This window comes from Salarias fasciatus, chromosome 23 (assembly GCF_902148845.1).
Source record: "Salarias fasciatus chromosome 23, fSalaFa1.1, whole genome shotgun sequence".
Taxonomy (NCBI): Eukaryota; Metazoa; Chordata; class Actinopteri; order Blenniiformes; family Blenniidae; genus Salarias; species Salarias fasciatus.
The window spans coordinates 32,561,613-32,667,428 of record NC_043766.1 but is presented as its reverse complement, the minus strand read 5'-3'; the positions used below and the strand labels follow the sequence as shown (position 1 = coordinate 32,667,428).

Sequence of the window (105,816 nt, the reverse complement as noted above, 5' to 3'; positions counted from 1 at the left end):
TCCCCTCCCCTCCGTCCCTGCCAGTGGGGGGGGCTGCTGCTGCCGGAGGGCCGGCGTGTTTATGAGGCTGATGATAAGGAGCGTTCTCCATCTCTTTCAGGTGTCACATGATGGAGGTGGGGGGGATCAAACGGCGCTTGGCATTGAACGTCCCACGACTGGAATGTTTACCTTTGACAAGAGCGCCGGGAAAACAGCTCACACCCACGCAAACATAGACATACACACACAAGCGCACACTGACACACAAATACACAACTCAGGTTTGTCCATTTATGGTGAGGTAAACTTTGCCCTTTCGAGGGCGCCGCGCATGGTAATCCTATGACGGGTGAACTCAGAAAAACAGGGTTGTTTGGAAATTACCCACCTGTGTGAGTACGACACCACGGACACTGAGAGGCACTTCAGGCGTTTAGATTCTCACCCTTCATATAGGACCTTTGGCCCGGACACGCTGACAGCGGGAGGCCTTTGCATTGGATGAGCTGAACTTAACGTGATTCAAACTCAAGGCACTGCTAAAATCAACATGAATAACAAAACGATTACAGTTATGTAGTTGCCTTTTTGGAAAGTGATGGAGTAGTGATAACAGATTTTAGATGGGGGCTGATGACATGATGGTCTGAGCCTAAACAGGAGTTTGGTGAAATTGTGACTTTTTGCAAATGATTAAAGATAGGTATTAACATTTACCTAATAAGAGAACTGTTATCTTCTCCTTAATGTGGCCAGTCTCAACGACAAGCACATAGTTGTCATCTTAGACTCTAATGACTGATTCACTCATTAAGTTCAGATGAACAAACATCAACTAGAGGGAAGATGCTCCATTTCCTTATATTAACGGTGTTGCTGTTATAGTCTGTTTCAGTTGAGACAAACAACGTCCACCTAATGTCAACTGCCAGAGCAGGACAGGAGCCCTGCAATAGTTCTCACCACTTTCAGAGCTCACTGCCTTTCAACGGGCAGGAAGATGCTCCGAAGCTGAAAGTTAGCGCTACTTGAACTGACGGCAAATAAGGAGAAGCAGCAGGAAAGCAGCTCAATATAGGCACACGTCGATCAATATGAGAGCTTCAAGAATGTCATCCTCTCTCGTAGAGGGCCCAATTGTGGCAGAATACGTCGACCATAAGTGTTTATCGCGGCCAACATGACAAACAGGAAGAATTGTATGTTTGACAATTTTGATCAATCCAAATGTATTTCATATTTTTGTCAGAAGATAAACCCAATAATACAGTCATATATTTATTTGATTCCCTGGTTCAGATGCGCTAAAAATGATAATTTTTCTGTTATTACCTGTGAAACGAATCATTTATCAACTGTTGGTTATTGAGTTGCACATGGTAGATAATGTGGCTAAATGTTGCCAGTTGCTCATGTCTGATCTGAATGAACAATCGGTACGCAGACAGTTTTTGAACCCTTTTTTTAAACAGCAATGTTGTGGTTTGCAAGTGAAGCTGTATTTTCAGTGGCTCTGAGCACCACTGTCAATTACACAGACCCCCAAACACAAAAGTTTTGTGTTTTCACTTGAAAACTTTGGGCCTTAGAAAAAGAAACAGGGAAGAACTTAGAATAACCACACAGCAGAAACATGCAAACAACCCCATAAGTAGCATCCACGTGTTTTCCTTCCTTTTCCTGACACATTCAAGGTTTGAGACTACGTGTTCTGTAAAGTCAGTGTAAGATGACTGAGCTTGCGTGTGTTTGACCGGCCCCCTCCGGGTTTTCCATGATTGTCCTTCTTTCCCGGATGACCCAGTGTTTTCTTGGCCGGAAATGTTCACGCTGAATTGGTTGGGGAACAAGTAATGGCGTGCTTCTGAGGGTCTAAACCTGCAGGGCTGCTGCTGCAGGCGGAAGCTCCGGTTTCCCGTGAGCACGTCCGCGTTGTCTCCGGTCCCAGGACACGTCAAGGATGGCGTGGTCCGGTTAACCGGCGTCCTCTCCCAGGACGGAGAATCAGCCGCCAGGAATGTGATGTGAGTGGGCACAATGACGCTAATCCCCGGCAAAGTTGTTCTTTTTCTTCTCCTCCCCTTCTCACAAGATTTCCTTAATCGGATAATTCATGTCTTATTAAACAGGCAGCGCAGATCATAGATTGAGGTCTGGGAGAAAAACACCGAAACAGAACTGGGGTCATTCATGGCGGAGGGGTCTCGGGCCACTTTCAACGCTTTAAGGTTGTGAATCGGGGGTGGGGAGGGGTGGTGGATTTTGTTTGTCAGCCCCCAGCGTCTTGGCATGTCGCGCAGCGGTTCACGTGTATGTGTGTGTGTTTCGATACATTTCTGAGCGAGTGTATATGTTTGCGAGCTTGTGATTGTACACTTGTGTGTGGGAAACCCAGGAAATCCAGTCTCCCATGCGCCAGCATCCATTGTGTTGAGTTTCCTCCTCTCTCTCTCTTTTTCTGAGTGACCGTGTGTGTGTTTAGCTGCAGCGCTTCCCTCTCTTGCTGCGGCTCTAATGAGATGTAGGAGGAAGTCCGAGCCAGAGGATTGCACTTGGCAAAGTGAACTGGAAACAGTCTCATGAATGAGTCAGGGGAGCTGTGTTGGTAGGATTAGCTGTTATTATGTCCCCGTGCAACAGAATGGGGCTTCCCTTCCAAAACTCACTGTTACTTTCGACACCCTCCTCCCCCTTTTCCTTCCAATCTATGTCAGCGGATCCTTTTTCTTCATCCACAATGGGACAATCTGTCCAGAACATCCACATCAAAGAGTCCATTGCAGTAAATAAAGACTCGAAACATCATATACAGCGAGGAAGAGCTGCAGCAGGATAAACACAGTCGCCACCCTTTGTGATGTTGACTGGATTGACTCCCTTTGGCTCACTTATCCTCAACAAGCTGCCTTATCTCAGAGAGGGGCGGCTAAATATGTGCAGCGGGATATCACTGTTCTGTATAGAGAGACGAGAAGGTCAAATACTGGCACATGAAAGAGAGTTGAAAGGGAAACACACAACTGGCCCCATCAAGTCAACCAGCAAACATGTTTTTTTGCACTTCTACAGAAATGCCGTCACTCTGGCAGAGTTTTCAGACCTTTTAGTTTCAAGCATCTTTACTTTGCTTTGATGATATAGAAATGGAATTTATTGTTTCTTTAACGTTTAACTCAAATGTATTTCCACATTCCTTTAGAGCTCCTGGCAGTGACTTGCGTCTGAATGGCAAAATTCCATTCCGGTACTCGCAGCGTGTCAACAATAAAAAGATAAACATCCGCAGTGTCGCCCATAGGTACGCAGGAAAGCACGAGCAATGTCTGCAGTTTGGTGGGGGGGGGGGGGGGGTTGTATCATTGTCAATGACAAAAAGTAAGACAGACCGCAAACTATGTTCTGGCAAAATATCAAGAGGAGGAGAAAAATAGTTGAGACAAAACCAGCAACTTGACGCTGCTCATTAGCTCAACTGCTCAGCACGTAGCACGAGCCATGCTACATGCTACATGCTAAAGGGTAAACACTATTAAAGTATGATTGATACGCTCATTAATAAACAGGTCCTATAAACCAATCAATTCAACTGTAATATTTACCCAGCAGCAAATACAGCAAGATCTTCTCCTGGGAAGTTCGAAGAGAAAATGTTACCATTAAAAAGAGAGAAACGCCCAAGAGGGGAAAACTCTTTTCTTTTTCTTTTGTGTCAAGCAGGAACTTTATGTTAAGAGGAGCAGTGCTGCAGTAAACCAACAAATCATTCAGGAGGGAGATCGTGAAGATTACCGGTTACTGAAAGTCAGGACTTTAATGCAGATTTGGTTACTACACTGTAAAAAAGTTCAGCCCAAATACAAGATATGGACAATAAATCAAAGAACTCTCACAACCAGTGAAATGACCTGTCCATGCAGCAGGTAAATTTTACTGAAAAAGAGGTCTTGATATATGAATTTCAAATCAAGAAATAAGTCTCTCTATCTTAAATTTATCTTAAATCAAGTGAGAGGAGACGTTTTGACTGAAAGAAAGACAAATGAACTTGGCAAGGTTTGGAATTTTAGCAGTTTTTGCAGTGTACTTATCCAATTTATATTGTCGTGGGATTGACTTACTAGTTACTGGAAATCACTTCTTGATTATAGTTGTCATTACTAGATTAAAAATAGGAATTGCTCAACAAGTCACAGAAACTGTGTTCTTGATTACATTTATCTTTATAAGCTGCTGCTGTAAACACGAGTGTTCGTTTTTCTTTCAGACACTAAAAATTAGTGCTGAGTAGACTGGTGGTTACTAGTTAGGGACTCAAAAAGAACTGAAGTTACTCCACCAGTAACTGAAGATTACAACTCTATTGTACCACTGGAAAAACTGGCAGACAACTAGTTTGTGAACACTACTACTTGATTACAGTTAATATTACTAGTTACAGCTTAACATAAAAGAGTAGAGCTAGCAGGTGCGTGTGTGTGTATATGTGTGCATGTGTGTGTGTGTGTGTGTGTGTGTGTGTGTGGGTGTGTGTGCGTGCAAGCATGCAAGACAAACAACAACAAATAAGCAGACACCAAGTAAAACACAACACATACACACAAACACACATCGTTGCAGAGAACAACATACTGTAAACATCAACAGTTGGACAACACAGATATTAGTGTGGACAGACGTCTGATTGTTATTATGGTGAGTCCAGGAGAATCTGGACTCGGACCAGAACCAGGACCGGGACCAGGACAAGGAGAATCTGGACTGGGAGTCATGACACTCTGCTTGATGTCCATCTACTGAGCATGTGCAACTATTCATCGTGTTGTGTGTGCGCAGTAGCAGCTTTTTCGGAGAAGGTTTTCACAAATTTCTGCAGTCGTCTCCAAAACCTGTCGAACCGGTCCAGGTGTATCCTACCTGACCCTGACCAGGACGAAGCTGCACAGGAGATGGATGAAGAAACATGAAGGAGAGACTCTGATGTGACACTGTTGGTCGCTGCGTCTGAACCCCAGTGCAGCAGAGGAACCTCTGCATTTGATCTGAACGTCATCAAGCTGCCATAGTTCGCTGCTGTTTGGAGAGACGGAGAGCCAGCAAGTACAATCTGTGTTGAGGCTGCTGGTGAAGCAGATGGAGAAGAGCAAAACCATCAAAGCAAACCGAGGCCACTTTGAAGAATTTCAAATCTAAAACATATTATTTTCCTTTAAAAAAAAATCCATCCAATATTTTGTTGTTATTTCAAAGTTTTGACAGCATCTGTGCTGCTTTGCATCCTGCTTGATGAAAAAAATAAAAGCTTGAGAAAGTTTTGACTTTGCGGTCGGGGGGGATTTCCACCACAAAATCAGAAGATGAAAACGAGAATTTCCTGCAGTGGAAAGACTGTCTTAGTCTCATTTACAATCAGAAGACAACAAACAATCTAAGACATGTGAGGATTTAGAACGTTTCTAAGATATGAGAAGAAGAAAAGAGAGCAATGGAATGTCTCGGGATCTAATCATTTTATAAAAACAAGGAGAAAGAGAATCTGTGGATCGGTGCAGACAAAGGATGCTACGACTCGTGAAGCGTCGGTGATGTACAGCTATAGCTGCTGTTATTTTTCAACGAGGAATTTAACCTCAGAACTCTCTGCCCTGTGCTAAGTAAAAGGAGAGAGGTGTAGCGCAATCTTTGGACTTTGAAAGATAGATATAGTTGCCCCCAGTGTTTCCTGTCCATGGCGTGAATCACGAAGTCAAAAACGTTTAACTCTCCCTTCAGGGTCAGCGTTAATGCTTAATGCAGTTTCCTGAGTCACTATGATGATTCATGGTTTCATTTCACAGCAGCGCAGCCACAAGCTTGAAGTTTGTCTCTCATCTACACAGATAAGTAGAGATTTACAGCAGTCAGCTGTATCTCACTGTACCAGTGAGCTTTTTTTTTATTTTCTAGATCTATATAAAAGCTGAAAACTGAAATCCTAGATGGATGATTAGAGTCAGGAACAGCGAGGAAGCACAAAAAAAGACTAAGGCTGTGTTTGAAACCGCATACTGCCTACTACATACTTCCATACCCATACTGTTCATACTACATGCTACATACTCAGTCCATCAGACAGTATGCAAAGCGTTTAAACTACAGCATACTACATAATAATCCACAATGCATTGCACTCCTCACTGAGCCCAAACTGACGGGCTAAAGCTGATTTCACTTTAGCTCTAAACTCTTCAAATGTATAACTTTGTTGAGATTTTTTTAAAATTAGGCGTCAAAGTGGTCGTTTAGAGCCTGAGTGTGTCGTTTATTTGTCCAAATACCAACCGTTTATGATTTTGTTCGGACGAATTTGGCGAAATTTAAGCCAGCCGCAGTGAGCAACGCACTTCCGGTTATTTTCACAAAAATAAACCACCCCTTTCCCTTTCTCATGCAAAAAAACCTGAGTGATAAATCTGTGCTTTTACTTTGAAAACAAGAAGTCAACCTTTCAGCAATATACCTCGCTTAACATCGCCGTTTGGACCATTGTCCCGTTAACGGAATTGGACCAGTCACGATGCCTTACCGACGGAGAGTTTTTTCGGCTCTTCAACGAAGATTGGCTCGCCGTCTTCGGTACATCATGGTCGCTTTCAACATGGACTTGTTGTCAGATTTAAGTGTTTTTTTGTTTTTTTTTTTAAACTATTTTTAATCAATGTAAATCCAATCAGAAATCTCTAACACAACATACCTACTAGCACAAAAATTGGAGGGAAAATTATATCCTATATATACTATAACCATCCGTCACGTCCGTCGCGTTGCATCGTGGGTAGTTTCAGTATGAGTAGTAAACCCACGATGTATACTCAACATTTCTGGCGAATGCAGTATGCATCCGGGAACTTCTGGCATACTCAAAATCGCATACTGCCAGTGTAAACGCACTGCATACTCAATAAGTTAGTATGAGTAGCAGGTAAGTACGCGATTTCGAACACAGCCAGAGGCCTCGTTTATGCTAACCCGGCAAAAGCCATCTTGGCATGCGCAGCAACAAATTGCTTCACACGTCAATCTGGGATTTCACTCGGCAAATCCATTCGGGGAAGGAGGGACTTGCTGTAAAACTCTTTGCGTTCATTGGACGGAAGGACACTGTGCGTCCGCCTAACCATGTCTGGTTTCAGCCAATCACCGCAAAGAAAAAGATGACGTCGACAGCATGTGCCCGGCAAGTGAATATCAACAATCACGCCCACAGTGGATAGAAAGTGAGATTCGTGACAAGATGTCGAGTGATTTTTGCCGTTTATGTAGCGAAAATCTGCGCATTAAGGGCGTACTGACAAACACTGTGCTAATTTTAGAAAAACCCCGTTTGACCAACGACAAATGTGTGGCGGACGGATTAGCAGAAATCGGCTGTCAGCTTAACCTTGCCGGCAAGCTGAATTGTCACAGTATTTGTTCACACACACCACGAGAATCCATCATGCACCGCTCGCGCTCATGCGCACGGGCTCGAATTTTTGAACCTGCGGTCCAATCACGCGTCGTTTAGGGTCGTTTACATCCATTGTTTTTGCTAGCCATGCTAATATTATTAGCAGTCTGTCACTTCCTGCTTTCGTCAAAGCTTCACGTCCCTCCCTAAACAATTGGTCCGACGGAAAACAAACCGAGCCCAAGCGCATAAGCGCGAGCGGTACAAGGTTGATTCTCGTGGTGTGTGTGAACAAATACCGCGACAATTCAGCTTGCCGGCAAGGTTGCGTTTATACATGACAGTGTTTTCATTGCATTTTGAGGGTTTGCAGACGATGAAGACAATGCTCAGAAGGTTTTTGAGGGTGAACCTCCCAAGGCGGAACTTTCTGAAAACACTCCAACTCCATTGTCAGGGAAATGTGGGAGCACACACCTTTTCTGAAAAGGGTGGAAACGTTACAACTGTGCATGTGCCAAGGCTGTAGTGACCAGTTCTTCTGCACATGCTCAGTAGATGGAGAGTCTGAACAATGTCTTCCTCCAGTGGGACATGATTCCCAGTCCAGATTCCCCTAGTCCTGATCCTGGTCCTGGTCCCAGTCCAGATTCCCCTGGACTTGGTGGCTTTAGAGTTGACAGTCACCGCAATAACAATCACATTCTCTCCATACAAATGTCTGTGTTCTCCCACTGTTTACATTTATAGTGCGTTGTTCTCTGCATGTATGCACGTGTGGTTTCGCTACAAAGCAAATAACAGCGCAAACTAGTGGCCCTATGTGGAAACTGCATCATCTTCAGTTTTTTACAGTTTCCTTGGAAATGCGCCTTGCTTTCAAAACATGTGTAAATGTGTAAAATGTGTAAATACAATCAAAACATAAACTCTTTTCTTCCATTCGAAGAAAAGCTGTGAACACTTGAATAGATGATGTTGATGTATTCTGACTAAGAACTGAGGGCTGATAGCTCCACAGTGTAAGTTCAAGGCCATCAGCTGGATAGCAAACCCACTTACTTAACAGTAGAGGGCTTGTGCTTGTGCTTGTACTGGCAGTACAACAACCCCAAAACAGAATTCAACCTCAGTGTTTGTGATGTATAACTTCCACTTATGGCAACAACTCTACATAGCCAAGATCATTTTCTGATCTATTGAGGATTAAACTATCATACAACAGAAAATGGTGAGAAGAAATGTAATATTATTTTATATTTCCAGACATCGTGTCCTGAAAACTCAACACGATGTACTCATCCATCAAGGAAAGATGACAGCTTTTAGCTTTATTCTTAGAAATAAAGCTGTGGTTTCTGGAAAGACGTGACATGAATAAAAATTTGCCTGTTTTGGCTACAAATATCTCAAATTCCTGGCCAATAGTAACCCTGATATTTGCACAGTTATATCAAGAAGAAAAAAAAGTGTATTTTGTAACTTCAGGGACAAGGCGTGTTGTGTGTGTGTGTGTGTGTGTGTGTGTGTGTGTGTGTAAGTTTCTGTGTCTACAGATGTGCGACTGCAGGTCAAAGTATTGTTATCCAGGTCTGTTTTTCAGGGGGGTTATCTGTGTACGTCAGGGCGTTGTGATCCGCTCTGCTTTCAGAGGTTATTATGACATTTTCTGCGTGTTTTAAAGAGTTTTCTCTCCGCTCGTCACATTCCATCTGCGTGGACGTTCAGAAGAGCCCAAACATGCGGGAGCGTAAAGAAAAGGTTAGTAAGGGTCACTGCTGTTCTTACACAACCCGCAGTTCATCGACCCCGTGTGTATCTGCGCTGCCGAGCTCGTAGGGAAAACACAACGTACGAGACAAAGCATAACACTTCTGCAGTGGGGAAATCCTTGATGAAAAACAATCCAGAGGGAGGATGTTTTCTTGCTCCGTTAATCAGAAACCAGCAGTTTGTGTGTCAGGCTCCTGTTGAGGACCTGGAGGAAGTGGTTGGTTTTTCACAATCCTGCAAAAGATCTGCCACGAAACAAACTTTCCCGGAAAAATATTTTCTGTTTCTTTGCGCGCAGCAAGACAAATTCCCGTGTTTAATCCTGGCATATGGTCGTGATAAAACAAGTGGAAAACAACAACAGACCTGCGTGATGAAGCATGTGCTCTCAGACCGAGCGCGGAGCAAAACACCTGAACGTCCACATGCTTTGGATCAAACAGGCTTTTTGGCCTTTCACAGCCTTTGATTTTCAAATCGATCTGCGGCTCTGAGACTATCAGTGATGTGTAATTCGAATCGGGTCAGGTCAGACAGAGGAACAGATTCAGATAACATAGTTTAATCATGTCTGCATGCGGACACATGCAGATGGGAAGCGAGGAAGTTCTGACTTTAAAGGAAAATGCACCTGAATGTATTTTAAAGAGACAAACTTTAACTCCAGTCACAAAGGAGGAAGGATTTGTTTCCAAATTGTTTGAAATGTCTCCACTTCCTGTCGTATAACGGGGTCCCAAAACAAATGTAGTGGGGCTTTGTGCAGATCCAAACTGCAGCAGTGTATGAGTTTAGACTATCAGATGAGTTTGGATGTACTTTTGCTGGATGAAGTGTTCAACCCATCAATGTCTTTAGATGTGCCTGTGCAAGATACACAGCTGTCATTGGAGAACTGTCTTTTCCAAATAAAAACTTATATGGTCCCAATTTTTAAAGGTAGTCTGCTAAACACTCTGCGAACCTTTCACTCATCCGTGCAACGATATTAGCTCGCCATATAAGAAAGTTTAGAAAAGCAAAAAAAAAGAAAAAAAAAAGAAAAAAAAAAGGGGATGGGGGGGTTACCCATTTTCACTGCCTTGTAATCAAGCCTGGACTCGAGTATGAAAGAAACACACATCAATCTTCCTTACCCAGTTATCTAATCAGGGTCTGGGGAGGGGCTGGAGCGAATCCCAGCTGAGTATAGGCTTTAAGACAAACTACATGCTGGACAGGTCACCAGTCCATCACAGAGATAATTTCTTTGGATTGAGTGAGGAAGCTAAAGCACCTGAAGAAAACACATGCACAAACATGCACAGGGAGTCCGCGCACACTGGAGGAAGAGTGCTTCTTGCTGTGAGGCAAAGAGCACTCAGCACTGCAACACCCTGCATCAAAACGCATGTACTATAAATGCTCTCTCAGCATTTCGATTCAGCACGAGGGTATTTGAAAAACATGAAAAATGTCTTCTCAAATGAAAAGAATATAGAAATGAATGCTTTCCCCTCATGTGGCTGGATTCAGTTTGATTTTATGGTTGCAGAATGCTCAGAAAATGTGCCGAAGGTAAGTGTCTCTCTTGCCGAGATAACGTAAAATTTCAGTACTTGGCAGTCTCTCTATATGTCGCTGTGCCTTCCTAACCGTTAGCTGAAGTTACAAAAGTGTAACACACTGTCTTTGACTGGACAGTGTTTTGAATTGTCTGGCTATCAGTAAGAGTAAAGGAGTTTTGTTTATTAGAAATCCATAAGCCAATACAGGATAGGAATATAATTTCAGATACTCTATTAGTGAGTGATTGAAGATACATCCTTCTTTTATAATGTTATAAAACACAGAGACGCGAGTAATGTGTAGATGAAGAATCAGTTTGAGTGTAAAAACTGCTGCTAACTAACAACATGAGGATTATTATTTCTAAGGATAATTCTACCTGCACCTGTGTCTCGAACAGCCACTTGGACACATATGAAAATATCTGAAACACAAATGAAATTTCATTTGCATGGGACGGAATTGTTGAAGTATCACTTCTGACAAGTTCGTCAGAAGTGATGGTCTCTTTTAGCAGCTAAATACGCCACCTTGTGGAGGAGCTCGTATTGCAAAGCAAAAAGTCTGAGATGAGTTTGATAACTTGGCTGTTATGTTTGCTTTGCCTGCAGACCACAAGCAAAAACAGAAAAAAACTGCTTGAAGATGGCAAGAGAACTGTCGTTTGGTGTTGCAGCAGGAAGGATTCACTGAGATAAACTGCTTCAATTCAACCGACTCAATTCAGCCAGAGCTGTGAGGGAAACAAGAAAAACTGAAGTTATTCATGAGAGAACAGGCCAGAGGCTTTCAACACAGAAAATATCTTTTCTAAAAGTCTTCAGATAAAAGTTGTGGGGAGCCAGCTATTAAAAAAACCTCTCAGCAGAAGGACAGCAGTATTACTACTACAACTGAGCTGTATCAGAACGACATTAGTAAGAGTTCAAGTTTTGTTTTGTTAAACCTTTGTGAGTGTGACAAGAGAAATGTAGGTCACCGTTTTTCACTTTTTGTTGTTGATGTTCAGCCAGTATATCAGAGTTTGAACTACTTGTAATCACCTGGAGGCGAAAACTGTGCGTTAGTTGTTGTGGTTACCTTGTGTTTTTTTTATTTGCTAATGCTTTTCTTGATATTCTCTGCACACTGATGGATGGTGCAGATTACAAACATGTAGTAGCTACTGGCACTTTCACCAAGTTCAGAGGTCACGTGGGATCACTGTGATTCAGAAAATTTGAGACTATCACCCACCAGGCGGTGAGATAATCCAGCTGCAGGGACTACCTATATGGTATTGTTTTATCATTTGCTGTATTCATTCGAATTGTCAAATTAATTGTTTATTGTGTTTCTGTGTGTTCCAGGAACACAAACCGCCTGTGCTTAGCCTCGGTCGACTAGGTTTGTTAAATATCAAAATGATCACCTGGTGCCAAGAATATCGGTCATTTGAAGTAGTTTTGCTTCATTCATGTATAAAACAACACAGCAGCTTAAGGTGGTGACGAGAAGTTGTAGAAAGTTTCTTTGACAAAACAAGCAGTTTCTCAGTAAAATAAAATAAAAAAACATTACCGGTAACATGTATTCTGTATTAAAATACAACTTAAATACAATCACTGTATTGGAACAATGCCCAGCCTCAAGCATTGCCACATTGCCTGCACCAGAAGGCATCTGCTAGCAGCAACAACACCCAGGCTAACATGATGTCGTTTATCCAGAGACACTGCAACGATCACAACGACCTGCTTCTGCCCAGAGCTCTGTGTACACGGCAATGATTTCAAGTGAAAACACAAAACTCCCACTGCTTTTTTTACCACAGTGCACTGAGCGAGCCACCGAGGTTTTGGGAACAGTTCCCAAGGTGGAACATTTTGAAAGCGCTCCAACTGCATCATAATACAAAAAAAACCTGTCTGTTTCTAGCCAGTTGTTGAGTGTGTGTGATGTGTGAGTGTGTGTTCTCATTACAAAACTAACATACAGCATCTGCTAATGGACCAAAACAAAAGCTGCATGTTTTTCGGTGTTTTATTTTTTTCTTTCCATTTTTGGAGAAACAGACATCATTTTCAAAATGCTGCTGTTTAAACATGAAACTTTTATGACATTTTGCATTTTCACTTCAAGGGTTGAAGACAAACGCTTTAGGACGTCAATTAAAGCCTCTGAGCTTGAAAACATGTTTCTAAACTTTGAAAGGATGAGTCCTAATTAAAACCGTTGTTTGGTTGACGGTGAAACTGCCGGCAGCTGTACACAGCGTCATGTCCTTGTCCATGTTTGAAGAACAAGGCAAAAAGCCCGAGTCCCGACCTTTATTTTAGTCAACTCACTGCAGGCAAAGTTCCTACTTTGCTTGAATTTACTGCACACGTCAGACTTTGAGTTACTGCTTGTTTGCCATTGCTGTTGTAAGGAAATCCACTCATGAGCCAAGCGCGTGTATATAAACATGATTGCATATATGTATACACAGGGGAGAGAACATCTACGCAAGTTTTAAACAGACAGTGTGTGTCAGTGGGGTTGTGATTTCCCTCTCATGCTCCAGGGTCCAGATTCCAGCAGGGTTTACAGTAAGAGATGTTATGACACTCGGGGTCATTGGGTAAGCAGTGCGAGGGGAGGGAGGGAGGGGCACAGGCAGTAAAACTATCGTTAACCCCTCAGAGCATCCCGCTCGGCTGCCGCTGCAGCGTCGGCGCGGCTCTGAGTCAGGCTGCTGATAGACGTGCCGCTGGGCTTCACCACAGCTGTAAACCAGGCCTGAAAAGGCTCGTTTCCGCCGCTTATCTCAGAGTGTGTGAGTGTTTACGTTGGCACTCCGGAGCCGGGCGTGTTTGATCATATCGGAGAGTCCAGCAGGTGGTAAACACTCCCACACACACACACACACTCACACACACACGCACACACGGTTGTAAATTTCTCACTTATCAACAAGTAGAGTATTGACATCCTCTGTGGTGATTGCACACAATCAGCATGAATCACAAAGCTAATAGAAGACGGGCTTTGTGTGTGTGTGTGTGTGCGTGCGTGCGTGCGTGCGTGCGGTTTATCATTTACCCGTTGAAAAACACAACCTTGATGGTTTCGTGTCAGGGCAAGATCTTGTTGTGTTGCCATGACAACCTGTCACCTTTCCACACCAGAGGCAAACACACATGCACGCATGCACTCCCGCACGCCCGCACGCACACACACACACACACACACACACACACACACACACACATCACTGATAAGTGTTTGGAGGTCTCTTCTTCCTGTGACAGGACTTGAAACATCCCTTCGCTCCCAGCTCCACATCCAGGCTCACACAATGATCAGGTTTTGTTTGGCTTTCTTCTTTCTCCGACCCCCACGGCGGGGTGAAGACGTGGGGCGAGGTGAGGAAGTTAAGAGAGGGAGAGAAACACGAAACCCGCTGAGCTCCAGACACCTTTCAGCGTGGACAACTCATCAAACTCAGACAGCGCTGAGCACAAGTGGAAGGCGCAACCTCACCCCGCTGCCGGTTTTAACCCCTGAACCCTGAGCTGCCTGTCCGCACACGCTGAGAGGCTCAACCCAGCAGCCGCAGCTGTGCGGCTGCAACGCACTCATTTAAAAAATGCCTTGTGCGAGATTAGGAAAGGATGCGAAAAAAATCACAGCATCCATCGAGGATTAAAAATGTAAAAACAGACATGACTGAAAAACTCACATGACTTCAGTCATGCTTCATGTTTTCACTACAGCTCTAAGCTTAGCAAGAACTCACACTAGCCTTAGTTTAACCACACAGAAATATGAAGCATATTCATAAAAGTTTACCCTGTTTATTTATTTGCAATCACCAAATATAAAGAATCAGAAACAAGCTTTTTGAGAGAGAAGACAACTGCACTGGAAATCGAATAATCCACACTGTCTCTTATCAGGCCAATATTTGCAAAAGCCTTGGAGAGAAGATTTCTGCAGGATCTAGCATGCTTCCACAAAGTCACACTCATAATAGGGCTTTTGTGTTGACGCTGCTCTGCGAGGGATATGTTAGGTCGCTCTCAGCGCGGTGTTCAGACATGCACTGCCTTTAAAATCAGTTTAAGTTTTTCAAACTGGCATTTTTATTAATAACACCTTTCAGGACTGAATGCAATGTTGATTCAGCAGTTGCATGTCTCTAAATGAATTTGCATATAGAGACGGGGGTGGGGGTTCACTTTGACATCATTTGTGTGTGTGTGTGTGTGTGTGTGTGTGTGTGTGTGTGTGTGTGTGTGTGTGTGTGTGTGTGTGTGTGTGTCCTGATTTGTGATCTGTAGGCCTACATGAGTTCTTTTCCCCATATCTCTCTGTTTTCATCTTTAAACGCGGCCTGCTTTGTCCTATATCATATCCTGTTTTTGCTCTTGAACATTACATTCAAGCCTCAGTCACTCGTCTGTCTGGTTCATGATAGGTCACGATGTTACCTGTCTCTGTCCTCATTTCCCTGTTCAAATGACATCCTGCATGTGAAAATGCATCATGTTTGAGTTGTTATGTTTCAGGAAAGTTTTGCGTTTTACAAGGCAACTAAGTCTAAGAAAACAAAGTCTGTCTAAATGGAAAATGAAGAAATGCTGAAAACAATGGAGTTTTCCTGTTGGGCCACTAGTGGGTGCTGTTATTTGTTTTCGTAGTGAAACCACACGCTTTTGCAGAGAACAATGCGCTATAAACTCCAACATCAGGAGAACACAGACATTCGTGTCGACAGATGAATTTGCATGAGCATTACGGTGACTGTCGACTTTAATACGTCCAAGTCCAGGAGAACAACGACTGGGAGTCATGACACTCTGAGCACAGTATCAGACAGCGAGCCGCCCACCTTCTTTTGAACGGTCAATTTTGGTGGCAATGGAAAAATGTTGGCGTTTTTGAACTGGCAATTCTGCCTGATACTCTGCTCTGGAGGAAAACATTGTTCTTCTTCGTCTACTGAGCATGTGCAGAACAACTGTTTAATACAACCGTGGTGGTGTTTCTGCCGTCTGGATCATTTTCAGAAAGTTACATTTCCAAGGAGACGGACTCTGAGCACTGTCAAAAAGTTCCACCTTGGAAGTCATTATTAAAAAGTGAGCATTTTCAGTGACTCTGAGCAACATCAAGCAAAAAAGCAACGGAAGTTTTGCATTGCCACTTGAAGAATGGGGTGAATAAAAGGCCAACGAGTGTAAAGTCTTTGTGAGTTCTCTCTCTCACTCCCCCAGTGTTTCCACCTGCATCTCGTCCAAACCCACTTCTGTACCAGAGTGTCTCTTCACCCGCTGGGTCCATGACTCCCTGGCCTCAAGATCTGTTTGGAGTTCTGACTCTGGAGTACTGGAGCTTCAAGTCTGCTATCTGTTATTTAATTATGTCTGTCTTAAATTTATATCTAAATTATATTTAAATATGTCTGTTAGTTTATACCTGTTACTCAATTATATCTGTCCTAAATTTATATTTAAATTATATTTAATTTTTCTGTGTACGGCTGGGCTTTGCAAATTTTCATGTTTCACATTTCTCTTCTATTTATTAGCGATGTCCTGATCAGGTTTTTTTGCCACCGAGTCCGAGTCCTATCATTTTGAGTATCTTCCGATTCCAAGTCCCGATCCGATTCTTTTCTAATATAGTAAAATATGTACATTATCTATGAAAAAAACCTAAAAAAAAACTTATGAAAAGTTCTTTTTTATTTTCTTAACGTCAATTCAAAACAACACTTAGAACAGTGCATTTCTGTGACTAAAAATAACAATCAGAAAATAAATAAATTTTCTCTTTAATTACATCTTTCTGTAGCACGGAAAACCTAAATACATCTCATCTAACCCATTACCCATTAAAGCCGGGCACGCATTACCGCTTCAGTGTGCAGCAGTGGCCAGAAATGCTCAATACAAAGTTAGGAGGCAGTGCAGCAACACGATCTGTACCCGGAAACAGGATCAGTTATACATATGCGCGAGTTTGATGGATTTCATTGCCCAAGTGACAGCTGATTAGCGCAAAGAAGAAAAAAAGACCCGGCGTCAATGGTAGAACTGTGCAACAGCGCTTCCGGGTTTAATGATAGAATTGCGCAACAACGCCACTACTGTAAATGCGTCCCGGCTTCAATGGGTTAAAAAGGAAATTAAAGAAAAGAATAAACATATGTATCCAACCGAGTCGAAATCGGGAGGAAGCTTCCGATCCCGAGCGAGTCCGTAATCACGTGATTGGGGCCGATTTCCGATCACATGATGGGATCGAGACATCCCTACTATTTATATTTCTTTTCTGTGTGTTGCTGAAACACTGCGAATCATCCCCCCACCCCACCCCCCACCCCTCCACGGGACAAATAGAGGACGTTCAATTCAATTAAATTATTTCTGTTTAGAGAGACTTGAACGATATTAAGACAGATTTTTGATTATTTAGGTTGAACGGTTGTTAGTACCAGACAAGCTGGACTGATGCAGCCAAGGTGTGGAGAAGAGCATTTCCAATGGGATGAAGCTTGAAGCTGAAGAAGACCACACCGGATGTCACTGCTGTGGGCTAAGAACAGGAAACTGAGGCTACAGTTCAAACAGGACAATAGGAGATTGGATAAATGTTTCCTGTGTCTCCATTCCTGCTGCCCCATTTACAGTTTGGTGGGAACAACATTGGAGCTTGAATCCATGATGGCGCGGCGGAGATTTCCCCTGCACACTCTGGGCCTCTTCCTACCGGTGAAGAAGCGTTTAAACACCACAGCACACTGCGCATGAAAACAGTCACCGTGCTCTGACGGCAAACACACAGAAAGTGTTAGTAGTGACAGTTAGCGATGCACCACTGCAGTGAGAAAACTCACGTGGTGAACATGAGGGGCCCAGACTGTGTAACTTGGCGATATGTTTGTACTCACACTCTCGTAGATAAGGTCGTGGCAGAGAACTTCCTGTTTAAAAAAAAGAGTCTGCATACACTGAGACAGAGCTGGAGTGTTCTGTAAAAAAAAAAAAAAAAAAAAGCTTTCTCCCCTTTAACACAGAGATGAAGTCAAAGCATTTTCAAAAAGTTGCACATCACACGGAGACGAAGTTCGATCATTTTTGAAAAAGTTGTATTTTCTGCTATTTACATAGAGATGGAGTCAGAGCGCCTGGAAATCAATTTCCAGAAGTTGCATTTTGAGCACTCTGAGCACCGTTGCCTCATAGACGAAGGCTGAAAACTCAAAGAAAAGTTTCTGTTTTCACTTGAAAACGTGCAAACAGGGCCTTACTCTCACTGCCGCGGTACGGCCTCCCTTGTGGACAGACAGGGAACAGCGGGTGCTTCATTGAGGATGTATCGGCCCCTCTGGCGGCCTGGCTCTGGCTCCCGGGCCCGGTGCTCGACACAGAGAAGCAACATGGCAGCTCATGTGTTTGCAGTTGCCTTTCCTGCACTGTGTCTTTCTGCCGGGGATTATTGTAAATATTGAGTCTCCCAGAGCCAGGGGATTTGTTATGCGGTTAGGAGGGTTTGTGTACATTGGAAGAACAACCAGCAGCAGAGGAGCGTGCGCTCAGATTTTTAATTGGCGGGCGCTTCACCTGCGTCCACAGTCCACATGCAGAAACGCCGTAAACAAGATGGATTATTAAAAGTGGCCTTCACAGGTCGGCGGCGTCACCCGTCCGACAATCCCACAATCCCCTGCTGCTTATGGCTATGGAGGACCAATGTAAAGGGAAACAAAAGGGATACAGCAGGTCAGCATCCAATCCCAAGGTTGGTGGTCCAGTCCCTCACCTCACCACACACAGACATACATACACACACAAACCCATACATGCCCACATGCAGCCGCACATGCAGATTACTACACGCACACATGTACAAACACATCCGACGTGTACACACCCGACTCCCAAACATGTACAAAAACATACACATTTTGTATGCATACACACATACGTATAAACATAGAGACATACAACCAGAAACATACACACAGACACAGATCCCTGCAAAACCACATAATCACACACGTACACACGCCGATATATACATACATATGTAAGCACCCACACAGGTTTCTTGTGTATGCCCACACAAATAAACATACATGCCACACACGCACACACAAACACACACACAGCAACCTTTCGTTCATTCATTCTCAGTAGCTAGTGACCTAATGAGTAAATCAGCCATCAGTGCTAACAGTGCTGTCACAGCAACACTACAATAATACAATGATGTGACTACACTGCTATTCTCATTGATTTGAAAAAAAAAAAATACAACCGTAAAGCATAAGAATAAAAAGCAGTTTTCCAACTATGCAGATATCTGTTTGTTTTAGTAAAATAAGTCAACTGATTTTTAAGTATAAACTATTAATTTTCAGTATTTTAAACACTGCATGTAATTTATAAGAGAAAGTTGACATATGTGTCGTAATATCACTTTATTGTTCAGTAAATGTTAATTGAGAAGGAAAACTAATATATTTCTTGTAATTTCAGATTTATTGAATGTCTTTGTTTTAATAAACGCTTTTTTTGCATGGAAGCACACACACACACACACACACACACACACACACACACACACACACACACACACACATCGCTTCGGGGTGTTATGATGTGACACGGAGTGGCCTCGCTGGCCATTACTTATCCTCTGCGGCTGGGTTTTGGGGTTACATTAGTGCGGATCAGGAGACGGAGATGTATTTCTGCTGGTATGTCCAGGGGAATCATGTTTTTGTTTGAGTCTGACATGGTGTATCATGCTCATGAGCACTGAACTGAAGTCACGGTTGTTTTTCAAGCCAGCCATTGGCTATGTGCTCAGGTTGGACTTTATCTGCTCACAACTCAAACGGTGCCGTCATGTTTTGTACAGTAGCAGACGTGTTTTCGACCATCGGCGGGAGGCTGGCCTTGACTCCGATGTTGCTCAAGCGTCTTACATCAGCCACTCTGTTTTTCTGCCCTGTTACGTAACTTTAAGTTTGATGGCCTCTCTGCATGAACTGTGTGTGTGTGTGTGTGTGCGCGCGCGCGCGCGTGTGTGTGTGTGTGTAGAGTAGTACAGGAGGAGCAATCGTACTCTAGGAGACTCGGCCCCCCCGCTGGCTTTATTTTTGTCATAGAACGTCAATGTCATCGCAGTGCAAACACTTAGTAGAAAATATTGTCTTTAACAAAATTTACATTCACATAAAACATCTCAATAAATACATCTTCGACAAAAGAACTCGACAAATATCGGATCATTCTTAATATATCTCTGAAAAAGACTCTACAATGTACAATAATAGCTATTAATACCTACATATAACAATTGTAACCCGTATCATACAGTATGAAAATATCCAATTTACAGGAAAAATATTGTACACAACTCATTTCCATCAACTTTCTATCAACTGTTTAAAGCAAGTGTATAAAAAATCCTCATTTTTAAACCTCTTAGAAACTCAAAGTTAGCATTCAAGCTACTATATAGATTTAAAATCTATGTTAAATATGATAACAACTTAATTTCAGTCAGGTTGTCCAAATAAATCTCCCCAAAATCAACACTTGCCATTGTTTTGAGTTACAAAACAGCACAAACAGTAAAAATACAGGCATCCAACCGAAAGGAAACTCCACAACAAAACCGTAGTCACACATTCGTTTGTGCTACAGCTTGACACAAAAAAGTTTGATATGTTTATGAAAATAGGTTGGCACATTTGAAAACCGGCTACCTGTGGACTGCAGCAGGAGCAGGGGAGGAGGAGGAGGAGGAGGAGGAGGAGGAGGAGGAGGAGGAGGAGGAGGAGGAGCGCCACCTCTTCACCCCGCCCTCCCCCCCCGCCCGGCCTGGCGTCAATCTTGTCCTGAAAAAAACAAAACATAAGAAAACCAAAAAAAAAACCAAATTGTCCTCAATAAAGTTCCGCGCACACCGAGTTCATGAAGAAGAAGAAGACACGGGTCAAAAAAGCACCTTACATTCAAAGAGGACCGCTACCGTTAGCGCATGCATGAGGACCACATTAAAACAGCCCGCTGCTCGGCCTGCGCCAGCGACGCAGCAACGCATGCATGTAAGAGCCACAGGCTTGCAGGCAATGCATGCTGGGACAGATTAGAGGAGAGTTAATGGCTGTGGTTAGCCGTACCGCGAGTCGCATGCTGTACCGTAAAGTCAATCATCTGCACGACGAGGGCAGACGCGCCGGGAGTTCGGCCGCCTCCTCACAGACAGGAGTCGTCTTTTCTCTACCAAAGCAGCTTTTCAGTTCATAAAAATAGTAAAACTCAATATCTCAACAATAGAAAATATCTCTTCATAAACAAGCACGCAGAGAAAAAGTCTTCTTTTTAAATATAATTCGAAGGGGGGGTTGGGTCACACCCGCACGATACGGAAAATAGCTTTTTCTAAGTCATGCTTCAAATTCCACGGATACAGACTGGTGTGGCTAGCTACGCACACTCTATTGGCTACTAAACACTATCAGGTCAAAGTAAGATCCAGCTGGCTACAGCATGCAGGAGGTGAGTAGGCTGAGAAGGAGACGGACCGCTTTTATTGCTACACTTTGACGAGGAAGAATCTGGAAGTCGAGCATTCAGAAGGGAGAACAGACAGCGAACATGACTGAAATGCAGCAGTGGCATCATGCACTTAAAGTGCCGCCGAGCGGCTGGGCTCGGGGGCGTGGCGGCCGGATTTTCACCTCGTGGCTCGAGGCGCCCGGACACGACACGACCCACCCGGGTAAAATGATTGAAGGCAATGGCCCTGTCGTATTTTGGCAAAAACCACCAAACGGCTTTTTACAATTATACATTTGGCTTCATCCACTTTTAAAAACACACGGACATCAGCGCCCCTGCAATCATGTGGATTGGTGTCCAGTAAATCAATGAAAGATCCAAAAAAGGCAACAGAAAATAAAAGAAATGGCAAGAAAACTCATAGTAAGGAGTGGCCGCTAAGGCAAAAAGCACTGATTTGGTTTTACACTGAGAGAAAAGGGTCGGCTAAAGAAATCTGTGACTTTCTGTGCTACACTGCCGGTCGTGCATGTGCATGTGTGTGTGTTTGTGCGTGCGTGTGTGCGCTGATTCTATTTCGTGGACACAGTTTTGGTTGTCGGCTCTGAGATCCTGGAGACATCCTTGGCCTTTGATTGACAACGTGGCTTTAAGCATCCTGTATCCGTGAAGCCCCCGGCGGACGGAGCCCGGGCGCGGACGGAGAGTCGGACCGAAGCCGCCCCTCAGAGTCAGTGCGGGCCGCCCGAGGGACCGCCTCCGCCTCCCTGCTGTCCACGGAGAGTAGAAGACTTGTCCTCTCTCAATAAGCCTTTTCCGTCCACCTCCACTCTCTTCTTCTGGTTTCCCGCCACAGAAGCGGCGTCTGTCACACCGCGGCGATGGGAACAGAGGGCAGGTACCGGGTGGTGCTGGTGGAGGTGCTCGGCTTGGCCGCGCTCGGACTCGGGGTGCGGGCGGCCGAAGCGTAGGTGGTGACGGTGGGGGCGGGGCTCAGCCTGGTGCACACGCTGCCCTGCGCGAAGGCACTGGAGCGGCGCTCGGAGTTAGCCGGCGGCGGCTGCGCCTGCTGCTGCGTTTGAGACGGACGGCCGGCCTGCCTGCGGCGCTCCAGGAAGTACGTCAGCATCTGACCTTTGCCCTTCACGCTGACCTGGCCGCGGCACACGAAGTCGTAGTAGTCGGTGATGAGGCGGTAGACGTCCTCGGTCACCTGGAGGGAAAAGCACCGAAATGCCACGCTGGTTAAAGTGAAATTTATTCCAGAACATACTGGAAACTGAACCTTTGTGCATAAAACATATCAATACAATTCAACTTTATTTATATAATGCCAGGTACAACACAGACAGTTCCAGGCACTTTTACACAGAAAAATACAACAGCTCAAGAAGTTAGATACACACATTTTAATCAACTACATGTGCAAACAAACCTTTCTAGTGACACACAAACGTCATTGCAGACAAAAAAAAAGCAAAAAACAAATCACAACCACAATCACAATCATTCCTAATCATTCACATCTGTTCTGCTTCACAGTATCTGAAGCGGACCCCTCTTCTGTTTTCTGTTGAAACTGTCCTTGCTGACCCAGATCGATGCCGGTGCCGGTGAAGTACCGAGACTCGCGGCGGAGGGAGCCTACCTGAATCTTCCCCTGCACGCCGGTGCTGTCCATCCTGCTGGCCACGTTCACCGTGTTTCCCCAGATGTCGTATTGAGGCCTCCTGGCTCCGATGACTCCGGCCACCACCGGGCCCACGTTAATGCCTGGAAAAGAAGAAATATGTTAAAATAAACAAAAGGATTATAGATACGTATGGTATGATTTGACAGCAGTGTGGATGTTTTAAAAAGTAGAAAAGTTGCTTGATAAGAATAATTATTGCATTCTCATATTAAATACTAAAGAAAAATAATGTCCCATTGTCCCAGTCTTTATTATTAGAGCACTTTTTACACACTGTAATGTAGTCTGTATTCAGCGTGGCGTAATGAGCATTAAAAACATTGATGGAAGGTTTGGTAAGAAAATCCAGATTATCTAGCTTTGCCCTCTCAATTACTGATTTAACTTCAGCTAAACTTAATAATCACATTACCTGACCCTGACGTCCTGACATATTTGAAATATAGTCCCCATTCATTCATTCATTCATTCATTCATTCATTCATTCATTCATAATAAGGGCAGGGGGCTACAATGTTTTAGTCTGTCAAAAACGTTGAGACATAAAGGGTAACAATAGTGTTTCAGATTTTCCCATTAGTTTCTCAATTAAAGGTGCACCATGTACGATTTTAGTAGTGTTCCTTTTGTCCACTGGGGGCAGTGTTGAGCTCTCAGAGTTTCAGCAGTTTGCTGTTACTGTATTGTTGACAAGCTCTTCAGGCTTTGTTCATATTTACTGTTTCGCCCACATAGTTTCTTTGTCACTCGATAAATTTGACATTTGAGCGTTTCGTTGCTCGTCCTAAAGGAAAAACATGACAGGTCTAATGACGGAACCATTCGGACAGTTTGCCAACATTTGTACATTTCCCTGCTTCAATTTTGTACATTTTGTAATTCACCTGTGTGAGGAAAGCTCTTTTCTGCATCCCATGTGAAGTCAGAGGCGCTGCCTTGTATTCACAGAAGATCTTGATTCGTTTGGAAGAAATCTGGCACTTGAATCCCCTCCCCCGAAAAAAAACGAAACAAAAAAAAACCTAAAACTTGTTTTTCTTCACTTTCTGGAAATGTAATATTGCGGAAACTGCAAGAAGTTGCAAAGTTCAGCCAAACACATACACACATGCAGCTCGGACACACAGAGCCCCCCAGTCTGCAGCAGACAGGATGGCACTGTGTACACCAGGCTACAGTGGGATTAAACAAGGGCTCCTGTCGCAGGCTCCCCACAGGATACCCAACACAATGGAGCCCAGAACTTCAGGTCTCACTGTGACGAGCTTCCTGCAGCGGAGCGCTCTCTCTCTGATGCATTTCCCACCAAACTTACCGGCAGCGAGGGTCCGCTGAGTGTCTGCGGCGTCCAGTGCAATAGGTCAGGAGTGTTTATATAGGCCAGCTGAGTGCCTGGGCCTGTGTGTGTGTGTGTGTGTGTGTGTGTATGGGTGTGTGTGTATGGGTGTGTGTGTGTGTGTGTGTGTGCTCTTGCTCACCTACTCTGAGGACAAAGTCGTTGTAGGACTGGTAGTTGATGGCATCCAGCACGTCAAACATCTCGATGGCGAAATCAGACACTGTGCATAAATGAGAGGTGATGGATTTCTTCGCCTAAGAAGAAAAAAAAAAGAAAACACAATGAGGCTCATTAATGCGGAGTTCTGCACGAGTGATAGCCTGCTGCATTTAAGGGATTTTATAAAAAGTGTGGTTTTTCTACAGTGTGGGGTAAATTTCAGGATGTGTCGTATTCTCCTGACTGTAGATCACATCTGTCAAAAAGCTCGTCAGGATGACGAGAAAGAAAACAGTTGCGCAGGTGTAAATGTAAACTTCACATTGACTTTCCATGTTAGGATGTAACGGTTGATAAACTTTCTGGCTGTTGTGCTTTTAGCGTAGGATCTTCTTCACGGTCTCTCTGCCTTTTCGTCTTCTAGACTTTAGATGACTTTACACTGAAGCATTAAACCTCTGATGATGTCTGTTGAAATGTATCATAATGTTTTATAAAATCATAAAAATTAATCTTTAGCATAAAGCAATCATATTTCTCTTCTGAAGATAAAGGAGAGAATCTGGATCTCTTTAAATATAAAGTTTATTGTGCCATATTTGTTGTACAGTTAACTGGTTGCATTCACTTCAGTATGTGTGCAAATATGCGGGCGGGGGAAACGGGGGTCGCTCAAGGAACAGGGCTGGACTGGGATTACTGTGGTAACTTATGGGTGCAAAAGCTAAACTAACTACATCAATGCAAGTTTCACACTTCAGATTATATACATTTACACAATAAATTCACACACATACACACACACAATGCACGACAGCATAGCTCATGCAGGGTTTAACCCAGTTATACCTTGGAGGCCGTGGTAGGAACCAGCCCTACAGCAGCCATGTACGTACTGCCGATGGTTTTGATTTTCTCGATATCCCTGTAGCACTCCTTATCCATCAGCTGGAGGAAAAAACAGACAGATGGGTTGAAAACAGGAGGAAAGCATTACAACTAGCACAAAACTCCAATCAGGTTGGAGTAAACTGTCAGGTTAAGCTGGTATATATTACAGGCTATGCTGGTAAACAAAACCAAAAGCGATTTGAACTCCACTATTTTAGCATGTTTGAGTAAATTAATGCTTTACGCAGCTGATTATAGATTGAAGCAGGCCAGAAGTCATCTGCAAGTCATTCCTTATTCTGGAAAACCATCCCAACTGCAACCATTGCTTATTATATAACATCAATAAGCTCTGTATTTATTTATCTTTGAACCTTATTATGTCAAAGCCACAGAGGTTTTTTTTATTTCCTAAGGACAATATGGAAGGTGACGCTTTTCAGTCCATATTCTCCAAAGTAGATGAAATCGAGTGGAAACTTCTGGCCCACCTCATCGAAGTCTGCGATGATCTCGTTGAGCAGCCGCAGACACTCCACCCCCATGTTGTTCCCGTCCAGCTCGATGTAGAAGTCGTTGAAGTTGGCGATGGAGGCGAACAGCACGCCGACCTGAGCGTAGGACTGGTAGTACAGATCCTGGGAGGGAGGACAAACACCAGCAGGCCAGAAGTCACCACACACCCAAGACTGCTCTGCCTTCTTTCCTTAAGTATCAGGGCCTGTTTACACGACAACATATTCACTTAAAAAACATGGCTCCATCTCTCTTATGAAGGCCCAGAGAATATTAGGTTGTTTGTGTCAAAAATCGAAATCGGGAACCATCAACTGATATATAATTGAATAACTTCAACTTCAGCAATGGAAACGGCACAGCTGAGAAAATACACGAGCTGCTGTCAAGCTAACACATAAGAAGCCCACAATAAAACCGTCATCGTTGCTATAAACCAATGAGCAAATTATAGAGAAGAGGCTAAATTATACTAGTGAAAAAAAGTACATTAAGAACTCTGTGGAAGTAGTTGAGAGTGTTCATTCCATGTTGTCGATATATTCCGGTTACATAAGCACGGCGGAGGCCTGCAGGTAAGAGCTGATGGCCCGAAAATGTTTTATCAGTCAAACTTCCAACGAATTCCAGGCAGCAGAGTCCCACTGCGCTGTTATGAATACAGTGCATGAGTGAACTTTGGCCCAGAGGAAAGAGAGGAAGCCTTTCTTTACACTGTAGCTCCGTGGGGGTCACCAATGCGCATGAAACATACTTCCTGACTTCCTGGCCCCGGTGTGTGCTCGCCTTAGCCTCAGACGATCCCTGCGCCGCCTGATACGTGGCCCCGCTGATTGTTGGAGGACAAACCCCCTGTTTTTTTGTTTTGTATGTGTTTTGTTTTGTTTTTTTTATCTTTTATTATTATTTACAAATTCCAGGACCTGCTTCAGGGGTGAGGAGACCAGTTGTTAGAGTTTTGAGGCGAGCAACATTGTGTTCATTCAGGATTTTTAATTTAACAGTTCAGGGTCTTCTGCTTTTTTTTTTTTTTTTCTTTTTCTTTATGATTCACCAAATGTTTCCCAAAATCCAAAACCTGAAGACTGCAGACGGTTTGGCTGAGCACCGGGACTCTGCTGCTGCGGAGGCACGCTGCAGTGTGCAGCCCAGCGTTGCCCGAGGGTCACTCCCTGTTGCAGAAACTGTCGGCATGCGAGCAGATTTTGGTTTTCAAACCTCAATTTACTTTTCAGCATCGACGGAGCCTTTCCAGATGTCTGGGCTGCAGAGATCTCAGACTGTGAAGCAGCCCCATGTCCTCGGAGACACTCCTGTCTGCTGACAAAGCGCTGGATGCACTTTGGTCTGCAGGACTTTGCATCCATGATCTCCACATCAGTGTCACAGTGTGACTGACCTGACCACACAACATTTTCCCTGCTAAATGAGCCTTCACCCAGAAAACAGAGCAGAGTTCCTGGATCATATTATTTAGTGATACATCTCAGTCACGGACAAAGCCGAGGACATGATAGACCGGGAATCTCTCCATGTTCTCCACCTTCTGTGTGTTTAAAACTGTTCAAATAATTCATACAGCAAGGAATTACTTGCCACCAGGTAATATTCAGAAATCATTTAGTAATAGAGAAAACGGTTACTAATTAAGGGGAGAGTTACAGTTTAAAACTCATAATGTCTGCGCCACCTTTAAAGGTTTTTGTGTCACAATTTGTGGTGGAAAATTATGGAACAAATTATGTGTGAAGACAAGACGAGATGACGGCGCAGCAAAGGGGGAGGATAAATAAGCATTCGCTCCTTCCTTCTCCTCCTCGTGCATCATGTAAACGACACGGGGACATATTGCGTTTTACATTGTTTACATATCTGAATGTTTTTGGGGTTTTTTTTTGTTTATTTTATGTTTCTTTCCATGGTCGAAGTAAAGCTTAAATGGAATGACATGAATACGGCTTTAACTCTGCTGATTTCTCGGTGAGCTGAAGCATCACCCTGCCCGGAATTTCTACCACTTTTTTCCACACACAAAGCTCAAGTCGATATCAGGTGCGATGCACCAGTAACACGATTCAGTTTGACTCCAAAGTTGCAGTTTTGATTCTCCACCTCAGCATGTCGAAGTGTCCTTGAGCAGGACGCAGATCTGCACACTGCTAACCATGGATGGACCGAGCACACTGCATGTGAGCCATTATCACTGGTGTGTGTGTGTGTGTGTGTGTGTGTGTGTGTGTCGTAACACTTTAAGGCTGCTGAAGCTTAAATACACTCGGTAATAAAACCCATATCACTCGTTTAAGTTGTTTTGTATTAGAAATAAGCTGAAATTCCTTAGAAAACATGAATAAATGTCATCTGCTCACAGACTTCGGTGTGTTTACATGAACTCGCTCTCAACACATCACAAACCTGCGATGAAGAAGTGAACCAGCTCTCCCTCCCTCATCCCTCACATTTGGTTAAAGGTGTTTTTCTTGAGTGGTTATCCTGTGACTTGTCATGAGCTCTACGCTCAGTAACAGGAACTCGACTTCTACACTTTCACATTTCATCAATCGGTTGAATTGAACCTTGCTGCTGGACAGTTTGGTGAATTTATTTTTCATCTTATTTCTCTATTTCGCTTATATATTGATTGTGTTTACAAGAACTTTTCCCTTTCCTGTTCTCTAACTCTGCTCAGTGTTTGTTTTGGTTACAGCTGCTGCTGTTAATAACTGAAATTCATTGTTTGGTTTATAACTGTACAGCCTGATCTGGGGTTTTTTTTCTTAGAATATGTTAAAAAGAAACAGTTGGATACATTAACCTCAACATTCAGCACTTTTGAAAAAAATACATTTGATGACTGTGAAAAACTGTGAAAAGTCAACTTTTATATGCTGGTGTTTAAACATATATTGCGACCTCTAGTGGCTTTATGGGGTGTAACAGGAAAAAGAAGCATTAAAAAAGCAATGAAGTCAGTGTTTGAAGGAGGACGACGCAGCGGACAGACATAATATTTATGCATCTTTCAAGATAGTAAGGTCAAGGCCAGATTTCACACACAGCAATGTTCCTGAGTGCTTTCAGCCCTGAACCCCTCCCTCTGGTTCAGTGTCTTGCTCAAGGACACATTAGTACAAAGACGGCATCTCAAGGACACATTAGTGCGTTGGCAGAAAAGGGGATTGAACCGACGACACGGAGGTGGGAGGACGGCCTGCTGAGTCACTGCCGCACGCACCACGGAGCAACCAGAGACTGAACGCCGTCAACTTGTTTGAACACTTCAAAACAGCATAGCTGGTAGTCACACACACACACACACACACACACACACACACACACACACACACACACACACAAAATACTGAAATAAAAGTCAGCACCGTCACTATAAAAGCACAAAGATCCAAGTTAAAATGACATTCTGTGGAGAGTTTGCATGTTCTACCCCATGTTCCATCAGGTTACTCAGGTTTCCTCCCACAGGTCAAGTCAGACAGTCCCTCTGAAGACGGTTCAGTTCTGTGGCCTGGCAGCTGGATTCTAAAGGGATGTCCAGTTTAATCCACTGCAGACAGGCTCTTTGCGGTTGAGAAACCGAAGAAACAAAAAGTGTTGTTTATTGAGTTCAAGCTCAAACGTTTGAACTGTGGTTTAATTTCATTTGGATTTTCGGTATGAAATGGTGGCTGCTGATGTTCAGGTGTATGAATCTACTGACACTGAACTAAGTCTACACTTGTTCCTGCTCCTTTTCAAATCCAGTCGGACTAGTGTCGAAGACAGATTAGATTGTCTCGTCTGCATTTCCTCCTTCATTTGAGTTTTTCCTTCATTTTTCTGTTTGCTTCATTTCTTTTCTTCGAAATGAATCATGAAGGCAAAGCTAGAGTTTTACTACTGTCAATATATATTGCAAACTGGCTTCACGGGGAACAAACCCACAAACTCTTTGGGTCATGAAGGTTGTAAATCCGACGTCTCTGCATCGACCAACGATGCGTGTTTGTTGTCCCACCTTTCCCGTCTTCTGCGTGTGACAACACGCTGGCTCTACACACACTGGATCTGCACGGCAACGCCGCGCCGCGCTCTCAGCGCGCAAACAGCCTGAAAACTTCAGCGCGGGGGGTTGTGTCCTCACGAGAGGTTATGTTTTCACCGCCGGCAACTGAGAAAGGGAGGAAGAGAAATCAGCGGCGAGGGGATGTTCATCAATCAGCGGGTAGTGAAGCGCAGGGCCTGTCAGCTCACACTTCCACTTTAACACCACAACACATGGCCGAGGAAACCGGGCCATTGTCCCTCAACAGCCGGGGTATTTCTGCAACAATGGGAGGTGCACGTCTGCGTGCACGAAAAGGGCTTTAATCAGCTGGTTTTAATCAGACAACCGTCCACTTGCACCTCTTTAAAATGACACTCGGGTCCCATTTTTCACTTTCCTCGCTATGAGGGGAAGATTTACGGTCCCGCCGGAGGTCATGTGAGAACGAAAACAGAAGAACACTCATGAAAATGAGCGTGAAACTAAAAGTTAGCTTGATTATTATTTTTTTTTAATGAAAAAGAAAAGTGGAAATGAGAAGTAATGAGTTGTAACGTCATCGGTTCTACAGGACAAGCAAAGATAATTTCATCAGTCTTTTGTATTTCTGCATTCAGAACAAGTGAGTGAGTGAGTGAGTGAGTGAGTGAGTGAGTGAGAGTCAGTGAGTGATGTGTGTGATCGATGCTTTAAAATGAGCTCATTCATTCATTCTTTCTTTTGTTTGTTGTTCAGATTAAACTGATCTTTCCTTCTTCACATGAACAGAATGTGTCCAATTCATGGCTTCATCACTTCATTCTGTCATAAATACTTCCTCTCACAGCTCACACTGCAGAGCCAGAGCCTAAATAAACCCACATGTCTGTGTCAGAGCGGTGGGACATCAGGAGAACCCGGGGTTTTGTCCTGAAACGCGCCCGGGCCCGAGCCCCGCTCGCCGCCGGCGCCGCCGCTCTGCCCCCCGGCGGGGTTTCCGTGCTGTCAGAGGCATTAACGCTCCTCGGAGCCGCGATCCGGCCGGCGGGCCCGGACCCGCCCGCAGACGCTCACCATGTTCCTGGGGTTGGACATGAGGAAGTGCTGAGCCACGTGAGCCGGCAGCAGGTTGAACAGGATCCTCTTGTTATCCAGCTTCACCTTCTCCATGTCGTCCCTCTCCTCCTCCGCCTAGACGACAGAAAGAAGCGGGCTTACAGCGGCGGGCGGACGGGACGGGATGGAGCTCTGCGGCAGGATGTAATTGCCGGCGCTTATCACTAGAGGGTGATAATGATTTGCAAACAGGACAAGGGCTCAGCGTTGTTTCCTAAAATAGAAGCGCGCAGGCTTTCATGATCCCCTGAGACGACACAAGACTCTGCATGTCAGCCGGAGACAAAAATATCCACTGTAGCAGCCCATTTCTGCTCAAACCCAGACCCCACTGATCAAATATATTCATGTAAACTGAAGGGGTTTTTTTAAGCAGCAGATAAAAGCAGGAAGATCAAGGCTGCGCTCGCCTAAGATCACTGCCAGAGCCTCTGTTCCACTGAGTTTCTAAATATATATGAAAAAAATCCAGCTCCTGCCGTAGAATGAAGCAAAACTGCACTTTTTCACAAACCAATCATGGACGCTCACACCTGGAGCATCACGCCAGACAACATCACAGGAGCTCAAAACAACAAAAAAACATGCAATCGTTGAGTGTGAAATAATTTTTAACTTTATTTTAAGTTCATTTTATGTCTGGAGTCAATCTCTATAATTAAAAGTTACTCATTTTTCGTATTGTTCATGAGGGGTTTTTTTTTTGTCTCATTTCAGTTATTCTAGGATTTCATTCAGTTGTTTTGCAACATGTTGTGATTAGTTGTGGTTATAGACCATGCCAGAAGGATTATTTTTACATGTGACTGAGTTAGCTGTGTGCCAGCTCTCTCCATTTGTCTCCGGATGAAGTTCTGGTTTCACAAAGATCATGTCTGCATTTAGAATTTGTAATTTCCTGTGTGCTCGTGGCGGTTTTCCGCGTAATTTTGGTTATTATGTTGTTTAATTTGTGTTTTTGTGACAGATTTCAATATTGCGGCGGCTTTCATTTACCTTCCTTCAAGTTTGAATGACGTTGTCTCATAACGGTTTGTCTGTTGCATCATCTCGACAGCGATCATTTCTCCCAAAAAAGAACTTTTGCAATAAAACCTGCTGATTTAGTGACACTTTTCTGTAATTTCATCAGAGGTAATGAGGTTTCTCATGTCTGCCTTTGTTCATCACTGTATTTTCTCAGAGAAATTTCAGTCATTACTTGTCTAGTGAGGATTTGTATAGTAGGTTTTAATTTTAAATTGATTGCTTCAGTTCATTTGTGTCTCCATTAGGCTTCATATATAATATTAGACAGTTTGATGGGCTTTACGAGTTGTGATTTTGTTTTTTGTTTTTTTGTAATATTTGTGTTGCTATTGTAATTTGTTCATTTTCTAACTAGTTTTTTTTTTTAGTTTCATGTGTGGTAATATCTACTATTTTCATTTATGGATTTTTGTTCCACTTTGATATTTTTCCTTCTTCTTTGGTTGTTGTTCTGGGCCGTTTCACAGTTTTCATTCATGTCGTGTCACATGATTGTGTCATCCGTCCATCCGTCCGTCCGTCCATCATCCAATCATCCATCCATGCATATCCATCCATCCATCCATCCATCCATCCATATACCCATCCATCATCCATCCATGCATTAATGCATCCGTCATCCACCCATCCATCCATATGTCCATCATCTATCCAGAAATCATTCATGCATCCATCATCCATCCATCCAATCATCCATCCATGCAGCCATCCACCTATCAATCATCCATCATCCATCCATCGATACATTCATCATCCATCCATACATCCATCATCCATCCATCAATCCATCCATCCATCCATCTATTCATCATCCATCCATCCTTCCATGCATCCATCATTCATACATCTATTTATCTATCATCCATCCATCCATACATACATCATCCAGTCATCCATCCATTCTGTGATGGACAGATCAGCCATCCATAAAAGAATAAACACACACACACACACACACACACACACACACACACACATTCAGACACTCATACACACTCACATGGAGTCGACTTCAGTTTTTGGACTGAATGCGATGGTGTTAATTTATGCCTAAAATTGGTTATTTTCATGCCTCTTAGTCAATAACTTCTCCTAATAAGTACTTCATGCGTTGAAGATTCATTCTGTGACATGTTTTAGGCATTATTTGTCTCCAGCACTGTGGTAAATGCAGTGACATTTCATCACTTTACTGTTTCTTAATTCTTTTCCTTTATTGGGCTAATCAGTTTTATATTAAAAGTGTGCAAATTTTGACCTAATTTTAACATCCTGTATGTGGTAATGGTTATTTTTTGGCTTCAGGCTATTTTAATACTGATTTTTGTCTTTCTGTGATAACTATTGATCATTTGACACACCATTGTTTTTTTTTTTTGTGCAAATTGAGATTAATTTTTCTTGTTTGTGTCACATTGTTCTTTTTTCTGTCAACGGGTTTCACTGTCTCATGTCTCATATTTGAACTTTTTTATTCTATTTTGTACATTTGGTTAATTTTTTTCCTGTAATGGATCATTTTCATTATATTATTTGAATTTATGGAAATATTTCAGTCATTTTTCTGTGTTCTTCTGGTTGTTGTTTTATGTCATTTTATTTTCTTTAATATAACATTCATGTTTAGTCATTTTCAGTCTTGTGACTGTATTATAACAGCAAAACGTCATGCTCGCATTTAATTTTGAACACTTTTGCAGGTGTACTTTTTATTTGTTGCTGTGAAACTGCATTTGATTGTTTTTTTTGTTATGTGTCATGTTGATTATTCTTGTATTCCAGTTTTATTTTCAAGTATCACATATTGGTTGTATTTTCTTATTTGCCGCAAGCTTATCTCATTCTGCATTCTCAAAATACTTCACATTTCGCTCTATATAAAGTTCAGTTCCTTCTGCAGATAGTTTGAGACGAAAATGACCAAACCCTCACATTACACTTGAAGCCTTATTTGAAAACAAACACCACACTGAAGACTTAATAATTTGTATATTATAGAGTTCTTTTTTTCTTTTTTTTTTGTTCTGGATGACAGCGGTTGGAGGATGGCGGAGCTACACACAGGCAAAACATACCTGAGTTGCCCAGAGATAGTCGAGCCGCAGTTTGAGGTCCAGTTGTCGAGAGTGAAGAGCCAAAGCTCCCGAAAACAGCAGAACAGCCAGAACAGGATCGTAACCCTGTGCATGGAGGAAGCCGCCCCTGCCGGGAGCAAGCAGAAAGAACCCATTCAAAAATTTTTACTTCGTGAAAATTCAATCCATTAACTTTACCGTAAGCACAAGAGAAAACGCTGCAGTACTGAAGTTACGAAGAAAAGTGTACATTTGAAGTGAACGTGGGAAAAACGATATTTTGCCCTTGAAATGTTTCTTAATGGGACATTTTGTCTCGGTTTGGGTGGCAGAGCTGAGCTTTTAGTGTTTACTGTTATTTTTGGTTGTCAGTCGGGATGGACTGACACCAAGCACAAGTCAGAGTACTAACATTACTGATCATACTGAGTACCGATACGAGAGCTTATTAAAGCCATAAAACTTAATTTATACTCCATAAAGGCTGCGTGCAGCAACGAACCAGCTCAAAGTGGCCGACCCGACACCTGACACTGGTGTCACAATCACAAAACCACAAATGTTTTACATGAAAGTGGAAGGGAACTATTTATCTGTGCACGGTCCAGAGAGACCTAGATTGTTTGTTTAAAATTAGTATCAGTCTTAACCATAAGTATCAATGGGTAATTAAAAAAAAAAAAATCAATTATTACATTTACATTAAAAGTTTTGACTTCTTTGATCAATTTTTTTTAATGAAAATTATTAGAATTTCCTGAAAAAAGCTTGAATCAGTTTTATGCAAAACAATTTCCAGTTTGCATACTGCAGTTTTTTTTCCCCATAATTTACTGGAAAACATCACATCCGTTCTTGAGATGCGACGTATTCTGATTAGAAATTAAAGAATGTTGTTGACGTAGCTGCAGAGTAAAGCAGAAAAAAAATAACGTGTCTGTTGTGAAGTACAGTAAACAGAAGAAGAAGAAGAAGAAGCTAGAGGGTAAAATCCCACACAGACGCCCTCTGAAGATCAAACCCACCCCACTGCCTGGCGGTAGCCGCTGGTCTCCATGACGACAGTGTAGGTGACGGACAGCAGGAGGAGCAGGAGGATCTTGGGTAGCGAGGACACGCGGAGGTAGGGCGCCACGGTGAGCGTGCCGGCCACGCAGGACAGCAGGGCGTACGCCATGTTGGGGCAGACTCGGTCCACCACGGTGTCGTTGGCGGGTTCGAACCCGAGGGCCTCGGGGGGGACGTCGTCCACGGAGCGATTGGAGTTAAACCAGACCCTGCTCCAGGGAACACAGCCCACCTGCAGGGGCGGGCAGCTCAGGTTAAACAGAGTCTGTGTAAATTTACAAGTGTGTGAATGTTGTTCACGATTTTTACTTTTTTTAATTTATTTAAAATACTGGAGACCTGAGCTTCTTTGATTTCCAGCTCACCATGTTTCACTTCTACATGCAGTGAATATTTATCGTTCCAGCTGTATTGACCCGATACCTGAATCTGGCTTTAGTATCGGTGCATCCCTAATCATCAGTCGATCATTTCTGGGATGCATTTACTGGCAATGTTGGGCTAAATTTCCCAAAAGCAAGAGAAACAGAAAGAAAATACAGAGTAGATACGTGAGGCTGCCACTCACCACACAGGCCTGGGTAACCGAGTAGGTGAGCAGAGCGAGGAAGATGCACAGCACCGTTCGGATCTGGATGGTGAGGCAGCCTGGTTGGCACTAAAACCAGAGGAGGGGGTTGGAGATGAGTAAATGAAGCACCTGTTTATCTACTCTAATAGCATTTTGGACACACCATTAGCCAGGAGTGGAAATGAAAAGAGAGCGTTTTGTGGTGCGAGCCCATTAGAGGAGGCGTTTAAAATATACGGTGACAGGTCAATGCAGCGTGAGACTTCTGTGTCACACAAAGGTTAGACTTGTAACGCCGCTCCATGCAAACATCCCCTCGTCGCTCCAGCTTGAAGGCCAAGAACACAAACCTGCGAGAGGCAGCATCTGCAGCTTTGTTTTCACAGAGGAAGTGATCAGCGAATGCTGCTGAACTGCTACAAAGCTCTTCAAAAGGGGCTTTCAGAGCCGGATAAACAGGGTTAAAAATAACCAAATGAGCATGAAGGCACACTTTCTAAGAAGCAAAGAGTAAGTTGTGCATGAATCAGGGTCATATGTTTGAAGAGAGTCTCAGCATATTTTATGTGGAAAGTGCTACAGCAGATATAAAAATCGCAACACGAAAAGAAGTGAGTAAAAAATAGACGCTAAACACCCAAAGAGCAGCTGAAAATAATCCTGAAGAGACACGAAACCACTGCAAAGAGACTCACACTGACACAAAATAACCACAAAGAGACACTGAATGACTGCGGAGAGATGCAAAATGATGCTGCCGGTAAATGATTGCAAAGGAAAACGTTCCCTCGTGCCACAACAGTATGTTTGGGCATATCCTGGTCTACTAGTTTAATAACACATAATATGCACACAGCATCTGACACAAGGCTGAAAAGGGGCTGTACTGCCTTCTTAATTGTTCAGAGATCATGTATATAAACTAAATTAGAGCTGAGTGGCATGGCGACGTGGCAACCAATACAGCTCAGGACAGCTTCTGCCAGATAATTCATTACATTAGTAAATACTGACGTAACTGTGTGAATGGAAACTTCCCAGCGGTGAGACGCACACAGAGGGCCTGCTGCAACAACTAAATGAACTCAGAGAAAAGTCCTCTGCAAACAGCTGGAGGGGACAAAGCTCAGCTACTTTAGGTAAAACTCTCTTTCGCCCCCCTCTTCCTGCATTTTTGAAACCTCTGCTGCCCTTCCCCCGACCTTATCCCTGCAGCTTTCTCCCTCTCCACTCAGTACGGCCTTTAATCCTGCTCTTATATTGCATTGCAGTTTTGAAATAAACTGCATGCATTAAAGTTGTGAGCCTCACATGCAACATTCAAATAGCGTGAAAACATCTTTGACTTTAGGTCAAGTTTTATCTGAAAAGCAGCTCAGTTCATTTCTGCTTTGTGAACACGAGACCAACCCAATGCACCCTGCTGCACTTCACCATTCAAGCAGCTTGCACAAGAAAACGTTGCAATCTGAAGCTAAAAAGGCACCGTTTCCGCTGGCAATGGAGTAAAATGAGGTCAAAATGAACTCAAAAGAACTCAAAATGGCAAAAAAAAAAATGCAAAGAAGCCACAAAAAAACTCAATGAGGCAAGAAAGAAAGAAAGTTAAATGGTATCAACAATGATGCAACAACCACCACATTTAGAGTGATTGCAAAAAGATGAAAATGGGAAATAAATGTCTGCAAACAGCTCAAAAATGGTAAAAAGAGAAAAATCCAAATGAAGAAAAATGAAGAAAAATGACAACAAAAGGATTCAGAACCATAAAAAAACCTGAGACGGTAAAAAAAAAGAGAAAACATTATATAAAGGAACAAAAAGCAATCCACAAACAAATCAAAATATTTTTCAAAATAAAATGACTGTAGAAACTCAAAACAGTCCCAAAAGACACAAAAATAATCCTCCCAAAGAAGCAAATGGAAACCAAAGCGCTGAGCAGCCTTGACCGGGTCGTCTGAGACGGTCAGTCATCATACGGAGGTCGTCACGGCCACATCCTGATCAAACGTGTGAAAAGTGGAGCCAATCGGCTTCACATGTGTAGACCCCACTTCCTGCTTCCAGCAGGCGGCGCTGTGGGCGATGGTCATTGTGGTCATATGGCTGTGATCAGATGCAACATGTAAAGTGTGGTTGTTATCAGGCCGTGTTCAGGTTTTTCACGCGGCACTTCCTGTTTTCACGGCGAAAAGTCAACCGACAGACTTCTGTGGAAGTCTGAGGGCTCGGACTTTATTAATTTTTTCCGACTGAGCTGTTTTCCATCAACTGGTCAAATTTGAGGTAATTCTGAATTATGCTCGAGGATGAGTTCACTCTCTAAAATGTGTAAAGACTGGGTCAAAATGGTCCAAAAGCCACAACACTTTCCAAAACAGGCAGCGTCCTCTGAGCTTTTGTTAGCGGTACCTCAGACTTTTTTATGCATCTTCCGGTGTTACATATGATAACCGGATTTCGTAGCTTTAGGTGAAACTTGTGGCACTTTTGAGGAATTTTACCAGTCGGATGTGTATTTCCCCCAAAATATAAGATGTCTCACCTGGACTGAGCCGTTTGGGAACTTTTCAAGAATATTTAGAGAATTTTTTAAAACATTTTATCTTTTGCACTCTTGGTGCTCTGAGAGTGACTGTGAAAAAATACAAGACACATAAATAACGGCTTTGAAGTTGAAACTTGGGTAAAAAAAAAAGACAGCTCTAAAAAGATGAATCAAGAAATAACTGAGCGAATAAGTGAAGTGGCAGCAATGAAACCCAATTTACACGACAATGTATTCCAGCGAAAACAAAAAACCCAATTCATTCAGGGTGTCTGACATGCAGCTTTTAGAAAATGGCTCCAAACATGGGGCTTTTTGGAAAATACTTCAACTCTGTCTTCATGGAAACGGGGGAAAAAAGGCAAACTTTTCAAAAACACTCTGACCGAAACCGAGGTAAACGCAACTTTCTGGAGAAATGCCGGGGCTCCGAGTCAGTGCCACTGCTACTGCCCACACGCTCTACCGCTTTAGCAGGAGCTTCCTCTGCACACGCTAGCTCCACAGTTTTCGGTATTTCTGCTGCTTCCTTGTTTACAGACATGGTTTCACAAACATTGCCGTCTAAACACGAAGCCTTACTGAAACAAAACAACGTGTTTTAACTGGAAACCACCAGGATTCACATCTACAGCGTGACTGAGACGGAGCTCAAGAACAGTAAGACGCTATCTGATTAGCTGTAGCAACACCATTTGACTCAGCCCTTTGCAGCATTTATGCATGTTGATATCACAATAAAATGACACATCTATAAAGAGATTTTACCATGCAGGTCTAGTCAATGCAACTATAATAGCAGAAAACAACAAACAAAACAAAACAAAAACCTAGATCAACATCTGTGTGACTGGTTATAGAAAAAAAAAAAACACCTCAAATGCTCTCATCAGCTCAGCTGCAAATACTCAAATTCACTTGCATACTTCATTTCATCAGAAGTCAGAATGTTGTTGCTCTTCTCTACGTACGGCCTCCGTCTTTCTGTGTGCAGATAGATGTGGGCAAAACGTGAGCAGAAGATGTCACCTTGAGGGGCCGGCGGTCGTACCTGAACGCTGGTGAGATGCAGGTACATGACGCAGGCCACGTGGAAACACACACACAGCACCAGCAGCAGCAGCACCAGCATCCCCCTGGGACATGAGGAGACACCACAGTGAGCAGGGCCTCCCCGGTTTTCCACTGACTGCGGCAAAAAAGAAAAAAAAAAAAAAACGCCTCCCTTCCTAATTGTCTCACTAAAGATCGATCCAATTAGGTTCCACAAAATGTGCGTGCGTGTGTGTGTGTGTGTGTGTGTGTGTGTGTGTGTGCTCGCGTGTACGTACTGTGGGATCATTAGCAGGTAGATAAGGCCAAACAGAGCAGCAAGGATCAGCGAGAGAACCACTGCGCTGATGAAATGGTCATCGTACACCTGGTGATACTGAGAGAAGGACAGAGCAGCAGAAATGGCAGCATGAGAAGCACTCTGCATTTATCCATCTGTCCATCCATCCATCCATCCATCCGTCCATCCATCCATCTGTTCAGCTCCTCGGCTTTGCAGCAGGTCATTTCAGAGCAGGTCAGGCGTACTCTTCCGTGGGGATTCCTGACCTTTGCTGGAACATGCTGCTCAAGGCTGCAGCGAAAAGTGCGCCGAGGTCACTGGGAGACAGTTGACACACTTGGTTATGGCGTCACTTCTTCCATGTGTGCAGATCCTGCTTCAGCAAGTCAGTCGCTAAGCCAGACAGACCTCTGTTGTCTAACTGGACGTCATCAAACTGTTGGCAATTAACAGGTTTGTGTCTGCCCTTCCTGGTTGTTTGTTTTCATGTTCATTTTGTCATGTTGCTTTGCAGGCTGTTAAAGGCTCAGCAAAACTACTGTTAGAGTCACACCACTCGTCACATCTTTAAAACAGAAGTGATCATGTTGCGGCTGTAGCTGACAGTTGTGGTTGATGGTGCATCGGCACCACAGCTGCAGGGGAGGGGCACTGGAAATAAAGAAAACCTTTCCATTGGTTATCCTCAACGAGGATGAGAGAGACAACATAATGAGGCAGTTGGAAGTGAAAAAAAAATGTGATATTTAGTTTTTGAAAATCGTCCATCAGATTAAAAGATAAAGACACAATTAAACCACTGACATGATATGAACATCAGGATTTGATTTTAGTTTCCTGAGGTGTTTAAATTTAAGTGGTTACTGCGGAAAGTGAAAGATATCTTAGTTATGATTGTTATCAACAACCCACTGGATTCCTGTTCCCAGCACAGGACTACCTGGGCTTTAGATTTAGCTTGTTTCGACATTTTTAGCAAATGATTTACACAAAATAGAAACCGTCTAACGCATCCTGTTTATGTTTTCAATTTAAAGCAGAAAACCTTCACTGTGTGTTTCTGCAGTCCTGCAAACTGGCATTGTTTTCAAAATATTGCCATGCAAACGTGAATTTTCTCTGAAACGAGAACAGATGAGTTTTTTCTGGAAAAGTTGTCACCATTGTTGTTATTGTCCACCTCTTTGCACAGGTGCAGAAGAACAGCTTACTGTGGTGCACGTGCAGTAGCAGCATTTCCGTCGTCTACATGGAGTGTTTCTAGAAAGGATCGTTGTCAGCCGTTTCCACGGAAAAGGAGTTGGAGCCTTTTCAAACAGTTCCACCTCAGGGGCCTTTTTCCTACAGTAGTATTTTCAGCACCTCTGTCATATAAATCAATATTGTAACAAAGGTTTTGTGTTTTCACTTAGAAATAGTCGAGCAAACCAGGTTTTAAAGTCAGGGTCTTGCACCTAATTGGCGAGCTCCTCTACTCTGGGCGATGAAAAGTTATCATCATGTATGTGATGTAGAGTCAGATTTGTGTTATCATATTTGATTATTATTAATGATTAAACGAGTGAACGGATCCCTGTGGAACTCCTATGCTGATAGTTTTAAGTTAACTTTAGCAGAGAAGAACATTTCATCATAAAGTTTACAACCTTAAAAAAATTAATTTCTTTATAACATTTGTATTTTGCTAACATCAGGGTATTTTCCTTGGTCATTTCCAGGTTCTGTTTCCTCCCACAGTCTCGTGGCATTCCTATTTTGTTGATATACAAGTGAGTGAAGTTTGCAGTTCATTTCAAAATTATTAGTCCCAGTATATTTAAAGATTTTCGCAAAATATTCCAATGTGCTGTGAAACAGATGAATGATTTAATACAGTTTTTTCAAACATTCTTGTTGTTGCTGTTTTTTTTTTTTTGTTTGTTTTTACATTATTTTGCTTTACAGATAGAAACCAAATTATATTATTTCACAAAACCCCATAACTTTCACAATCAATATTATGAGCTCCCTTGAGGACTGATGTTTTTATGGAGCCAAAGCACAAACCGCTGTTCTGCCATTGTGGGCTTTCAGTATGTAATGCTCACAGCTTGTGATCAAGCAGTCGGGTTAAAACTGAGTGTTGTTTTACACTTTACTGACAGTGCATAAACCTCATCTGTCACTTTAGAAAGCATGATGCCAAAAGCAAAAGAACTCAACTTAGACTAGAGAAAAGAACTGTAGATGCTCACAAAGCAGGAGAAGAGTACGCAAAGTTATCACAGCGTTTCCACGTGTGAAGAAGTGGAGTGAGAAGAATCGTCAAGAAATTCACAGAGATCCCCGCAGTACAGAACAAGCCTGGAAGAGGCGGGAAGCCAACGATTTCTAAGACTCTGGAAAGAAAAGCAGCGAAAGATTAGTCTAAAGACATTGAAACAAGTCAGGACTTCTGGTGTCAAACTGGACAGGATGCAGGTCAAGAGAAACTCCACTTCTACTGAAGACCCTTGAAGGACAACTAAGGACAATCTAGAGGAAGACTGGAGGCTTGTTTTTTGGTCGGATGAGACCAGACTGGACCACTTTGGCCACAGAGACGTTGTTTGGAGAAAGAAGGGAGAGGCGTAGAGTCCAAAGAACGCCGTGCCACACTTCATCGCGGTGCTGGGAAGATCGTGCTGCTTCAGAGCGTCTGGAACTGGGAATTTCGTCAAGGGTGAAGGAATCATGAGGAAAGAGAATATGTGAAGATTTTGAAAGAAAACTTCAAGCAGTCAAGAGCAGAACTTGGTCTGGGTCGTCGCTTTGTCTTCCAACGTGACTGCCACTTAGAGAACACATCGCTCCTGGTGAACAATCTGGAGGAGCCTGAAACTTTTGCCAAAGAAGAATGTGCTGAAAAAAAGAGGCTTGTTACGATACAGCAAACCACTGCACTGCTGTTACGGCGCAAAAACAATACAGAGCTGACCGTCGGCATCAGGGAGGTGAAGAATTTTGGTTTTTGTGAAATACTTTGTTTCTGTCTGCAAGGTAAAGTAATGTTAGCGTCCAAAAGAAAGGTAGGATATTTGGAAAAGCTGTGTTAAAAAAAAAAAAAAAAAGTGTGCGGGTTTCTATCAGAATGTCTGGGATTAATGTAATTGTGCCTGAAGCAGCCTGCATGCCACGCTATCATTTCTTTTAGTAATTAAAGTTTTGATAAATCAAACTTCTTTTGCAGGACATCTCTGCAGTCTACTCCGGTACTGCCGCTCTGTGGCGCCCACTTGTGGCCGAGCAAAGCATGAGAGTTAAGCACGCACACGAATAAAACATTAAGTCATTATTACTTCTGGAGACGACCGGCGGGGAGGCAAACTTTAGGTGGTTTTGACGACTGACCGCTTGCGCCCCGAGCTGATCGGCTCCACGCAAACCTGCAACTTTCAAACAGGAACTGATCTGCTGAGTTTTCAAAGAGGTCACAGTTTCACAATTACAACCAATTTGGGTCTTAAAACACAAGAGACGAGCCGCACATATCTAATTTGCCTAATTATGAGGTAAATAAGAAAGCGCTGTTTGGACCAGATTGTGTGTTTCACCTCTGCTCATCTTGAAGACGGAGGATCAGATGTTCTCCTGCTTGTTGCCAACAAAACTTTCTCTTATCTTTTGCAGAAAAAAAAAAACAAAAAAACAAAAACAGAACTTTTCAGGATCTGACGCACATTTAAATTTAAATTTGTAATACAGCAACGTGTCCTGAACTCTGCCAGCACGGTATGTGGGAGTAAAACAAACTCATTATACTAATTTGTGTCATCGCTTTTCTTTCTGCCTGTGGCATTTTCCTCAAAGATCAGACATCTAAAATTTGCTAAAAGTGACACAAAATAAACCAGTTTTTACTTTGCGTTTTTTTTTTAATTCTTCAGTGTGAATGTCTAGATTACAACCACACACACACACACACACACACACACACACACACACACACACACACACACACACACACACACAAACGCACACATATCTGTGTGTGTGCGTGCGTGCAGAGACACACGAGTTCATTCCTGCTCTGTGTCTCCTTTATGGCTCTGCCCACGCACACACAGGAGAAAGATATCACGTGTGCCGCTCAGACGTTCCCAAATCATTATCTGCACCCCCTCCTGAGAGGGTGGGTGGATTCCTCTCACACACACACACACACACGCACACACACACGCACACGCACGCACACACACACGCACACACATCTCAGACAACAGGCGTGGGAGGGAGGGAGAAAGGGGAGAAGGAGAATTGGAGACTGTGTAGGGTGTGCATGTGTGAGAAGAAGACAGAAGGGGGAGAGCATGCAGTCACGAAGCCTGTTACCTTGTGTGTAATGAGCAAAGTGTATTTTTGTTTACTCGGGTTGATATCAATCTCGAGATCCCGGCCGGGGTGCACGTGCTGGGCGCTCGCTCACCCTGCGCTCCCTGTCGCGGCTCCTGTAGAACAGGGTGACGTAGTTGAGGTCCGACGTCTCCGACTCGGTCTGCCGCGCCTCGATGAGCCGCCCGATGTAGCGGTTCACCCGCGTCCCCGGCGAGTGCTGCACGGCGGTGGCCGAGAAGGACGTCCGGCTCCTCAGCTTCTCCGACGCCGTCCGCAGGGCCCTCCGCTGTCGGGCGGGTCAGACAGAAACAACATCATCACCCTCATCCGGCCACGTGGCGCCGGCCGGGCCGCCCGCCTCGGCTGACGCGGCTCGGAATACAAATGCGGAGTCTGGTGAGCTCAGCACTCGGGAGATTTTACAGTTAGAGCCGCATACTTATTGGAAAGAAGATAAAAAGTCTCCGCTGGTGCTTGTCTAATTATGGGAGGATGCTATGCTCATTACACACCATCAAACTAAATTGTCATCTCACAAGTAGCAACGTAGGAGTGCATACTATTAAAACAGAAAGCCTTACTCAGCCAAGTTTAATTCAAAACTGTTAACCCTTTATTCTCCTGAATTCTCTGGATTTATTTTCATTTTTGCTCTCGTCGTTACCACACGACTTCTGCTGCACAGCTGTCTATTCGCAGGCAAGATTCACACATTTCTAACATGAACCTTTCAGTACCGTCAGAAACTCACTGAAGAACTGCCAGACACTGAAAGATGACGTTATCTTGGAGAGTCAATTTGTCGATTTTTATTCTAAATGGGTTCGAACTTAACTGAGAGACACAAACTACGCGATACGGGAAAACGATTGTTCATATAAATTATACTTCAGCTCTGTTTCCACATCAACATCTTCAAGTAAAGACAGAAAACTGTAGCTTGTGTTTTGGGTGCCCATTTACACAACAACGGTGCTCGGAGACACTGAAAATGCAACTTTTTGAAAACGGCACCCAAGGTGGACATTTTTGACGATGCTCTGAGTCCAAACACAACTTTTTAAAAACGCTCCAACTCCATGTCCGTGTAGACGGCAGGAACGCTGCAAGTAGACGGAGATACCAACATCCGTGTATTCTCATTGGTAATGTTTACGCCGAATTATTTTGACAAAAACAACCAACACTGTTGTTAGCGTAAGCGATTATCTCCAAAGAAGAGCAGCTCAGTTGCTATTGAACTAAGGACTATCTAATTTTTCCAGAAGTGAACGCGGTTCTCCTGAGACCAACAGGAAAGAAATTCCACTGTGACGGACATTAGCCTTGTCTGAAGCGGCTCGCCCCTGAAGATCAGCTCTGCTTTTAGCCTGAACCACCTCAGGCCCTGCTTTGCGCCACATTTTCAAGTGTTTTCAGGTGTTCGCCTGCAGGACAGCGGGTCAGAGGTGGAAGTTTTTGAAAATGCTCCACCCACTTCTCTGTGGAAACAGGAAAAAACACAACTTTCAGACTGCGACTCTGTCTCCGTGTGGGCGGCAGAAACGCTGCTACTGCGCCAGAGCAGCACATGCACGAGTAGGCCTACAATGAGACACGAATGTCCGTGAACTCACCTGTTAATATAGCTCTCCGAGCGCCTGTGTGTTTGGTTTAATCACGACAGTAAATAACAGCGATAAAAACGACATTGCTTTCAGTATTTCCGCGATGCCTTTTCATTCGAAACGTCGTCGTGTAAACGCTTCCTCAGCCCACACGTCAAAAGATATCTTACCAAAAAGAGCGCAAGTCTGTATCTGCTGTACTAATATTAGACGTTCAGCTCAGGTTTTTCCTCTTAATTTCAGTTTGTAGGTATTTAATATCATTATGCATCACATTATGAACTGTTACTCTTATTACAGGGATCGTCTGTGATCCCGTGTGCCAATTCCTTTAATATGTCTTTGAATTGTTGGGCCCATTGTGTTCAATTTTTACACAAAAGGCACTACATTAATGAAGTCTGATTTGAGCCAGCAGGGTAAATTCATGCCTGTCGCTCCCAAACACAATCACTCAGTCTCTCTGGAGGTTCTATGAAGATTGCGATATAATTCTTCTCAAAGGCACTGCTGTGTTTCCATTCATCTTCACAAGTAATTTACTCTCATTTTTCCTCCTTCAGGCTTTGAAATATTAAACAAAAACAGACAATAAGGTGAAATAAATCTACTCATTTTCAGTGCTAATCCAAACCTTTTATTTTCTGAACAGCTTCATATACAAGTACGGCTTTTATAATTCAGACATAACTGCAGTCAAGTAGGAGGACATTTAGATTTTCATAAGAAAAACCTCTGCATAACTTGATGGTGTTCATTGGGTATTGTGCAGTTTATTAACAAAGTGCTTGAACTAGAACTAAAAGAATTGATTTTCTGCAACAGGTATGCAGCGACACCACTTTTTTAAAGGACAAGTAGGAGTACTAACCATAAGCTAGACACTGAGTACTGATACGAGGACTTATTAAACGCCATGAAGCGTAATTCCTACTCCAGACGCAAACGGTATGCGAGGCGATGCTTTGCTTGTGAAGCATCTCTGCATCGACTCTACAGCTTCAGCTGCATTACGACAGAAAAACCTGAACTAACTTTAGCTAATTCACGCCAAACTAAACTCAGCTGACCTTAGCTAAGTTCAGATTTAAAGTAAGCTTCATTAATTCACTCAGCCTCTTCATCTTCTTCTTAAATAATGTGCTGGGAAGTGACAAAACTAGCAGGTAAGTAGAACTAAGCAGACTAAAGGCATTTGTTGTTGTTTTGCCGAAGGAGATTATATTTTGGACCTGGATGATTTGTTGTGTTTTAATTCTATTATGAAACTGCTCGGTGTCACAATGCTAGGATTTTGGCTACTGGGATAATCATGTAACAATGTGCCTAATGCTATTAGAGGAGATGATACCAGGCTGTGGGTGATTACCAGCAGTCATAACACAACCTCATCAGAATCATGAAGTACTAATGCCTGGCCGGGCTCACACAGCCGGGCGGATTACCGCCGGCAGGCTATTTGTGACAGCCGGACCCTGAGATGACACGACACCCGGCGCCGGGCGCCGGCGGACCAGGCGGAGGACGGAACCGCGTGACTCACCGCCGCCGCGTCACAAACACGCGGCGATAATGAGAAACACACCGACAGGCACCAATTAATACTCCCGTGCAAATATCATCTGGCGCAGACACACACCCACACCGCACACTCGGCGAGCTGGTGTCAGAGGTTGCTCATTGTATCTATTCCACTGGATTACTTCTCACCAATTTGTTGAAATGCAGGAGTCCTGCAGTACTGATGATGCAGTGAAATCTAGAAATCCAGATTACCGCGTGTGCATCAGATTAGGGATGCCAGCGGGATTTCGCTCCATCACAAATGGACATACAAACCCATTAAAGGGATTTTCTTGCTTTACTACATAACCCAGAAATATATTCACATCTCCTCTGTACAGTAGCAGTAAACACAAGCATGAGAGCAAACCAAGTGACCTATTTCCTTTCAAATGTTGCGTCACACCCGGTGTTACTGTAACGCCACTGCTTTGGGCAAAAGCTCGGCAGTTAGTTATGAACGCCGCCACAGTCATCGAAGCCGCAGTGAGTTTGTTATTTTCTTGCTATTGTCGGAATTGGAGACAGTTTGAAAGCTTTCTGAGTGAACTCTTCTAGCTTTAGCTTCAGCTTTAGCGTCAGCTCAAGCAGTTTTTTTTTAGGGAAGAACAGCTGGGATACTATTCCACTCTTTATTCAAAATGCTGAAGGTTCCTTGAGTCATGTGACACACCAGCGACGTTTGCCTCTATGTCCTTCTCTCTTCAATCACTTTGGCTCTGATTTACAAAGATCCTGCAGAAATCATGCTAAACGATGTGTAGATTGTAAACAGATTGTAATTTTCATTCAGCATCGTCTGGATGCAACTGACACCCAAGTTATAGAGCATCTTCCTCCTACTATAATCACACTATAGAGCATCTTCCTTCACTGACATCCATCTTATAGAGCATCTTCCTCCCAGTAACATCCATATTATAGCACATGATCCTCCTCTAACATCCAGGTTATAGAGCATCTTCCTCCCACTAATGTACAGATTATAAAGCATCTTCCTCCCAGTAACACCCAGATTATAGACTGACCTGTTTGTTGTTAGTTAGTCAACATATCTTTGAGATTATCATCCAGATTGCGCAGCATGCGGTACTTTTCATTCCCAGTCAGCCCAGTGATTTCCACAGCGGTTCAGCCCACCTTGTCGTCGTCCTCGCAGGTCATGACATTGGAAAAAGGGATCTCGGCCTTGAACATCTTCCTGCAGTGCATGAGCTGCACCAGCAGGTAGCACACCGTCTTGAACTTCATCCTCTTAGCTGGTTTGATGTCTGACAGAATAAGACCAGGAAAGATCTGGAAATAAAGAGACACAGAGTGTGAAACAGTGAAGGAATCATTGCACTGTGTAAAGAACAAAAGCAAATACCATACAAAGACGACACAGAAACAGGGACAGTACATTGACTAAATAGACAAAATCCCTTCAGTACACTTTGATATCATCAGATTATTAACAACAGAACAAGCGACGTCAAGAAATCAGACTGGAGGCGTTAGTTTGGTGCCGTTTCTCACGAGTCAACCTATTTCTTTCTAACCGTTGTTTTTGTTGTTAATGCTGAATATTATGCAGTGCAACATTATTAAGTGTTTACAGAATGGTTTCATTCGTATGAGCTGTCAAACTGCGAACAAATTCATACAAACTTTAAAGTATGAATGTTCAACATGTTCGTCATTTCAGGTAGGATGACTCTGTTCAGGATGCGCCGATCCAGACTCGTTCCCCAGTCGATTGATATATTCTCCTGCTTTATAGAGCTGTGATTTGTCTTTTCATGGTTGTTAATAACTTTAGTAAACCATTCACAGTGATGAAAGAACAACCTGTGAATGAATACAACTCCGAAAGTTTCTGTTAGCCTGAGAACAAACAGGAAAGCTTTCATATCAAATGCACTTTCAACACAATTTACAATGAATAATCTGGCTAAGCTAATAAGCTTGCTGCTTCTAAAAACACATGATTTTCTACATGAAAATTACATCATTTTCAGTATTTCTGCTGGTTCCCTGTGAAAAAAACACCTTTTTAAAAACACTTTTGAAAATGCAAAACATTTCTGAAACAAAAATGCAACATCGGTGCATTTTCACATGAAACGTCATGTAAACAGGACAGAAATTACTATGTTTTGATTTTGCGAGGTCATAGTGGTCTGAATTTACTTCCAAAGATTTAAATCAATATTTAAATACTTGCTGAATATTTTATTGGTATAATATTATCAATATTTTGGCATTATATGACAAAAGCAGTAATTTAATAATCCGCCCAACAACACTCTTTTTGTGAAAGGAAGTGAGGCCAAATGTCAAAATGTTTTGGAAAATTGTCAAATTTATCAAAAATTAACGGGACCGGACTGGATTTTCACAGGAAACTGCGAGAGTGTGTTTGCTGTTGGAAAACCTGGAGACACATCCAGTGTTTACTTGCGTGCTTCTGAGTGTCTGTGAGGTTTTGCTGGGGGATTTAAAATGCAATGAGTCCACGCACACATACACACGCGCGCGCGCACACACACACACACACACACACACGAGTGCATGCAGCTCTATTGCACATGTGCAGCCGGTGTGAGATAGTGATACCAGTCATGTGTATGCCAGCTTAACACATGGCCCGCCTCCCTCTCTGCACCAGAGGATTAACTATTACAACACTGACAGCTGTGTCACCTCTCCAGTCGCACAGCGGCCAGAGAAAATGCGGAAAGGAAACCGTGCGGGCGTACTTTGCGTCGGTGCGACGGCACGATGAAGAAGGTCTCGATGTGGTGCTTGTGCAGGAAAGCGTGTCTCTCGTGGCCGAAGCCGGGCTCCACCTCGTAGTCTCCGTTCAGACACTCCAGGGTGGTCCGTGTGATGTGCACCTTGCTGAGAGAGCAGAACAAGTCAGGCGTTTCCCCCGCTCATTATTCCAGAGGCCAAACAGCCTTAAATCAGCCATTTAATCTGCAAACAGGTCAAAAAAATCTTATTACTTCTCCCCAAACAAAGACAAATCGAGCCAAAGAGACAACCTCATTTCACATCTTTTTAAATGCAAATCCCAGTTTTCTCTAATGAAGTGATGCTAATTTAAAACCAACGCTTGGCCTTATTTTTAGCTTCTCTCTTCCTCTTCTCTGATTTTAGAAAAAAAATATGTGCAAATGCCTTCAATCAAACACTCAGAGTGATTTCATTTTAGAGTTACAACAAATATACTCTCAGTGACAGTGTGAATATCAACAGGACTTTTTCAGCATCTGCATGTCTCCTAAGATACGCTCAGCAAATGTAAAATAAATAAATAAATAAATAAAATTTGCGTTGATGTAGGGATGCATCAATACTGAAACCAGTATCGGGTCTGAAGCTGCACTGAGTACTCGTACTCGTACTGGTAAAAGAGATATGATTCGCTGTAACACATACTGTAGCCCTTCACACGTTTGCAAGCAGAGTAACAATTAAGCTTTACAGGGCTTAATAAGCTCTCGTGTCAGTACTCGGTATCGGTTAGAACTGATACTTTAAAAAGTGGCATTGGCGCATCCTAAGGGCCAATCCCAATTCTACCCCTTACCCCTACCCCTATGATATGCGCGTTCACGAGGCTTAAGGGCTATCCCAATTCTCCTTTTTGAATAGGGGTAGGGGAAAGGGGAAGGGCTATTTCACCCCTTTCAGCGAAGTCTGCATCGATGCTCCCTATTCTCTATAGGGGTAGGCGGAGTTTCACATTGGCCAGAAAAAACAACATGGCGCCCACCACGGAGTCGCACAAATGTAAGATTGCTTTCTGTATACTATTTAAAAAGCTATAAAAAGTGTATTTGCTTCACTGAATTTATAGATAAACTAGCGTGACAGTGTCCCAGTCATGGATTAACGTTTTAGCGCTGCGCAGCACCGTTTCCAATCGTGAATTTGTATCTTCTTTAGAGCACTAATCACTGAATTAACGTCATCCTTTATCATGTTTTTAACGTAATATGTTAGCCACAGGGACCCCCGATGAAACCCGACTGCTGATTCAGTTTAGAGCCGGGTTCCTCAATTAGCGGACCGCGGTCCACGACCGGACCGCGGCACACCTCGCTGCTGCCCCAGGGCAAATGTATGGAAAAAAAAGAAAAAAAATCTTTCTTTAAACGCTCCATATTCCGTGTGAGCACCGTTCTGCACCGCGCTGCTCTGCGCGTGGTGTAATCCAGTGCGCTCCGTCGCACCGCACTGCTCGGCAGTCCTCGGTATCGCCCCCCCCCCCCCCCCCCCCCCCCCCCCCCCCCCCCCCCCCCTCTCCCACAGGGCGCTGAAGTCCGGACCCATGCTTGTATATAAAAAGCAAATGTGGACCTTCAAGATTTGTATTTGAGGACCCCTGGTTTAGAGGTTAAAAAGGAAGAAAAGTTTTTGAAATCAAAATACAGCGCCAAAACACATTGGGAGTAAATTATATTATTCGTCTAAGCTATAATATGTCAGTAATAAAACGTGTTTATGTAAATATATCTGTATTACTTTAGGAAATTCATAAAAGAAAATGGCTTGGAAGGGGAAGTTACAGCCCAGCAAGCTTCAAAAAAGTGGGAGAACCTCAAAAAGAAATATAAGGTAAATAATAATACCATTATTAAAAAATAAAAGTAATTTCTAATGTAATTTCTATCATTTCTAATATCCATAATTTTTTGTTGTTATAGGAGCGCGGCGGGGCTTAAAGGGCCAAGGGGTATCCCAATTCATAGTGCTGCAAAGATAGCCCTTCCCCTCAGCCCTATTCTAAAAGGGGTAGGAGAGTGATAGGGGTAGGGGTAGGGCTAAGGGCTAAGGGGTAGGGGTAAGGGGTAGAATTGGGATTGGCCCTTAGTTTGGAAGATAACTTCTTGGTTGAAAAGACACTTATGACCTCCGCCAGGAGGTTATGGAATCACGTCGGTTTGTTGGTTGGTTGGTTGGTCTGTTAGCAACATCACGGAAAAAGTAACAGAGGGATTGCAATGAAACTTTGTGGAAAGGTGGGTGTTGGGCTAACTTAGAATCCATTACATTTTGGTGAAGATCCGGATCACTGTCTGGATCCAGGAATTTTTTAAAGGATTCTTTATCATTGAGAGATAGGGAGTCTTTCACATAGTTGGGCAGGCCCGCCGACAGGGGGTGTGCGGCGTGCGGCGTGCGGCGTGCGGCGAAGCTTGGTGACTGATTTGACCTGTGGTGGAGGTCTGCGCTCTCTGGCCTCTTTTCCACCAAACCGGTTCCCGGGCAAAATCGGGGCTGGCACCCAAAATTCATCCGGTTCTTGTGTTCGCAACGGCATTATTATTACTTTTTTTTTTTTTCTCCACTCTGTTGTCCGGGCGCTGCAGAATTTAGCGTGGGCGGGGCGCCCGGACTGAAAAGGTCTGGCGGAAACCTGCGTAATGACGTTCTGCAATGACGCGATGACGTCGCTCCACCTCCCCCTCCGTGGCTGCAGTGCGGTGGAAAACCAAAGCGGGGTTTTTCAGGCCCTGGATTTGAACCAGGTTGGCCCCTGGCCCCGGTTCGGCCCGGGAACCGGTGTGGTGGAAAAGAGGTATCTGAGTGCCAAATTCTAGTTAATAAATCTAAGTCTATGTACATGACTTTTGAATGGGTCTGTATCGGTGTTTAGTGTGTCTGTGTCGTCTGCTTATGAGGTTTTCCAGATCTACTAGTGCCAAACAACTAATGCTGCGAATTCTATCGCTCTAACAAAATAAACTTTTTTAGAATTTATTATGAAAAAGAAAAAAAAACCATCATACTTTAAGCTCAGCTTATCCTGAGCTGGCAAAAAACATTGAATTTACGTGCACCATTTCATCTCAATGTTTCCTTATGTGAGAAAAGCAAAGACTGCTGTTCATCAAATACAATTATAATTGTTTAAACATTTAAGATGAATCAGTAATAAACTAGAATTTGGCACTCAGAGAGCGCAGACCTCCGCCACAGGTGAAATCAGTCACCAACAACAATAAGAACACCATATATAAATATCAGTAAACAGACGTAAACAAAGTCTGTCATCAATTTAAGAGGCAGTACTGATGCCCTCTGCTGGATAGATACAGTACTGCACTGGTCAAATGAAAGTCGTCACCCTAACGTAACTCAGCAATAAAACAACACAATGACGGACATGCAGAGATGCGTAACAAAGGAAACAAACAGTCCAACATAGGGTGAAATCACTTACAGACGAAGCTCTGATCAAGTTTTGAAGAGAAGCCAACTTGTGGCGATTTTGTCGTGCTGCTGCGCGACTGTTCCGTCCGTGAAACAGGTCCGACTAGGAACTAAAACTAAAGTTCCTCTGGGCGGTACACCCTATCGGTCAATGATAAAGAATCCTTTAAAAAATTCCTGGATCCAGACAGTGATCCGGATCATCACCAAAATATAATGGATTCTAAGTTAGCCCAAGACCCACCTTTCCACAAAGTTTCATTGCAATCCGTCCATTACTTTTTCCGTGATCTTGCTAACAGACCAACCAACCAACAAACCAACAAACTGACGTGATTACATAACCTCCTGGCGGAGGTAATCACAGTGACGCTCTTCATGAAGAATGAATGTGAAACGCATGTCGAAGCAGTGACAGCCTCACTTGTGTCATGACTGCTTTAACTTTGAATACAAGATAATAATCACTACCCAAACCAGCTTAGAATCAAACACAGCCTTGTATTGATGGGAAGTTTTTGAATAATTTTGATGCAAATTTTGAGACAACACATCATAATTAGAAGGTGATTTTTCTTTTTTTTTTCCTTCAGTTTTTCTGACTTTGTTGATCGAAATAAAAAATAGCAGTTTTTCTTTGTTTTCTTATATCATGTCGGTAGTAGTTTTTTTTTTTTTTTACCTGTATGTAGTTATGACTGAAAAAAGTGTGTCTCATTACTATTCATCAACATTTGACAAGTGTGTAAAGATAAATGCGGCGAGCAGCAAGAATTCATCTGGCCATCTGTTAATGTTATGATTGGATGCATACTGTACATCGCCGGGCTCTGTTGCTGGGAAACTACGCGCCAGCGTTGTGTTTTAGTTCACTTTCAGTGGGTGGAGCAGCCAGAACTGACCCAGGCAGCCCTCCGGCCTCCATCACATTCGCCAGCGTGACATCGTTTGACCAGACGTCGTACTGCCATTTTCTCAGGCCCAGCACGCCGCACAGCACCCGGCCTGTGTGCAGACCCACGCGCATGTTGAGATCCACCTCCGTCGCCTCCACCACTGACCTGCAGGGGGAGGAGGAGGAGGAGGAGGAGGAGGGAGGGGGGACCGAGAGGAGGAAGAGGAGTAATGTTAATTCTCTGAAACAAAGTGACGTGATCATCTCAGCTTGGTGAGTGGCCGTTGCAGTCAGCACTGCACAGCGCCACCTTCAGTTCATGAAGTGCAGAAAGGAGAAAAGCGTCATGAGGCTTTTTCATGAAGTAGCTTCTTCTTCTTTTTTTTTTTAACTTTCCCGGCAGATTTTACTGCTTCAGTTGTCTCAACAACCTTTAGCAGCATAAGTGACATTCACGCATTCACACGTTCACACGTTCACACAGCAGTGGTGACAGCTGTAATGCTGAAGCCCACCACCAGCTCCACTGGCCTAATGGGCTTCTGATCAATACCTGATATTCTATTTCTCTTAAAATGGAGAACATAGTCACTTGAAACGGTTCAAATTTCCAAATAATTCAATTCACCATCACCTGGATTAAAATCAACTGAAGCCCCGTTTAAACCACATTCCAGTGAAAGCGCAAAACGTCACTGGCGTTTCTGATGTCTGTTTACATGACGACAGCGCTCGGAGCCCTGAATGGAGGATGATGCACGTTCTCTGAAATGTGCACTATGACCAAAAAGTTCTTCTGTACCAAACTCAGTAGACGGACAATAAAAAACAATGTTTTCCTCCAGAGGGTCATGACTCCCAGTCCAGGTTCTCCTGGTCCTGGACCTTGTCCTGGGCCCAGTCCAGATTCTCCTGGACTTGGTAGTTCTACAGTTGACAGACACCGTAACAACAGTTCAACTTGGTCGTCTGTCTGTGTTCTCCCATTACTAAAGTTTATTGTGTGTTGTTCTCAGCAGTCTGTGTGGTTCCATTACAAAGAGAAATAGCAGCACTAACTGTGGGCCCAACATGTAAACAGAAATTATTTTCAAAGCTCTCCCATGTAAACACAAAACTATAGCTAAAAATTATACCAAAAGGTGAAAATGATACATTTTCATTTTGGAACATTCATGCCAGCGTGTCTTCTTCTGTACAAGTTGAATAAAAACATATAAAATACACTATGCTGTGGGTGTGACAGTCGAGGACTGCTTAACCCCATAAATCCATGACGACCACTGGAGCGGACCGCCGAGTCAACTGTTCTGTGGCTGAGAAAAGACGTGTGGTACAAGAGTTTGGAGTTTGGAGTGAAATGTGTGAGTCTCACTCTCAGTGTGTGACTGTTTGCCGCCCTACCATCTTGCTAGTTTCTGATGCTAATGTTACGCTATCTGTTAGCTGTAAGCTGTAAGCTGTTTGGGGGAGCGGGTTAGCAATGCTTCGCTCTATCAGCCGTGTCACTGATACAGTGAATGTGTGTTTCCTAACACTAAGGAGTCACTTCTAACATTTCACTCCATGTTGATGACACTAAATGATGCTGATTCTTTTGTGTTGGAGCGATAACAACGTCACCACTTAACAGCACACATCCTACTCATCATGAGCTTTAAATAGCTCTGAGAAATTGACATAAATATGCAAAATGTTTCCTCTGTCATCAGTTTCTCCTACTGTGCAAACAAAACACGCATTGTCCCAAAAAGCCCTTTTTTCCTACTTAAACAACTTTTGTCTAAAACAACCCAAAAGCTTTGGTGCAGGGAGGGAACTTTCTTCCAGTGAACCACAAATCCTCAAACCATCCGTCCCAGACACTCTGAGTGTGTGCATCCATGCACGAGTGTGTACATTTATGCATGTACATGTGCAAACCAGAATTACTGGGCTGTGTTGTGCAACGCTGAAGATAAACCAGGACTTTTCCAAAGCCCCAACTCTCCAGTAAATCACTGCACAAAGCTCCGTGTCAGTGGCGGCAGGTTAGCCACTTCAGACGCCAGCCCAAGTCACGGATTGAGTCGAGGAAGGGAATGAAGAGCAAAGGAGGGTTGACAGAGTGTGTGTTTGTGTGTGTTTGTTGCAGGGTGGCGGGAATGGAGTGTGTGGTCTGCCCATAGGAGGGGTGTGTGACACACAAACACACAGAGGGCTGAGTGTGTACGGTAGCACCTGTCCTCTGAGATAAAGGACTGCTACAGTGGAATCCGTCCACCCGGACGGAGCAGCGGTGGGGGTGGGGGGTCCGGGGACGCTCACCAAGGTGAGGTAAGGGTGCTGCATGTATGTAAACATGCTTCTGATATTGGTTCAACATGTCTCAAAGTTAAATTTCTTTTTTTTTTTTTTTCATGATGGAGTCAGAGCATTTCAAAAAAAATGTCCACCTTGGGAGCCGTTCTCAAAAAGTTGCATTTCCAGTGACTTGGAGCACCGTTGTCACATAAACAGATCCCCAATACTCAACGAACATCTTGAGGGCTGCTGCAAAGTAACTTTCCACCAAACCGCAATCAGCTGAGCAATCCGCAGCCCTCTATCTCATGGAGAGACAAACATAAAAACTTTTGCTCTGTGCCAACGAAAACAATCAGCTACTCTTTAAATACTAAGACTGACCAGTCAAGACTTCCAGGTGAGTTCGTGTAAAGCATGGTTCCATGTCTCTGTGCTGGCGTGTGTGACTCACGCGATGGTGTCAATCATATCCAGGCCCATCTCCACACAGCAGTGGGCGTGGTCGGCCTTCGGTTGCGTCAGACCCGACACGCAGTAGTAACAGTCGCCCAAAATCTTGATGCGCCTGCAGTGGTTCTCCTGCGGACACACAGACACACGAGACACAAGGCGGTCAGTCAGCGCAACGGAATGTGACGGTGTTTGCCTGAAGTTCACGTTTAACATGAAAAAGCACAGAAAAGACTCTAAACTCAACTCTGCGTTTCTCTGTTCTTTCCATTTATGCCAGTCAGGCAAGACATTGTGACCACTTACTAAGGCGTACGAGCCATTTTTTTCTGTCAGAATAAAGAAAAATTACAAGATATATTAAGTTATGGATATTAGGAGCTGTATAGATTTGTGTTTCTTGCAGGTGCTCGACTAGATTAAGATTTTGGAGGCCACATCAAACTAAACTACTCTTTCTGTTGGGTTTCTTAAACCATTCCTGGAGCATTTTTGTGGTCAAGAGTATTAATCTGCTGGCAAAGGCTATCGATGAATGATGTTTCTATGAAATTGTGTACACGGTGTGCAACCAGGAAATGTCCACAACCACGGCAGGATCTGATTTTTCAAAATGCAATGCTTCCATAGATGCTCTTTCCTTGTTAATCCATCCCGGTGACACAGTGAGCCACACACATACGCATCAGAATCACATTTTGTGTTTTTCTGCAGTGGACAGGGGTCAACAGCTCCATTGCTCTGGAAAACTGTGCTGAACTCAGACACTTATACATGCCACTTTTCACCACACAGACCAGCCTTTGCTTGTCATTTGGTTTCTTTCCCCCAGTTTCTGAACCCTTTGATTGACACTGCTGCAGACCAGATAGTCTGATGCAGTGATCTTGCCATCATGGACATTATTTCCCGGTTGTCTTTTGCAGATTCATGTATTCGTGTGCAGCTGCAAAGTCTTTGAAGATCTCACCATCAACAGTGTATGATATCAATGGAGAGAAATCTCTGTGCGCAAGGGACAAGCCCAAAGGTCAAAACTGGTTGCTGTTGATAGTCAGGCCCTCGGGCAGAACTGCATGACAAGCAGGTCTGATTCTCTACTACACTTCAGTGCCTCGACTCAGGAGCACTCAGAGAAGTCCAAACACAAAAGAGAAGATGACAAATGTCTGAATTTTCAACATCATCTACCACATCAACTAAATGTGTGGTTTATATTCTATTACAAACAAAACCTGGATTTCTAAGATATGCAAATCATTGCTGGGGATGCATCGATACTGGGATCAATATCGGGTATCAGGTCTGATAGGAGAGCCGGCCACAGACACAGACATCAACTCTCACAAAGAGAGGTTCATTTTCACGGTGCCTGCGGTTCAAGTAAAACGCCACCATAACGCATGCAGTGGCATTACAGCCGTCGACTAGAATAAAAACGGTATCTAATCCAGCCCCTATTCCATCCCACCCCTTGCAGACGGAGATGTTACGGACGTGGAATGAGTCCTGTCAAGGTCTGATCATGAGGAGGAAACAGAAACTGAGGAGCCGTGAGGGTGAACTTGAAAGCAGTGGAGAGGATTTTTGTTTCATCACAGTTGAGGTTGAGAAACTTAAAGGAGAATCAGCATTTGATGTCCTGTGAACAGCTGCAGAGAGGTTGGATGGACGGGTGGAGGAGTAGAGCTGAGTGTCATCTGCATAGCAGTTAAACTGGATGTTGCTGAAAACTTGATAAGTTTAGGGTTGGGGTTATGATGGTATTTTGGTTCTTGAAGGAAAATGTAGCACACTATCAAAATACAGCAACCGAGGCTCAGGAAGACCATGAAAACTCCACACACAGATGATAGAGTGTTGAGGTTACCAGAGAGCCTTAACCTACAAAACCGCATGTTCAAAAAAACTTTGAATGCCTCATAAATAAACTATGCATGACGGAATGTTTTGGAAACTTATTTTCTGAAAAACTTTATTACTTCAGATAACTTTCCAGGTTTGAAAAAAAAGAAGAAGAAGATGCCGGAGTTCAACAGAGTCTCTTTAACAATTACTGCACAAAGTACAGCGGGAACTCAGTCGTGATGTCCGTCTGCAGACTGTTTCTCCGTTTAACCGCTGAACCGTCAGCAGTGGAGCATTGTTACGTGAGATGTGACTGTACGGAAACCGCGTGCGAGCTGCAGCTGCATCTCCGCTCATGTAAATCAGATGTGTGCGCCTGTGCAGCCGTTTGTGTGTTTGTAGTTGAGGCCAACTCTAATTGCTCCGACATGCTCTTGAAGTAGAATCCCACCCACACATTCCCAGACAGATCCGCTATTTGTCACATTGTGCACAAACTCTGCGATGATGACACACACATACACACACGCACACACACACATGAACAGACACGAACACACAGCTGCAGCAAAACAGAAATAGCTGCATGGTTACATGGTAACGTACTGTACAGGTAGTTCAGTTTAGTTGATTGCACTGGGTTCAGTTTTCTGGCGCTGTATCACACACAGTCATCAGAAAATCATAATGGGAGACTCTACAAAGCTTAACCTGCAGGCAGCCTCTGAGTGACAAACACACACACATGCACACACACAGAGGATTCATGACAACTGCAGGGTGAGAGGCAGAAATGAGAAAAGAGAAGATGGGGCGCTCTGGTTTTCTGCTCACGGGAGCAGAAAGATCCTGGCGTGGGAGGCTATGAGGATTCAGAACGTGGATGATTATCCCAGCACCAGAGTGTGTGTGTGTGTGTGTGTGTGTGTGTGTGTGTGTGTGTGTGTGTGTGTGTGTGTGTGTGTGTGTGTGTGTGTGTGTGTGTGTGTGAACAGCAAGAAATTATCAGCCGACAGCAAGCCATGTCTCAAGAAAAAAGATAAATAAATAAATAAATAAAAAAGGTACTGCTGTTGGAGATTTAAAATCCGCTGTTTGGGACAACTGGCTGTCAAATCAGCGTCTCCCAGTTCGATTCATTTCCGCCTTCGTTATGGTTGTGGCGAGGTTGAGGCGTGTGTCTGTTGTGGTTAAGTTTATAGGTTGAACCCCGGGGGGAATAAATGTGTTGTGCAGCGTACAGCAGTCAGACAGCCTCGGCAGCTGTGACAGAGCCGATTTGAAAGTGAATTTCTCCCTCGCTAACGCGACAGGGGATAAATCTCAATTAGGATGCAGCTGCAGAAGCACACACACACTCACACACACAATATATCCTCATCACAAGATTTCCAAATAATGGCTCGCAGAACACTGGATAGCACATATCACCTTGTATCTTGCTCTTCCCCTCCCTCTGCCCCCCGCCTCCGCCCTCCAACGTTAAGCCATGACTGATTGTGGAGATGCGGAATGAACTCAAGAGGGATAATCCTGCTGATCATGTGACTTGAGTGTGTGTGTGTGTGTGTGTGTGTGTGTGTGTGTGTGTACGAAGAGCAAGAGTAAACTGTCTGGAGAGATCTGGCGGCCTCGTGGAAGAAGAGGTCAAGCATGTGGCACATCGAGGGCTGAGTGTGTTTCTGACATTTTGGACGGAGTCTTAGTTTTATAACACATCGGTCAAGCTCTGCCCAGCCGATATGCAGTGGTTAGAAGTCTCGCCTCACAGAGTGAGGATTCCTGGTTTGAGACTGGGCATGGGGCATTTTACTGTGTGGAGTTTGCATATTCTCCCTGTTTTCCTTCAGTATTTTGAAAAGACGTGTTTGAGTGTTTTCCCTGTGACTGATAACCGGTCCAGAGAGTCCTGTGCAACTGTTCTTCATCCAACTGTGCTGGATTTATCTGAAAAGTTTCCGAATCAGAGTGTCAGTGAGATTTTATCAAAGGGGGGGCCAAACATGAGGCCTGTGGACCAAAATTGCGCTGCAAGAGACTCCAAACCCACAAAACCACCAACTGAACTGTAAACATTTCAAAACCTTTTTTTTTCAGTAAATTTCTTCAGAGTTGCAACACAACACAACAGTGAGACCCAAGTCGAGATGCTGCCCTGAAAGCTAGCTAACTAGCTTTAGCCTCAAAGCCATGCTGTCAGGGAAGGTTTTTAAAAATATGCAGAATGCAGCAGCTGTAGGAGGCATTTTTTGAACATTTCAGTGTCTCTTGCATCAGACAGTATCACTAAAATTGGCTTTAGGTTGAGATTGAAGTTATTTTCTATGGTAAATGTTTGACTTTGTAAAAAGATCAACAACAAGGAAAAACTTTGAATTTAAAGGTTAACACTGCACTGTTTTTCCAGTCTGGACCACCAGAGAGGAAATTGGACTGTACATGTCCCCTGAACTAAAATGTGTCTGACACCCTTTATTTATCATGTACAGCTCCTGTGAGGCAGTAACTGAAATATACTGTGGAGACACACATCCTGCGGATCTAAATGGTTTACAGTTTCACAGTCATGTGACCACAGACCACACATTTCTTTTCCTAAATGAGGATTGTTATAGCAAGAACAGCACAGCCTGTCTCCATGTGGCTGCTGCATGTGAGCAAAAACCAATAACATTATAGCTGTCAACATCTAGGAATGCACCAGTACCACATTTTTAAAGGACTAATATTTAGGTACTTTATGATAACAAGTACTGATAGGTAGGGTTGTCCTCAGATAGTCGACGATTCGATGATTCGTTCAAAGGGGCCTGATTCGACTACCAATCCCGCAGTCGAAGCATCGAAAAAATGTGGTTATTAAACGAGGACCATTCCATCACAGCTGTATGGGGGTGCTGAATGACTGATTTTACATAGGATTGCTTGTTTTTTCCAAATAAACATGATATAAAGCCTATTTGATATACATGTTAGCCTATCAAATACACTGTGGAAAAATTTACTTAACTTGTACTTTTATTCAATACTCTATCTATTTACTGTTTGTGAATGAACCACCATGGTGAGTGGCACAATCCGATTTTGCGCAGAGCTCCGTCACAGAGCAGCATCTCGGTGGTGATTTGGCTGAACTTTAAAAGGCTCAAAATGTCAGGAAAAAAAACAGAACTTTAGACTAAGTCAAAGATGATCCAAAAAAAGTCAAATGCAGATTGTGTCCTTTCATATCACTTCACAACAACATGGCTTTCCACCTTAAACGGGTAAGTAGCCAGATAATTGGGCTAATAAAAGACGGTTCTGTTACTCAATTCTCATTTTTAATGCTGATGCTTTTATTTCGTTTAATTGTAATATTTTAGGTTATTATTATATTATTATTTTTATTTATCTAAAAGGCTAATTCTATTTAATTTAGTGTTTGTTTTTGCATGGATGCTGCGCTGCGAAACGGACCGACACAGTGCAATTAAGCCTATTGCATTTAATTTGAGCAGATAATGTGAGAAATTGTTTAGCCAAAAAATGTGAGCTTATCTGCAGAGATTATAGATACAAATAAATTCCATGCTTTAGCCCGTTTGTTAGAAGAGGGTTTGGTTATGGTCATTTGAACTATACTTCATTTGTTTGATGTTTGGAGTTACCGACACTTTGTTCCAGTCTGTGTTCAGTGTGTAGGGAAAAAAATAAGTGTTGTTTTACCTGGCTGCACTGCTTTTTTTTAAAATTTATTTATTTATTTATTTATTTTATTATTATTCTTAGTGTAATCAGGGCTGGCTGTAGGCATAGGCGCGCCGACGCTCCGTGTACCTTGTGAGCACCGCTCTGCGCTGTGCTGCGCTGCTCCGACGCCCTGTGTAGGCATGCTCCGCAGCCCCCGCGGCTCCCCCCGCTCCGCCAAACAAGATGATAGATTCGACTATCAGTCGACTATTGGCAGAATCGGACGAATCAGATTCGACTATGGAAATTCTTAGTGGGGGACACCTCTACTGATAGGAGTACTTATTAAATGCTCTCAAACTGAAATCATACTCCACAATCAAACACTGTGCAAAGGTGCGCCAGCTCACTGCTATTGAGCGTACCAGTCAAATTTTATTTGTGTTTAGCATGTAGCATCACTGGTGTGTGTGAGCCCTGAAAGAATTTCGCATGTAGCATGTAGCATCACTGGTGTGTGAGAAACGCTTTAGCATGTAGCATGTAGCATCAGTGTTGTGTGAGCCCTGAAACTCTTTAGCATGTAGCACGGGTTGAAGCTGGTAAACTAATGAGCGACATCCGGCTAACTCTGCCGGTCCAAAAGTCTCTGCTGATTCTCATTTATATTAAAGAATCTCCAACCGCAGACATTGCTCGTCGTCTCCTTTCTGCCTGCTGCAGACGCTGCTGATGGATGACGTCACATAATATTGGCCGGGTTATATCGGGGAACTTTTGTTCTGTGCAGTATCTGACCCGATACCCGATGCTGGCATCGTTATCAGTGCATCCAAATCAATAACATATTTTGATCATTTTCATTACCATGATTGTTGGAGGGAATGTATCCTTATGAATATGACAACTATCTAATTTGATATAGATATTTTTTCTAAAGCATAAACTGTGCAAAACCTTCAAAAAGACTTTCTTTTTCAATAAATCTGTTAATGCATTATTTTATTATAAGTTGCTGTAATTACATTTGGAAAGATTTTTTTCTTTTAAATGCTACTTCACACGCGTACTAATTTTTTTACTTTCTTGGCAGTTATTAAGATAAGGACTTAAAAAAAGCCAGAATTATTACACTATTGGCATTGATTACCTGTTTGCCATGGCAAACAGGTCCTGGGTGACGGGCCAGACTGAGAGCAGTTCAAAACCCCCTATGATTAGAAAAAGAACAAAGGTCGTTACGTCGCCCGGTATGGCGCAGCCGGGGCCCCACCCTGGAGCCAGGCCTGGGGTTGGGGCTCGTAAGCGAGCGCCTGGTGGCCGGGTCTTTGCCCACGGGGCCCGGCCGGGCTCAGCCCGAAGGGACGACGTGGGCCTGACCTCCGGTGGGCTCACCACCCACCGAGGGAACCGTAGGGGCCGGGTGCAGTGTGGATTGGGTGGCAGCCGACGGCAGGGTGCCCGGCGACCCGATCCCCGGACACAGAGACTGGCTCTAGGGACATGGAATGTCACCTCGTTGGCGGGGAAGGAGCCTGAGCTTGTGAGGGAGGTTGAGAGGTACCGGCTAGATATAGTCGGGCTCACCTCCACACATAGCCTGGGCTCTGGAACCCAACCTCTCGAGAAGGGCTGGACTCTCCACTTTTCTGGCGTTGCCCGCGGTGAGAGGCGGCGGGCTGGTGTGGGTTTGCTTATAGCCCCACAGCTCAGCCGCCATGTGTTGGAGTTCACCCCAGTGAACGAGAGGGTTGCATCCCTGCGCCTTCGGGTCGGGGATAGGTGCCTCACTGTTGTCTCGGCTTACGGGCCGAACAGCAGTGCAGAGTACCCGGCCTTCTTGGAGTCCCTGGGAGGGGTGCTGGACAGTGCTCTGACTGGGGACTCCATTGTTCTACTGGGGGACTTCAACGCCCACGTGGGCAGCGACAGTGAGACCTGGAAGGGGGTGATTGGATCGCACGGCCTCCCCGATCTGAACCCGAGTGGTGTTCTGTTATTGGACTTCTGTGCTAGTCACAGTTTGTCCATAACGAACACCATGTTCGAGCACAGGGGTGTCCATAAGTGCACTTGGCACCAGGACACCCTAGGTCGGAGGTCGATGATCGACTTTGTTGTCGTGTCATCTGACCTCCGGCCGCGTGTTTTGGACACTCGGGTGAAGAGAGGGGCAGAGCTGTCGACCGATCACCACCTGGTGGTGAGTTGGATTCGCTGGCGGAGGAGGAAACCAGACAGACTTGGCAGACCCAAACGTGTTGTGAGGGTCTGCTGGGAACGTCTGGCGGAACCCTCTGTCAGCATGGCTTTCAACTCCCACCTCCGGGAGAGCTTCTCTCATGTCCCGAGGGAGGCTGGGGACATTGAGTCCGAGTGGACCATGTTCTCCACCTCCATTGTCGAAGCAGCTGCTCGGAGCTGTGGTCGTAAGGTCTCCGGTGCCTGTCGTGGCGGCAACCCCCAAACCCGGTGGTGGACACCGGAAGTAAGGGCTGCTGTCAAGCTGAAGAAGGAGTCCTATCGAGCCTTGCTGGCTCATGGGACTCCCGAAGCAGCTGACGGGTACCGGCAGGCCAAGCGAACTGCAGCCCGAGCAGTTGTGGAGGCAAAAACTCGGGTCTGGGAGGAGTTCGGGGAGGCCATGGAGGAGGACTATCGGTCGGCCTCGAAGAAATTCTGGCAAACCGTCCGGCGCCTCAGGAGGGGAAAGCAGGTCTCCGCCAACACTGTTTACAGTGGAGGTGGGGAGCTGCTGACCTCAACTGGGGATATTGTTGGACGGTGGAAGGAATACTTCGAGGACCTCCTCAATCCCATCGCCACGTCTTCCGTGGAGGAAGCAGAGGCTGAGGTCTCAGAGGTGGACTCGTCCATCACCCAAGCTGAAGTCACTGAGGTGGTTGGCAAGCTCCTCGGTGGCAAGGCACCGGGGGTGTACGAGATTCGGCCTGAGTACCTTAAGTCTCTGGATGTGCAGGGACTGTCTTGGTTGACACGTCTCTGCAACATCGCGTGGCGGTCGGGGACGGTGCCTCTGGATTGGCAGACCGGGGTGGTGGTCCCCCTGTTTAAAAAGGGGGACCGGAGGGTGTGCTCCAACTATAGGGGGATTACACTCCTCAGCCTCCCCGGGAAAGTCTATTCCAGGGTACTGGAGAGGAGGATCCGACCGATAGTCGAACCTCGGATCCAGGAGGAACAATGCGGTTTTCGTCCTGGTCGTGGAACAGTGGACCAGCTCTATGGAGCTCCATAGGGTGCTCGAGGGTTCGTGGGAGTTTGCCCAACCAGTCCACATGTGTTTTGTGGATTTGGAGAAGGCATTCGACCGTGTCCCTCGTGGTGTCTTGTGGGGGGTGCTCCGGGAATACGGAGTCCGGGGCCCCTTGTTAAGGGCCGTCCGGTCTTTGTATGACCGGAGTAGGAGTCTGGTCCACATTGCCGGCAGTAAGTCGGACCTGTTCCCGGTGCATGTTGGACTCCGGCAGGGCTGCCCTTTGTCACCGGTTCTGTTCATAATCTTCATGGACAGAATTTCTAGGTGCAGCCAGGGGCCGGAGGGGATCCGGTTCGGGAACCACAGGATTTCATCTCTGCTTTTTGCAGATGATGTTGTCCTGTTGGCTTCATCGAACCCGGACCTACAGCATGCACTGGGGCGGTTCGCAGCCGAGTGTGAAGCGGCAGGGATGAGGATCAGCACCTCCAAATCCGAGGCCATGGTCCTCGACCGGAGGAAGGTGGCTTGCCCCCTCCAGGTTGGTGGAGAGACCCTAGCCCAAGTGGAGGAGTTCAAGTATCTTGGGGTCTTGTTCACGAGTGGGGGACGGATGGAGCGTGAGATTGACAGGCGGATCGGTGCAGCGGCTGCAGTGATGCAGTCGTTGTATCGGTCCGTCGTGGTGAAGAAGGAGCTGAGCCGAAAGGCGAAGCTCTCGATTTACCGGTCAATCTACGTTCCCACCCTCACCTATGGTCATGAGCTTTGGGTCATGACCGAAAGGACAAGATCCCGGATACAAGCAGCCGAAATGAGCTTCCTCCGTAGGGTGGCTGGGCGCTCCCTTAGAGATAGGGTGAGGAGCTCAGTCACCAGGGAGGAGCTCGGAGTAGAGCCGCTACTCCTCCACATCGAGAGGAACCAGCTGAGGTGGCTCGGACATCTGTTTAGGATGCCTCCTGGACGCCTCCCTAGGGAGGTGTTCCGGGCATGTCCCACTGGGAAGAGACCCCGGGGAAGACCCAGGACACGCTGGAGAGACTATGTCTCTCGGCTGGCCTGGGAACGCCTTGGGATCCTCCCAGAGGAGCTGGAGGAAGTGTCTGGGGACAGGGAAGTCTGGGCATCCCTGCTGAGACTGCTGCCCCCGCGACCCGGCCCCGGATAAGCGGTAGAAAATGGATGGATGGATGGATGGATGGCATTGATTACATTATTCGTTACAATATGCATCATTATCCTGATGTGTTGTGGATATCTGGGCATTTCGTCTGCAGTCCAATGCAGTCGCTTCGGCACACTTAATTTATTTTTTGTTGGTATTCGAGACTGGCTGCGTTGAGCGAAGCTCTGATGGTTCCACCTCCTTGACATGCTGGTATTGCAGCTAATGCAAGTGGCTGCACTGCCGATACGGTTTGGTTACTGCGTGAGTTCTCATGCAAACTGTGCTCAGTTCATGGCAGCTAGCATAAAAGAAATAAATAAATCCTATAGTGTTTCCTTCACCTTTGATTTAGTTTCCAACACTTCCTGCAGGAAGACATTTCACTCCTCAGTTGCTAAGCGCTCCGTTATTAAAGCTTGTTTTCTGCAGGCAGCTGCACGCTCATGAGTATTTCCAACCACATTTCACGGTCTTCATTAGCAGAGTGATCCTTGGAAGATCAAGGGCATCGTTCTTATCCGACATCGGACCTCAGTCAACACTGACGCGACCGGCTGCTGTCATGTGACCGCACACGGCGCTGCTGGCGAACGGAGGTGCTCGGGAGAGCTTCAGAATGGGAACGATCGTCTCTGTGACCTGTTCAGCACGTGATCAGTCTGTCGAGATAATTGGTAAATAATTGGTAAATTGCAATGTGCAATATATTTATTTTTATCATTCTAGTAACAAAGTTGGCACGATTAGTACTCATTCTCAGCCGAGATAAACCAAACAAAGTAAACCTAACGACTTTACTTTCTCACTTTATTGCTTTAGCTACAAGTTAAATTAGAGACTTTAGCGATACACCAATACCGACACCACTATCATGTCCAATTCGGCACAGACTCCCGGTAATCCTAAAAGCTCTGATTCAACCTGACCAGTGTTACATGATGTCAGTCAGTGTGGCGACATGGGTGTTGATAATTCGGAATTGTTTCTTCCGAAGTAAGCAGTTTCAAATTATACTGATGAGCTTGGTGTTTACATGGGAAAAATGAAGGATTACAGCATCTTTAACGCAGGGGGCTGTGAAGCGTTCTGATTGGACAGGGAGCGACCGTGACGTAGTGTCATCTTCTTTACGTAAACAAAGCACGTATGTCACCGGCGATGTTTCGCTCTTTCTTTCTCGAATAACTTGATGCTACAGCTTTGAAAATGTCCACATTGTTATGCGCTCGTCCATCCACTTTTTCCAAATATCAATTTCTTCTAAGGCTCTCATTAAATTAATTGTTACCATACGAGTTGAACCGTGGGCCGCCATCTTGGACTACTGCGTTGTCATGGCGGAACGTGCACAGAACAATCAGAAGACGCGCTTAATTTACGTATAATTTCGCTTCCAAAGGAGAAAAAAAAAACGGCCGGTCTTATTAGATTTCAACTTAATTCCGAACAAAGTTTTCAGGCATCTGCATGGTCATCTTAGAGTCATATAAGAATAGAATAAGAATATTACATGGTACCAGGAGTGGGGTGAAGCAACAGATCAACACTAAATGGACGCAGAACCAACTCATTTGAAACTTCCTGGGAATGTGGATAAAAGTCGGAGGTCTTTCAAACAGCAAATCCTGCTGTCGGGGAGGATCGACGGGCAGAAGAAAGAAAAACAGCAATGATGCTCAACATCGCCGGCACAGAAGCAAGAGAAGTCTTCACCACTGTGTTGCTCAACCTGACAAGTTGGATGAAGAATTCAAGAAGCTTAACATGCATTGACCATTGAAGAAAAATGACACGTTAGGTACATCTCTCGCTCACGCTTACAGCAGCAAGATGAGCCATCTGACAATTTTCTCACTGACCTCAAGATAAAAGCTCAGTCCTGTAACGTTGAGAATCTTAGAGACTCTGTGATAACAGACGCTTGGAACTAATGAGAAGAAGCTCCGGGAGGAACTGTTAAGAAGAACAGAAGTCACGTTGGACAGCGCTATAACAATATGTGGAGCCAGTGAGCTAGCATGTCAACATGCACTGACTAAGGCCTTGTCACTGAAAGGAAAGCCATGGAGCAAATTTAAAAAACAATGACCATATCGTTAAAACATATGATAAAGAGATGTTCACTTGTGGGATGTGTGGTGAAAAGCACCGACCAAGGCAGTCCTGTCTGAGGAAAAACATGTTAAGGACAAAATCATCATGCTAGAACGTGTCTCTCTAAGAAGAACAGGGTGACGCACAGTGCGGGAGGACACTGATGACAGTGACGACTTGAGTAAAACATTTTTCATCAAGATGGTGTCACATGAATGGGAAGACAAAGCAGAGACTGCACAACCAAACAATAAAAGTCAGACTGTAAATACAGTATCAGATGACAGATGGACAGCACCACTGTTCAGTGGGGACAACTATAACATTCAAAACTGAGACAGGAGCCAAAGTGAACTTGATCAGTGAGGATGATTTCAAGACTGACTGGCTGAGAAGCCTGGGACCTTCACAGAAAAGGTCACACCCCTGAAGGTTCATAATAATCAGTCATTAAGAAGCAAAAGGAAGTGACAGTGGGAAAAAACCCCAGCAAAACCTGATGTCCACCGTCATGCCTAATGGACACGAGTCACTCCGAGGAGACAAAGCCTCTGAGAGCGTCCGACTCGTGAAGAAGATCAATCAAATAAACACAGCCAACATGAAAATGATGAAACAGGTCAAAAGACTGGACCAACAACAGTGCAAGGGATCTACAGACATCGTCAACAGATTTCCTGATGTCTTCATAGGATGTGGGACGTTACCAAATACAGCTCAAGGACGACGCCAAGCCTGTGGTGCATGCTCCAAGGAGAGTGCCAGCACCACTCAGAGCTGGCTTGAAAAAAGAGTTTGAAAGAATGACTCCAAAAAGAAAAATACAGGCATTTTAAGAGAGTCGTGATCCCAAAGATTTAAATAAAAATATTCAAGGAGAGCATTATGAGATCCTGAAACAAGAAGAGATGAATAGTGAAATAGCAGGAGCAAAGTTTTTAGCAAGCTGTTGATTTTATTTTGCGAGTTTCAGTTTTGCATAAATCGCCCTATCACAGCGCCTCCTCTGCCCACGTGATGCGCTCACGTGACGGGCTGGACCAGTCACATTTACATCCGGTTTACAATGTTCGATATGGAGAAAGGGATTTCAGAACGCTATGGGTGACGTCGCGAAAGGTCCATCCATTTTATTTACTATCAATGCCTTCAACACACCGTGGCGGTGAGATTCCCGTTTGGCATCAGTTCCATCACGGAGGGTCTGGCCCTGAGTCTACATTGACCACTTTTTGTGGTTTGGGGAAATGCACGCCAACAACATGATGAGAGATTAGAGAAACTCTAACAGAGAGTCAAAAAGAATGGGCTGAAACTTAACAAGAAAAGTGACTTTCCGGGGTCACAAGTGAAGTAGAGGAGCCGGACCAATCAAAAGTGCAAGAAATATTGTACATGCCAGCCCCCACTGACAACAAAGGAGCACAGCGAGCAAAAGGAATGATCATTCTCCTGCATAAATTCATTCCTAAATTTATTTCCAAGACAACGTCACACAGTATTTGAGCCAACTGCTCGATATGAGAAAGAGTGGGAAAAAAAATGATAAGAAACTCTAACTACAGAGCCAGTCCTCACATACTTTGACCCAACAAAACCAACTAAGATCTCCAGTGACGCCTCCAAAGAGGGTTTGGCAGCTGTGCTGTTCCAACTGAATGGAGACAAATGCCAACCGGTGGGATATGCATCAAGATCGATGACACAATCGGAGAAACGCTAAGAACAAATAGAAAAAGAGACATTGTGCTTATTGATTGGATGTGGAAAGTTTCACAGTGATCTTTGGATTACCAGCCTTTACAGCAGAAACTGACCAAAAACCGCTGATATCAATCAGAAGAAAGATCCTCGATGAAATGTCACCCAGGACACAGCGAATGACGATGGTTTTGCAACATTACGATTTTTATTTCATCTACACAACAGGGTAGTGCAGGCAGATGCTGCACCAAGCAGTCCAGTCACCTCCACAACTCCTGATGTTGAAACACACATTAACATGGTGACTGCTTACCTGTCAGCACCGGATGTCATGTTGCAGCAAACTGTACTGGAGGCTGCAAAAGGATCCTCTGCTGCAGAAGGTGTCTCACCATGTCCAAAATGCTCGGTCAAAAGGTGCTCGCCCACAGTTCTGCTCAGTGCGTGCAGATAATGGTCTGGTGCAGAGGCAAAGCAGGACTGCTATCCCACAGTCCATGCACCAGGACACGCTCCAGCGTATCCACCAGGGACATCTCGGCATGGGGAAAAATGCAAAAGGGGAGTGAGAGAAGCAGTTTATTGGCCGTCGACACAGATATCGAGGAGGTGATCCAAAAATGTCAAATATGTCTCAAAACATCACAGACGAATAGGTTCAGATTGTTAAGACATTGTAAAAAAAAAAAAAAAAGAAAAGAAAAGAAAAGAAAAAAAATTCAAGTGACAGTGATACTCACCCATACCCGGCTTTGCTAAGTTACCGTGCTGCATCTCCGGAGTGTGAAGCATCCCCAGCTGAGCTACTCTTGCATCGAAAGCTGTGCACCACACTTCCACGCGTCACAAAGGACAACTGCAACAAGCCGACTGATAAATGGAGACTCCAGCCGAGAGAGACAAGGGACTACGACAGAACGGGTAGTTGTCTGGAACCTCGTCAGGAAAAGGACGTCGTGAGGATTGAGGGCCCTGATCCTGATTCCTGGGCTCAGAAAGCAGCGGGGCTCAGTTGAGACAGCGAATGCACACGTTTTGAGGAGAAACAGGAGGAGTCTGTTGAAGATTCATGACACTGAGACTCAAACCGGGGAGGCCGACTCTAAACAATGTAAACAATGATGTAGTTTGTCACATCAGTCGTATGTTGAGCCTCATTTGGTTTGGTCATGGAGATTTAAAGTATCTTAAAATTAAAGAAGAAAACAGCATGAAGAATGTTGAGAAAGACTGGCTTTTTTTTTTTTAGTTTGTCATATAATTTGTTTAGGTGCAGCGCTTTAGGACATTTTATTCATAGAGGAGCTAAAAAGGATTGAAAATGTATGAGTTTTGTTGCAGATGTAGAACTGTCCGCAAATCGGGAGCAGCTCTTGAAACACAGCTGTTGTTCTTTACTCGCCGAGATGAAAACAAAACTGGCCGACTGACGTCACATGCCGCGCCCGTTAAAGGGATACTTCAACATTTTTGCAAATTGGCCCATTTAGCGCAATTCCTTAGTCATTTCGAACAGTGTACTTACTTTTTTTGTGAGGGCGAGCTGTTGTTTATCCAGAGAACCTTTGAGAAGAACTGGCCTAAAGGGGTTACTGGATTCCAGCTGACCTGGAACTCATGATATGTGTAAGTGTAAACGCCATTGCGTCTGGAATCGGCTCGTGGTCAGAAAACATGAGACGGATTTTAATGCGTGGTGGAAAAGGGGCCAGTGAGCTTGGTCCCTCCGACTGTAGTCTGCACGGCGCAGTCCCTAAAGAGACGCTACACACCACGCCGTCCAAACTGCGGACGCACTCATACACTCGACGCTGTTGAGAGGGAAGCAGCGGACGCGGTTTGTCACCATGTACAGCCTTTGCATATCATTTGCATATGGAGGGTGAATCAGACATAATGGCATTTAATAAGTACTCGGTATCGGAACGTAGCTAGTTGTACTTGTCTTTTAAAAAAGTGGCATCGATGTATCCCTAGGAGAAAGTTATCAAGAACTTCCATAAACATTCAGCTCAGGGTTTTGTGGTGTTGGTTTACAATACGTCTTTAACGATGTGAAGTTTCTTCATGAACCGAAACTGGAAGCCGTTACACCCGGTTCATCTTTTCAATTTCTCTTAAGTCCAAACAACCCAGATTTTACATCCTGTTTTCTACATTCATTTTATTTTTCTTAAATATGCATATAAACATGACTTCTCTCACATTATTTATTTAATTAACTGTTTATGTAGTTATACAAATGTTTATGCATTAGTTTGTTTTTTGGTTATTTTTAAATCTATCTACCTGACTATATAACTGTTTATTTAACATTCATTTATTTACTTGTTTCTGAATTCATCATTTATCTATTCAAATATTTGTTGACATACACTTCTACATTCATTTTTTTCCTTTATTGATACAGAAAGAGCCTTTAACAAATCTTAGAACACTATTCACTTATTTCATTATTTATGCAGATTCACAGTTCATTTGTTCATTCATTCATTCACTGATCATTCCATAATGTATTCATTTCTGTACTATCATTTAAAGAACCTTTTATATATATATATATATATATATATATATATATAAAAAAATTACGTTTTTTTCCCCCCAATTTTACTATTTATTACTTTATTTGGCTGTATTTCGGTTATTTATTTATTTATTTGTGCATAATTTTCTGTGTTCAGGATGAAAGCGTTTTATCACTCAAGTTTCATGTTCACTCGGTGTGTGTGTGTGTGTGTGTGTGTGTGTGTGCGTGTGTGTGTGTGTGTGTGTGTGTGTGTGTGTGTGTGAGTGATCCAGTATTAATACGGTTACAGTGGTCTTTGAGCAGATAACCCATCACTCACCTAATCTTCTGTCCTAGAAAACAATGTTGCACAAGCTCAATGATGTCCACTGCACACACACACACACACACACACACACACACACACACACACACACACACACACACAGCTCCTCAGCTGTTATTTTTCTCCCCTCTGTCTAAAGATCAGTTCGCTCAGATCTCTCTCTCTCTCTTCAGCCTCCTTCCCGTTCATTTTCCTCCTTGACCTTCATCCCCTCCCCCTCCTCCTCCTCCTCCTCCTCTCCTTCCTCCTCCTCCTCCTCCTCAATGTCCGTCAAACCTTTCCAGCTTCACTTTCACTATTTGGATCAATACATGGCTTGGCATAATAAATGAGCTCCAGGACTAAATAATACATTTGGTTTTCTTGGAGGCTGTTTTGTGCTGCAGAGGAACGAGCGGCTGAAACAGGAGCTGTTTCCAACTGGTCAGAGTCACTCGCGGCCAGCCCGCCGCCCTCGCCATCGGCACAGAGTGGCGGCTCCAGCTTTTCTTAACAGAACCGCACGTTCCTCTGCAGCTTCCTCCACCGGACCAACTCAGCTCACTGATGCCGAGGCCACATTTACCGTCACGAGCTTAATTCTAACACAAAATGTCACATCTGTCTAAAATATGAGCACAAGCTACGCAATGAGCTTCAATTTGCAACGCTGATGCATACGTGGTGAGAACATGCAAACCTCACACCGACGGTGACTCAGATCTGGGCCTCGCCGCTCGGAGCAGTGCAAACCACTCACCCTTTAAACATCGGACGAAAGTGAACGCAACTTTGAAACTTCTGCTTATGATTTGCTTTCAGAAGCAGGGAGGCATGCTGGGTAATTTATCGGTTCAGTCACTTTCTGAGAATAACTTCAGAGCAGGAAGTTAAGCTCAGTGGTAATTTTTCTGGTCCTTTTAATTGGGAACAGTACTGAATGGACTTTGTTCAAATGTCTCTTTCTTCATTTAGTGAAATCGTGATTTAAAAATAGAAATGGTGTCACGATTTTTTATGTGACTGCAAGTAAATTTTTAACCAATTTTTTATTTATCTTTAAAAACCTGAATTTACCACAACTGAGCTGAAGGTTTTCACTAGAAGACATTCTCTGAAGGTTTGCATAAAGCTAGACTGTGATTTGTGATTAAAGCAGATGGAGGGACGTAAAACACAAAGCTGTACAACTTAATTTAACTTAAAAAAAAAAAAAAAGCGGAATAAACATTAAGTCTGTCCATCTTACTGAAGTTTATCAGCAAACATTAAAAAGTGTACTTTAGTCATTGGCTGTCTGAAACAGTTGAAAAACATTTGAAAATATTGAATATGTTAAGCATTATACAAGCTTTCGTCTTAGTTTTTGTATTTATATATATGAAGACTCTGGAGAAAAACACTGTTTTCATTGACTATCTACTGAGTGTGCACAGGAGACCTATTTACGATGGCCCGGCAGCTTTTGTGTCTTATACATGGAGACAGAGCCCAAATGTTTTCATAAAGTTGAGTTTACCTTCGTTTCCAGGGAGACGGTCAGTTCTTAAAACGTTTCTGTGTGAACGGACGCCCCAAACGCTACAAAACAGTTGCATTTCAGTCGAAAATGGACGCTATAATGGCAGCACAGTGTCCAGGGAGCAGCCAGGGATGGAGGGTCCTGCTCAGCGGCTAACCTGTCACCAGCGGGATTCGAACACATGGTGCTTCAACATGCGTGAGGGCAAAAAAATTTCCTTCATACCCCGACCTTTCAAGCATTAAAAAAAGGCAAATGAAAGCTACTTCTGCTATGCCTATAAGAGACAACAAGCAGTTAAACTGTAGACAGAATGACCTGCATCCACTCTCGATATGATATGATTATACATTACTGTGTAGTAGACAATCTTCAGAGTCTAGTAAAATAAACTGAAGAGAAGCAGCGGTCTACAGGCAAGTCCCATCATGTTGTGTAGCCTGGTGAACTTACTGTGGCCAGTTCATCGAACTTCCCGAAGAGCTCGTTGAGCAGCTTGACCAGCTCCTGGGCCGTGCACTGAGAGGCCAAGCTGGTGAAGCCCACGATGTCTGCAAACAGGATGCTGCCGGGGCGGAGAGACCAAAAAAAAAAAAAAAGACATTTCAGTTGAACTGTGGCAGCCTCTACGAGTGAAGGCATCTGACGTTTGTCCGCCTTCCCGCTTCTGCTCGTTCTCGGGTCAATAAAACATAAATTCTAGCGGAACGCACCAGGCAGGTTAACAGTTTTCTGGCAGAGAGGACCCCACAGATCACACAGAAGCAAGACAGAAAACAGGATAATGGCGATCAGAAGCGAGGCGACGGCAATAATCTCATCTACGGTTAGTGAAAGCGTCTTTGAGACCAGCCACTAAATCACTTACGGAGCCAAATTGCCTGCTGCTGGCTAGCTGCTGCGCTGGGCTGGAGGAAGGTGTTGAGAGCTACTCAGCCCCTGATTCATTTGCTCAGAGGTGGGCCAGATGGCAGCCAAACAAGGTGTTATGGATCTTATTGACTCACTGAAAAATTGCTGCTCTCAGCGGAGCAAAGGCATCAGAGCTGGGATTGGGTACACTGTGAGGAAAAAAAATGTAAACAGCTGTCACTTTCAACAGCTTTGACTATTTTAATTAGCTTTTTTTTTCTCAACCTGACACACACACACAAATAAAACACATACAGAACAACACCTTGAGAACAAAGCATATCCATTAACATAAGAACACATGCAGGTTATGCTCTCCTTATATATAATAAATAATAAATAAAGGAGCTGCAATATGCTGTTTTAGTTTTACTTTTGTTATGGTAAGTATAAACGTTTGAATAAATATTGGTGTTGGTGCTAAATATGTCTGAATGATAATCAAGACCGATGAATAAGTGAAAATATAAATGAAAGAATGCCGTATTTTGCAAATTCCCTAAGATTGTACTTTATTCTCGACACAACATAATGAAGAAGCACGTAACTGTCTCTCATACGTCTGCATCTAAAAATTTACCCTCCACCCGTCCCCCCCCCCCCACCCAACCATGTACAGCATGCAAAACTGGACTAAGGCCCTGTGTACACAACGTTTCAGGTGAAAATGCATTGTTTTAGTGTCTTTTTTTTTGTTTTGTATTAAAAAAAAAAAAGTTTTTGCTTTTGCAAAGCAACTTTTTGAAAATGGTGTCTTCGTACACAGAAACGACAGAAATGTTAAACGATGAGTTTAGCATGTAAAGCTTGCTTTTGTCATGAAACAATGAAACAACCAGTGAAGAATACTCTAAACACTGGGAGCACACAGACATTCTCATGGAAAGATGACGAACTGGCAAAGCGCTATGGTCTGCTGTCTACTGAGCATGTGCAGAAGATGTGTGTGGCTTGCAGCAGCGCCTCAGAAAAGTTGCATTTTCAACTGTTTCCACTGAGACAGAGACGAAGCGCTTTCTAAAAGTTCCACTTTGGGAGTCCATCTCAAAAAGTGGCCTTTTAAACAGAGATGGCGTTGGGAGTGATTCTGAAAAGTTGTTTACATTTAGTCAAAGTGTTTTCAAAAACTTTTTATTTTCCCTCGAGTATTTCCAAAAAGTTTCGCCTTGGGACCTGTTTTCGAAAGGATGTGTTTTCAGAGCACTACTGTCACGTAGAACTGACTTTCAGAACAGAACAGAAGTTCTGTGTTTTCGCCGGAAGACACCGTGGTGTGAGCGGGAGCTCGGTCGACGATCGGCGGAGGCTCATTTGAGTTTTCTGCAATCAGCTGATATCGGCTCCTCCGCCCTGCGGCCCTGAACCGGACCGATCGGAGGATTTTCTGAGATACTGTTACATGATCTCCCCGTTAACAGTGACGTCAGGCAGCATCCGTCAAGCTTTCTATTCTTGTGCGGTTTACAGTGGCAGGTTCGCCATAGAGACTCATGAATTCTTCAAGCCGTGGGGGGTTTTTTTCAACTTCAAACAGGAAGCAGGATTCTAATTTACAGACAAACAACAGCTGAAATGACAGCTGCCCTGTCTGCAGATTAGCCGTCCTATTAAGCCAATGTAGCTGGCTTTTTGTGTCTCGTTAAACGCCGCAGCTGCACCAGAATCAAAGAGTAAAATAAACAAGATTACAAACGGGACCAGATACGCGACGGCGGGCTGTTTTTGATGCTCGGCGCTGCGGACGCTTTCGCCTCTGCCCGCGCTGAGGCGAGTCTTCAGACTGCAGTTGCGGGGCCCGTTTCTCTGCATCGTGACCGAGCCGCCGCGCCGGTTTTTTTGGCAGCGCGGCGCGGTTGCTCGGGAGCCTGATGTATGCAAAGCTGGGATCACGACTGCCGCTCCACAGAAGAGCAGCGCCGTGTGATCCGTCTTTGAATGGTGGCCGTGCCGCGGCTCGTGCTGCGGGTGAGGGCAGGCGCGGGGTGTGTATGTGTGTGTGTATGTGTGTGTGTGTGTGTGTGTGTGTGTGTGTGCGATCAAACGTTCCCGGGGCCAGATCAAAGAGCGAGGGGAGCCGTCACGCCCCTGCTCGGCAACATAAAGCCCAATTCTTTTTATTTTGTCTTTTCTTTTCTCACCGCCACGTGTCGTTCATGGGTTTGTTTGTGGCGCCTCTCTGGAGACGGGCGCCATGTGTGTCGTTTGGCCGAACGCCAGAGCATCAGCAGTAGCATTAGCTTTAGCATTAGCATTAGCGGTGGAGCTGGCGGACGGTGTTCCTGAGCTCTGTGTGTGTGTGTGTGTGTGTGTGTGTGTGCGTGTGAGAGCCTGGGCAGACACAGAGTGGAGAGGATTGACTCTTGACAGGAGTGTGCTTGATATGCAACCTAGCCCTCGACTCCTACACTCAGCAGCACTAACACAGCTCGACTGTTCTCTTCACTGCCTCGTTGCAAGGTAATCAGCTCGGAGTCAAGCCGGGTTCCTACACTCCACCGCGCTTCATCCGTTGTGGGAGCGTCAGACAAGGTTTCTGCATCAACTGGTGAAAATCAGGCAGGTGTTTCCGAACCATGAGAAAAATGCCAGCAGAACCGAAGTGAGCGTCACTTGACCGGCAGTCAAAAGGCTTGAGAATGAGAAGAACACTAGACTGTCAGTCAAATAAATGGAACGCCTCAGAAAGTCGTTGTGGCTTTCCGATGGTCTCCGATGGTCTAAAAGTAAAATATTCTAACTTTATTGGAAGTTGATCCACAATAATGCCTCATTTTACTCAAAGTTTACCAATGAGCGCGAGGCAAAGTGCAGAGTGTAAATTTAGAGATATTTGGAAGTTTTAAACACATTTATATGATGCCAGTGAAGTAGCTTTAAGTGCGTGTTGTTACGTTTTAATGTCACAAAAGCTTCACATTTATGTCGCAGCATTCTGGAAATTAACTGTTTCCATAGAAACAACAGAAATACTGAAAATGATGTAGTTATCATGTGGGACCACTAGTGAGTTGTTTGATTTTGTAATTAAACCACACACACATGCCAGCAGACAACAATAGGCGACAAACATATAAGTCCCAGGAGAATCTGGACTGAGACCAGGACCAGGACCATGCTGCCTACACCATGTTTCAGGTGAAAATGCATCATTTTCTCTTTTGGAAAAGTTGTGCATTGGCACTCTCGCTTGTCTTTTATAATGAAATGACACACATGCTCACAGAAAAAAAAAAAAAAACACACTACAGGTTGGGTGTTCAGTGACTCTGATCAGCGTTGTTAGGTAAACGGACACACAACAACAGTTGTTCATTTCTACTTGAAAACGATGTCGTGTAAATTGGAGCTTTAGCTCGGATTTAACAAATCTTCTTCTTCCCGTCTGGATCTTGTTGGCCAGGTAACTCGTAAATAAAGAACTTCAGTAGAGGCTGGAGTTAACAGTTAGCTCTGCATCGTCTGCTGGAACCGATCCCAGCTTCTTATGGGCGAAGGGCACCACCGCAGGGCCAACACACAGAGACCAACACACACACACACACACACACACACACACACACACACACACACACATCTAGGAGCCATTTAGGAACACTCATTAACCTTCCCTTTTTTTTGGACCGTGCAAGCACGCTGGAGTACTCAGAGGGTAGAACATGCAAACTGCACACAGAAAGACCCCGTGAGAACCCAGGACCTCCTTCCTGTGAGACAAGAGTGGCGTTCACTGTCTGTTTTTTTGTCTTTGGTCAAAACTCTTCCCTCTCAATAACAGGATTGGCGCAAGTTGTGCTTTTACTCATGTGTGCCAAGAGAAGTGGAGTCCTGCCGATATGTCATCAACGAGTGTTAAAACGGCCGTGTGGAGGCCCCGGTCATCTGTGGCCTCTCGCTCAGCTTCCTGTTGGTCCTGCCTAACATCACAAACTTTAACCCTGGGTTATAATAATCATCTCTGAACGGTCCACTGATGTCAACAGGCTCTTATTGATCCTCAATTTGTGGCAATAAAACAGGAAGTGCTGCTAATTTGTCCCAAAAAAAGAAGGAAACCCCCCCCCCCCCCCCCCCCCCCCAACATACTAATAGAAGAGAATCTAAGCTTGATGTTTTCAGCCTTGCAGAGAAAAAAAAATGCATCTCATGAGCGAAATACATGAGAAAAAGGCCACTTTATGAGCTCTGCACAGCTGTTGGAGACAGGAAGTCTCATGAGTTTAAAAGTCGTTGGATGAATTTCCCCTGTTGGGGCCCAGGGTGGGACGGAGGAGGAAACAATGCCGCGTTCGATCCACCTCCCTAACCTTTACGCGGAGCCTGATTGCATCTGCGTCAACGGGCGATCTTAATTGCTCCACTTCTATTCTTGACCTTGACGTCACCAGGCGGTGACACCTGGACACCGCGGCCCCGCCGCACACCCCTGTTGTCATGACAGCCTCGTACCTGACATTGTCGTGACGCTGGATGTAGATCTTGTGAAAGATCCTCTCAGGCGGCTTCAGGAAGTCCTCCTTCATCTCCATGGCAACGTTCCTGGGCAGGAGGCTCATTAGCAGACGCTCCTGGGGAGGGAAGGGTTAAAACGGAAGAGGAGGCAGCGTCAGAACTTCAAGCCAGGAGGACGTTCGCACACGCGCCGCACGTGGAGTCCCTGCTTCAGTCTGCTTCTGCACACGGCGGAGAAAAGCCGGTTACGGTGGAGCTCAAAGCTCCGATTTCAGCTCGTCGGGACCAGGACTCTGCTGCACCTTTAGTTTCTTCTTGTCTTGATAGTCCTTCAACTAGAACAGGAGTCTGCAGCCGTTTTTCACCTCCGGAGTCGCTCTCAGGATTTTGAAACAAATACGATTTGTCCAGAGCCGCAAAACTTGTATTTTTTGTTTTCAATCTAAAAATACATACAAAACTTGAGGATGGATTAATGAAGTTTCATAAACAATTTAGGTTACATCTTTAGTTTTTACAGCCATTTAAAGACTTTTTTCACAATTCTGCCTGGATTTTAGCACCTTGGCCACTTAGCTTCCAGTTGTTACTGCAGTTTCAGCTTCACTTGTAATTTTATTTTAACCCCCCTTCTTTTTTTTAACCTGGCAATAGCCATATTGACGTGCAGCAACGAATTGCTTCACATGTCAATCTGGGATTTCACTCAGTGAGGAAGGAGAGACTTGCTGTAGAACTCTTTGCGTTCATTGGACGGAAGGACACAGTGCGCCCGCCTCACCATGTTTGGTTTCAGCCAATCACTGCAAAGAAAAAACCTCTTGCTGATCGTTTTTCAAAGACGCAATAGAGGATTTATTCAAAACAGATTTAATCGCTGTCGGGACATCCATTGTTTTCGCTAGCCATGCTAATATTATTAGCAGTCCGTCGCTTCCTGCTTCCGTCACAGCTTTATGTCCCGCCCTAAACGACGCGTGATCGGTTTGACCAAAAAAAGTCTGATCCCGAGCGCATAGGCTCGAGCGGTGCAAGATGGATTCCCGTGGTGTGTGAGAACAAATACCGCGAGAATTCAGCTTGCCGGCAAGGTTATCTTTTCTTTTCTTTTAAAACATTTTTCTGTTGTCCTTTTTCTTTTTTTTTTTCTTTTTCTTTTGTTCTGTCATTTTTTTTTTCTAACAAAATAAAGTTGTAGTAGAAATTAAACCATTCTAGTTTCACTGTTCTACCTCTATATTTGTTTAGGAGTAGTTTTACCTATTTTAAGCAAGTACAGCTTTATAGCCTGGAGACAAGGCCAGTTTGCATGGAAAGCAAATAAAACACAAAAAATAAAATGCTTTTTTAGAAATAACACCCAGAATGCTTCATGGAGCCACTATAGAGCATGCAAATGGTGCAGGGCTGCAGGTCACAGAACCCTGATGTACAAGAAAATGCTTAAGATTTCCAGTCATTATTCTGTTTCACTTATCATTAACAGTCATTAACATCCAGATCACAGAGCATCTTCCTCCCGCTAAGTAGAACTATTAAGCACTGAAGTGACACTCGGTCTGTTGTGGTTGTTGTCGGTGAAAACTGCCTTAGTGTTAGCATTAGCAGCAGAATTAGCCAAAGTTGTCTCAACTAACAACCAGATTTGCGTTGATTTCTCTCAAAGAAAACTGAAAAAGAAAAAAGAAAAGAAACCGTTGTGGAGTTTCTTTTTGTGATCCTGAGTCAGCAAGACCAATACAGCTACAGCATAAGAACCAATGAATAATGACTCTGAATTGAAGTTTATTATGAAAACGTCTGATTTGATTCAAATATATTCAGAAAACCTCAACAGGTTGAAATATTAAAGGAAAAACAAGCTTTCCGCTGTAAAATATACAGTATACCGATAAAATACCTTTGAAGTTTGTTGCGTTTTCAAATTCAACAGATGACTTTTAGCTTGATCGTCTCTGAAATTCTGCTGAAAACAACACTTCCGCGATGTTTCCCTTCTGGTTTTTGGTTGGCTGAAGCGCTGTCACTTCTCAGGACTCAGTATCTCTGCTGTTCCATCTCCAGCCAACACATTATAAACAGTTAATATTAACGGCCGTTACCATAATTTTTTGGGTGTTTTTTTGCACGTTGTCGACCTTCTGCTGACCTCCGGGCCCCTCAGACCGTCTTCAGGTGCTTTAGAAGCACAACGCTCACCGACCCGGTGTTCAGCAGGGGGGTTTCATGTAGGACCTGAGTGGGCGATGTTTACGGGAAATACGTAGGAAGGCTTGAAGGCTAGCCTCATAATTCCATCATTAATCACAATTTCTCTCAGCTAATTATGATGTCAAACAGTCGTGAACGCACAATGAATCATCAGGCGGCGGCGCTGAGTGGCTGTTGAGAGGTGAGGTTGCAAGAACGCATCCGGCGTGCGTGCGAGAGGAGGCAGCCGGCCGTGTGTGTCTCCCAGTGTGTGTGGAGTGTCGGAGGAGGACAGCATTTTAGCTAAACAAACCGCGTGTCACCATTTCTAATCAGCATCTTTGTTGTTGTATCGAGATTTCAGTGTGTGTGTCAAACATTGTGTGTGTACGCATGTTCCCAAGTGTGTTTTTTCACCTTCACCTCTCAGTCCCTTTCTTTCACAAGTTGATTGGAGCAGCCAGCCAAAGAGATTTCTGTATGACGGGAGGCTGTTTTCCCTCAGTTTGAGCTGGCAGGCTCACTCCTCTTGGATCACTCTTTATAGTCACAATCTACAGTCATCAGTTTTCTATAATCGCTTTTCCACGTTCATATCAATAAGTCACTCTCTAATTCTCTAATTCTAAAGCATCATTTTTAAGGAACTAAAAATTATCTGACGAAAATTTACCTCCGAGTCTGGCCGGAGGATAGACGAAATGCAAAAGGAGAAATTCCTCTAGCAATAAGACGTCCAGCTGGAAGGGCTCCTCTGAGGAGGAGGAGGAGGAGGTGGAGGTGGAGGTGGGGACGGACACATTTACAGGTCCTTGTAGTCACGCAGTCTTATGAAGGCCAACCTTATAATTTAATCATCAGAAGCAATTTTTCTCAACTAATTATGAGTCAAATCAGCGAAACGCTCAGCGCCGGCGTAAAGTGGCATCTCCACAGATCAGCATATTTGCTTTTGTACACGTGAATAGTCTCAGTTGCAGCGGCATAAAGTGCGCTCGAAACTCAGGCAGGATGTCAAACGGTTGTGAATGCACAATGAATCATCAGGCGGCTGCACTGAATAGCTGTTGAGAGGCGAGGTTATAAAAGCAGCCGGGGCTCTCCCGTGTCTCCCTTCAACACTGTTTCACATTACACCTCCATTCACACAGCCTGCCACTGTATAAAACACACACACACACACACATACACACACACACACACACACACACACACACACACACACACAGACACACACAGACACACACACACACATACACAATGCTGGATGGAGAGCAGCTTTCACACTTACTGATTGAGCCCGAGTGTGTGAAAATGTGTGTGTGTGTGTGTGTGTGTGTGTATGTGTGTGTGTGTGTGTGTGTGTGTGTGTGTGTGTGTGTGTGTGTGTGTGTGTGTGTGTGTGTGTGTGTGTGTGTGTGTGTGTGTGTGTTTAAGGTGTGCAGATCACGGCGACTAAAGCCAGAACATGTGTTGGTCTGAATAAATGTATTAAATTACGCAGCTTTATGAATGTTTTCCACCTCTGAATCCTGAATGTGTTATAATCACACATTAATGATTTTAATTTCCCCTCATCTGTCCCAGGTTTAATTCACCCTGCGCTCCGTTTCAGAGTGGCTGTGGTCCCACTGGATTATTGATGACCCACACACACACAGACACACACCCAGAATGACTGCGTTTGGACATGGCCATCAGATTTGTGTGTATGTGTGTGAGATTTATCAGTACATGTATGACCATTCCAACAGAAAATTCTCAGAAGTGTGTTTTCAGCACTGCTGTTGACGACATGTTCTAAGATCACAGTGTTAAACTGGTAATCAGAGGGAACAGGTCACTTTTATAGTCAGCCATCGCACATCGTTAGCAAGTTCTCAATCTGCGCACCTACACTTTTTTTTTTATTTTACACTTTGTTGCAGGCGAAGTGAGCTCATTGACTCATGATGAGCTGCTTTTACATATTTTATATCAGCGGATTTCTGCAGGATTGATCCCGTTTTGATTGGATCATCCTTTCATCTGGCACCGTGCAATTAGCTTTTTGGGGAATTCAACTCCATCGCCAGCCGTACAGGGCTCCGGCTGCAGCAGTACAACAGCATCCTGGACGTTTAACGCTTTTGAACATGATTTACTATTACAGAAAACCAGCACTGTCTAAAAAAAACAAAACATTTTGTTTCATCACATCTTCAGGCTGGTAGATGTGACTGTCTTTCCTCAGCGAGTGTCGGTAGAAGAGGCCGATATGAGTGAATGTAGGTTAGAGGCAAGAGAAAGAGCACTGTTCTCAAAGCACAGAGGCTTCAGCATCGTCTGCGTAAGTGTTTAGAGAAATGTCGTTCTAACGGTGTGTTTCCACCAGACGCGTTTAACGCGACTGCATTCGCGCGACAGATGACACCGTGCCACGCTAGACGCACGAGTTTTATCGCTGGTGTGTGAATTCAGTCGCGTGACGCGTCACGCTGGTACAAATATGCAACAAAAAACATCCTGCAGAAACATCACAGCCTCCTCAACACCGTCTCCTGCACAGCAGCAGTGGACAGGGTTCTTCTGTTTGTCCCACAGTCCTGTGTGCACCCGGCTGTCTGTGTATGTGTATGAGTGTGTGTGTGCGTGCGCGTGCGCATACTGATCGATGGTGCGGGTTTTGTTCTTTTTGGTTTTTATGACTGTTTTTACTGTTCAGCACTTTTATGAATATGAGAATTGCTTTTACAAATAAAGATTGAGATTGAGACGCTTCGCCTGACACCGTCGCTGCTCTGTATTTGACATGGGGAAGTCAGCTCCGGCTGCAGCGAGGCGCCGGCATCGCTTCTGGCTGCATGCTGCGGTCTGAGGCGGTCTGAGCTCGGTGAGTTCCACCGTCTTCTGCAGGAGCTGCGCCCGGACGGCCGGTTCCAGCGCTGCTTCATGCTGACGCCCGGTTCCCACCAGAAGCGGTGAACAAGTGAGATTGCGCACGCCGCTCGCCACACGCCGCTTGCCTTGGCATCACGCCAACTGTTCTGCGTGGTCGGAGCCCTGCTGCCCTACGGCAGCACGTCCGTGAAGACCTCCACGCTGACAGGCTGTCCTGCGAATTCGCTTGAAAAGTTCAATTATTTCAACTCTTGCGGCAAGCTTGGAGCGATGAAACGGCGGACTTCGGGCGGCGATCGTCGAGTGGTGGGCGGGGCCGAGTGGCAGTGCAAGCCAACGGGCGCACGGATTTTTCGCTGGAAACGCTCGCCGCCGGCCATGTCATCGCTCGCCGTCCGCCGCCCGCCGTCCGCCGCTCAAGGTTGAGAAACAATCGCGTCTTTACAGTGACTTTGTATGTAATCTCGTCGCCCCAAAAATTTGCGTCGCGTCCGGTGGAAACACACCGTAACCCTGCTGCTCCGAATGTCTCTGCTGATTAAGTTTGTGGCGTCGTACCAACTAATCTTCCTCCTCCTCTTCATATTTTGGCAGAACGTAATGCTGGAATCGGTCTTACGTTTTTTTTGTTCTTGTTAATGTGAAACGGTCGTCAAAACGTGGACTTCGCTCGTCCTTATGTTTTTTTTTTTTTTTTTTCTATCTTAACTAGTATATCAAGCAAAAAAGTGAAGTAAAGTTGTTTGGTTTGAGTTGTAATTGTCCCACCTTGCTTATTAAAATTATTCCAAAAAAATTATAATATATATATATATATATATATATATATATATATATATATATATATATATATATATATATATATATATATATATATATATAGACACACACACACACACACACACACACACACACACACTATATTTGACATATTTACAATGTATTTAAGTATGAGAGACAGGCTGAAGCCAACTCTCTACAGCCATTGTTATTGTAAAGAACAGATCGATATAGACTTATCAGTAATCTCAATAGACGGAACACAGACTCCAGACCAGCGTTCCCGCTCTGGATGCTCTGCAGAGTGTCTCAGCAGCAGCGATGGACTAGCTTCAACCACCTCTTTACTTTTGTCATTCTCATGAATTTTAAAGCATTTCCAAACTGCGCTCGTCGTTCCTGTGTACCTGTGGGCGATGCTGCTGACGAGTTCTTGTTCCCAACCTTGTTTTTCAGGACCTCTCACCATCTCTGATATCAGACAACATTACAGTGAAGCCAAAATGTTGGCGAACGAACCTGTCGGGAGTCATGCATTTTTATTGTCACATGAAAATACAATTTAAACAACTCAGAAGCCCCTCCCCCCCGAACCTCAAGTTTGGAAGCAGTGGTTGAGGTGACACATGCTGCCCCCCCCGACCTGCCCCATGTGAAGGAAGAGGAAGCTCAGGGATTGCCTCTGGCTTTTCACCAGTCAATTCACCACCGAGACCTACACATGTTCACCAATCAATACAACCTGTGGATCCGGCTCAAAGCAGAAACCCCGAGCAAACAAAAGGCCCTTTCTTCAGCCCGAAGGGTGAAATGCTCGCGCTGGACGCGTTTGTTCATGGGCACATCAGCAGCAGCAGCAGCAGCAGCAGCAGCAGAGGCAGCCCGGTTGCTGGCTGTTGATAGATCCCAATCAGGGGTCCGTGTGTGTTTCTCTCACCCAGATAAACTGTGACCTTTACTGGAGTAGGGAGGCCATGAAAGCAATCTGCTTGTGTAATTACCTGTCAGATGGGAGCCTGTTACTGGCGGGGGAAAACACAGCATATCATCACCTAATCTACAAAGCACAGGTGCTAAGTGTGCATGTGTGCTCACAAACGCCGTGTATAACGAAGCGCAGACGCGTATTGAGGCGTATTATATACATGGGATAATTAATTCCCTATTTAACAACTGGTGGGTTTGCTGCAGCATTGCAGGTGAGGGGTGTGCGGCGAATAACAAAGTGTTTCTGTGTGTTAAAGTTGCCTGATTGTGCCTTAGTTAAGTCTCTCCATGTAGGTGTGCACAGAGGGGGAGGAATGTGTGGCGCTGGTGCATGTGCCACAGTAATTGTTCTTTCCTTAAATAGCCGCTGTCATAGTTACTGCGTGCCTGTGGGCACGTTGTTAGAATACATTGGCACCTGAAACCTTTTTTTAAAAAAAAGGAAAAGAGCTCCCAGGGGGCTGTGAAGTTTTCATGAACATGCAGCTCACAGTGTGTGGATGCATGTTGTAATCTTCTCTTGTTTCTTTCCATCGTTTGTGTTCACGCCTCACCTGTTTCTCATTTTCGTCCTCCAGTCGCAGCCGCTCCTCGATGCAGTTGCGGGCCTGGAGAAAGACTTTCCTCTGGGTGCGCTCGGTGAGGATCCTCACAAACACCCCCGACAGGTTGACGCTGGTGAACAGCACCGCGTTGGCCACCAGCTGCACACGGACAAGAACAGGCATGTAAAAAACGACGGCGACGACAAAACAGAGCGACGGCGCCGTCTGCATCAAGCCTACATGCAAAGTGATGTGAAAGGAGCATGTGCGCCTCCATATGTGTGTTTGATGCCTGCAGCTGGCGGCCCGTTGCAGCGCCGCCGGCCCGCCGTTTGTGAGGCTGTTCAGTGAACGCACCACGAGGAGATCTCTGGCAGACACTCCCTGATCAGGTTGACGCAGATGAACCCAAATGGCACGGGCCGCCAGCTGCACGCAGACAAGAGCGGGCACGCCAAAAAAAACAAGGGTGGCACCTTCTGCATCGGCTGCGCAGCCAGCTGACCTGAGAGAGACACGCCTGGATCCATATGTGTGTTTTAAGCAGGCAGCTGGTGGATGACTGCAGTGCAGGGCACCAGCGTGTTGAGGTCTGGGGTCAATGGTGCGGCTGGACGAGTGTGTGTGTGTGTGTGTGTGTGTGTGTGTGTGTGTGTGTGTGTGTGTGTGTGTGTGTGTGTGTGTGTGTGTCAAATGGTTTATGTTAATCACATTCATATCTGTGAAAAGACGCTGCATCGAGATTTATGTGTTTGTAATTAAAGTCTATGGTGACTGCTGGCTGTGAGTGGAGGTTTGTGTGTGTGTGTGGTGTGTGTGTGTGTGTGTGTGTGTGTGTGTGTGTGTGTGTGTGTGGTGCGTGCGTGTGTGTGTGTGCGTGCGTGCATGCGTACATCTGTTTTTAAATTACATCAACAAAACCAACTGAAAGGACAACACGCTTTCCTTTGTTTATCCTGGATTTTTCAGCTCATTCTATTTATAAACTATATCATTTAGGCCCCGATTGAAGATCATTAATATTGTAGCTGAGTTTTATTTCTGAGTTTAAGTGCCTCACACTGCGCACACAGATGATCTGTGTTGCCAGATTCTATTTTGTTGGGTTTACAATAAGTTTAAGCTTTTTTCAGAACTTTGGTGTAAAACTTTGTCTTAATATGCAATTATTGATTAAACTCAAGGGGTTTGTATAAAAGTTCAAATAAACATAATTAAATGTTACTTAAATTAACCATGTACTTGAACTTAAACTTTATTTCTGAAAAAAATTATTACATTATCGATGAAGACGATGAACTTTATGTGACCCTTGAACTTATGTGGTAATTGAAATAAATGTATGTTTATGTCAAAACTGTGCATGTTCAGTGAGACTTGTATGAGCATATGCAGCCTGAGGTGTGTCAAATCAAATCAAATCAAATCAAATCAAATCAAACTTTATTTGTAAAGCGCTTTTCATGTTCAGAAAAAAACAGCGCAAAGTGCTTAACATCAAATCAGTCATAAAAAACAAAACAAGAACCAAACCGCAGCAGTCAGGGTAGTACGCACAAGCTGTGTCAGCTGCGTTTCAGTGTTTAAATCATGAGTGGCCCACCAGAACCTGTGCACGTCTGTCTCCACCTCCTCGTCCAGGCCAGCCTCCCAGTATTTAACCAGCTACTTTCGCTCTCCTGGAAGAGTTTTTTCTGCCGTTAGTTTAGACCGACAGACTCACTTCTGTGTTTATGTGTACAGCCTTGTAGCAACAGGCAATCAACCACCGCCAGTGCTAAATTTTGCTATTTCAAATGTAATAATGCCTAAAATGGATAACTCACCAACGTTTCCAGTGCAATGAAACGTTTCAGCCAATTTCAGATAAAATCTGCTGGTGATGTAGCAGTTATTGAAGTAGCGTTAAGAAAGTCATTTTAAAATGTAATATCTGCAGCCATTGATGTGATAATACACAAACACGGGAGCATTTCTTGGAAATAAAACATTTCTTTGATGTTTTAGCTGATGAGAAAGGAGTGTTGAGGACGGCGTAGTCATCATATTCATTCACTGATGAGCATCCACTTTTAATTATGTTTGTAAAAATATGTTTCATTTCTTTAGACATTACTATCAAGACATTTTTGGCAGCTATGTCTGTATTTACTATAATTTCATTATTGTTTGCTGAAGTCCTTCAGACTAGTAGATTTTAAAACCCTACGTTCAACTGAGCCTGCCAGTCGACGCTGAGGTCAAAGAGAGAAACACAAAGCGTAAGAAAGAAACTGAAAATTCTCCTCAGAGGTGAAGGTGAAAACAGAGATTTACAGTGTCCTTGTAGGCAAACATCTCAGTACACACACACACACACACACACACACACACACACACACACACACACCACACACACACACACACACACAACACACACACACAAAACACACACGCAAAACACATAACCCTCACTCAAATTTGATTACACACAAACACACTGAAATCTGTGCACGCTCCAGTTTTCAGCTTCCACGCACAAATTCCTTCAAGCACGCAAACATCCTGACACACACACACACACAAAGACACAAATCTGATTACACACACACACACACACACACACACACACACACATGCACACACTGAGAAACACACAGGCACAAGTAATCCTGCCACTACATTAGCCCTATAAAAGTCTCACAAATGCGGTGTTGATCGAGTTGACGCTGGCGAACCGAACTGGCTCCGCGCTCCAGCTGCAGACAGACATGAACAGACACGCCAAACAAAGCGCCTGTGGCCGCGTACTGTGCATGCATGTGAGTCTGAAGGAGCGCACGTGTCCATATGTGTGTCTCTATCCAGATTAGACCATCGCAGCCGTCGATTAATCCATAGGAATGGACAGAGTGGGGAGCATCGAGGTCAGAGCGGGGATTAAAGCATGAATCGCAGGTGTGACTTACGGAATAAACGATATGCGGTTTAAACGGCAGGCGGACAACACGGTTTATTCGAAGCTATTGATACCGTCGGGGTCTTTATTTCAATGATGACCTCCGCGGGCATTCCGTGCATGAAATTCACTGAGGTCAGAGGTGAAGTGTGTCTGTAATCTCCCGCCGCAAAATGATTCATACGTTTTTTTCTGCACGTAATAAACAAAACGCAGTTCGTCTCAGCCCAAAAACAAAAAGCACACTTCTGCTTTAAAATAAATAAACTGCAGAAGAGTACGCATGGATATAAAAGGTAACTTTCAGGAAGTTTTTTTTTTGCTCCGCTCAAGGCCCATATGGGAGTGTCCTTAACATTTCATTGCTTGCGTGTTTTGCGTCCGGCGAGCGAGGACACTACTGTGGTGGGATCGCAAATTATGACTGAGACATCGTAAATACGTAGCATGTGCTTATGACAATCCTGAGCGGGTTTCATGTGATTTTCAGGACATTTCTTTTTAACGTTTGACTTTTGTAAATTATTTTGCCATAATTTGAACAGCATTTGACAAAATGTCAATTGTTGTGCGCTCAGCTGAAAGCTGTCTGTAATAGGTGTCAAGAATGAGGCTTGAGTTCAAGACGCCTGCCAAAACATAAAACATTAGCGAGAGAGACAAACCCTGGCGAGAATAGACAGGAGCTGAACAGCTGAGGCTAAAACATGACATGACTCAGCAGAGCCTGGATTAAAGGTTTTCTATTTCATGAAGCTACAGCCTAGAGCTGGTTCAAGAAATCATTTTCTCAGTGAAGCTGCTTTAGGTTCAGACTGCTGGACCTAAACCGAGCTTCTCTCCTTTCTCACTCACCATGTTTCATGAGTCCTGGTTCTACAGAAAGTCTCCTCTGAGTCTGGTTCTGCAGGTTCTTTGAGTTAAAAGGATTTTTTTTTTTAACTTTCCTCTGTCTCCATTAGTTTGCTCAGGTGAAAATTGTTGTTTTTTTCCTGTGAAAGTGCTTGGAAATAACTGGGTGTGTTTAGCATCATACAAATAAAACACATATAAATTTAACAACAACAAAAAACAAATCTTTAATTTAAAAAAAAATGTAATGTTAACATGTTGGGCTATTCCCTGTTTTCAGATGGAAACTTCAGTCTCCCACAAATTACTGGTTCCATTTATTTATATTTTATAGCACAAAATACTGTGAAAATGTGTAATGAGGGAGTGTTTCTGTCCACTATGTTCGAGCTGTGGAAACTATTCAACACTGCTGTTTTTGATGCTGCTTGGAAGCTTTCATGTGAACACTGCTGTTGAGACTGATGCCGAAAATGACTTGTCAGCATATTCCTACAGAGCTCTGTCGTCCTGTGTTTTTGTCGACTCTTTCAAGAATCAATTCTTCATTAATTTGAAGGAAGTGTCAAACATTTAATTCAATTAAAAGATCTAACGTTTGCTGAATTAGCCTCATGTTTCTGCGATCATTCGGGGTTTAAGCTTTTGTATGTCAAATACTGCTTAGTGTCTCAAGTTATCATTGTTATGACATAAATTCCAATGCTCTGAACCTTCCAAAAGCTGCACAGAGAAATCAAAACCTCCAGACTCTGAGGTGGAGACACAACTGGAAAACTCTGGAAACCTCTGGAGAGCCTGCTCTGGACCTCATGGGGCTGAGCTCACATTGAAAATACATCATTCGCTGGAGGGTGACTTGAGAATTAATTATAACCCCATTTTGAAACACATACATAATTAACAATTATCAAGCTATTGTATTTTTTTTTTTTGGTGATCAGAATGAGACAACAGGACTGTGAGAGACTTTTATCATAGCTATAAATTTTCTTCAGTTGTGAAATAGCGTGTAATTTTGTCAATTTCAGACTTCCTAAGAGATTATAGAATAATAAAATAATAATATAATAATAATAATAATAAAATAATAATAATAATAATAATAATAATAATGGACGGATCAACAGGATCTGGCAATGAACTGTCAAACCTTCAAGACAAATATTAATTAAAAAATAGATTATGCCAGCAAATTCATAAAGATGAATTTGAATTACATATAGAAGACTTTTCGGGTTTTCCTGAGTTTTCAACTCTGTGGATTGAAAACTTAAATTTGTGAATATGTGAGTGAGTTGTTTGTAAAGGAGTAATTCCCCACAGGCCAGTCACTGAAACACAACTCAGCCCATGGGTGCTCTGACTCATGTGTCCAAACAAGTGTTTTTTTCTCAAATTTCACCAGTCTGACATTTAAAGTTAACAAAGAAAATCAGTTTTTCTACCATTTAAGTAGGATGAAACTGTCGAGGAAAGTTAAACTCAACAACAATCAAACTAAATTCACCACTTAAAGCTGATTTGGATTTTTCCCATGAGAATAATGGATCGGTGGTAGCAAATATCGGGGAGTCCTCACGAGCTTGTGGTCGGGTTGAAAGTTGAGTTAAGAACGGGATTGAAAGCAACCAGAAAAAATTTCCAAGAACGCAGAGGGAAAACAGGATTTCAGACCTGAGTTCTCATAAAGATGTTCGGGAACAGAAAATGGCCTGGTTTGTAGATGGAAACAGGATTCGGGAGACGTTAAGTTGACCAGAAAGCGTCTCGTCGAAGGCGCGGAGCTCTTCGAGTGACTATGGTTTGAGGGAGACGAGGCTTGTTAAAACTGATGGGGCCGGTTAGTTGAACATCAGTTTCCCTGCCGGGGGCGGTGCAGGTTGCAGGAGCGATTTCCCTGAGACACTCCACTGAGCAGCTCAAATGTGTTGTGTTTGCAACAATAAGGAAGAAGATATTACTTTTTCTGCAATTTAGCAAACACTAGTTTGATGTGCACAATACATATTATCAAACTGTTTTGGTTTTTCTCCCAAATCTTTCTTTATTCAAATTTTAATTGTCCTTTGTTTTACCAGGTGAGTTAATTGAGAACTTATTCTCATTTCTATAAGGACCGGGGGTGATTGGGGACTGAGGGACCTTCTCAGGTACCCTCAGCACATGGTATATTTTAGCGGGGTTGGAGCCCACACACACACACGCGGGGGTAGAACATGCAAGCTCCACACAGAAAAGCCACAGTGAGGGTTTGAACCAGGACCCTGTAGCTGTGAGATGAGAGTGCTAACCCAAATCAATTAAACACAATATATGGTGCACCAAGAGGTAGGGAGGAGAGCTTCCCATGGAAACACTAACACTGACAGACTTCTGCACTTCAGCAGCGTCGGCTGTGCGACAGTGTTTTTGGACAGTTGTTGAATCAGAGGGTTTATCCGCATCGTGTTGTAGCTTTGAAAAGCAGCATTACGCTAGAAGACATAATGTAGAAGTCATGAAGTCTGAACTCACTTGTCAGAAAAAAGACTGAATTTTGAGGATAAATCATAAAGTTCCGCCTCTGCTGGAAACTATCAGACAGATGTAGAGGAGCAGATTACTGGCGCTGTAACATCTTGAAGAAGAACCAGAGAATTTCCTTCATGTGTTAATTGGGAGCTGAAGAAACCACAGATTTCTCGGCATCCAACAACCTGATGAATAAATACGATGTGTGATGCAACTAAAGCGAATGTTACACTGTAAAACAGGCGCCTGCAACCTTTGTGACCAAAAGAGCCCCTTTGGCTTCTTTCTACATCATAAAAAGTCTTATTTAACCTGTCTGATATTTTAAGACTATAATATAGAACACATTATTCATAGTTGTTTCATCTATTCTAATACATTTTAGTTGTTTTAGTCATTATCAAATAAAAATAAGATAAATTCATTTTAGACGCCACATTTATTCATTTATGCATTGAGTCATTATAGAGACACTGAAGAGCCACATGTGGCTGCAGGTTTACAGACCCCTGATCTACAACCTCTAAAAACTAACATGAGTAAACTTCAGGTTGTCCTTAAGATCGATTTGTCACATAGATTGATGAAGGATAAGTTAGTGGAACTGTAAATGTCTCTAAACATGTGCAGATAAAAGAGTCTGATAAAGAAAAAAAAAATTTTTTTAAACATACATTCTTGGAACAATCTTCATTTTTAAAGAGTCCCAAGTGAAAAATGTCATTATTACAATACGCGGTAATATCGATATGCATCCTAAACAGCTTAATCGTTGATTTCCTCCACGATGATTCATCTTAGCAACCTTCATTTTTAAGACATAAATCTCATTCTTCACCGTGAGAGCTTCCCTTGTGATTATTTAATCTGATTTACAATGTTCAGAGGGGAATAAACGTGTGTCTCACTGCTGGTTATGCACAGACTTGTTGTATATTACTAGACATTTTACATTTCCAGGCTTCAAACAGGAGACGAAACACAATCCCGAGGCTGGACCCTGGTTAGTGAGGATGGTGTTGGAGAAACACTACAGATCCTAAAATGTGCAAATCAAGTAAACTTTGTCGAACAGTGTCAGGCAGCTAAAAACTAACATACAGACAAAAAGACTTGAGATGATGAGGATGGAGAAAGCCTACACCTTGATAAATAATCAAACAGGATAGAAGTAGGTTTTAGGTAAGTTTTGAATGGTCTTTTTATTCAGCACGTCCTAAAGAGCTTTGTCAGTGATTTCATGCAGCCTGTGCTACGAGGATCAGATGGGAATGGTCTGTGAATCAGACTCGGCGGGATCCTCACTGGTCTCGCAAGTGGAGACTGTTGTACATTAATGGGAATTTCACACTCTTAAAAACTAACATACAGGAGACCGAAATTAATGGACTTTGGATTAATGATGATGATGATGAATAAAGTCTGCTAATAACTTTAAACCCAATTATCATCAATTTTACCATGAAAAAAGAGCACTGCTACTGTATTTTTTTCTATATTAATGTTGCAGTTTACTAATGTTATTTATTGTTTGTATTGTTATTCTGCAGCCTGACAATAAAGGATTATTTTATCTTTAAATTCGTGAACAATCAAAGAGCCTAAGGAGTAGTTTCGGGTATGTTATAATTCAAAATGCATACTTTTTTTCCCCCCACTGAGCGCATGAGACGGGGCGACCAGACGGTGAGATCCAGTTTCAGCACTACAGCTCTGGACAGCTCCTCGTCTGCTTCATTAAGCCGCTGCGCAAAATAAAGTGAAAGTGTCTGCCCGCTCTCAGTTTTACCGTGTCCTGGAGCCAAAATCGATCACTGTGGGTGTTTTATTTTTCTTTTCTAACCTTTTTTTTTCCTCCTCCGGGGAAACTGGTAGGAGTCTCTCAGAGTCTTCCTGGAAGTTGTTGGATGAAAGTGCAAGTGGCCGCATGCAGGTGGGCTGAGTGTAAAGAGACAGAAACACGGGTCCACTCACCGGTCTCCACAGCCTCTGCTTCCTCCCCGTGACCGACGTGGCGATGACAATGAAGTGGGACGCGGCCAGCATGACGCCGAACAGCACCGCCAGCAGCGTGCGCACCGGCAGCAGCACGTAAGCCACGAGGGTGACCAGCATGAGCTGCCACACGCCTTGCTCGGGGCCGCGGCCACCACCTGTTCCGGCGTGCCGAGCGCCAGCGGGAAGGGGCAGCAGAGCAGCGCAAAGGTGAAGCTGAAGAGCAGCGCCAGCTTGGCGATCTGCTGCAGCTGCGTCACCTGCAGGTACTTGACGTTGGTGACGATGAAGAGGGACAGGAAGACCACGCAGTGCACCGGGTACGAGCCCTTGGACAAGGTGAGCCGCGGGCTGGACAGCAGCTCCACCAGGGACAGGGAGGACGCGGCCACGATGAGCACCGCCAGCGCCTTGAGGGTGGCGGTCTGCTCCAGCTTCAGGTTGTAGTTCTGGAAGAGAGCCTCCAGCTCCTGGCTGTTGAACTCGTCCTCGCAGGCGATGGCGCCCAGGGGCGCGCCGGCCGGGCAGTGACCCTTCCTCCGCCGGGTCTTGACTCTTTCGAATGGCATCTCCTCCATGGTCCGGCCATTCATGAAGCGGGGATGGCGCGCGAGCCCTCCAACTTTTCCGGTTGCTCTCCTCCTGTCGGGAAACGAGCGGGCACCCTCTCCCGGTTCATGCGTCCTGGTGGAGAGGAGGAGGAGGAGGAGGAGGAGGAGGAGGCGGCGGCGGCGGACGGAGGAGCACCGTGCGCGCTCCTCTATCCACAGGTTGACGGCTGTTGGTGTGTCGTAAGGACCTCTCTCTCTCTCTCTCTCTCTCTCTCTCTCTCTCTCTCTCTCTCTCTCTCTCTCTCTCTCTCTCCCCTCCTCGGACCACCTGCCTCGCTTCAGACCGGGTTACCGGTGATGCTGCGCTCCAGGAGGACTCACATGCAGGGTCATGCTTGTTGATAAAGCAAAACACCTCATCATTCACGAGGAGAGCATCCCTTATCTCCAGACCCCCCCCCCCCCCCCCCCCCACCCCCACCCCCCAAAAAAGGAAGGCAAATAATTAAACAGATATTGAGGTGTGCATCCTTCTTTCCTCGTGCTCTTCTGTTCAATCCGAGACGCACGCACCGTCTGCGCTCCCGTGTTTCATTTGCCTCAGTGAAATGTCAGCGGTCGGCTGAAGACAGCAGCAAAACAGCACTGGTGGTGATTTCCCCTCACAGTGTCTGCAGTCAGAGCTGATGTAGTTCCCAGCTAAAAATAGCCCAGCTGCACCGGTGGATGGTCCAATATAGCAACAATTTGGTCTTTCCCGCGTCTCTGCCCCTCAATAGGTTCTTACTGCGGGAGTCAAGCGCCCGTTGCACGCAGGGAATGAGCAGAAGACGCAGAGAAGTGTAGTAATCGTGCAGCGGAGGATAAAAATAGCACGCTCTTCCCGAATTAACATGAAAATGTAAGAAGGATGACGTGCATCTTAAAATGTGGTGCAGCGCTGTTAAGGTGGAGGGCTCCCTTTTTCGTTTCTTTTCTTTTTTTTTTTTTTTTTTTTGCACACTTGCATATGCATGCGCATCATGCACAAAATGTATGCATTTCTTTGTGCTTTCTGTTAAATGTAAGAGTTTTGATTTCAACTTGAAACTCCGTGCACTGGAGGTTTATTCAGTCATTGCATAACAATACTGTGTTTTAGCCAAATACGCAAGTGCCACATTTTGATACTGCACCTTGGTAGAATTGTGCATTCATTTCAGGGAGACTAAAGGGAGGATAAGGAGGGGAAATGATCTGCAGAGCACCAGCAGCTGCAGCAGTACAAGCAGCACAGGCACTCTGCAGGAATCAGCATGAAGAAAAAGTTAATGGAAAAATAAAATGTTATGTAAGAACAGTCAGAACTAAGATTATAATATCCAAAAATATACTCCTATCCGAACTGAGATGAGTCATAAAAATGGGACCCGTTTCTGTGCCTGTGTGCTATATTTAATGCCACACAATCTGGGCTTGGAAAATAATCAGGGTGAATAAATGTGAAACATTGGTAGCTACACATAAATCAGTAAATATGAATTAAGAAAACAACTGGAGTCCAGAATGTACAGAGTGTTTAGTAAAAGACTTCACACTCAGTAAAACTGAAGTTATTACACAGATGAGACAGTATGTCAGCATCAGGGTTGCTTCAAATCAGGGCAAAGATGATGGCAGAGTGAATGAGACTGTTATTTGAAAATGATCTTAAGAAGAGTGACTGACAACGCGGGGTCTCAGACCCATTGGCGGGGCACCGGAGATCACAGGGGGGCCTGAGGCTTCGTCTGCTCCGAGGTCCAGAGAATTTGTACATGTCAAAGAAAACCAGGATAAGACACTGTCTAAAATATTTTTTTATATCATACTTTAAGGATTTTTTTTTTTTTTCAGAGTTGATGTGGCTCCTCACAGTTGAAGTCACAGCATTCCCACCGGCAGTCTGTGGGGGCGGATGGAGGGTGGGGTGGGTGGAGGTTTAGATGGTTGAGTTGTCCTATGTCATTCACATCTACCCTTCCAAGGATTTTTGCCTGAAACTGAGAGCAACAAGAGTTTCAGTGTGTAGCACAAAGGCACTTCGCCTCAAGGACAATCAGTCAAATTGGGGAATCGAACCAATATTGGGATCGGAAGACGATCCACTCCACCAGGCCCACCTTCAGTCTGTGTTGATACAGACTGGTTCTAGCATCCTTGGGTCTGATATGAATGAAGAGGTTATGAAAAAAAGTAATAATGGGTGGATAAAAAACATTGATAAAGCAATCAGCTTTCTTCTGATCTTATTGTCATGTCATGGCTTTGAGGCTAACGCTAGTTTGCTCCCCTTCATGGCAGCATCACTGATATCTCAGCTTGGGTGTCAGTGTTGTGTTGTGTCTGCTACTCTGAAGAAATTTGTTTGAAAAAATAAATGTATTCTTTGAAACTTTTACAGTTTTGTTGGTTTTGCGGGCCGGATTGGAGCCTCCTTTGGGCTGCTTTCAGCCCACGGGCCTTATGTTTGTCTTTCCCTCCTTAAAATCAATTAATGAAAAAAAAAAAAAAAAAAAGAAAGAAAGAAAATTGTCCTAATCGAAAGCAGGTGAAATTACATATTTCAACACATTGTCAATACAGCCCCTGTCGTATACAATAACAATACATTATATTTCTTGTCCACTTCACATTGGAAATCTCAAAGTGCTACAATACGGCAATAAATAGTAAACCAGGGACAGAACCAGATGGGGGAATGAATCACACACCCTGGGAGAGGAAGAAGAGCACTTTACAGACTGAGCGCCTTGATTTTCTTCCTCTTATCGCACTGAAATATCTCAAGCTTCCCATTTCTCACTCAGAACTGCCTCGGGAAGAGAAGTTGTGCAGCGCTGTGCAGAGGTCTGAGGCAGGAGTAGCGTAGTGGCGACACCGGCCCCCTAAAACCACCGATCTCATCAAGTCTGTCTGGGTTTCTGACAGAGGGGTGAGAACCGGACAACCACAGAGCTCAGTTTGACCGGATCTCACAAGTTTCTGATCACAACTGAAGCTGTTTGGGTGGGGGGGGTGGGGGGGGGGGGGGGGGGTTCACAGGTTCACAGGCCAATCACAAACCTCACTGCTGCTGGTTGTGTCAAAGCTCGCTCTCAATCGGGATCCACTCACATCTGTGTGCGGCATTCTGGGCCGATATTGCACGGGAAAAAGCTTCCCGATCGGTGGATCAAGGCAATGGCAGTCAGCACCATTCACACCGTTCACCATCCACAAGGCAATTCAAAGTGCTTCACAGCGGCCAAAGAAATACATAAAATCACATTAAAATCATAGGAATAAAACATGATGCTAAGAAAATAAAAGCACATCTAAATGTCAAGAGGGAATTGAAACAGGAGAACACGTATTCAATTGAAATGAATCATTTGAATTAAAGTATTCTCCCACGCATTTGGATTTGATGTTTAATGGCTTTAATTCAGTTCTGCTGAAGATCTGGGGGTTGTGAACGGTTCTTACTGGAAGGGACAGAGGAGACGTATTTATGTCTACCCGAACAAAACAAATTCCACTTCCTGTGATTTTTTTTTTCTTTCTTTCTTGTTTGACTTTGATACTACAGTTCTGAAAAAGGTCCACGTTTTCATGCTTCCATCCATCCACTCTTTTCATTACATCCATTTCTTCTAAGACTCCTACTCAATGACTCCTGGCTCAAATCCAACGCTGCTTCGGGCAGCCATCTTGACCTGCCCGGTCCTGCCCAGTCCTGCCGCAGGACCAGGCAGGAAGAGAAAATTAATTTGAAAGTGTATGAAGTTGTACACGAATTAGGAACTGTTTAATTTGGCTTTAAAATCAGAATGAACTAGCTGCCTTATTGAGATTTAAGTTTAATTCAGAATGGCCATTTTGTTTACAAGGTTTTTAAAACTTTATCTAGGTGGTTTAATTTTTATTCTGAATTAAAGGTGAATTAAAGCTCTTATGTAAACGCAGCCACCACTGTTACAGTAGTCTGACCTTCTGAAAATGAAAGCATGAACAATATTTTTCATACCACAGGGTTTGCAGCCACACGTAGCCTTTATGTATGTTTGCATGTGTTGTGCAAAATAATTTTTCATGGCATTCAGTAAGCACTCTGACTGATCCTCGGTATCGCCGAGCAGCACTCATCCTTTAAATAAGAAGCATCGGTGCATCCCTAATTCACATGACGGCAAAGTCCTGCATCAGTATCTGCAAAGATCAGATGGGAGCCAAAAATACCCGGCGTTTAAAACCTAAAAACAGCAGCTCTTCAAACACAACCACATCCTCTGAAGACTTTTGTTTTTGGGTGGGTGGGACCCGCCGCCTCTTTGCTGTTGCATATGAGGCTCGGATCACTAAGATCTCCGCAGAAGTCAATGAACCCGTCGATGGGAGAAGTCAATTTGAAGCACTTTGGGCCCTCCGAACAAAAAGTCTCTACCTGCACACAGTCAATTACTACGTGGTCAATATCCACTACCGTCCAGCACGACTTTAATCAATAGGCTGCAGAGTTGAGATCAACAGTGAGCAGAAAGACAGGCTGACCCCATCTAAGGGAAGGCTAATAAGACTTTGTCTACAGTGGCCCTGCTCGCAGAGTGAAAACACTCTCCTCTTCCTCCTTCAGTCCCAGTAAGACCCAAACCCTCCATAAATCTCCTCAAGGTCTTATTTCCCCGTAAACATGGGTGACATGCTGTAGAACCCCCCCATGACACAGCCCCATTGCTTCACTAGATGCTCAGATTAAAGGTGTGATTCGGGAACAGCACTCACATTTTATTTAGTACTGCTTCAGGTTTTGGTGGTTCAGTAAGCAGCCATCCGATTGGCCATCGGTGACTAATTGACAAATTAGTTCCTGATAACTGAAAACCTCTGATATCAACCTAAGCGTACTAAAATACGTCATTAAGAAAATTCTGGGCTTTTAGGTTTTATTCAAGTAGTTTTTGAAAAGTGTCTTCGATAGCAGGTGGCTGTTAGACCTTGAAAAATATGGCTGTCCATTCATCCATCAATCTCCTGGACCACTTTATTCAGTTCAGGGTCACAGCGAATACATCACACACACATACATACGCGCACACAGACATTCACCAGTACATCAAATTTAGAGTCACCAATTCACTGTACCTGCATGTTTCAGACTCTGGGAAGAAACCTAGTGTACACACAGAAAACCCAAACACGCACAGGAGAACATGCAATGCTTGATAAAGATGCTGCCCAATCAGCCCGACTCAGATGGTGGAGCAGATTTTCTGTCATGCTGGCGGCTCAGAATGACACTTGCAGTGCAGAACTGGCCTTTTGGGCTGCAGAATTGTAAATAATACTTAATCACAGGTAACTTCAGATCTCCAGGCTGCTAATGACTGTTATGACATTAGAGACACAGTTACAATAATCTTATTTTCCAGATTGTAAGTCAGAATTTTTCATTTGTTTGGCCAGTCATGTAGCTGATATGAAGACCATACCTTCTTGAACCACTAGATGTCACTGTATGACACCAGAATGCTGCTACACAACCACAGAAAAACTGCTGTATTTCACTGCTACAACCGCATGTTTTGCAAGTTGACAACACGTGTTGGTGTAATGAGCATCAAGGCAAGAAAAAAACACTATGGAAGTTACTCTATTCAATTTTACAGTGTCATGAATATTATGCAAATTTATCTGCTTTCAAAAGTCCATAACCTTTCTCGAGTTATCAGTCCATCAACGGATCAATACATGTTTATAAATACAGCCAATGGAGAGTCATCAATTATCCAGTCAGGGCCAACCACTCCACCAGTGGACCGCCATCTTCACAAACTCCTTATTTTTACAGTACATAACAGTAAATACGTTTTTTTTGTCTATGGACAGTTACGTCAATAGTGGCGGTCCTGTCTAAGTTTTAATTCAAGAGATTCATAATGTTCATGAAGTTTGTCCATGTTGTTACCACTTTTAAAAAAGAAAAAAATCTGACTCAGAGCAAGCTGAATTGAGTCTGTGTGATTACTAATGATGAAGCTGCTCTATTAACACTGACACACACGCTTGTAGATGACACCCTCTGCCCCACCCACCCACCCACCCACCCACTGCATGTGTGTGTCTTATCTTCTTCGGTGACTGTGTCTCGGTTGGTGGTCGACTATCGGAAAATCACAGGTTGATTCCCCATCTCTCCACACGTCAAAGTGTCAAGAACATGCAAACTCCGCACAGAAAGGCCCCAGCTAATCTCTGTGACTTCTCGTTGTGACGCGAGAGGGCCGACCACTGCCGCGGCATGCCGCCCTGACCCAGGCGCGGGGAGCGAGGAGTTTCCTGCTGGAGGTTTGTGGGTCGGAGTTGTGTCCTCTGTGCGCTCGCTCAGTCCGAACTGCTGGTTTAGGAACAGGAAACTCAGTCAGCAGAGGCCGGTCGTCTTCTGCCGCACAGACTCGAACACAGAGCCTCATCCCTCCTGTTCACAGTGAAACGCTCCTCCTCTGTCTCACTAACTCTCCTCTTCATTAATATTTTCATGCTTTAATTTTCTTCCTCAGTTTCTGTCCCTGTTTTATTTGTCATACAAACTCTTTCTTCCCTCTTTTCATTCTGTGTTTTGCTCTTTTCCTTTTCCTGTCTTCCTCATGCCCTCTCCCCTCTCTCATTCATTCCTCCCGTCCTCTCTCTCTTGAAGTAAGTGACAGCTACAGATTTTTTGGACCCTCTCTCCCTCCAGGATGCCTGACAGTACCCCCGTTGTCATGGCAACAGAGGCAGTATGGCTAGCAGTTGTGACTGATATGATGCCGAGGTGTTTCCCAATCTGACACCCCAGCTCCCTCCCTTCCTTCCCCCGTCTTTCTCTCTTCCTCCCTCATTCCCCTTTCATCCCTTTCCCTTTTTTCAGTTCCTCTTCCTCTCTCTCCCTCTCTCTCTCTCCCTTTCTAACCCTCTCCCACCCTCTTGTTCCTTCTTTTCCCCTCTATTTTTATATTTTCTTCTTCACTTTCTTCCTCTCTCACTTGCTCCTCTTTCTCTCCTCACCCCTCACATCCCTCCTCTTCCTCTTCCCATCTCGCTTGCTCGGTGCCTCGTTTCCTTTCCCTCCCTTTCTGTCCCCCCCCCCCCCCACCCCAGCCCCCTCCCTCCCCTCCTCTTCCCGACTTTCTTTCAGGTGCTTTGAGATGATGAGGTGCTCCCGGTGTGTTTGTATCGGTGTGTGTGGTGACACAGCGCTCTGCCCTGCTGCTTCACCGTGCTCGCTGACATTTCTCAAAAACCCAGGCGAGATGAAGGACGGCGAGGACAGATCCGTGAGGCTTCAGAGGTGGCCAACACACACACACACACACACACACACACACACACACACATACATACACAGGATCTTTGCTACTCGACTGGACTCATATGAAGTGATATAACTGCAGGAAAAGAGTTTTTTTTTTTTTTTTTTTTTTTTTTTTTTTTTTTAAAGAATACTAATAAGGTACAAACAGGACTCATATGTTCAGACCATGACCGGCATGAATCCTCATCTTTGATCTAAAACAAAAAGTCAATATAATACAAACAAACTTCTTCAAATAAAGCATCCTCAACAATTGCTTTGACCAGTAAACATTTCCAACCACACCAATGATTTATCACAGATTGTGAAGAAATATCTATTTCAACTTAACGCAGTGCTCTTTCCAAGAGGTTCGGAAGCTGCATGTTTACAGAAACACTGACAAATAGAATTTGGCACTCAGAGAGCGCAGGCCTCTGCCACAGCTCAAATCAGTCACTAACAACAATAAGAACACCATAAGTAATAAAACAACATTTTATTTCTCCCCAACTCAAACAATGTCTGGGAGAAAGCTGTTTGTTGCATGTTCAGATCTCAAGTTGTTGCCTCACAGTGACTGACACTCCGGAATCCCCCTGTTTTTGTCTGTTCTGGATCCTGGTATCTGGAATACTTCCTGATCTGGATCAGCAGCTGATATCTCTGAGAGTCATTGAAGTACTGTAATTTTTTGCTTAAGCCACCTTGTCATTTATTGTTGAGTTATGCCCAACTATGTCAAAGACTCCCTATCTCTCAATGATAAAGAATTCTTTAAAAAAATTCCTGGATCCAGACAGTGATCCGGATCATCACTAAAATTTAATGGATTCTAAGTTAGCCCAAGACCCACCTTTCCACAAAGTTTCATTGCAATCCGTCCATAACTTTTTCAGTAATGTTGCTAACAAACCAATAAACCGACGTGATTACATAACTTCCTTGGCGGAGGTAACAATGTAGTTTTGGTGTTGAAAATCCACTAGTGGATGGTGCTGAGTTTTTTCCCCAATGAAACTGCTGACACATGTGAAAAAAAGTTAGAAATTTCCTGTAAAAATAATTAAAATGATCCGGTTTGTCACCCGTATGGAAGGAACATTCTCTTTCAGCAATCTGTCTTCTCCATCAACAACATCTTGATCCTTTCAAACAGAAGTGCTGAGTGCAACGGTTTTGTTGGGTGGGGTTAGACCGTCACCGTGAACTCTGACTGTTTTCACCTGACATGGCTCTGTACCACACAAACTCACAAACTCGTTAGCTTTTAAGCAAGATTACCTTTATTATCATGAAAACTGCTATGCTCGTTAAAAGAATGAGCTCTGGGTGTTTTCATAAACTGACATAAGGCAAATTACTAAGGACATCATAACGGTGCATTTCAGTAGCAGGAAATTTAGTAATTTAGAAAAACTTCAATTGAAAGCGATACTTTTTCCCCTCTTACCTTTTACTTCCTTGTTTCTGCACAGAAAAACAGCTAAAAAATGAAGAACTTACATGGTTCTTTCCGGTGGTGTCCTGCAATAGTCTGTGAGACTTATAAGTCATGTTTCCCATGTTGGAAAGCCTGAACTCTGAGACAACTAAAGCACTTTAAAGTCAGAGCATTATGGAGTCGTTATGTGTTTGAGCATAATGTGATGTGTAACATGTTTTGTATATGAACCTATGAATGTCTCTCAGTCGGCTCTTTGTACGTTTTGCTCTCCTGCCATGGCTGAGACTATAAAACTCATGTTGACTCATACTGACCTGATTTTGTCTCTTTGACGGTACATCTTAGCAAAGCATAGCACCAAGTTACGCTGTAGCAG

The 105,816-nt window shown here is 44.1% G+C and overlaps 1 protein-coding gene across 1 annotated transcript; it reads right to left on the bottom strand.

The window, feature by feature from the left end:
• Window positions 1-22,077: 22,077 nt before the first annotated feature.
• On the bottom strand, window positions 22,078-96,750 carry adcy1a (adenylate cyclase 1a). The gene is given in 21 exon segments (XM_030082461.1): window positions 22,078-22,489; window positions 22,925-23,049; window positions 24,448-24,562; window positions 25,317-25,415; window positions 25,850-25,996; window positions 30,973-31,089; window positions 34,119-34,245; window positions 35,144-35,418; window positions 35,755-35,844; window positions 39,360-39,444; window positions 39,640-39,737; window positions 44,089-44,283; window positions 48,308-48,463; window positions 49,909-50,050; window positions 54,277-54,435; window positions 57,007-57,134; window positions 75,524-75,635; window positions 80,429-80,547; window positions 87,823-87,972; window positions 96,092-96,255; window positions 96,258-96,750. Coding segments are annotated over 21 exon segments (3,396 nt in total). The 5' UTR covers window positions 96,706-96,750; the 3' UTR covers window positions 22,078-22,144.
• Between the last annotated feature and the right edge of the window lie 9,066 nt (window positions 96,751-105,816).